We start from the raw sequence: 144,179 nt of genomic DNA, 5'->3' as shown, positions 1-144,179 counted from the left end.
TACCCAAAGTTTTATCTGGTTTTAATTTAAAAGACAAGACTACATGTATTCAGCTTCTAGAGATGACCAAAGCTAGTTATAGTTAGGGCCTCCTTGATGTATAAGCTGCTTCAGCAATGATCTTCACGTTTGCACTACAGGTTTTTTTTTTTTTTAAAAAAGCAGTTTCTACCTCTCCATGTGCCTGAGTGAAGATACAATCTCTGTTTAGTTAGTAGCTGAACAAATCCGCAGGGTGGGTAAAGATCCTGAACTATACCTTGACACCAGTTACTCAAACTTGAATGTAAATATATACAGTATGTATATATTTTAAGAGGTTTGCTTGTAGTGAACTCATATATGACATTTAATGTCATAGCATGTAAAGGGTTTGAACTTTTTTTTTGTAATAAAAAACAGAATGTGCTACCTTTTGCTTTTCCTTACACTCTTATGTTTTGATTATCTTTCTTTAAAGCTGATTCAGTTTCTTCTGTTTGGAATTTCTTGATTCAGCTATGGGAATTTGTTAGGCTGATAACTTTAAAAAACAACACTTCTTAAAGGCTGTGTATGTGAACTAGTTAGGGACGATTATCTGAGCCGTTTAAGGGAGAAAAAACTCTACTCTGCCCAATATCCAAGTAATTATGGAAGTATTTCCTTACCTTAAGTGCCCTAGTTTTATGGTGAATATGTAGACTGCACATTAAGTTTAGATGTCCACTGTGGGAATGTTGTATAGCCAAGGGGACACTGCAGAGAGATCTCCTTGTCTTTTTCTCTCCTGCTCTCACAAAAGGAAGAGGAGAGACAACTTGAAGACTTTGTTAGTTGGTTAGTGTTCTGAGAAAGGTAGCTGCACATCAAAATATCTCAGTGGCTGAATTCCCATTTCCAAAGTCAAGAATTACAAAGGAGGATGGGAGAGGCCAGTAGTCGCAGCTTTCCACTTCCTGTAACCCGGACTGTCTAGCCTTGTAAGAGCACAGGGGTGCCTTTCTGTTTTTTAAAAAATGATATATTTTCAAATGAATTCTTTGGAAGAAGTACAGGCAGAAAATTGGAAAGTTGGCAAGAAAGTACGTGATAAAAAACTTCTAACCTTATTTTCATCCAGCCCCCCAGTTCCCATCCCTGAAGGCAACTGTGGTTTTTCAAATATGATTTGAAAAACTGTGGTGTTAATACACAAAATCATCTGGATACTTGGGACAATTGTTGGGGGAGAGGGCAGGTCATTTCCCTCACTTTATAGATAGCTATAGCTCTATCTTTAAATTCTCTGTATAGTTCAACTGAAAGGCTTAAAGGCCCAAAATAATCCAGCTAAGAGCTTCAGCTCTCCTGTTAGCTGAATTTCTAGATTCTAGTGTAGTACTTCAACCCAATAATTCAGAAGTTTAATAACTGTGGAGGAATACTTTCCCTATAAAACAGTCGTGATTGTCTTAGAAGATTGAAGTTACACTTAAACTCTTGTCCATTGCACCCACAGTTGAATGGATTTGAAGAAATAAAATGATCAGCTCTAACAAACTCAGCTGATTAGGGGGGAAAGATATCATTTAAAAAGCAGGTCTGTCAATATTATTCTTGTGTTTCACCATCTGCCCTTCACTAACTTGATGCTAATCGGATCTTGTTTGAGACAACAGCTCCCCCTCTGAGCTCTGTAGCCATTTGAAAGGACTCGTGAAAGACTTGTGATCTGCTTGCTCACAGCTCTCTCTGGGCTTACCCTGCAGTGGTCTTTGACAAGACAATGTTTCTTTTTTGATAAGCATTCAAAAGTGCACCTAAACAAAAAAATACCAACACGCTTGGTCATTTCCTTAATCTACCACCCTCTTCTCTGAGAAAATAAAGCTTTTCCTTTTGAAGCTACTACTAGCACTTAGCCCTGATGGATGTCTTCCCTGATGAAGGTGGCTATTTTGTCATACGTATAATGCTGTTCTATGAATCAGGCCAATATTAGCTATTTTTTGACCAACCCCAGGGATCTTTAAAAGCTTTCTTAATGCATATCGCTCTACAGCTATATTCAGTATTAGGGGGAGTCCTGGCTGGAGATTGGGACGAACTAGGTGACCTCTGGAGGTTCCTTCCAGCAATGAACATGTTACAGGAACAACTCAATGACTTCTGCCAATTTTGTTTTAGGCCTATCATTGGAAGAAAGAGTTCAGTTCTGAGAATGCAGCCCCTAGGATTACAGTGATACTGTATTTATACAGGAAAAGTGCATATTTGACATTATTAAATACATCTCACCATTGGAGATAACCTGGCCCGTGTGGATGTTTGTAGAACATTCCCCTTCCCATTATTCAGAGCCTTGTGTTATTTTGAGTCAGATCCTCGATGAAGTATGATGGTTACTACACAAATTGTGAAATTGCCAGAACAATCCATCCCATTTCTATTTTATAAGATTTCGAACTAAATATGCTAATTTACCCTCTAGCAACTCGCTACAAGAATGAATACACAGTGGACAGCTCTATCTGTTATATAATGAACTATTCAATGTTCTTTTGTCTTCACAGAATGACCATGTGTCTATTTTTCTGGATTCAGGATAGCTGGGAGTGAGGATGAAGAAATAAAGCATTTAATAACATAAAAACTTTTCATTACTGTTCCTGACTACTGGCAAACAAAGGACTTGCTGATGTAAAAACCAAAAGCAATGTCACCTAGATCCTCAAAAGATTAATTGTATGTGATTTATTCTGCCTCAATCTTACATAAGGTGAGGCCCAAGACCAGAAGAGGTTATGTCTGATTATCATGTCATCAGAAAAGAGGAACAGGCTCAGGAGAGTTGCATTAACTCCGAAGTTCCAAACAAATGCTCTGTATTTGCTGAATATTGAATTTGAAGACATCAGGACCTAATCAGCTTCTAAGAGATGTTTAGCTTGACCACAGACCTCTCAACGAGAAAAATACTCATTGTTAAAACTTTATTTGTGGTTTTAAAGTGAAACCATACTGGACGTATCTCACAACTAATGATAAATCTCTATCTAAATAGAAATCAAGATTTTCATGGCTTTGAATTCTACAGCATATTTCTGGGGCCTGAACATGCAACAAATATACAAAATAGTTCTATTTAACATCTCACTTGTAACTGCTTCTGAAGTTATACTTGTTACGCAGAGATATAATTTCAATAGAAACTGTTTAATTCAAGCCAAATGGAAAGAAATCCTAAATATTGGTATGAAAGTAAGGTCTATTATTTAGATTGTAAAGTGTTAAACACTATGTTGTCTATTTCTAATAGTCTTATGGGTATATTTAATAACTATAAAGAACAGCCAAAGAGTGGTCATTTGGACTTGTAATAGCTAATAAAGCAGGTCACTGACATCTTCGAGGCAGTTCTAGAGGGCTCTAGACTGTTTAGCACATCCCATTCTTAGGGGTTTTGTGCAGCCTAAACTACAATTTGAGGGAAACTCTTTAAGAAAAAAAAAAACCCCTCAAAATCATAAATACAAAATTGCTAGGGCACCTCCCTAGACCTGGTAGGGCCCAAGTTAGTGAAGTTTAAGTTTCTCTGGCTTCATCTCTGTCCCTTCCTGAAATGGTTGCTCTATTCCCACTACCCAGCCATTGCCTGTAAGATGATATCAATAATTGCTTTTCTCCGACATCTTGGAGCCAGAATTACTGTTTGCTCCTCTTCAAGTGTATCAAATAGTAGGTAATGTGAACAATGGCAGACTGGGGCTCTGTTCTGCTCTCTGAGCATCTCAACCCCACTCTGTTCTTCTGGACTGCCGGCTGGATGAATTACTTCACTGCCTTGGAGTGGGAGCTCTGTCTCATCCTGGAGGTCCTTTTCTGGTGTGTTTCCTTCTCAATGATACAAAGAGAAGAGAATTGTAGAGCTAAAGATGACACAGCCGCACTGCTGACTTCTAAGCATTTCCTGGAAGGGTAGAATCACTGAGGCTGAGGAAAAGGGCTGGGAAAATAAGAACACTGTTCTTAAGGAAGGGGACCTGGATTTTAGCAGTAGTTGTAGTTTCGGATTAAATGGGAAAATAACTTCCCTGGTCTCGGTTTCTCCTATAAAACGAAGGGGGTTGGTCTGGATGATCGTTACATTTCCTTATCATCTTAGTATCCTTCCATAATCCTTTGCTGGTTATTACTGAAAAGTTTATTTAACTACAATGTAGCTCTGTAAGATTAGCATCAACGAGAGGCACTGATTGAAGTAATATCTGAGTCTTTGGTAAGTTAACCTACGGAGCTTTAGAATGTATGTGTGGTGTATGCGAACTGGGTAATGTTTCTCATGGGTCTTGATGCACAAAAAAGTTAACAATGAACAATGGTGATAGCCCCCTCCCCTGAAGTTACCGCTTTGCTCTGAACAGATAAATTAGGGTCTACTAAGAAACTTCAAATGGGTGTCAGCGCTTTACATTCAGATTCTCAATCTCCTTGTTCTTAAGTCCATATTTCAAGCTTTCAGAATAAAGAAGTAATTTTGAATTTGTCTTCTTTGAAGATATGTGGGACTCCAAAGTAAATGCTTTGTTCTGTTGAAGACAAGAGATATGGATAACCAACTCACTCCTGCTTTCCATTAGTCACCAAGTTCTGCCCATTTTTCCTTCACGGGCTCCATCATCATTCATCTGTGCAATGGATGCCTTCCTTGTCTCCTTGCCTTCAGTCTCCTCGGCCACTTCTTCACCATGTTGTTCCACTGTTGGTTTTTTTTTTAAATATTTATTTATTTATTTAGGCTGCACTGGGTCTCAGTTGCGGCATGCGGACTCTTAGTTGTGGCATCCATGCGGGATCTACTTCCCTGACCAGGGATCGAACTCGGGCCCCCTGCATTGGAAGCATGGAGTCTTACCCACTGGACCATCCTGTTGTTCCACTTTTAAATTCTTGGTAGCTCCTGGTTGGTTGTCAGTGGGAGAAACTCAAATGTCTTTAGCCTGAGACTCAAGTCCCCCAACATCTGTATTCATCCATGTTAATCTCATACCATTGCCTGACATAAAAACTTAACCCCAGGTAGTGTGAACTGTTCATTCTTTCCCCAAGGCAATTTATGCTTTTCTGCCTCTGAACCACTTCTCATTACATTCCTCTCTTGTAATTTTCTCCCACCTTCTCTTTGCCTATCCTACGTCATCCTTTATGGCACAGCTCAAATCCTATCACCTCTGTAAAATCTTTTTGCATCATCCAACTTTCAAGTGAGCTCCTCTGAGCTTCTGTAGCATTTATTGTTTGTATTACTTGTTCAGCATTACAACCTCCTGCCATTTTATGAGACCTCTTTCTCGTTCACTTTCTCTTTCCTTCTCCCTCTTCCTCCCTGCCACTGTCTCCCTCTTCCCCCTCCCTCATTAGTTCTCTCTCTATACTATTTGCTGAAAGTTGAATGCAGTTTTAGTAGATGAAGCGTACAGTGCTACTTGTTAAGTGCCTCTTCTAGCAGGTGAAGAACACTATAACCACTTATTTGCTAAGTACTCTTTATATTTTATTATTTACTGTAGAAGACAAGCTATTCTTTTTTTTTTTTTTTTTTTTTTGACAAGCTATTCTTGACCACAGGATAAAATACCAATAGCAGGCCAGCAGGTGAAGGAAGGAGAACTATAGACATCTTTCATTGTGCCTCGAGGCACATTCTTTTGATTGAATACATTGTAAACATTGTAACAAAGAGTGTGAATGTTGTCTAAAACGATCCATTTTATCCTTTCAGACTATAATTTATAATGCACTTTGGTTGTTGTTTGAGGCTTTCTAATATATTGTGTTAATTACTACAGTTACAGTTACTTGAGGACCTTATGGGAGCAGAACCTTTAGAGGAGGATTGTTGAAACCAAACAAGGTCTAGTGTGGAGTTTATTAAGAAAGGTCTGGAAACAATTAAATGTAGTGGTTACAAGAGTGGAGGCAGATAGGCTTGGGAGCAAATGCTGGGACAGATGACTCAGTAACACTTAGCTTCTACATTCCTCCCTTAAGAATGGCAATAATAACGGGACTTCCCTGGCAGTCCAGTGGTTAAAATTCCGGGCTTCCACTGTAGGGGGCATACGTTCGATCCCTGGTGGGGGAACTAAGATCGCGAATGCCGCGCAGCGCGGCCTAAAAACCCCCCAAAGTAACCATAAAAATAAAATAAGAATAAATAAAATAAAATAAAAAGCTTCTGCACAGCAAAAGGAACAATGAACAAAATGAAAAAGAAGAAAAGAATGGGAATGATAACGTCCTTACTTCATTGACTTTTGGAGATGAACAGAGATAATACATGCAGACTGCTTAGCACAATGTCTGATGCTTAATAAACAACCACTAATTACTGACACAGAATGAATTATGAGAGTTCTAATAGGCAGCCAGAACGAAAAGATGCAGGCTAAAGGAGAGAAATAATTTAGATATACCACAAATATTTATTGAGTTCCTGGGTGCCAGGCACAGAATATTAACAATCAGAATTGAAGAGATATTGAGAAGAAAACAAGAATTGCAGAGAATCAGTTTGGAGAGAATAAGTAAAGTCCTAGGGTTATTGATAAAGTTAGCAAAATTTGGGGGCACATGATAACAGACTAAGGTAAAACGGCACTTAGTGGATACCTGATGAGAGCAGTGGCTGAGAACTCTCTGAATTAAGTAAGAGCCCAGGACCTTAGAAGAAGCCTGGGGGAAATAAAAACCAAAAGGGGCATTAGGGCTTCCCTGGTGGCGCAGTGGTTGAGAGTCTGCCTGCCGATGCAGGGGACGCGGGTTCATGCCCCGGTCCGGGAAGATCCCACATGCCGCGGAGTGGCTGGGCCCGTGAGCCATGGCCGCTGAGCCTGCGTGTCCGGAGCCTGTGCTCCGCAACGGGAGAGGCCACAACAGTGAGGAGCCGGCGTACCGCAAAATAAATAAATAAATAAAAATAAAGGGGGCATTAGGCCATTAAACACTGCTTTCAATTTACTGGATCATTCCAGGCGACGCAGAAAACTTAAATCCATCACACTTCTGCTCAATTTTTCTCTATCCAAAGGACATGTGAATTGACATGCATGGTATTTTAAGGGTCAGGTGTCATAAATTAGAACCAAGTGCTGATTTACATGACTTTCCTACATTGGGACACCTCCCTGTGTTGAATGGATCATCCTTAAAAATAGACTCTGGTTGCTGTGTTCTGTTGACTTCAAAGTTAAAATATGATCAACCACATTTTTTCCTTTGTTACTGCAGAAAGGAGGAATTCCTCTCTTTACCTACTCTGCCAGTGGGGAATTGTGAATTTCTCAACTGTGCATAACCCTATAACTATTTCCATTGTGGGTTTAAGAAAGCCTGCTCTTAACCTAAAACAACAACAACAAAACAAAACAAAACAACTTGCTGCGAAAAGGACACTTTGAGGTCTTATATAAAGTCCTATATAAATAGAAAGTATTTTATTTTTCCTAAATGCCTAGGACCTAATTGTCAAAATAGTGTTAGTATTCAATTGCTTGCATGAGTTATTATTCTACCATATATAAATGTTTATATCTTCTCTTCCATTTGAAACCTGAGCTACATTTCAAATTCATGAATTGTGTTGGCTTCACTATAGGGGGCAAGAAAGAAATTATCAGCTTATGAAAGAATTGTAGAAAAGATAGATTCAATGTAAATAAATAAACTGAGCTCCAAAGGACAAATTAAACTATAATATTTCTCATTCAGATGAAGATAGCATACTATTTGTCCCTAACATCTTCAATTGACTTTAAAAGCAATTTGCATTTTCTTCAGTTTACCTGACAAAAAGCCCAATTTATTCTTCTGTTTTGACTGCAGATAAAATCCCACATGCAATCAGAATAATCTATTTTTCTAGCAGCATATGGTTCGTTTGCAAAATTCAAAAGCAGCTGTGTTTGTACCTCTGAAGACGCTTTTGAATTTGTCACATGTTTACACTATCCAAGAACTAAGTCCACTGTTATCGAAGGTTTGTGATTTTTGCCTTGGCCCTCGATTTTGAAAATGTATATATTTTATAAGAAAATGTTACAGGTTCCTTAACTCATCCCACATAAACACAGGCTATTGTAAGTTACATATTTTGTTATACCACTGCACTGAATAATCTTCATTCTGAATGATCAAAGATAATATAAGTATTGCTTTATACCTGTCCCTAACTCAGTATGCATCACAAGGACAAAGGCAAGCTAGCCCCGGGTTATTCATAAGTAACAGTTTCATATTTTCCAATTCTGTCCTCTTTCAATTTTAGTTATAAAACATAATTATCATTTGAACTCAGGACAAATAGAATTAACTTAAAGCTTTCTTAATTAAGGTTATGTGGTATTAGGGACACTTTAATAAAATTCAAAAACACATTTGGGTCACTAAAAAATCCAAACTTTTAAATATTTTCTTCCCTTAATGTCAGAAGGCTCTATTAGAAGCTGCTCTCTTAGTGAAGAAGAAACAGTTATCTGTTAGTTTTACCTGTTTCTCTCTTTTGTTAAATTTAATATTTTTATTTAAAAAATAATATGCATGGTATGTAGCCAGTTTTATAAAATTATTTCTGTGTACCAAACTATCTCTCTATGTGTTCATCTATCATTCCTCACATCTATGTATATATAGAGATGTTAATATTAATGATGATTATTTCTACATAGTAGAATTTTGTTGATTTGTTTTCTCTGTAGTACATTTCTATATTGCTTAAAATTTTCAAATAATGAATCATTAAATGTAGAGATAATAAAGTCGTTACTTTAAAATATATGAAAAAGGGAAAAATGCGTTTGGTAGCCACATTCTTTGCATTTATTTTTGCCGGTGGAAGACCCCAGAGGAATTAGATAATGCATCTCATGTGCCAATTCCTGAATAATTAAATAAAAATGTCTGTAATATACATGGGTGTACACACGAGTCAAATAAATGATAGATAAGGTCTATCGTTCATTTCTTCAATAGGGAATTCAGTACTTGGGTGTCACATATGTTCAATTTTCATCCTACCAGTTGGAAACCAGCTCTGAATTGTGCTGATAAAGCAGAATTCATGACTAGCATAAGAATACCTTTAGCCTAAGGAAAATGGAGAACCAAGAAATATGGAAAACTACACTTCAGAGTATCATTTTTTCCGTACTTATAAGGCAAAACTAAAGAAATATTGGCTTTTATTTTATTATCATTATTTTTTTTGCGGTACGCGGGCCTCTCACTGTTGCGGCCTCTCCCGTTGCGGAGCACAGGCTCCGGGGCCATGGCTCATGGGCCCAGCCACTCCGCGGCATGTGGGATCTTCCCGGACTGGGGCACGAACCCGTGTCCCCTGAATCGGCAGGCGGACTCTCAACCAGTGTGCCACCAGGGAAGCCCCTGCCTTTTATTTTAAAAGCAAGTTTATAAAGATACAAACAAACTTTTTATAAGAATGCGTATTCTTTTTTTTTTTTGGCTTCGTTGGGTCTTCCTTGCTGCGTGCGGACTTTCTTTAGTTGCAGAGAGCGGGGGCTACTCTTCTTTGCGGTGCGCAGGCTTCTCATTGCGGTAGCTTCTCTTGTTGCGGAGCACGGGCTCTAGGTGCGCAGGCTTCAGTAGTTGCAGCACACAGGCTTAGTAGTTGTGGCTTGTGGGCTCTAGAGCACGGGCTTAGTTGCTCCACACGGGCTTGGTTGCTCTGCGGCATGTGGTATCTTCCCGGACCAGGGCTCAAACCCGTGTCCCCTGCACTGGCAGGTGGATTCTTAACCACTGCGCCACCAGGGAAGTCCCTATGAATGCACAGTTTTAATGAGCTTTGCATTTTCCTGGAGAACAACACCAAAATATTCTTTAATTTCTTTCTTTCATTTCTGTTGCAGAAAGACAAAATTTCATAGTGGTCTGTGAGATAAACACACAAAAGAACAAGTCTAGTTAAGCCTCTAAGAGGGTAGTTAGGAATTAGATAACCATGATGAGAAAATGCTAGTTCTTTCACTGTTTTATTTCGAAGTTGGCTTATTTCATTAGCAACTTGATACCTCTACGTATGTGTGAGAAAACTTAAAATAGATGCCTATGTTTTTCAAACTGTGTTGGATATCTCCATTTGCCTGAAATTGTGAACATTCTGTGGAGCCTCTGCTCTACAACGGCTGCCGTCGTTTGGTTGTTCTAGGCTGCCCAGTATCCATTTTTCCTTCCCGTAACAGCCCTTCACTTTTCCTTAAGGGAAAGGAACGGTTGATTCTAGTGGCCGTGGTGGTGATGCCAGCTCTGGGGCCTGAGCCTGACTTACTTTCAGGGTGTTCTCAGCCGCCTGTGGAGCCACCTGCAAGCCTAGTTCCATGGCCCTCCTGGAGATATAACTAAAATTAATCTTTTTTGTTTTCTGTTTAAACTGGCTTGAATGGGTGCAATATTTGTCTCTCAGAACCCTGTGTGATGCACTGCCCTCAAGGAACTTATAAACTCAGGAGTAAGGGAGATCAGACGAGTCCAAAAATAACGTTAAGTGCTTTAGGGGAGCTTCACATGCTGCGGACGGTGTCTACACAGCACAAAATGAAGTGGCAGTTGGGCATGCATCCAGTTGCTTTAATAATTTTGGCAGCCCATTGAATACATAAGGCTGCAGGGTGGATCATGAGGTCTTTGGAGAAGGGGATCCTACAACCCCTGGGAGCTTGCTGGGAGTTGCTTCACAGACTCTGGCAATGGAGAAGAGTGGGGTTTTTTCCTTCGTCTCTTTTGGTTCCGAAGAACTTTCTGAGCTCAAAGTGGGAATTTTGGACTAAATGATAACAAAGCTCTCACTACCAATTGCTTCTTGCTTGGTTTCATAGTTTGATTAATTTTAATTCCTTCTGTTTCCACACCCTTCTGTGCTCCACTCTGTACTTCATACACATCTTTATTGTATTCGGATTGCTGGTTATTGCAATGATCTGCGTCCACGTCTCTCTCCTCCAGGGCAGGAACTGTAATATGCTCATCTTCCTAACTCTGGATTCTCCACCACACCCATTTTTGCTATGTTTGGTGTTATGCTGATTTTATGTACCATAATTACTGGAGAGATTTTTTCTTTCAGAAAGTTGTCCATGTGTTCCACTCTGATCCTTTTAGAAGGTGCTTCTTTCCATGCTTGGGTTAGAATGAAAAAGTAAGACAAGTTTGTCTCTGTATCTTCTTTTTCTGAGGCTCCTTCTGTCATAACTCCCCTGTGGGTCTACCCACACCTTCCAGTCAGTCGTGGATTAAGTCAGCTCTAAAGCACTCACTGGCAATGTTCTGTCTTAACCTGGTTACATGAGTGATCTCTTTTATTGTTTTTTAAACTGTACCCAAAATTTCAATGCGCCCTTCTCCAATCAAAATAAGTAAAATAATGCACATTAAGCACACGTATCTTGGGACTTCCCTGATGGTGCAGTGGTTAAGAATCCGCCTGCCAATGCAGGGGACATGGGTTCGATCCCTGGTCCGGGAAGATCCCACATGCCAAGGAGCAACTAAGGCCATGTGCTGCAACTACCAAGCCTGCGCTCTAGAGCCCGCAAGCCACAAATACGGAGCCCATGTGCCACAACTACTGAAGCCCACGTACCTAGAGCCCATGCTCTGCAACAAGAGAAGCCATCGCCATGAGAAGCCCGTGCACCGTAAGGAAGAGAAGCTTCCACTCGCCGCAACTAGAGAAAGCCCGTGCGCAGCAACGAAGACCCAACGCAGCCAAAAGTAAATAAGTAAATAAATAAATAAACAATTAAAAAGAAAAAAGATGGGATGCCCAGTTAAATTTGAATTAAAAAAAAAAAAGGACATGTATCTACCACTACATATACTGGGTTTCGCTCTGTGTGAGAGAGAAGACTGTTTTACTACCTTTTAAGCTTCTTCTAGAGGCAAGAACGAGACACTGAGAGTATTAAGCTCTGAGATGACATGGAAAGCAGTGTTGTAAGATGGATTAGATGGGAAGAGATGGAAGTCATCCAGGCCATTTCAGGGTTCATTTCCATAGCATTGGTGAGAGATGTTGAAGTCTTGAGGCAAAGAAGACAAAAACATAAAACAGGCACTTTGGAGGAAAAATGGGAAGGCGTTAGTGACTGATGCAAAAGAGGAGTGATAAGACCAGATATAGACCTTAGAGCTCTAGAAACAGAAATGACTAAAACAATTTTTTTTTATCATGGTAATGTACATAAATTAAAAGTTACCATTTTACCCATTTTTAAATGTACAATTCAGTGGTGTGAAGTACATTCATACTGTTGTGCAATCATTACCCCATCCATCACCAGAACTTTTTCATCTTCCCAAACTGAAACTCTGTACCCATTAAAAACTAACTAACTCGCCATTACTCTTCCCCTCAGCTCCTGGTAACCTCTACCCTACTTTCTGTCTCTGTGAATTTGCCTATTCTAGGCACCTCACATAAGTGAAACATAATACCTGTCCATTTGTGTCTGGCTTGTTTAAATTAGCATAGAGTTTTCAAAACAGATGAGTTTGCTGTGCCTCACCTCCATTACAAGTCACTTAAAGATAAAGTTGTATTTTTCAAAATGACATCCATTATGTATATGCTTAAATTTAAAAAGCCTATTTCTGGGTTTTCTGATTGCAAACTTCTGGATAATTGAAGCCAAACTTTTCTCTCTCTGTGTGTCTGGGGTGTGAGTGGGGTGTGTGTGTGTGTGTGTGTGTGTGTAGGGGGTACTCTCTGCTCACCTACTAAGCCCTCCTCCACTGCTCAGGAGGCCTTCCAACACCTGGAGATGCTACATTTTCAGATCTTCCTTGGACTCACCCCAGATTCAAATGTATCTGGCCAGTCTCCTATTCCCTTTGGGCTCTGTTCTCTGCTAATAGGTCAAGGAGGGTAACAACAGGTTGGTGTGCATTTCCCAGGTTAAATATTTACACTTTAACCAGGAGTATTTTTAATGGACCTTAATGAATCCTGGAGAAAATGTGGAAATGGAAATGTCAGAAGAGCGGCAAGCTGGTGGAGAAGAAGGTGAGACTCATGTGGCCAGGGCAGGCGTGGGGCTCTCCCAAACCTCCCGTGCAGATGAGCACCCAGGATGGCTGCAGGGCCCTGGCACACACCTAAAGGTGGAGGTGCTTTAAGTGCCATGAGGTAGGGTGGAGGAGGAGCCCCTCATGGCACAGAATCCTAACTGTTTGGGCTGGAAAAAGCATTAGTGATTGCCTAGTCCAGTTCCAGAATATGGGCTTGGAAATTAGAGGGCCTGAGTTTGAATTTTGGCTTCATGGCTTCGTGCCTAATTTTGGGCATGTCATTTGACCTCTTCTGTGCTTTCCCCACAAGTTGCCTTGTGGGGAAATGAACAAATGGTATCTACCTCATAAGATTGTTGTAAGGATTAAATAAAGACAATCTATTAAAGAGTATTTAAGAATGTTTTTTGATATATAGTAAGCATTAAATCTATGTTAGCCATCCTTCACTTTACTCTTGAAAAAGACTGAGGCCCAGAGGTATTGCCTGACGGCTCAGTGTAGAGCCAGGGTTGGAGCTACAGGAATAGGAAACTTTATGTGCCCATTAGCTCTCTGGGTTTCTTTTTTTTTTCCTATTGAAATATAGTTGATTTACAGTGTTATATTAGTTTCAGGTGTACAGCATAGTGATTTAGTGTTTTTACATCTCTGGGTTTCTTAAAGCCAGGAGGAGGAAGAATAGCAGGTCATAATCAAGAATGTTTTTATCCAAGTCTGAGGGAGAAGGTGACCTACTGCCCAAAGCACTGCATTTTATTTTCCCACGATAGAAAGAAGGCACGGGGCGGGGGGAGCCTGGTGACGCAGAGGCTGACTGCCAGTGAGACTCTTACGCGCGTGCACGCACACGCACGCGCGCACACACACACACACACACACACACACACACCCCTACCTGTTATTTCGGCATTTTTTTTAAGTGAGAGATTCTGGTTAAAGTATAAATGTCCCTCAAGAGGGGTTATACATTAACCTCCTGCATTAGTTATCCATTGTGGTGTAACAAGTCACTCCCAGACTTAGTGGCTTAAAACAACAATAATCATTCATTAGACCCCCAGTTTCTGGGGGTCAGGAATTCTGGAGCGGCGTGGCCGGACGGCTCTGGTTCAGGGTCTCTCACCAGGTTATGGCCAGACGTCAGCTGGGCTGCATCAGCCTGAGGGCCTGACTGAGTCTGAGGATTCAGTCCCAACCCGGCTCGCTCACGTGGCTGGCAACTCGATCTTCTCACGTGGGCCTCTCTGTGGGGCTGCTCGAGTGGCCTCCTGACATGGCTACTGCCTCCCTCCAAAACAAGCAGTCCAAGAAGCCAAGGTCTTTCTGAACAAGCCTCTGAACTGACACACTATCACTTCAGAATGTTCTGTCAGTCACACAGTCAACTCCACTCGGGGTGGGAGGGGACAGCAAGGTATGAAGACCAGGAGGTGAGGATCTCAGAGGCTGGCTACCACGCCCATCTTCAGCTCCCATCCCAGTCGTGAATTAACCCAGGAATTGGAGAAACATGGAGGTGGTGTGGCGTCTGGAGGGAGGCCTTAAATTGGCCCTGAGGGGGAAGGCAGGAAGACAGGAAGGCAAGCTTCATCCACCTTTCTCCGCCCTAATAGAGGGCCCGAAAGGCAGCTTGAATCACGAAGCCGTAGCCCCTGAAGGAGGCGACAGACCTCAGAAGCACACTCATCACTGATAAGTACTGATAAAATGTTTCCTCTTTGAAGCAAAGCAGTTAGAACTTTGAAGCTTTTGACAAATGTCCTGGTACTCACTGTCACCTGGCTGGACAGCAGTTTGAGATAGCTGCTGTCACTTCTGCCAGTCTAATGTGTGTGACATCAAGTCAGTCTCTTCATGTCTTACTGTCTCCATCCCTAGAATGGGTTTGACAATATTAATTCACTGGTGGTTGTTTTGAAGAACAGGTTTATTATTACCAATACACATTATACTTATTTTCATGTTATCATTTTGCTTTAAAAAATTCATTAGTATGTTTAAAAGATAGTACAAAGATTCTCATAGATGCATTAATCAACACATTTACTTGCTCATTTTTCTTTTAATTTTAGTTTTCAAAAATGCCCAAAGGCTACATCCATTACAGGGTAATGGACTGCAAAATGTTATTTAATTTCAACGAACATATTTACTGGAGATACGGAAAAGAAAAAATATATAATTCTATGAACTTCTATCAATTTAAAGGAATCAAAACAACCCCTGGAAAGGGGTAAGAGAACGCTTCCTCATGTTCTCACTCTCCCTCTCGCTTCCTTCTCTGCTCATTCACCTTAGCTCCACTGACCTTGAGAAAGCAGGAGACCTTGGGCCAGAGTATCTTCTACACTCAGAAGGCCCGAGACCCGTGGCTCAGAACTCTTGGGAGATGGATGTATCTAACACCCTCCTGGTTTGATTCTGATACAGGGCTTTAGAAAATTGCTCCCCACCAGCAATTTTCCAGAGCCTTCCTCCTCTGCAGCCTGAGAATGTTCAGCAGATAGATCTTCCAGGGACTGGCGGGGGGCAGGGGCTGGTGGGGGGGTGGGGTGAGGGTGGGTGCAGCAGCCACAAGCAATCCCACTCGTTGTGAGTTATTCCGGCGCTTTCCTCACTCACCTCACAGATAGTCTGAGCATATTTTGGAGGTGACTAACCATGGCCTTACACCAACAATCTTATTTATGATTCTTCAATTATAAAATACTTTAAGGGAAGATTTTCCCCATAAATTTAAAACTGATAATTAAAAATATCAATAGATAAAACACATAAGTTCAGGTATACTTAATATACCCACATTTTTCCAGCAGATCCTGGTACCATTACATATACGATTATATTTAATTCCATCGAAGATGATTACTTTGAACTGGATTCGCCTGCTGTCTATTTCTTGTTCCTCAGGGATCCTGTGAAAAATCCAAGGAAATTCCTTGCTGATTGGGGAGATATTAGATGCAACATATGGCCCACACATGTGATTAGTATTCCTCCAAGGAGAAACGCCAAGGGTTATATTTAGAATATGGGGTATGTGTTCAGTGGTTCTGGATGACCCAGGGGATTATTAGATTCTTCGTGTGGAATTTTCTGTAGTTAAAAGAGGAATCTGGAATTCTGACTGTGCGTTGGAGCTCATCTGTAGGCTTTGTCAGGTGTGAGGACTGCCACATTTTCACTATTGTGTAGTTTCTTGAAAGCTATTCCTATGGCTCTTCAGAGATTTTCTGAGTTTCAGGGTCTCTACCATGTATTTTAGAGGAGGCTAAATTTTTACTTTAGAAAGTACACAGGTACTTTCTAAAGTAAAAATTAATAATTCACGAACAATGTTATTGGCCCCCAAATCAAATGGATTGAGCCTATAATAGCATTGCCAGTTTTGCGCCTACCTTAAATGAAATAATTCTACATTTTATTTTATTGTTTGTCCTGATGTTTCACCACAATGGTGTTTTACCATGCATTTGATCACGGCACTAGAGAATGGGATAGGATTTCTGATAAAATTCTGATGTTCATGTCTCCGTCCTGGGAGGCCACATGCTGATAAGTCGGGACTTCTGCTGCCTTGGTCCAAGGCCTTGGCTCATCTGACCACCTCAGATGCTCCACATTCCCTTCTCCATCGCCTGGTAGGATGTCATCTACTGTACTATGAACTCCTAGTTTTCTGTGTACCCTACTTAAGCCACTGAAGTCCTGAAGAATGTAAGGGCTGCCTATACTTGACTTTTCCACCTGAATATCCTACTCTCAACTCAGAATCAATACCCCTGACCAATTTACTCCTCAGAACTGGAGGTTCCCTTTCCCAGTTACCTGACTGCTGTCCCTGTGGCGACACCTACTTCTCTTCACTTCCAGTCAGCCAGATGAGAACTCTTGGGAAGTATACTTTTCTTCATTGTCTTACACTAATGTCTAAGTCCCTTTACTCACTTTTCTCTTCAAGTGTTTGGATTCACTTTCCATGTTCTCCTCATTTGACATTGCATGGGAAGCTTTGATTCTAGCTATTTGCCGTGACTCCTGTGTCCTCTCTCTCTCTCTCTCATTTGTGCTGCTCCCCTGGCCTCTAGGCAAACTGCACCAAGCTTAACTAGTTTATGTCACTCTCAAGGGCCTCCTCTAGTAAGAATTTGCTTAACTCATCCAGCCTGGTTTTCCACTACTGCCAAAAAAACCTTCACTTCTCTCAGGTTAATTTCCTTTTGTCTTTTATTCATATTAAGATTTTACTTGCTTCTGTTTATTTTTTCAGGCATTTTTTTTCTTCCTGAAATATTCCTTTTCCCATCTTTCAGTTCTCCATATTCAGACCTCTGATAACCCCGCCTCACAGTACTTTCTTCTTATCCTGTACTTAAAATTAACGAAACAGATCAAAACCATAAAAATGTGTTCATACTCTTTGATCCAGTAATACCATTTCTAGAACTGTATCCTAAGAAATGAAAAATTAACCAATGAGAGAAAGCTCTTGGGCACAAAGTTTCCTCTCCCGCACAACATTATTGATGATAATATTGAAGAACTGGAAACAAACTATATATCCAATAATAGAATTAAATAATTATCATACATCCCTCTGTGGAAATTTTGCATGCACAAAACAAATATTATAAAGACTGGAATTACATGAAATTTTATTTAAAATATAAAGTTAACTAAAGAATAGAAACAGAATGCATAATATTGTATGTATATAAACATTTAAAGTCAGTCCTTAATGTGCAAATTTTAAACAAGCTTGGGTATTCCCCTTTTTTAGATAATTTAACACTAAAGACGTTACTGACAAAAGAAAAACACATCCATTTACAAGTTTCTATGTAAATAAATTTGAATTTTTGTTAAAAAGAATCTAACATCTCTTATGTGCGTATGACATTCTAGTTACTTTATAATCATTTAATCCTTAAAATGTACCCAGTGAGGCAGGTATTATTAGCTCCATTTTGAAAAAAACAAGCCAGGAGAGGGTAAATAATTCTCCCAGGATCACACAGCTAGGAAATGGTAGATTCAGAATTTTCCCAGACTCTGATGCATGATAATCTGAAACAAAACATTTCAGAGGACTTCAATATTAAATAATGTGACTATTATCATCCTTAAAAAGTAGGGGACAAGAGAAAGAGAAAGAGAGTTTTGGAATTACTTACATGGACTTCTTCCTAAAGAGTAGTGGAAAACATCACAGAGGTTACTGACAAAGGCCATGGTGGTGGACAGGGTGTCTTCTGGGAGTCCTTGTTCACCATTCTTAGCTTAAGGTTTATGATTCAGAGGTGACAGTGATAAAATTCTTCAAGCACTTGAATGGTTTGATTAGGATGCAACCCACCCTCAAAATCAGATAGAAGATTGGATGCTACTGTCTTTCTATAGGTGGCAATTCAGCTTGGTCCTTCATGAGACTTTGGTTGCAAGTAATCTGTCAGCTTTCCAAAGGTAGTTGGAGCTCCAGACTCAGGGCTGTTTCTGGAGCACAGAGGATCCTGGAGTTATCTCCCATGTATAGGTCATAAGAAGCTGTGAGGTTTGGGCAATCTTTGGCTGCAAGGGATACCTTGATCTGCAGAGAATTTTGCAAATATAATGTTGGCAAAAAGCTAATTTTACTGAATTCATGGAACTGGTAGCCACCTGGAAACGGGTATTTCAGAGATTCATACATTTTCCTCTGGGACTTAACAGTGTGGATTCCTGATTGAAGAGGACAGGTAAGATGTAGTTTTTGAGCTTCTTCCATGCTCTTCGAGCTATATGGGGGTGGCCTAGGCACCATGGATGCAGTGCTAGCGAGAATTTTAATCTCACAGTGATTTGGTTATTAGGTCAACCTTTGATTCTACCCAAACTGTGCTGTACTTGTCAGAGCCTATGGATAAATAATGCCATTAGTTAAAAAGATGAGACTGTTCATACCTAAAAAACTCAAAATTTGTTTCGCATGGCTATGGGCAGAAAAAAGGTCAGTGGCTAGTTTAGTTACTCATAAGCACCATCAGATAATTTTCAGAACAGTCCATGGGGTTAGCATGAATTGGGGAAATAATGCTTAGAGACAGCCCTTTGTTACTAGAGTGACCAAGACAGACAAGGATGGAGTGTACATTTGTTGTGTGGGAGGAGGGTCGAGGTAGGATGGCTGAAGATCATGTACGGCCAACTCTTATCAAGGTAAAAGGGAATGGAACTGCCTTTCCCCCTTTCCCCACACACATTTCAGGCTTCATATTGCATTTATATATAGTATGATTCATATTATTCATATATATTCATATTGCATTGTTTTGACATTTTGTTTGCTTTCAAGTCTGCCCATACTGTGTATTTTAACTTGAAATCCACTGTGCAAAAATTCTGGGGTGCGGGAGGTAGTGGGGAAATTTTAACTTCCCCAAGCATGGTGCTAGCTTTTGTATCTCCCTCAGGGTGGCATTACTTTGGTTAAAATTTGCAGTTTTGTGAAATCTGTTCCCTGTTGAAGAGTGAGGAGTCTGAAGTTTAGAAGTGCCTCATGTCCACCAGTAGCCTTAGCATTGTTACCAACACGTTGTTAAATAACTCGGTTGTGTGGTATTTGCTCATGTGGGTATTAAAATTCCAAACAATTAAAAAAAATTAAAGCTTTTAGCGTGAGCAGCTTCAGGGGACAGAATATGCTGAAATTAGCAGAGGGGCATGGAATGACTAAGAAGATCCACCAACCCTTCTACCTGAAAATCTTAATGCCAGAGTAGAGAGGCCTCTTGGATCTTTGTTTTTCTTTCTTTCTTTTTAAAATTTTATTTATTTATTTATTTATGGCTGCGTTGGGTCTTCGTTGCTGCACGCGGCCTTTCTCTAGTTGCAGCGAGCAGGGGTTACTCTTTGTTGCGGTGCGTGGGCTTCTCATTGCGGTGTCTTCTCTTGTTGTGGAGCACAAGGTCTAGGCGTGCGGGCTTCAGTAGCTGTGGCACGTGGGCTCAGTAGCTGCGGCTCACAGGCTCTAGAGCTCAGGCTCAGTAGTTGTGGCTCATGGGCTATAGGCACGCGGGCTCAGTAGTTGTGGTGCACAGGCTTAGCTGCTCTGCGGCGTGTGGGATCTTCCCGGACCAGGGCTGGAACCCATGTCCCCTGCATTGGCAGGCAGATTCTTAACCACTGTGCTACCAGGGAAGCCCTGTTTTTATTTCTTTTTAAAAGTACTTTTAAGCTTACCTAAAGTCTCTTTTTATTATGGAAATATAAAAACAAATATGCAGTCTAAACTTATCTTGAGAATTCTATTCACTTGGATGATTTTCAAGCTAGATAACTGTGATGCAACTTGGATATTTTCTTAGCTTATGTTTTCTGAAAAAAAGATTCAATATTTTGCTTTTGATGTACATCAGATGAGCAAAGAATAGAATATCATATCTCGATATGCTACTTAGGGATTCTATTATGAAGAAATTTTGGAGTTTTCATAGTGGTTGTTATATGAATGGTATTATTTTTAATAAAAGCATGACTTTTGGCCATCATTTTATTCCCCTTTCACTGAGCTATAAGCAGCATCAGATAACTTTCTTAAGCTTGTGAAGAAAAAACCCTATTATTCTATCGGCGACCTTTGCCAGGCACCTGCTCTCTTGAACTGCTCATGTCTCTGGAGTGTCTGACTAAGGTTTCTTCTGGTCAAGCCATCGACAATCCAAATGTCAAACAACAATGTGGCCATTTTTCATCTTGAGATAAGCGTTTCTCCAGTAAGATGATCAATTAGTCTCATTCACATTTTAACACTCCTCTCCATGTATTTGTATGCCATACAAGGATCTCTATAGTCCTATTACCTTCCTATTAGAAAACCTCTTCATTTAAATTTCAGGCTATTAGAACACATAATCAATCCAAACACACCTCATGTATGACCTATACGTGTATTGACAATTTCATTATACCAAAACATCCTGCAAAGGTGGTATTATGAAAAAAAAACTCTCTTCTTAAGGATATGAACTAAAGTCTTTCATAGAAAATGTCCCACTTTATTTCAAGTTCTGGAAATGTTTTTTTTCCTGAAGCAAAACTTATGTTTAATTAATTTTTCTTTACTTGGAAATTTTTTTTTACTTGGAAATAAAGCATTTCATGGAATGCTATGTAAGAAAAATTCCAAAATGTATTTGCTTTTTGCTGTAAAGACACTTAAGATGCTATATTTTATTCTAAAGAAAAGTATAATGTGGGAAACATTAGGTGTACATTTTGAGAATAATTCTCAGAGAATCATTACATATTACTTTTGGAAAGTTTGAGTGCTGTCTGGGTTTGCATAGATATAGCTATAACCACTGCTTCAAATGCAGCCAGATTTTAAATATGAACTGTTTTTTTTCTTAATTCCTTGTTAATGGTTCATCATCCACATCTACCCAAGTTTTTGAAACTGTTTTACATCACAGCTGGACGATTTATAAATCCTGCCCAAGAGATACCTATGTTTTAGAGAGACTTATGAATGCTCTCGTTTTTAGAGAGCTAATTTTTAATTAATGAAATTTAGAAAGACCCTTTCAGAGAATGTTACTTGGGAGCTCAGAGTGCTTACACCTCTGAATATAAACTGTTTCAAGTCATTTTAGGAAGCACAATAAAAATATAGTACTAAATATATATGCATATGTGTGTCTGTGTATAGTGAGAGAGGAAAAATAGTTCCATGTCCAGAATCAGTCTTTAGTAACACACTTCAGAAATTTGGAATAGTTAACATAATCAAAACAGCTGGCTTAAAATAAGAAGATACTTTGCGACATTTGAAAGTGAAACAGCAGTTCCAATAGGCATTATTAATAGAATGATCTTCGTTGGTTTATTAATTCATTCTTTCCTAAGACAAGCCAGTGACAAGCACCTAATCTGGGCCAGGTAATGTACAAGGCACTAGAGATACAAAGATAAATGACAATCTGTGCCCTCCTAGAGATTTTTTTCCTCTTGGAGTTTTAATGTTTAATTTCTTTTGTGCTTTTATTAGGAAGGGAAGGCAGAAGAGGAGGAAAATGATTGTCTAAAATAGGAATGGAAGCTTGAGTCAGAAGCCTGAACTCATTCCATTATTAGAATGGTCTCAGTTCTCCAACTGAAATGAAACATACACACTCCTTTTCTCTCATGCAAAGGGAGGATGAATAGTAACAAGAAAAGGGCATGGGTTCTGGAGTCAGGAAGGTATGGGCTGGAATACTAACCCTGCTACCAGTTGGATTGTGCCTTTCTGTAATTTACTTAACTAGCCTCCTCGTAGATTGCTTTCTTCATTGCAGAATGGGAATAGAAATATAGGTTGGTCCTTGCTAAAAGCCAGTTCTTTCCCCTCCTAGTGCCTTCCTTTCCCTTCAAGCACTGAATATCACTGATCTGAAAACAAGGCTCCAAACAAAAAAAATTAAAATAATTTGAAACCTGGGAATTATAACTTTCAAACAATGTAGCTTAACTGCTAACCTGGATGTTTTATAAGTTACTGGAGTAAAAATGATGTTGGGGACCCCTAATTTCTTGGTCTGGCTGTGCATGCTTGGCACTGGTCCCAGACTAAATATAGCACATCTTGCTCCTTGGGTCAATATAATTTCTAATCCCTAGGTTGAATGAGCAAACCTTCCCAGACAAAATTTAATTCTCAAGTGCATTTAGGTAGACAGTGGATATATCTAACAGTGCATCACCGAGTGAAAACAGGTCATCAACATTAGCTCAGCTAACTGAAAAGAAACTTGCATTAGGAAGCCAGCAATCTCACCAACAATCCTGCTGGGGATTGACTAAACATAACTGTTAATTGAAAAAAAAAATTAAACATAGAATATTAGGGATATATTCCCCCACATAATTCCCCGAAGTGTAAATGGAAGCTCAGCAAGTGCATCCTCAGAAGAGAATCTACCTCTTAATCTACCTCCATGTTCGTCGCTCAAGCTCCATTCACAGACTCTTGAAGGGGGGTGAAAAAGGAAAGAAAATCCCATGGAATTTTCAGGTAAGAGTCCATCTCTTTGCACTTACCAGTTCATCACAACATAGCCTTAGCTTTAAAATGGCTGAACCGTTTAGAGTCACGTGTTCTCATCTCTGGAGGATGGACTTGGCCCTTTACCTTTCTAGAATAGATTAATGGGTTTCATCTCACTTACCCACATGAAGGACAAGGTTTAAAAAGCCAGGCCCCTCTGATTTAGATGGACTGTAAAGCACTTTTTTTTTTTTTTTTTTTTGGCCTTGGTCAAAATGTCTCTGAATTCTTAGACTTAAAGCTGAAAACAGGCTTTATGCTCTCAGAGTGTCAGGAGAAGTTAAACGTCTTTATTTTTCCATTCATTTCCCTTGAAATAAACAAACCTATATTTTCCAGTTTCTTCACTAACTGGAATCAATTTCTGCGGTGGATGAAAGTTACTATCACAACTGAGTGTGAAAAATCAATGAGAAATTTAAGACTGCTGTTTCTGCCGCCACTTGTAATGATTACGACAGCAGGCTTAGACTGCCTACACAGTAGTCCTATAAGCCAGGTCCCAAAGAATCCTTGTATCTTTGTGCAATCCTTCCTAGTAAAACAACCATTTTAATCTAAATGAGACTGAAAAAGGTATCCTTTAGCAATTTGTTGTTTGGCTTGTGGCTGGTATTAGTTTTCTGTAACTGCCTTAGCAGAGTAGCACAAACTTAGTGGTTTAAAACAATCCAAACTGATTATCTTACAATTCTGGAGGTCAGAAATCTGATGTGGGTCTCACTGGCCTAAAGTCAAGGTGTTGGCAATGCTATATTCCTTTCTAGGGGCCTTAGGGGAGAACCTGTTTCCTGGCACATCCAGGTTCCAGAGGCTCTGTATTCCTTGGTTCAGAATCCTCAAAGCAAGCAATAGTAGGGTGAGTCTTTGTCATATCACATCACTCGACACTGATTCTTCTTCTGCTTCCTGCTTCCACTTTTAAAGACCCTTGTGAATACTGGATAACCGAGGATAATCTTTTTATTTTAAGCTCAGCTGACTAACAACCTGAACTCCATCTGTAACCTGAATTCTTCTTTGCTCTGGAACATATATCCACAGTTTCCGGGGATTAGGACACAGACATCTTTGTCTGCCACGGGCTGAATAAAACCTCCTCTCAAAACAAATAAAAACAAGCAACAACAAAAAAGGCAATACATTTCCCTTTTTCAGAAGAGTAGAATAAAAACCTTTTTCAGATGAAGACATTGGTCATTTGGTTGGAGCCTTGGGAGCAACTATGTTTGAATCACAAACCCCGAGTGAGCCTTGTCGAGCTGGAGGAGTTCCCAAACTAGTGACAGTCGGAGCTAAAATAAAGTTCTGAGTCCTCTGGGGGTTCACCTCCTGTTTCAAACAGTAAACTGGAGTAAACAATTACTTTCTTACAGGTGTCTGGAGGAAACAGTTTAAATATGTATCATTTTAATCTGAACTGGGCTGAGAGAGCTAGCTGTCTCCCCTCTCCTAAAAGCTTACATTACAAGTTCCTGTACTAGGTGTGAAGACCCTGACTACCGTACTGGCAATCCAGGGTGGGCAATTTTGTAGAGAATGGCTTTGATTGGCAGCTGGCGCATAATTAGATACTTACTATCATTCCATAATTGATACATCTTTCTCTGTCTTTTTCTGATAATTTGGGGATAGGGAGTCATCTTTATTTCCTCTTCTTCCTCCCACCCCTCATTTCTGCCTGATTGTGTCTTTACCCAGCGCCTCGCAAATGGAAGGGTATAAGTTATCATTCTGTGAAATGTGTGAAGTTTTTACAGCAGAATCCTATGTAACTGAGGCAAATCACCAGATTGGGCTTGGTTTTTCTCTATTGCCTTCTCATTCTTCCTCTGACCGTTTAAAAAATGTGATATAAAGGATCTTTCTCAAGTCAAAAGATTCAAAGTATTTCCATATTGCTATAAAAAATCTTTGTACTTACAACTTTTTATTTATTTACTTATTTTTGGGTGTGTTGGCTCTTCGTTTCTGTGCGAGGGCTTTCTCTAGTTGCGGCGAGTGGGGCCACTCTTCATCGCGGTGCTCGGGCCTCTCACTATCGCGGCCTCTCTTGCTGCGGAGCACAGGCTCCAGACGCGCAGGCTCAGTAGTTGTGGCGCACGGGCTTCGTTGCTCCGCGGCATGTGGGATCTTCCCAGACCAGGGCTCGAACCCACGTACCCCTGCATTGGCAGGCAGATTCTCAACCACTGCGCCACCAGGGAAGCCTTGTACTTACAACTTTTATTGGCTGCATAATATTCTCGTAAGTGGAAGTACAATAACTTACCTGATTTCCTCGTTCTCTTTGGGCATGTTGGTTACTTTCTATTTTGTTATTTCAATTTGCAGTTGAAAATAACAGCAATTATTGTCTTGTGTATCTGGTGCTGTCTTCTTTTTTTCTTTCACCACTTTGGTTTTTCCTTGGTACAGTTCTCCATTCGTTGTAGTAAGTCCTCAGATAATCCTCAGTGGTCAGTGGATGGCAAAATTTCTGAGTCACTTCATGTCCAAAGTTATCTTTGTTTTTCTCTTCATTAAAGATTAATTTAGATGGCCGTTGATTTTGGGTTGAAAATTGCCACACGCAAATATATGGCAATATCAAACAAGAGAAATTCCATCTCCTCAATAAGAAGATAATTTAAAAGTTTTCTGCTAAAATTGAATATACAATTTTATACATGCAAACAAAATAGGTAATGTATATTTATAATATTTAACTTTATCTTTAATTTCATAACACAAGCATTTAAAACAACATGTTAAAAAATCACTTGTTTTTGTTTGAAATACTGCTTTCTTTTTTCTTGTTGAATTCTTTAATATTTTTGTTGTGGTAGAATATACATAACATAAAATTTACCATTTTAACAATTTTTAAGTGTACAGTTCAGTGGCATTAGTACATTTACATTGTTGTGCAACCATCACTACTATCTATCTCCGATTGGTGTTATCTTCCTTCTGGATTAGGAATTTATTATAGGTGTGATTACGTGGTTAGAGGGTTTGAATCACCTGCCTGCTTTGAAATTCAATAATATTGTAGTGTCAAGCGCATGGATTATAGCGTTAGACAAACCTAGATTTGAGTCTTGAATCTGAGTAATATTTTACAACATTGGGGAAGTTATCTAACCTCACTAAATCTTACTTTCTTCTTCTCCAAAGTGGTGGTAATAATGGGACCTAATAATACCTAATAATAATCTGTCTGAAATGATATATATAAAGTACATAGTATGGTGCCTGGCACATAGGAAACACCCATTATTTATTTAATAATATGTAAACATATGTAGTATGTAAACCTATTATTTATCATTATTATCATCATATTCACAATCATATAGAATCAATTATTCTTTGAATACTGTGGCTTCTGGCATTTTACCTCCATATTGTAAGGATATTTTAAACAATATTTGCATTTTGAACAAGTTGTGATAGTATCAGGATTATGTAAGGTGCCATTGGGGTGATTCTTGTTAGACTTGAAGGATCACCTTTTTACAGAACATGGAATTAAACCACAGAAGTATTCACAGCACACCACAAGGCAGATTTCAATATCAGATGAAGTGCAGTGGGAAAGAATATAAAACAATGAAAGAGAGAGACAGAGAGAGAGGGAAATAGATTGATTTTGAAAACGTCAATAACTAGGGAAGCTTCTAGTTATTAATCCATTAAGGAAAGTAATTGTAGAAAAAAAGGGGATCAACGTATAATCAAGTCCTGCAAATATCCTCACAATACACTCATGAGACAGTGAAGAGTGTCTAAGCCTAAATACAGGAAAGCTTACTATTCCCAGCCTCACACAGCCATTCATTGGCTGATTAGAATTTAGGTTCCCAGTCCCATGATTCCATTTGCCTGTGGCTCACTGATTAAGGACTGATTTTAGAAGGAGGTCCTTTTTACTTGGAACAAGTGGGTCTTTACATAGACGCAGACTCATGGAGAATAGACAGAGCACAGCTGAGTGGCAGAGCTGACATTTGTCCTATGAGATCCCTGCCTACCCTTCTCCACCTTGCTCCCTGCATCAGAATTGGCAGGCAGAAGTTGCACTAAAGGGCTCTCTCTCTTTTTTTTAAATATATTTATTGGAGTATAATTACTTTACAATGGTGTGTTAGTTTCTGCTGTATAACAAAGTGAATCAGCTATATGCATACATATATTCCCATATCCCCTCCTTCTTGCGTCTCCCTCTCACTCTCCCTGTCCCACCCCTCTAGGTGGACACAAAGCACCGAGCTGATCTTCCTGTGCTATGCGGCTGCTTCCCACTAGCTATCTATTTTACATTTGGTAGTGTATATAAGTCCATGCCACTCTCTCACTTCATCGCAGCTTACCCTTACCCCTCCCCGTGTCCTCAAGTCCATTCTCTATGTCTGTGTCTTTATTCCTGTCCTGCCCCTAGGTTCTAAAGGGCTCTCTTGCCCTCCAACTTTCTGCTGGTTTTGGCCAAGGAGACTGGAGGGAGGAGAGTTTTATCCTTCTTGTCTCCTCCCTGCGGGCTTGGGTCAGGCTGGCTGTGTCCTGGCTTCTGTCTGGCAGCCCTCTGGGCACAACCCCTCAGTCTTCAGGTTCCGGTAACTTCTCTACACTCTTGTTAGTGCAGGGTAAAAATAACCCCAGTGCACTATCGTATTGTTCCTTGTTCATTCCTTATACCTTGATCATAACCTTGTAAATAGTCCTTTTACCAAAATCTCCTCAAACAGTCCCCATATTATCAGCTTTCTGCTGAGACTCCAACTGATACACAAGCTTTATTGCTGCTAACCAGAACTTTTGGGGAAGAAAGAGGAGGTGACCTAGCCTAAGAGGGATCTAGATGCTTACCACTCCAGACTGGGTTTGGCCCATGCTGATGGGAAAAGAATGTGAGTGGAGTTATTCCAATAGCTATGGGTCCTCCAGAAAACTGGATCCTTCCTCTTCCAGTCAAAGGGGATATGACATTTGCATTGATGGGGTCTCACCAGGACAAGAAGAGAGACCTGGACTGGGTGGTGTCCTGTTGCCCTGGGCTGTCCTGGAGAGTTGGCCATGAGGCCCCTCCCCTGGGTATAGCCTTTTGTCTAGAGTGGCCAGGCAATCTGGAGCTGGGCAGCCCAGGCATTTACTGATTCTTAAAAGTCATAGAGCTAAAAGGCAGCCGAATCCTATTCAGACCTATAATTGGCACCTAAATTACAGTGATTTTTTTGGCCACACTGTGTAGCATGCAGGATCTTATTCTCCTCACCAGGGATTGAACCCATGCCCCCTGCAGTGGAAGCGTGGAGTCCTAACCACTGGACTGTCAGGGAATCCCTAGTATATATAATCAATATAATATCCCAGTATTATAATCAAGCTTCATATCTAAGGCTTTCAGGCTTTGGATACTTTAAGGAACAGTTTAGTGACCAAATAAAGTCATTTGTTTGGAGGTCTCTAGACTCCTGAGAAGAGATTATCCTGGGAAGCCCTACCACAAGACCAATGCTGTCCCATATGGGGACAGCAGCTTTGACGTTGGAGTTGCTGCTTTATGCCCTCTCTTGGGAATGCTTTACACATTTGATAGGCTGCCAGGCTCTAGCCAACAGGGAGAGCTTCTTCTATTCTGTACGAAATGGGAAAGCCCAATTCTAACCTTACCTCCAAACCCCTTGACTATCATTTAGCTATCTTCGCTTCTCTAACTGCTTCAGGCTTTAATTTTCTACCCCTCACTTTGGTAGCTGACTGTGTAGAGGCTGCCTTTTGTTGTTACTTCAAAAGTGTATGTTCATTTATTTATTCAATTATTTATTGAGTGGGCAGGGACTGGGCTATAATGGGCAACTGTGAATATGATGAATATAATCTCTGCTGTCCTAGAATTTATAGTCTAGTGGAAGATACAGATACATGGAAAGATAATTACACATGGTTGTTCCTTGTTTTGCCAACTTTATTGTAAGCAAGGGGCAGAATTCATACCTACTGTTTTGTATCCATCAAGTACTAAGTACATAGTAACATTCAGTAAATACTTTGTTTTATACATTTCCTGTTAATAGTTCAAAGTTTGTTACTCTGTGTATTCTTTGGTGTCAAAGGCATCAGATCTGGCCTCTAGGCAAGGAAGGAAATCAGATTGCAGACTGATGCTTGCTCAGCCCTCTCTCTACACTCCGGGACAGCGGTCAAAGCAGACTAGCTCGCTTCGGGTGTCTGCTAGACCTGGCCAGCTCCCCTATTCTAAGCCTTCTTCCTGGAGGTACCCATGCTCCCTCGCTGATGAGCCTGCCCACCGCACTGGGAAGAACTATTTTACAGTAAGGAAAAGAAAGAGGAAAGAACAGAAAGCTCTGTAGCTAAACCAGTTTCATCTCTCAGGGATAAAAAACTGTTCTCCAAATGACTTCATTGTAGGGAATGGGAAAGGAGTCTATCTGAGGCTCACTGGAGTTCAGCCACTATCTCTTACTTTGGTTTTCTTGCTACATTCTGGATATGTATTTCCACTGCTTGATGTATTTTACCATTGCTCTTTTAGGAACTAAAGCCCAGTTATTCCAACTAATATATTCTAATATTGTTTGGGAATGGTTAGTTTCAATTATTAATTTAATTTCCAACATTCTTGACATTTTAAGACTTTTAATTAAGATGAATTTGTTAAATGCATCAGGATTTGCATGATGGAAATGGTTCTTTGCGAGGTTCTTTTTAAACTGAGTGGTTTTAAATGGACAGTAGCCCTTATATTGGCCACTATCATTTAGTATTAATACTAGCCTTTCCATCTAGATCAAATTAAAGACTTAAATCAAATGCAAATTCAAGAGTTAAATCAATTATAGTTATAATTACATTCATAAATTTCTTCAAAATTTTATTTTTATGAAGTTACCCACTTATGTAACTTAATTTTCATTCATCTTAACCAGTTATGATTTTTATTTAAGATTGTTACCTTAACCTGCCAGCATGTCCATCTTATATTTGTAGTAATTTGTTCATGATCTTAGGCTTTATTATGTATGTATTTATTTACAGTTTTATTGAGAAATGATTGACATATAACACTGTATAAGTTTAAGGCGTATAGCATAAAGGTTTGATTTACATATATTGTGAATAGGTTCAGCTAACATCCATCTTCTCATATAGACACAATAAAAAGAAAAGAGAGAAGAAAAGAATAACGGAAAAAAATTTTCTCCTTATGATGAGAACTCTTAGCATTTACTGTCTTAACTTTCCTGCCTATCACACAGCAGTGTTTGCTATAGTCATCATGTACATTACGTCCCTAGTACTTATTTATCTTATAACTGGAAGTTTGTACCTTTTGAAAACTTTCCTTCAATTTCCCCTCACAAGTCTGATCTCTTTTCTATGAGCTTGTTTTTTTCTTTTTTTCAGATTTCCCATGTAAATGAGATCACATAGTATTTGTCTTTCTCTGTCTGACTTATTTCACTTAGCAAAATGCCTTCAAGGCCCATCTGTGCTGTTGCAAATGGCAAAATTTCATTCTTTTTTGCAACTGAATAGTATTCCATTATATACACACACACACACACATATGCTGTATCTTCTTTATCCATTTATCTGCTGATGGATATTTAGGTTTCTTACATATCTTGGCTATTGTAAATAATGCTGTTATGAACATTGGGGTGCATGTATCTTTTTGAATTAGTGTTTTTGTTTTCTTTGGATATATACCCAGGAGTGGAATTGCTGGATCAAATAACAGTTCTATTTTTAGTTTTTTGAGGAGACTTCATACTGTTTTTCACAGTTGCTACACTAATTTACATTCCCATCAACAGTGTACGAGGGTTCCCTTTTCTCCACATTCTGGTCAACATTTGTTATTTGTGGTCTTTTAGATGATAGCTATTCTGACAGGTGTGAGGTGATGTCTCGTAGTTTTGATTTGCATTTCTCTGATGAATAGTGATATTGAGCATTTTTTCATGTGCCTACTGGCCATCTGTATGTCTTCTTTGGAAGAATGCCCATTCTGGTCTTCCGGGTTAGACTTATTTATAATTTTGAGGCCACTGGAACTTCTTCTAACACTGTCTGCAGGGAATGAGGTAAAAGGTTCCTCTGCTGTTTACTCTGCTGCTAGACTAAATCCTAAACTACTCTTCTAGACCCAATCTGGTGCTCGCCGATCCCACTGAGACTTTCTCAACAGGTGACTATAACTCATTTATCCATATAGTTCATTTATCCATCTAGTTCTTACCTTGTCCTTCTGACTGGAAGTGCTCCAGTTGTCTTCTGGCTTACAACTTCAGCATCTCCTAACTTCCCCATTCCAGCAACAACTTCAATGGCTACCACAGGAAATGTTCTCCCAACCTCCACATTGGAAGGGAAATGATGCTTCCATCAGACTTGTCCCAGGCTTGAGATGGAACCCAGATGCCCTGTTCCTTAAAAAAAAAATTTTTTTTTTTGCTAATTAAATGTTGAATTGTGGAAACGATTGGATCAGAAACCAACCTAGAGGTGGGCTTAGGGCTGAATGCTTTAGATAGAATTAGAATATAGCACGCTTTAGCAGAATTAGAATATGGCAGAAAGCCAATAACTGGTATTTTCAGCTATTACTTTAATGTTTGCAGCTATTCTGCTGTTTAAATCCTTTTTATAACTAGGATGAATTAACCAGAGCTGTGAAAAGCATAATTTTTCTCAAGGAATCTCTAGGAGAAGGAGTAATGATTTTCAAGGTAGAGAAAAAAGTATAAGTATTAAGAATGAATTCACCTAAGATGGAATAAACCAGGAATCTATAAGAAAATACATCAATTAGGTTTAGACCTTGTAGCAAGTAACAGGAACCCAAAATAATAGTGGCTTTACCTAAGTGGAGCTTTATTTCTCTCCATGTAAAAATATTTCTCGATTTCTCAATTTCTACTTCTGTAGACAGTCCTTGAAGTCATCAGGGATTCAGGCTCCCCCGTCGTTTGGCTTTACTGTCTCTAGTGTTCCATTTCCTGGCCCAAAGTGGCTGCTAAAGCTCCGGCTGTCACGTTTGCATTCCAGCCAACAGGAAAGAAGGCTATTACATATATATATATTACTTTATCACATTAGATATAACTTAGTCATATGGCCATACCTAGCTGCTAGGGAAGCTGGGAAATGTCTTTTACCAAGTGGCCACATGCCCAGCTAAAAATCAGTACTATTGCAAGGAAGAAGGAAAGATGTTGGGGAATAGATAAATATGATGTAACTGGGGACTGTTGGGGGTAAAAGGATCCATGAACATTCTATGAAAACAACTGCCAAAGAATTTCTGCCTTCTAACATTACGCAAATAATTTAAAATAGATGTGAAATCATTTTCTGGAACATTTTTATAATAGAACTACAGCACAACTCTCAAGAGCCCGGTAGTAAAAGCACATGACAAGTTATAACTCTTAATGTAGGTGCTGAGAATGAAGAAGAGTGAGTGACTGTTGAAAACAAAGACCTCAGAGACTTTCGGATGAAGGGACACCAGAAGTGTAACAGCAGCCTGTCACAACGTGAGGAATGGTTTTGATCATTGTCAGAGGAGTACCTCTGAATCGCAGATTTGGGACTTGCAGAGTTTTATTTGGGTCAGGTTCTCATGGGAAGCATTTCTGTACTTAGATTTTCAAATCAGAGAAACTGAAATCTCAACTCCAGAGGATACCAATTATTTTCAAAGTAGCATTTTCCTTCCAAATGAGTCAATTTCAGTCCCTTCTTGCCATTTCCTGAAGCAATAATATATTTATCCAGTGTACTCCAAGTTAACTTAATGTGCTTAATTTGTCATGAGGGAATGATTCATGTACCCTGAAAAATAGAATTCACTAGTTTGAGTGTGGGGAAAAAATCCAAAAGAATGTTCCCTATGAACCACCAGATCACTTACCATCACATTTGGCCTCATTTGTTCCCTCTGGAGGACTTTCAGATCAAAATCTCTTGAGGCTAGGGAATCTTTCTATTTCACTTGGTATCCCAAGTGCCTAGCACAGTGGCTTTCACAGAGCTAGCTCTCCATAAACATTTGTTGAAATAGTCTGAAGATGGTTCATCAGAGACATTGACAGAAAAGCACAGAATCAAAATTAACAACACAGCTCTTAGTTAGTCTTGGGTTGTTTTTAGTACTTCTAAGAGAAAAGAAAATTCACAGCAAGACGGCCCTGGGAAGTCTTGAGCTTTTGTAAAGAAGTGATGAAGGAAAAATATTTATTTGACAACTGCTCTTCAGTGTGAAAAATCCACAGCTGTAAACCACAACGAAGCAAAGAAAACCTAATCTATAAGAGCTTAAGCATTTTTCCATACTACATGTCAGGATACACGATTATTCCTTTTGCTACTTCTGTTTGCCAGTTCTGCCCATTTGCCAAAATAAAGACGTTCTTTCTCCAGCCAAACCTCAGCTGTGAGAGTGAACTAATGACTTAAGAATGGAAAACATGCTTCCTGCAGGAGGATTCCTGGGAAAGACAAAAATCATGTAACTAGGACCAGTTATAGAGTTTGTGAGGCTCAGGGCAAAATGAAGATGTTGGGGCCCTTTGTTCAAAAGTCAGGAAAAAAGTGCCATTAAAGTTACTAAAATATAAAGCTTTTTCCTTTCTTCCACCGCCTCTCTCTTGACTTGTCACATTGCTTTTTTATTATTACTTAGTTTTGCTTTAAGTAAAGAAGAATTAGACAGTTTAAATTACTGGTATGATTTTTACCATTCATCTTTTTATCGTGGAATTCCAGTTTTTTTTTTTTTTTTTTTTTCCGGTACTAGGGCCTCTCACTGTTGTGGCCTCTCCCGTTGCGGAGCACAGGCTCCGGACGCAGAGGCTTAGCGGCCATGGCTCACGGGCCTAGCCGCTCCGCGGCATGTGGAATCTTCCCGGACCGGGGCACGAACACGCGTCCCCTGCATCAGCAGGCAGACTCTCAACCATTGCGCCATCGGGGAAGCCCTCAACTGTTTTTTATTTCACTTCTCGATACATGCACATTCTACCAACACTCCACAGAAGCCAATGTCTTCCATAAAATGCTTACCTTGTACTTGCTTTGAGTCCTGCTGAACTCCCATGCTGAGTCCACTAGAATTCTGTGCTCATGCAGCACCAGGACCGCTACATGCAAATGGGCTGGCAAGGAACTATGGACACACATATATTGTGCATATCTGCTTATGCTGCACTATGCTGTGCCTTTGGACTTCACTTACAAAACACAAGTTCAAAGATAAAATTATTATGAATTTCAACACAGTGACAGTAGCACATTAAACCAAGTATGGGGCCCTTCTGAATGTGGGGCTATGTGACTGCCCAGGTCACACATCCATGAAGCCAGCCCTGCAAGTAACCAAAGTAAGAGTTACTCTTTCTTTTTCAATAAGTTGAAAAATGTGTAATCATAGGAGGAGCACAAACAAAATGAGCACATGGCAATAGGGGCAATATAAAAAAATAGTACTGTGATGGGTAACTCAAGCATGAGGTGAATCTTGAAATATTTAAAAGAGTTAATAGGAAAAAAAGAATCTGAAGGCAAATTTCAATTGAGAGACATCTGAAGTGCAATAATAGTTGTGTGGAAAATTGTGGATTAAAAATTTTTAAAGAATTAAACATTTTTGTTTATTGCTGCAAACCTTACAACTTTTAAGAACTAAAGTTTAAAAATTACAGAGCGGTCGTATTAAAAAACTACTCACAATTTTAATATATTTTGAAAAATTTGTTGCATATATCTCTAACATAACCATGTTTACTCCTAAATCAGGGAGATGACTTAAGAATAAACAGTCTTGTTCTTTTCATGCACTCAAATTTTGTATAACTTTGTCGATGAGAGTCAGCGCCATAACAGCCCCAAAGGAAAATCCATCTAAACATTTTCAACTTGAAGAATTTAAAGAAACAATGATAAAGAAGCCATTGATTTGTTTTCATTTTAATGTATCTTGTTTTATGTTAGGGTGAAAAATTCAGCTATATATTCAAATGATCAATAAAAATAGAAATAGCTATATTAGAATGATACAGAAAATCATTTGTGACAAGAGGGCCATGATTAAGTTGTATGAATATACAGCTCTGTGAGTATTAAAGTGTTGCTGCCAAATAAAGATGTATTATACACTCACTAATAATATTTTATAATAAAATTAAGCAAAAGCCAGATTGTTCTTGTGCTTAATCAAATATTCCTTAAAAATAACTCTTCCAAACACATACGCATGCGTGCACGTACACACACCCACACCCACCCACACACACTTGAGTATGCATTGAATATTTCTAAAAGAACGTTCAAGAATGTGTAGTTAGGTGGTTCCACACCTCCGGGAGTGAGATTGGGTGTTGAGAGAAAGACTTTTACTTTTCACCTTTTCCCTATCTTCTATGCTATTTGGATTTTTTGTCAGGAACTTGATTTTGTTTTAATAATTTAAAAACTGGTTAATTAACAAAGGTAGTCATTCAGTGTGTATACACTAAAACACAGTCTACAGGCACACAAGGAAGATACAGGTTTCTACCTTGCCTTCATTTCTTTCTTAAGTTGGTTGCAGCCAGCCTCTAGCCAGGGGGGCATCTCTGCATTAATAAGGTCATTGGGGGTCCCCAGAGAAACAAGCGTCTGCAAAGGAGAGGCACTTCTTGCAATAGAAAGGCTTAATTGTCAATCATGAGGAAGAGCAGTATCCATGAACCTTTTCCTGTCATATGTTGTATGTAAATGATATTCTCTCATACTTTTAAAACGTTTTTTAAATGGAAAAATTCAGATATATACAAAGGTAGAGAGAAACGAGGCCCCACGTATCCATCACCCAACTTCAGCCATGGTCAACTTATGCACAATCTTGTTTTGTTTATACTCCCACCCATCCCCTCCTCCCAACTGAATTATTTTGGAGCAAATCCAAATATCCTATCTTTTCATCCATAAATATTTCAGTATGTATTCCTACGAGGACTATAAAAAAAGTAACCACAATACATTATCACATCTAAGAAAATTCTCAGGAATTCCTTACTATTGTTAAGTATACAGTTACTCTTAAAATTTCCCTGATTGTCTCATAAATGTTTTTTATGGTTGACTTGTGTCTCTGTTTTTTTCCTTACCCTTTATTTGTTGAAGAAACCAGGTGCTTTGTCCCACAGAGTTTTCCGTAGCTTCAGTTTTGCTGATTGCATCCCCGTTATCAACATGTTTTCTGTCCCCTGTATTTCTTGTAAATTAGTAGTTAGATCTGGATGTTTGGTCAGAGCATCTCCTATTATTGGGGAAGACTACTTCATAAGTGGTACTGTGTACTCCCTGCTACATTACCTCGGAAGCTGCATAATGCCTGGATGTCTCTCTCTGTGTGAGGTTAGCATTGACCGCAGTTTAGGGGCTGTCAGTAGAGCGCACTGTAGTATCCTTTTCACTGGTCTCCCCACTTTGCCCTTGCTCCCACTCCATAAGGGGTATTTTCTGGGGAGACTGAGCTGTAGGTTGGCTCGGTGATTCTACTGATCTCTGTGGGTCGGCTGGGCTTGGCTGGGTGATTTTTCTGGGCTCATCTAGGGCTCACACACTAGTTGGTCAACTAGCAATCTGATCTAAGGTGGCCTCCAGTGGGATGGGATGAGCCCAAGCATGTTCTCATGGGTAATTACAAAGGCCCAAGAGCTTTCCATATTTGATATAATCTGAGTCATTAAAAAGAGCAATCTTTCTTAGAAAATTCTTCATTGGACTTCCAGTTAGTTTTCAATATGAGCATTCAATACAGATATACTATCTGATAGAGCTGACCTTTCTGAAGTTTCGGCAGTTCATTTTGTTTCTTATGTAACAGGATAAGGTTTATCATTAACGTTTTCTTGTTCTTGTACTTACATAGTTTTATAGACTTTCTGACGTGATGAAAGGTCTTTATCATTTTATTCTTGAGCTTGTCAGTTCAGTCCACACCAGAATTCTTTATTTCCTTTAATTTGTCTCATTGACTCTTTTACTTCTTGAACAATTCTTTTTCTTTTGGAAGCCCAAGCAGATTTACAGACATTCCTGTTTTAGCTGTGCCGGCCTGTTTATTCAATTTATCCTTAGGAGATTCACGTGAAACCTGTTGCAGTTAGCTTATAAGCTTCTGTGATATTTACTTTACAAATGTGGCCTTTAGGAGATCAAGGTAGGCATTGACTGAGTTGACAAATAAGAAAAATAGTGGGATGGCAAACTCAGGCACAGGTAGAGGGGAGAGTCACTCTGGTATGATGCTTATATGAGATGAGGAATATTTTCCCCCCCCAATGTTGGAAGCAGCTCTGCCAAATCATTCATTTCTTCAATAATTTACAACTTCTTGGGCCTCTTAGAGTATAAAAATTATATCTATATCTATTTTTGCCCCCTTGGCTTGACCAAATATATCTTATTTGTTGCTTCATACTCTTCAAACAATTTTAAAAGTAATAATTCACTTCATAGTGACAAAACCTTGTGTCATACTTCAGGAAGTATTAATTCAGAGGCAAAAAAAAAAAAGACCCTAAAGCTCAGGAAGATGGCTTTCCTCTAGCTCATGGCAGAGGTGAGAGCACACAAGCCTAACTCTGTGCTTACAGGCACCCCCTTACTCACCCCATATGCAAAAGCAGGTAACTTACAGCCTGAACTTGAAGGATGTTGCATAAGAAAGTATTTTGCTGGAAATTAAGAATTGAAAGTCTTGGATGGATTTTGCTAAACAACACAGTGATCTGTGAATGCTAAAGAAGTGGAAAAGAGAAGCAACTCTTTTTTCAGAGCTTAGCCAGCCTTATGTGGACCCTAAGGGACAAGCTCAACAATAATTAAAAATGAGAAAGAGCTTGAGTGTCTTACGTTATAAACAACCTTACAATCTGGGAACTTCAAAAAGCTTTCTGGAATACCATTATGACGAATCAGTTAAAAATATTATCAGTTTAACACTGATCAATAAAACACTCTCAGTTTAAAAATATTTCTTGAATGTCTTAACACTGTGTTTGGTACTTCCAGGGAAGGCAGATGAAAAGAAATTGGCCCTCATAACTTTTTAAAGAGACAGTAACCTCTTTTGAGTCACAGACTACTTAAGGATCATTTGAAAGCTATGAATTGTCTCCTCAGGAAAATGCACATCTGAACATACACTCCAAATTTTACATTTGGTTTTGGGGAGTTTAGTGGGCTTTCCAGAAGCCCTTTCATGGATCCTCTTGGGGTGAGTTATGGACTTCAGTTGCCCCTAGTGCACTGGGAAGAAACTAAGTAGGAGTCAGATATTCCCCTAACTTGCCATTTGATCTTGGTGAAGTCATTCATCATCTTCAGGACTCAGTTTCTCCATCTGTGGAAAAAAGAATAATGGACTCAATAACCTTCTTTACATAACGTCCTCTGTCTTTTGGACAGTAATCTGGCTGGAAAGTTAAAATGAACGCTCACAAAAATTCAAGGCAAAATTTTCCCAACATTTATTATGAAAACTGTTAGACAAACAGTGAGAGAGAGCGCCGAATCCTAACCACTAGACCACCAGGGAAGACTAGACAAACAGTGAAAAGGGGAGAATTTTATAGTGACCACCCATATCTCCTTCACTTGAATTCTACCATTAAGTTTTATCACATATTTATGCACTTAGTAATTCCTCCATTCATCTATCAATTCATCTCTTTAAAAATGCATTTCAGGGCTTCCCTGGTGGCACAGTGGTTAAGAATCCACCTGCCAATGCATGGGACAAGAGTTCGAGCCCTGGTCTGGGAAGATCCCACATGCCACGGAGAAACTAAGCCCGTGAGCCACAACTACTGAGCCCTCAAGCCGCAACTACTGAAGCCCATGCACCTAGAGCCCGTGCTCTGTAACAAGAGAAGCCACCGCAATGAGAAGTCCGCACACCGCAACAAAGAGTAGCCCCCGCTCGCCGCAACTAGAGAAAGCCTGCGCACAGCAACAAAGACCCAATACAGCCAAAAATAAATAAAATTAAATAAATTTTAAAAAGTGCATTTCAAAGTAAATTAGACATCCCTACTTTCTAAGTTCTTCAGTACACATATCATTAAGTTGAGTTCAACATTTGTTTGCAGTTTTCTTCTTTTGGTGTGAAATTTACATATAAGGGAATGCACAAATCTTAAGTTTACGTTTGTTGAGTTTTGACAAACTAGTCACTCTATAATTGATCACTTGCTACACCCCAACTCTTCTGTCCCTTCTCTGTTTATTGTACTCAGCTGGAGAAACCAAAACTCTGCTTAAATCCAGCTCTCCAACCAATAAAAACTTATCTGCGATGCTGAATGAGATGAGACAGAAACAACTATGTTGACTGTGTGTTTTAAATTCATGATTACTAGCATCAAGTGGGGGCTTCATGCTTCCTAGCAGTTATACTGTTTGCTTAGTCAGTTTCTCCCACATTTTAAACAAGTGTTTTTCAAACTATCTGTGGTGAAGGGCCAGTTTCTTATAATTTAAAATTCATTTTAGAATAATACTTTTTTTTTTTTTTTTTTTTCGGTACGCGGGCCTCTCACTGCTGTGGCCTCTCCTGTTGCGGAGCACAGGCTCCAGATGCACAGGCTCAGCGGCCATGGCTCACGGGCCCAGCCGCTCCGCGGCATGTGGGATCCTCCTGACCGGGGCACGAACCCGTGTCCCTTGCATCGGCAGGCGGACTCTCAACCACTGCGCCACCAGGGAAGCCCTAGAATAATACTTTTATAAAATACAACTGAAATGGGTTACAAGAAAAATGAAATAAAGACATGCAAAATGCAAATTCTAAATTTGTCTAAAAATTACTCTGTCAAATTGCTATAAAAGATTCTAAATGCTTACTCTTAATTTCTGTATTTATCCTTTCATGGACAGGTAACAGAGAATTTGCAAGAAAGCACTGGTCTGCGTGCTACCCTTTGAGTAGCACTACTGTAAGTGTCTAGACTATTTTGTACCTTCTCTCCTCAAACCGCCACCACCTCCTTGCCTTTTTTTACTCTCAGTTGATGACTTCCCTTCACCAAGACACTTGAATGAATCAGAAGAGAATTTTCACAGCTCTCACCATCTACCTGTATCTGCAACCATATGCACTGTCCTTTCTCATGTTACTGTGGATGAAGTGCCACATTCCTTGAAAAGGCCAATCCTTTCATCCATTTACGGCGTCACACTCTGAACTCAAGGGTGTTGCAACGGCAATTCTCTCCCTCTCTTCTGCATCGTTGTTCCCCCTCCCTGTCTCTATATATCATTCCCATCAGCATACAATCATGTTGTTATTGCTCCCATCTTAGAAAACCTCCCTTGGCCCTCCCTTCCTGTCCAGCTACACACTTACCTCTCTGTCCCTTTCCTGCAAAACTCTCTAAATTAGTTGTTTATACCAGCCCTCTCCAATTTCTCTCCTAATTCTCTCTTCGGCCCACTTTAGACAGATTTTCACCCCCAGCACTGCATTGAAACTGCTTTTTTTAATGTCACCAAAGGCATTCGCATTTCCAAACCAGTAGTCATTTCTTAGTGCTCATCTTCCTTGACCAATTGGCAACATTTGACAGTTGATCCTGTTTCTTAGAACACTTTCTACCGTCTTCCAGGACATCACTCTAGTTTGCCTTTCCTCCGACTTTTCTGGCCTTTCCTTTGGAAATGTTTGAGTACCCAATCCTTGGATTTCTCCTTTTTCCTGTCTCCATTTATTCTCTATATGATCTTAGTCAAATTCATGACTTTAAATATCATCTATAGGCTGATGAATCTGAGGTTCTTGGAACCTCTCCCCTGAACCCCAGATCACCTGCTTATATCTCTCATTGGGTGTCTAGTGAGCAACTGAGCATTTCAAACTTAACATGTTCAAGCATGGCTCCAGATACTTCCTTCTGCCCCCAAATGCTTTCTCAGTCCTCTGTATTTTAGTTAATAGCAACTCCATCCTTCCAAAGCCCTAAAACTTTGGCATCATCATTGGCATTTCTCTTTCTCACACACCACATCTAATCCCTCAGCGATTCTTGTTAGGTATCTCAGTTTATCCAAATGATGAAGAGTTTTTGCATAAAGATTGAAGAGTAATACTTTTTAAAACAGAAATACTAGGAGAATGCCAATATAGCCTCTGTGCCCATTGCATATGGGGATGGAAAATGAGCAGCCTCCATTCCAGAGGGCTGCAGAGGGTTGCTGGGGCACAGAATGTTCTCAGATTCTCCACAGACAAGAGAGGAGTCAGATTTTGTAAACAGACTGAGGATGAGAGGAATTTGCTAACGTTAGAATTACTGTTCAGAGGGCACAAAGGAGAAGACTCAGGAGATAACACTGGGAGGTTATGTCATCGCCATCATCATCACCATCATTGTCGTCATCTCCATGTAGTCTAACAGCCTATTAGAAGAGTAGTAGGGATACGTATACATATAGATGCATTGGGTTGGACCCTAACATCTTAAATGTGATATACATGTGGCAATGTTAACTTAATAATTTAATGCCAAGGCCAAGTAATCAATAATGAAGTCCCAAATTGTAGCTAATTTATAAGAATTGAAGAAAAAGGACAAATATTGCATGATTCCACTTACCTAAGATACCTAGAGTAGTCAGATTCATAGAGACAGAAAGAATGGTGGCTGCCAAGGGCCACGGGAGGAAGGAGGGGAGTTAGTGTTTAATGGGTAGAGAGTCTCAGCTTGAGAAGATGAGAAAGTTCCGGAGATAGATGGTGGTGGTGGTGATGGTTGCACAACGATGTGCATGTACTTCATGCCACTGAACTGCACACTTAAAAATGGTTAAAATGGTACAGTTTATGTCATTTATTTTTTACCACAATAAAAAAATTGAAGCAGTGTGCATTTTAACCCAAGTGAGTTCACAGAATGTCAATTGCACACACTAATAGGGGTCTAATGCTGTGGAAAGCGTTCTACTCAGTTCCTTTTGTTTAATCCTCACTCAGCCTCATCAGGGAAGTATAACTATCTTCATCATAGAAGAGGGAAAACAGAGAACCAGAGAGTGTTCCTTTTTTTTGTTTGTTTTCTGTTTTAGTTGATTTATAATGTGTTAGTTTCAGCAAAGTGATCAGTCATATGTATATATATATATATATACACACACACACACATATAAAATATATATATAAAAGAATCTGAAAAAGTATGTATATATAATATAGATTATTACAAGATATTGAATATAGTTCCCTGTGCTATACAGTAGGTCCTTGTTGCTAGCCAGAGAGTATTCTTATCCAGTCATATAGCTGGTAAGCAATGGAGCTGGGAATTATATCAAAGCAAACGTGTCTCCAAAGTGTATGTGCTTTCTACATGCTAATCCCATCACACTGCAATAGGGGAGATGTCAGTTCTGTTTTTAAAATGTTCTGAGGTCCACATTTAAGCATGTGGCACAGTAGCGGACCGCTGGCAAACACTAGCAACAGACAGTTAAGGCAGCTTCTTGTAGACAAAAGCCAGACTGTGCTCAAGTTGAGAAGCCAGTGCTGTGAACCAGAGCAAGTTCCAGGAGAAGTGACCGAGGCCTTTAATGAAAGAACACTGCTCAGTGGGAACACTGCCGAAGGACTCACCAACATACATCGGATTCCTCAGCCATCTCTGCACACACAGGCAGTAATTGCTGTCATGGGGCATCACCTCTGGATAACGCACAGCCAAAACACGATGTGCTCAGAGGGAAAATTAAAAGTTTATATCTGTACTTTATAAATATAAGCATTTCATAAATACAAGGCATGAAAATGATTTAGATTTCACAAAGCAGTGTGGGAACAGGAACGGTTTTATCAGATGCGTGTCATAAAGTTCATGAACTGCCAAAACCACGGTGCCCGAAAGGAATTAGGTACAGACCACTCAGGGAAGCTTTGTATAATGCCACCTTGATTTTTTTTTTCTTTTTCCCGCCAAAGCATGTTTTGGAAAATCTATGCATGTATCCTATTGTATAGAAAACTTCAAAAGACTAAAGTGGACCACTGCAGAAACCTCAGAATACTGTCTTGAGAATACTTCAAATATTTTCAAAACACATCAGTATAAAACATCTGCACTGTAAGTTAAAGATGCCAATTGGGTTGCCAGTAAGGGCAAAGTTTAATATTCCCAGATGTTATTATACAGTATCTGTGATATGCTGGCTGAGTAGGGTATTTGAATACCCTGTACCACATGTACACTGTGGTATTTTTTCAAAATGTAAATCTAGTCCCTGGAGATATAACAATAGCAAGACTGAATAAATTGTCTGAAAAGTGAAATTCATATTTCTTTTTTATTGTTAGTTTGAAAGATGGGGGAGGGAAAGAGCAAGAGAGCTAATTCCGCTATTAAACAATATATTTTTCTTATCAAAATTATAAGTAAATTCTTAATAAGCATAGATGTGAAATGAATAGTTTTTAATTTTGGCACTGAATATTCCTATTACAGATCTTCAGGAGGAAGTAATGGAAAGTAAATATGCTAATTTACTTAATAAACTCTCTTGTTGTGGTATTGACCGTGTTATAGTATACTCCATTTTTAAAGCTTCCTATATTTTAAGACAATTGATTGAATTCTATCTAAGATGTTCAAAACAAAACAAAGCATGGTGATTTCACAACATCAAAAAGCCACACCTATATTACAGAAGTATTTTGGAGAATCCATAACATCCTTCCCCTTGTGGGAGTTGGTAGCGACGATAGAATAGTAAAAGCAGTTTCATTCTCGAAACTTTCTCCTACTTAACTCCATTCAGAGTTGAGATTCAGTGATAATAACCACAAAGAACATTTTTAAGTGCAAAGTTATTTTGGTTAACCCAAAGAAAAATTTTTATCCAGTCACTGTCTCATTCAATTATTCGATAGATTTTGAACTCAAAATATCATTATAGAAAGCAGAAAGGGAAAGTTATCAAGTTGTCCTTCATAAAAGTAATATAGCTAATGTACCAGTCTCCAAATATTCTGGCATTATGCAAAAACCTTCAAGGTATAGATCAGTAAACAAGATTTCTAAACTCTAACAGTGGGCAGTTGTGCAACATTGGAAAAGTAATTTTAGCTCTTTGGAACTATGTTTCTTTATCTTCAAAATAAGAAAGTTAGGTTAGACTGATGAAGTTAGCTTTATCATCAGAGTACCTCATTTCAGCAGTTGTCAGAGGTGTCCTAGTTTGGAACTTCTAATTAGCTTATGTAGTCAATCTGACGACAAATGCACAATGTCTGTTTGATGTTAGGCTAGGATGAGGGGGTTTTCAAAGTTTCCTTCCATCTCTAACCATCTATGATCCTATGACTTATTTGGTGGCTATCTTTCAATCATCTTCAACAACAATGTGTTATGGGTGTTATTGGGCTAGGCAAGGAGGATACTAAAAAGTTTAAAAGATTCCTCTTCAGTCTAATTGGGAAGATAGGTTAGATAGATAAAATTAAGGGAACAGAATAGTGTGTACTGGTTGGGAATGACGCTCTAGGACCAGAGTGTTGAGGAAGGCCTTCACAGATTGGACTGGAAAGAGTTAACAAGGTAGAAGAGGGTGGACCTGTGCGAAGGAGTGATAAAGCCTTTCTAGGTGGGATAAACAGAGTCACTGGGAACATAGGAGCAGGAATATTTAATGTCTGTCTTGGAATAATGCGTAGGCCAGTTCAGCTGGAAAGAATTGTGTTATTATTTAATGAGTCTTTAATCCCAAATTGTGTACAGCAGCTTAGCTGTTATTTTAGCAAATGTGGTAGTTATTATTGCTATGTTTAGCCAGCCTGTGGTGCATCAGACTATCCAACTGTTTACAATTACTTTTATTAACCCTAGGGAAATTATTGATGTGTCTCAAAATCTAACATTGACACAATGGAACAATCGACAAATATTTATTGAATCCATATAGCGTGCAAGTCTTTATGGGGCCTAAAGCTGGATTGGAAAGTTTCTGGCCCTAAGGGAGAACACTAGCTGCTGTTATAAAATGCCCTCGAGGAAAAGCAAAATAAAATACAAGACAATATAGCCAGTTTAGCACCTTAAAAAATAAACCTTCAAGCCACCTATACTTACAAAAATGATCTTACTCATACCCACGATGCGAATGATTATCTTGGTATGCTGATCGGTCTAAACCTCTAGCTCTGGTCCAAGTCACTTTTTTTTTTTTTTTTTTTTTTTGGCTGTGCTACATGGCTTGCGGAATCTTAGTTCCATGACCAGGGGTTGAACCCAGGACCTCGGCAGTGAAAGTGAGGAGTCCTAACCACTGGACTGCCAGGGAATTCCCCCAAGTCACTTCTTACCCTCATAAGCTCTGAAACAGCATTTCCTTTATTTTTTTCTGCGGATCTCTACCTGGTATCTCACAAGCATGCCAAACTTTAAGCTCCAATAGATTTTGACATAATCTTCTCTCCCCAACACAACATCTCTCTCCCAAACAAAATATAACAAAAGCAGAAACCACTACCATCATAAAAAAGCAGCCACTAAAAAACTCCAAACCAAACAAATCCAAACCCATCCTTTCTCTGGCAATTCCCACCTTGGTGAATGGCACTACTTCCCATAACCCAGTCACTAGGTCAGAAATTTTGGACCCTGTAAGAAGGGCATGATGAGATGAGGGAGTATGGCATACACGAAGGGGGTAGGGATAAGGAACCATTATGAGGCCAAGGGATGTGCCTGTCTTAATCACTGTACTTCTACAGAATCTGTCACTTAGTAATTGTCCAATAAATGTTTGTTAAATTAAGTAGAAAGTTGCCCAAGAGCAGAAATTATTGCTTTATCAAAAGGGAGGAGTAAATTGTTATTCATCTTTTTGCTTTTTTTGGACAGCATAAAATTTTGACCCACAGATTCTTAAACTGGTCCTGAGCTCTTGGGTTCAGTTTCCTTAAAGGCTAAGTAGACTTCTGTGAGCTAGCTTCAAAATCTACACAGATAAAAATGAACTTATTTACAAAACAGAAATAGACTTACAGACTTTAGAGAACGAATTTATGGTTACCAGCGGGGAAGGGTAGTGGGGAGGGATAGTTAGGGAGTTTGGGATTGACGTGCACACACTGCTCTGTCTAAAATGGATAAACAACAAGGACCTACTGTATAGCACAGGGAACTCTGCTCAATATTATGTAACAACCTAAATGGGAAAAGAATTTGAAAACGAATAGATACATGTATATGTGTAAATGAATCACTTTACTGTACACCTGAAACTAACACAACATTGCTCATCAACTATACGCCAATATAAAATAAAAAGTTAAAAAAAATCCAACCAGCATTTATAATCTGACTTCTGAGGGAGATCGTATTCAGCATTTCAAGCAGCCAATTTATAAAGATATCATTGGAATACAACTTGTTTGTAAATTGGGGATTCTTTGTACTCTATGTGACAATGATGAGTGAATATTTGAGATGCTAGAACCTAATGGTGTACTCAGAGGGGCAAGATTCCTTCTAGGGTGTAGGTAAGAGAGCTTTTCAAGATGAAAGATTTGAATAGAAACTTTAAAAAATGGGCAGGGATTGAAAAGGAATAGAGAAGGAAGACGGGCATTCTAGATGAGAGTAAAATTATGAACAAAATCAAGAATTAACAAGGAGTACAGGCGGATAGTGAGTAAATGTCTAAGTTGTATAGGGAAGTATGAGACAAATGTAGAAAGCATGTCACTCAAAGAGCAGCTTTTTAGGAAGATTAATCTGGTGGTTACCTGTGGCATGATTTGGAATTGAGAGAGACTGGAAATGGTAAAATTGGTTGAGTCTATTTTATAAATTCTGGCATGAGGTACTGGCCTGAACCAGGGTGATAGTAGATGTACAAGGAATATGAAAAAAGATAATAGGAAATGAATGATATTTTATTATTTCACAGAGCAGAAATTATATCCTAAGCCTTCTGATTTATAACTAATATATAAACTATAGTGAGACATTCTCTGAAATACATCACTGTAAGATCTTGTATTATTTTTCTTGAAGGTACTTTTAAAAAAAAATTATTTATTTGTTTGTTTTTTTTGGCTGTGTTGGGTCTTCGTTGCAGTGCCCAGGCTTCCCATTCTCGTGGCTTCTCTTGTTGCAGAGCACGGGCTCTAGGTGTGCGGGCTTCAGTAGTTGTGGCACAAGGGCTCAGTAGTTGTGGCTCACAGGCTTAGTTGCTCCGCAGCATGTGGGGTCTTCCCAGACCAGGGCATGAACCCGTGTCCCCTGCATCGGCAGGCAGACTCTCAACCACTGCGCCACCAGGGAAGCCCCTCCTGGGCCTTTTGACTCCATTGGTTTGGTGTTCTCCCTAACCCTCAACAGCGTCACCCTCGTCTTCAGAGCACCCTCCTGCTCCCCCCAAGCTCACAGGTGCCGGCTTTAGAGTAATTCTCAGCATGCTGTTCAGCTGGGGCTGCGGTGTGTCAACACTAGGAGTACTCTGGCAATCTTCCAGGGTAGGAAAGTTCTGTTTCCTGTAAAATAAAAATAAAATTCCTAGATTCTGTGTTTGACTTTGAAGGCAGAGAGGAGGCTGAAGAAAATTGGTTTACAGTGTGCTCTAAAATTTCCAAAGTGTATTCCAAGATACATCTTGTCCTGAGGATCCCTTTGGAAAAAAAGATTGGTTAGGGCATCATTAGGTGGGACTTCCCTGGTGGTCCAGTGGGTAAGACTCCGTTCTCCCAGTGCAGGCGCCCGGGTTCCATCCCTAGTCGGGGAACTAGATCCCACATGCATGCCTCAACTAAGAAGTCTGCAGGCCACAACTAAGAACTAAATATACTGCATGCCACAACTAAACATGCTGCAGTGAAGATCCCACTTGCTGCAACTAAGACCCGGCGCAGTCAAAAAAAAAAAGGCATCATTAGGTTAATTTACTACAAAACATATGCAAAATATTTCTTTTTGCACATAGTATGACCTCTATTAAAATGAATGCTACAACTCAATGAACAGATTTTTGAGAAATCCATCCAACTCTTTGTTATCTGGCTTCCACTGTTACTATAATTTCTTTAACTTTTAGTTGGTTAAAAAAAAAGTGTAGAGATCTGCATACTGTTCTCTCTTATGGGAATTCATAATCCATGGAAGTATGTTAATAGCTCTGAGAAATCCTGTTTAATTTTGATTAATCCAATGTTTTTCAAAACTTTTTGCTCTCCATTAACATTTTTCGAATAATACCTGTTATCAGCCTGAAGGAACTAGAATGCTGGGAACTGAGCTTTGGGAAACACCAGAATTACCTGCATTCAATGGCGTTTGCTCAGGCCTCACTGACTTTGCAGCTTCTGCATAGAGGCTCACTTTTACTCTCTGGATCTTTCTTCTTTCTTGGCCTCTGTGACTTCCCTTAGTCTGATGTTCCTCGTACCACTGTGTGTCCTAGGCCTGGGTGTTCTTCAAAGTTCAGGCCTCAGCTTCCAGTTTTCATCTTCTTTTTAAAAACTCTCTTCCTTTGGTATTACATTCCCTCTCCTGGTTTCAATTATCATCCATACCTAGATTAAAAGAAAAAAATTCAGTCCCTAATACTTCTCCTAGCTTGAGTCCTGCATCTCAAAATGCCTCCAAAACATTTTCACTGCCACCTCAAATTCGACATGTCTACACTTCTCTTCCCACAATATGTGCCCCTTTCTGTGTATATACACAAACAATAACCAGTTACAGTTTATAAATTTGGAGAAAATCCCATTTTAATAACAATAAAGAAGATTAAATACTCAGGAATAAACATAATAAGAAATGTGAAAAACCTAGATGTGAAAAATTTAAAACACTCCTGAAAGCCAAAAATGTAGACTTGAACAAATGTAAAGACATTCTCTATTCCTGGATAGGATGAGTCAACATTATAAAGATGTCAGTTCTCCTTAAATCAGTGTATAGATTTAATGCGATTCCAATAAAAATACCAACAAGCTTTTTTTTATGGAGCAATATAAGTTGATACTGAAGTTCATGTGTAAAAATAAACATGCAAGAATATACAGGATAACATTCAAAATTTATGAGAAGAGAAAGACACTGAAGAAGATAAGTTACTTCATGTAAAAAGGAAGGAGGTTTTAAGAAAAGAAACATTTATCTGCTAACTTCTACAAAAGAAATGCAGGAACAATAAACCAGAAATAATGAGATTGGTTACTTATAGGGAGTGGATGAGAATGGGTAGAAAGAATGTGTACTATGAATGAGGGAGACTCTCATATACTACCACTTGCCACTCCTTGCAGACTCCAGCAGGAAGAAGCTTGCTTTACACCTCTGCAGAAGGTGGAAAGATTTTTCTCCTTCCCTAGCCAATGAGAAACCACTACACTCAGCCAACCAGAAGCTACCACCACCCTGAACTCCTGCTCCCCTCCAATAAACTTTTGTGGCAGACAGCCCCTCCTAACCTCCTCCTTTTCTCTGTAAAAGAAGATGGCTTCTCCTCTGTTCTCTAGATTTGTCTATGTATGGTTCACCATGGTTTGCATGTCCCGAACTGCAATTCCTCTGCTATTCCTGAATAAACTTAATTTTGCTAGCTAAACCACTTACCATTTTGTTTATATATGTTGATATATATATATATACATACATACAGATATATGTGTTGATATATTCACACACACGGATGAATAGTTTTAGAAATAAATATAGGTGTGTGTGTGCATGCGTTACCATACACACATTTATTTCCTACCTTTGTTCACTGAGTGGGTCTGAAAGCAATAAAAACCCAGTGGCATTGGGCATACCTAGCAACCAGATCTTGATTTCTAACTACCACTCCACTAAAAGAAATCAGGCTTCCTTAGAAAATGATTGATTCCATGGCTGGAGCAGGGAAAATACAAAATGAGCCTGGAACATCTTCTAGTGCTAGAAAATAAGGAAATGCTCAAAAAATGATAGAGCCATTTTGAAAAGACACAGGAATCAACTTGAAAGATCTACCAATAGCCAAATCTGGGGAAATTTGAGCAACAAAATAAACTATGATAGCTTTGGTTTATAACCAATAGAATAAAATTAATATTCATGAATCCATACTGATATAAATGAAAAATCAAATGAATAAATAAATAAATTTAAAAAAGAGGAGAAAGCACAGCCCTTTCTCGAAGTAGGATTCTATTTATAAATGCGAGAGGAAAGACAAAAGTAGAAAATCACCATTAGGCAAACATCAAAGTAGTAATTGTTGCAGGCAAGAACCATCAATGGGTATCAAAATTAGTGGACAGAAGTATGATCAGAGACAGGATTTTGTATAGTCTCAAAGTATCTTCCACAATGTACTTATCAATTACAAAATAAAATGTAACTGTGCAGTGGAGAAAACTCAGTATCTTAACCAATGATCAGATTGAACATGACCAGTAATAAGATGTATTGATGTCTACCCCTCATATGATGTATTGAAAAAGACACAACATCACTTCTGGGGGACTCTTGCCAAAAACTCATAACCTCAATTTATCATGGAAATATCAGAGGAATTCAAATTGAGAGACATTGTACAAGATAACTGAGCAGTATTTTTCAAAAGTGTCAATGTCATGGAAAACAAAGAAAAAGAAAACCGGAGAAACTGTCACATATTGGAGGAGACTAGAGACATGACAACTAAATGCATGTGAGAGCCTGGACCAGAAAAAGTAAGTTAGTAGGAAAACTGGAGAAATTAGTATAGGTCTGTAGATTCGCTAATGGTATTATATCACTGTTAATTTCCTGGTTTCAGTAATTTTATCATGTTTTATTTTACATTTACAAATGCACATACATTTTACAAATACATTACATTTACAAATACAATTTTGTATTTACATAAAATATAAAATTATATTTTTCTCTAAGATATTAACATTAGATAGAGCTGAATAAAGTTTATATGGGAACTCTGTACAATTTTTGTCACTTTTCTGTAAGTCTAAAATTATTCAAGACAATAGTTAAAAACAATTAGATAAAAGGACTTAACTACAGCTACTAGGAAGATATACTTCAATACTCAGGAATGGAAATTTTAAAAATACTGGGAAGGCTATGATACTAATTTTAATTTTAGGCTTGTTATTGTGTGTTTTAATCCAACTTACACTTTCCTTAATATGCTTTCTTACCACAAAATGATCAGGCAGTGCTGGTAAGCTTAAAGTGTTTTCCAGTGTGCCATTCTTTTTCTAAAAGCCTTATATCTTGCTGTTAACATACACTTCAACATGATGGACATTAAAGAAAAGTTGAAAGATATATTTTTAGCTTATCATAGGAATATATTGGCTACTTATATGACCTTTAAGTTGTTAGATACCAAAGTAAATTTATTATTATTAAAAAAAGTTCTCTTAGGTATCATCTTTTTTCATTCTGTCTTCATCGCATCTTAAGATACTGAGATTCGTTGTTTTTCACACTTGTGTTTATGTATGTGTGAAACTACATCTTTCTAGATACATTATATATGCAGGTTCTCTTTCTCAGATATGGGGGAGTTTAGCTACAAATCCTCTGGAGAAAACTGGATGAGGGAGTCCTGTGCAAAGAAGCAAAATTCTCTTATCCCTCCTTAGCTAGTGAAAGGCCTTCCTATTTGAGTTTTTAATACTTCAGCTTTAGATTACAGTTGAGATGCAACTAATGTGCTTTGAGTGCTCCTCATACAGTACTTTTTCTCATGATTTTGGAGTAGTAGCCTAACACTGCTGGTGTTATAAATACGACTTTAAACAAAGCAAAGGCAGTTATTCTTTGTGATTTTATAGTTGGAATTAGGTTCTTTACTGACAGTAATATACAGACAAAACTAAATAGAAGATCTCAGTAAAGTTCATGTGGGCTCATGCGAATGACCGGGTTCAACAGCAAAGAGAGGAATATTCAGTCACTTATTAAAAACTTTCCAGGAAGAAAATGGGAAACATTGCTGTGATTGGTGAGAAGTGCTGCTTTCCAATATTAGTTGCTTCTATTCCTTTTGAGTTCCTGTGTTTTATTTCTGGGATACTGTTTTAAAAAAAGGGAAGCTGGTAAGATACCAAATGTTTCATGCTGAAATTTGAGCTGACCAACAGCTTAAAATCGTTGCTTTTAATTTTGAGGAGTATATGGTGAGATGTTTTCATTTTATCTAGAAAGGAAAAAAATAATGAATTGCCATGAACAGAAGCACGTTGTGCCCCTGAGAGACTGTGAGGTTCACACATGTGCCAAAATAAGGTTGCTCGTTACCCCTGTGAAGGCTAAGATATTTGATGAGTTTTCAGGTTACTGAAGGTGCACTACGTACCAGCCTAAGGAGTTAATTTTCAGACATCTAATTTCAGAAAGACATTTGGTGTCCTGGCAAGGGCATTTCACTTACCCTGAAGAGTTGTGGTAGCTATGGCAACACAGCAACTTAAAATATTTCTTACGTCACATTGCCTGTGACTTTGAATGGGTTTGGACACTCATAACGCTTGTTACACTGTTGAAATGGCTTGTTTGCTTGTGCATCTTCTCAACTGGGTCCATCTCAATTAGATGGTAATTCAGAGCAGACACTGAATTTTGTTCACCATAGTATCTCCATGATCATGTTAAGGGCCTAGCATTACAAAAGGGGGGCCAATAATTACCTGATGAATGAATGAATGAGTGAATAAATCTCATGCTCTAATACAGATTCTGATTTGAAAAAAGGGCAAAGGAAAACAGTGGTGGCCATATTGATGGACATAATCTTATAGATGCCAACTTTATATCAGAGGTGACCTATTTTTCCATAATGAGAACCTTTTCCTCCAAGTGTCTCCAAGTGTTCAGGCGTCCTTTCAAATTTCTGCTGTCTTAGGCCCATTCTTTACCAGTTGTTGGTGACACACATGTTGTAGACACTCTTGCTTCAGGTTCCTTAACCACTTTCCTCTTCAGCTTTGTTTAAGGGTTATAAGGTAAAACATGAAAACTCAGACAAAGTTTAAAGTCAATGCCAAACCATCATCAAAAGCAAGAGTCTCTATAACTAGTCTACAAAGTTTGCTAGGTTCTCCCTATTCAATGCACCAATCAGTATTTGACGATAGGAGTCACGCTTTGAGATATATCTTGTCCAGGTGTGTGCAGCATTGACTAAGGACATGCAATCAAGCAGTAATGTATTTTGGATGTTGTTCTGTCTGCACGTGTTCTTCTCTCGCTACCGTAGCAGTGAATCTCTGCTATGGAACATGCAACTTGTTAAGGCAGGTTCTCAAGAGTATAATTAAGGCCGTGGAGACCTGTACTGTGAGGCCTGCATGTAGACAGGCCAGCGTGCTTGTCCTCCTAGTCACCTTCTAAAAAGTTCTACTCAGTGTGATAAAAACACTTTTTTCCTAAGTTGTAAAAGTGGTAGAAAATACGGCAGAAAGTTTAGAAGACAGCCAAAAGAAAAAAGATCAAAATCCCATCCCTATGTTGCGACAGTTTTACCACATATGAGAAATCCCACCCAGTTATTTTTGTGCATATTTTTACATCGTGGTATTCACAATAAAATACATTTCACTTTCTGCTCTTATTACTTAACATTGCATCATTCATATTTTCCATGTTTCCATGTTGTTATATTCACACATATTATTTATAGCTTCAGAAAGCGTATATCCTTGTTAGCCCGCTCTGGAAGGATAATATATACACCAAGGGATGAGACAATTGTGTGTGGGTTTTTCGTTTTGTTTTGCAAACCTGTAAGTTTACTGCTCTAGTGATTTAGGACTGAGTTAGCTTATTACATTTATGTAAAAGTAATTACTTTTCCGTAAGTATAATAATGTCATAATAAATATATATAAATAATAAATATAACTTGTTGAAGGTATCCTCAGCTCTTCCTTTTAGTTAACACAATCATCAGAATTTCTCTCTCTTTCCCCCACCTCAGAGACTGTAGTTAAGACGTCATTGCATTTTATTATCCCCTTTGTAGAAATAAAAAATACCAAAGAGGTTAAATGGCTTTTCTAGTTTTAAAACAAGTGGCAGCCACAGTGTAGCACTCTTGAGTCTTACTGTAGACTGTGGTACTATGGTTTTGGCTCCTAGCATCTTTTCTTCCATTTTTACTTCTTATAACACGTCCCATTTCTCCCTGGCCTGGTTGATCACTGAACCCATTCACTTGGACAAAATATTAATCCAGAGGTGAGAACATCCAAGCAATTATCATTCTTCCCTGGGATTGATTTAAGGAAGTTGGGGTTGCCCGACTAGGAAGGTGTTAAGTCGGTGCTGCTGGCAGCTATCTTTCCTGCCATCTGGGAGAAGGTGTGTCTTCAATTTAAAAAAAAAAAAAATGCTGAACAGAGATGAGAGGTGGTGAGACAGAGAGCTGAAGCACTAAGGTCCTGGTTCCTAGAGCTCTTCATTCAGTTCTGGGAATTACTCTCGTGTCTTTTCTGCCACTATGAGGCAAAAAACTTAAACTTTCTTATGTTAGGTTTAATTGTGTTTTTATAACTTGCAACCAGAGAAGTCCTAACTCATTCAGTTCCTGTAACTGTAGATAAGACATTTATCCACCACCAGTGAAGAGCACCCTCAGTAGATACGGTTAAGAGACTCAGCTCCCAATAATAATGTAAAGCTGTGAAAATGAGGTAACATACATATCCTGCAGAATATTTTGGAAATTAAGCATTTTCACTTCTTTTGATAACCAGTTAATGTTTGAAGAACCTAGGCCCAATAGAATCGATAATGTAGATAGTTCCCAAAGTGTAGGCCAATAGACTTGCAGTTCATATGAGGGTGTGCTAACCTAAAATGCAGGAGGGTGGGATCAGAAAGTGAGAAAGGGGTAAGAACCTAATAGTCCTGGATTGACCATGATTTCTTAGGAATTAAACAAAATGCGGGAAAGAGGGGTTGAGAGAGATAAGAACCAACGGCTGTCACATTTCTGTACCCTTTAAAAAAAAAATCTCTGTAATATATTAGATTGCTTATAGTTGCCTACAGTTCCATTGTTTTTAAAGAAGTAAAAACTGTTAACAGATGAACAGAAAAGCTCTGGTGCATAACATGGTTACCTTAGTGTTTTAAACTATATTAACACTCTATTTGGATTGATTGAATTCATCATAGTTAATTCTGTTGATGGGAGTTGGGGGGGGAACTAATTTGACAAAAAAGACCTGAATTTATTATATCATTGTTAAGTAAATAGTATAATTTTGAAGAAATCTCAGCCTCAAATTTTCTCTTGCAGGCATTTTTGAAAAAAGAAAATATTTACATTTAAAATATTAACATTCTGCTACAGAAAAACGAAATGAAGATAAAATGCCTTAGTACTTTAAGCTTAATAAAGCATATATTCATCATGATCACTATATATTTTTAATTTAACATGGTAATATAAAATCCAGATTAAGACTTGAAAATGACATTGACAGAACAGTTTTGCAAGAAAAGTGATTTTGTTAGGGCAAACAGTAAGGCTGTTAGCGTCATGCATTAATATTTTATTTTAAATAATTGTGTGATTATCCTTTTAGTAACATATGAATTCCCTAGCACTTTTGTTTTATGACCTCATTCTTAGAAATTCCAGTGGCTTGTTTTCTTGTATGTTCCCTAATTGTGGTGATCTTAAACAGATCTTCAGTTTTAAATCTGCCAGTTGTTCTAATACAGATGCATAAATATATTTTCTCCAGTTGGCTATTTATTACAAAGACAGCTTGTTTGTGGGCACCGTCAGGACATCTGCATTTTATTGGATTTAATTTTTAGTAATAAAGACCTCCCACATTTATAGATTCTTTCCAGCACAAATTAGCCTGTGTGGGAAGCAAAGAACTATCAGTCAGGGAGAAAATGTGAATCCATATGGTGCCAATGATTCTGTTTCCCTGGCTACAATGAAGAAAGAGTTGAGCGTAGACGGTTTCCCCTAGCAGATCTTTGTTTTTTTCTCAAAAGCTTGCTAGAACAGGATTGGTGTCAGTCCCAACGCAGTACCTTTCAGCCAGCCCAGCTCATCCATGTACCACGCATCAAGTCATAGACGCTCAACTGAAATATCGAGGGTGAATTCTCCTTTTCTTCTAATCTTGTTCTGTTTCTCTTACATGTGTGCCCAGTCCCTGGCTCTTGCCATTCTCTTCCATTTTGGGGCTCACCTCTGCCCTTTGTACTTGTTTTGGTTTTGCCAGTCCAAATCCTCAGCACTTTCTCAGGGCTTTGGTTCAGGTTCCCACACAGGGTCTATGATATGGAGAAATCTTTTAAAAAAAACGTGCTTGTGTCAAAAAGCAGTCAAAACATTCTATCTTCAGCTTTTTAAAGGTGACAAACTATACTTGGTAATAGAACTTGAACAGATGATGGCTATTCTTCACTTTTAAAAGTTATATATAATTCCCTGTTGTGAGAGAACAGACAGGAACTGAAAGTTTTTCTTTCGGTTGACACCAAAGTACCCGGAACAGTTCATTTCCCTTGGTCAATGTCATCCATGGGATGAGGAGGAAACTGGGCATAGCATGCATACACTTTACTATCAGTGTTAAGTCCTTCAGCACAAGAAGAAACCTATTATCTCTGCCTCTTGGCAACTCTTAATCTCAGCCAGAGAGAAGATGCTGCTTTTTTTTTTTTTTCCCGTGCGCGGGCCTCTCACTGTTGTGGCCTCTCCCATTGCGGAGCACAGGCTCCGGACGCGCAGGCTCAGCGGCCATGGCTCACGGGCCCAGCCGCTCCGCGGCATGTGGGATCTTCCCGGACCGGGGCACGAACCCGTTTCCCCTGCCTCGGTAGGCGGACTCTCAACCACTGCGCCACCAGGGAAGCCCGATGCTGCTTCTTAAACACTACTATGTTTATGTCTCCGTGAGATTTTGGTAAATTTAAATTTAGTTTAACAAGTTTCCTAGCTGTAGAAGGTGATACAAATATTGATGACTTATCCTTAAAAATTTATTATCTAGTACAGTGGGTAGAACTGTGTTCCCTACCCCCCACCCCCAATAAGATATGTACACATTTCTAAACGCTGGTACCTGTGAATGTGACCTTAGTTGGAAATAGGGTCATTGCAGATGAAACCAGTTTAAGATGAGGTCATACTGAATTAGGGTGGGCCCTAAGCCAATGACTGGTGCCTTATAAGAAGAGGGAAATGTGCCCACATAGACACAGAGGGAGAACACCGTGTGATGACGGAGGCAGAGATTTGAGTGATGTGTCTATAAGCCAAAGAAGGCCAAGGACCGATTGCTGGCAACCCCCGAAAGCTACAAAGAGGAATTCCCTAAGAATTCTTCCCTGCAGCTTGGAGAGAAAGCATGGCTCTGTTGACACCTTGATTTCAAACTTGTAGCTTCCACATTTTTGAGAGAATAAATTTCTACTGTTTTTAGCCACTCAGTTTGTGGTTATCTGTTATGAAACTACTGCACTAGTTAAGGAGGCAGAAATGTGAACAATAAACTGTCACACAGTTTTAGAGACCTATGGAAGCGTAAAGAAAGGAGACATTGCTTTCTAAATGTCATGGGCAATAATTTTTGGAACATCAGGTTTCTTTGCAGAAACTTAGTAAGCTATCTGACTTTTAAATGTACTGTGTGATTCTTTTTTTATTGAGGTATGATTGACATACAACATTGTATGAGTTTCAGATGTACAGCTAAATGATTCCATGTTTGTATGTACAGTTGCAAAATGATCACCACAATAAGTCTAGTTAACAGTCTGTCACTATACATAGTTACAGAAGTTTTTTCTTGTGATGAGAACTTTTAAGATTTAGCAATTTTTAAATATGCAATACATTATTGTTAACTATGGTCACCACGATGTACATTATATCCCCTTGACGTATTTTATAACTGGAAGTTTGTACCTTTTGACTCCCTTCAGCCATTTCACCCAATACTTACACCCCGCCTCTGGCAACCACCAATCTGTTCTCTGTATCTATAAGCTTTTTTTCTTTTCTTTTCTTTCTTTCTTTTTTTGAGATTTCACTTATAAATGAGATCATATGTTGTCTTTCTCTGACTTATTTCAGTTAGCATAATGCCCTCAAGGTCCATCCATGTTGTTGCAAATGGCAAGATTTCATTATTTTGTATGGCTGAATAATACCCCATTGCATGTATAAACGAGTACCACATCTTCTTTATCCATTCATCTGTTGATGGACACAGGTTGCTTCCAAATCTTGGCTATTGTAAATAATGCTGTGAACATGGGGGTGCATATATCTTTTCGAGTTAGCATTTTCCTTTCTTCAAATGAACACCCAGGATTGGAATTGCTGGTTTGTATGGTAGTTCGATTTTTAATTATTTTGAGGAAACTTTATACTGTTTTCCATAGTGGCTACACCAACTTACATTCTCATCTACAGTGCACAAGTTTCCCTTTTCTCCATATCCTCACCAACAATGTTATTTCTTGACTTTTTGATGATAGCTGTTCCAACAGGTGTGAGGTGTATCTCATTGTGATTTCGAATTGCATTGCCCTGATGATTTGTGATGTTGAACTTCTTTTCATGTTGGCCATCTGTATGTCTTCTTTGGAAAAAAGCCTGTTCAAGTTGTCTGACCATTTCTATTTTACTTTATTTTATTTTATTTTGGCTGCACTGCACAGCTTGTGGGATCTTAGTTCCCTGACCAGGGATTGAGCCTGGGCCCTGAGCAGTGAAAGCACAGAGTCCTAAACACTGGAATGCCAGGGAATTCCCTCTGCCCATTTTAAAATCATATTTTAAAAAATATTGAGTTGTATGAGTTCTTTATGTATTATAGATATTACCCCCTTAACAGCTATATGATTTGCAAATGTTTTATCCCATTCAGTAGGTTGCCTTTTCATTTTGTTGATTGTTTCCTTTGCTGTGCAGAGCTTCTTAGTTTGATGTAGTCTCACTTGTTTATTTTCACTTTTTTTTTTTTTTTTTTTGCGGTATGGAGGCCTCTCCCTGTTGTGGCCTCTCCCGTTGCGGAGCACAGGCTCCGGACGCGCAGGCTCAGCAGCCATGGCTCACGGGCCCAGCCGCTTTGCGGCATGTGGGATCTTCCCCAACCGGGGCACGAACCCGCGTCCTCTGCATCAGCAGGCGGACTCTCAACCACTGCACCACCAGGGAAGCCCTATTTTCACTTTTGTTGCCTTTGCTTTTGGTATCAAATCCAAAAAAATCATCACCAAGATCGATGTCAAGTTGCTTACTGCCCATGTTTTCTTCTAGGAGATTTATGGTTTTAGGTCTTATATTCAAGTCTTTAATCCATTTTGAGTTAATTTGGTGTATGGTGTAAGGTAGCGGTCCAGTTTTATCCTTTGCATGCAGCTGTCCAATTTTCCCAGTATCATTTATTGAAGAGATTGTCCTTTCTCCACTGTATATCCTTGGCTCCTTTGTCATAAATTAACTGACATATACATTGGTTTATTTCTGAGCTTTCTATTCTGTTTTATTAATCCATGTGCCTGTTTTTATGCTAATACCATTCTCTTTGGATTACTACTGCTTTGTAATATAAATAGTTTGAAACCAGGAAGCATGATGCCTCCAGCTTTGTTTTTCTTTCTCAAGATTACTTTCGCTATTTGGAGTTTTTTGTGGTTCCATACAAATTTTAGAATTGTTTGTTCTATTTCTGTGAAAAATGCCATTGGAATTTTTATAGGGATTGCATTGAATCTGTATATTGCTTTGGGCATTATGGACATTTAAAAAATATTAATTCTTCCAATCCATAGCACAGAATATTTTCCATTTATTTGTGTCTTCTTCAATTTTTTAAAATCAATTATTATTATTTTTTATGTTTATTTATTTATTTATTTTTGGCTGCGTTGGGTCTTCGTTGCTGCGCACGGGCTTTCTCTAGCTGCGGCGAGTGGGGGCTACTCTTCGTTGTGGTGCGTGTGCTTCTCATTGCGGTGGCTTCTCTTGTTGCGGAGCATGGGCTCTAGATGAGTGGGCTTCAGTAGCTGTGGCATGCGGGCTTAGTTGCTCCGCAGCATGTGGGATCTTCCTGGTCCAGGGCTCTAACCTGTGTCTCTTGCATTGGCAGGCCGATTCTTAACCACTGTGCCACCAGGGAAGTCCCTATTTTATTATTTTTGATGGAATTGTAAATGGGATTGTTTTCTTAATTTTTCTTTATGACATTTTGTTGTTACTGTATGGAAACAACAGATTTCTATGTATTTATTTTGTATCCTGAAACTTCACTGAATTCATTTATTAGTTTAAAGTGTTTTTGGTGGTCTTTAGGGTTTTCTACATTTAATATCATAGCATCTGCAAATAGTGACAGTTTTTCTTCTTCATTTCCAAACTGAATTTCTATGATTTCCTTTTCTTGCCTAATTGCTATGGCTTGGATTTCCAATTACTGTGTGATTTAAAATGAGTCACCTCATCACTCTGAACCTGTTTATCATCAGTGAAAGAGGGGCTTTGGCCCTCCAGATGATCTCTGAAGTCTGTTTCACTTGTAATATTTCATTCCTCTAAATCTGTAATATAGTCTGAGTTTTCTTGAATTGTTTATGTATAATTTAAAAAGTTATTAGGTTAAGGGGTAAAAAGTCACCTATGGGATTTAGGTGTCTCCACTTCCTGCCCCTCTTACCCCTGAAAGGGATGAACTGAAGTGTGTGACTAGAGTATTTTATTCCCCAAGATGAGCTTCATTTCAGGTGTACAGAGATGAAGGGCAAACTTTTAGCTTAGGTGCTGCTCAAGCCGCCTTCTCTCTGGCAAGCATGTTTGAATAAAGAAATAAACACTAACGTCTGTCCATGGACTAATCAACCTAACAGTATAGTTGAACAGAGGAAATTAATGTGGGTTTGAATCTGGGCTTGAGTGGACTCCCTGCGCAGGCAGTTTAAAATCCCTAAGCCTGTTTCTTTATCTGTAAAACGGCAATAACATCATCTTATTGGTCATCTAGAGGATGACATGAAATAGAATACTGTACATATTTTTTAAGTGCCTAGTATCCAGTGGACACTTAAAACTGTTACTTGCCTTGATGATATCCCTTATTTGTGGAATCTAAAAAATACAACAAATATTGTATTTGTGAATATAACGAAAAGGAAACAGACTCACGGATATAGAGAACAAATTAATGGTTATCAGTGGCAGGGGGTAGAGGCAATACAGGGGTGGCGGAGTGGGAGGTACAAACTACGGGGTGTAAGATTAGCTACAGGGATGTACTGTATCAATACAACACGGGGAATATAGCCAATATTTCGTAATAACTGTAAATAGAGTTTAACCTTTAAAACTTATATAAAAAATAGAATTAAAAAAATCACCAACCTATACAATTAAGAGCAAACAAATGCTTGTTGTTTGAAACGACTTTAAAAAAAAGTTACTTGCTTACAAAATCCTCGCTTAGAAAGGAAACTGAAAACCTCTGGGGTACCCCCGCCTTCCGGGTAGGCTGGAGTCGGGAATCAAACACCCTTCTCCCCTCTCCCTCCCCTCCCCCTGCCCACCGGCGGCCCCCAGCGGCCAGGAGCCCGGAACAGCACCGCCGGGAGGAGTCAGAGGCGGGGCCGGCGGAAGTGCTTGCTCGCCGCTGTCAGCTGCGCCGGAAGTTCCTGGCCTGGCCTGGAGGTAACCTTAGGGTCTTCGCCGCAGGAGCAGGCACGGCCGCCGCGGGGGTGGGCTTTGCTAGTCCGAGCCTCAGCCGGTGCCAGGTCTGTTAGGTGCCAGGAATCGCCGGGGTGCGCAGGAGTTCGCTGAGGTTCCCGGGGAGTAGGAACCGCGGGCGCAGGGCCGCCCAGCCGACATGTCTCTAGTGGCAGAAGCCTTCGTCTCGCAGATCGCAGGTAGCGTGCATGGCCGCGGACCCGGACGGAGGCGGGGACCGGCGTGGGGCAGTCGTGGGGAGCACTGTGGGCTTTAGGACTGCAGGTTTCCTCCAGCCTTGCAGCATTAGACGCTGAACCCAGGCCTGGGGATGGAGGTGGGCACTGACTACCAGCCGCATCTCATAGATGAGAAAACGGAGGGGGAGAAATTTGGCCAAGGTCACCCGGTAGGACTGGGAGTTCCATCTGTCTTTCCTGGGCACGGCTTTGTCCAGCTGCCCACTGGGTCTGGCCGTGTTGGGGTGCGTGGAGAACGCCGTGGGTTGGAATTAAGGTAGGGACGTGGCCACAGGGGCAGGGCTTCCGAAGGCTTCAGTGATTAAGTATGGGGGCAACCTCGGTGTGGGACCTGAAGTTTAAGGTGATTGTCAGTAGTGAGTCGCCATTGTCATTTGAGTGGCCACCGAAGTTTCCTCTCCGAGCAGCACAGTATTATCATTTGTTACGTCTCTAGGATTCATTGACACATTTTTAAGTCTACATGAATTTTTTGAAACACCTTTGACTTGACGGACTGAACATGACTGATGTAAATAGATTTATAATGTATTTCTGTTATCGAGGTTCTTATTTACTGTAGTGAAAGAAATTACATATTGTTGAGAAAGTGAGGAGACTATTGTAGGTGTAGGTTGATGGGTCATAGTTAATCTTTAAATGGAGTTAATCTTAAACAGCCTAGCAGTATTCTCACGGTGAGTATGGTAAATATTCAGTCACGAGGATAAATAGGGACATTTACAATAAGGTAGTATTTTTGAAATGGAAAGTACTGAATGTGTTACAGAATTTGCCAAAATGTTTTTCATTGCATTTGTGTGAACATACACTTCTTTTTTTCCTTTTTTCACTTAAAGACTGTTTTCTAAAAGAGAGGGAAGCTCCCACTAGATTGCAAGCTTCATGAAAGCTGGGATAATACTTACTTTGTCTCTAGTATCCTTTTTTCTTTTTAAAATTTATTTATTTATTTTTGGCTGCCTTGGGTCTTCATTGCTGCGTGAGGGCTTCTCTCTAGTTGCGGTGAGTAGGGCCTACTCTTTGTAGCGGTGCGCAGGCTTCTCATTGCAGTGGCTTCTCTTGTTGCAGAGCACGGGCTCTAGGCATGTGAGCTTCAGTAGTTGTGGCTCGTGGGCTCTAGAGCGCAGGCTCAGTAGTTGTGGCACACGGGCTTCGTTGCTCCGCAGCGTGTGGCATCTTCCCGGACCAGGGCTAGAACCCCTGTCCCCTGCATTGGCAGGTGGATTCTTAACCACTGCACCAACAGGAAAGTCCCTGTCTCTAGTATCTTGAGGACCTGTCAGTTGGTGCTCAGTAAATATTCGTGACCTGAATCAATGAATAATCTTGAGATTTCAAACAACGATTATTTCTATTTATACCATTTATGTTTTAAAAAATTAGATCATTAATTTAATTTAGATTGCTGCTATGTTAAAATATTTCAGTGTATGCTGATATTAGTATACTGTATTCCCTAATGTGTGATTTCTTTTAAAGAAAAAATGATGAATATCTTTTAGTAAGCTTTTAATAAGTTTGGAACTTTGCTTCCATTAGTGAAATTTAAGAATTTCTAGGAATTTTATCAGTCTGTCATCTTAGCTTTTTGGAGTGATCACTCTAGGAGGAGGCGTTTATAGATGGATAATTCAATAAATGGTGTTGGGACAACTTGTAAGTCATAACATTGCTAGAATAAATTCCAGATGAATTAAAGATTTAAGTGTAAAATAAGAACAAAAACCAAATTGTAATAAAATAATTAGGAAAAAATATAGGAGATATAGCGTAGGAGGCCCAAGCAAGACACAGAATTCAGAGTTCATGGAAGAAAAAAATTATGGATTTTATTGCACATAAATTTAAAAAGCTTTGTACAATGAGAGACATAAGTTTCTACAAATTAAGAAAAAGACAGTCCAACAGAATCAAAGATAAAGGACAGGAACAGGCAGTTCACAAAAGGGGAAATGCAAATCAGCAGTGAAGGTATGAAAAGATGCTCTCCACTAATTTCCACTCAGTTGGACCCTCAAAGTATTGGTGAGTCTGTAAGAAATCACTGCCTTTTGGGAACTTAACATAGCAATATTTATTTAAATGCTGTTACTTGACCCAGAAATTCTTCTTAATGAGATTTATCTGATAGAAATAGAAGGACCAGTATTTAAAGAAATATACAACAGTAATAATTGTGGTATTATTTGTAATAGCAAAAACCCAGAAATGTCCTAAGTTATGGCATGCCCACATTATTACAGATACTAAAAATTAAGAGGTATATCTGTTAAATGTATTGGCTTGAAAACTCTGATTATCTTAAGTAAAAACAAGTTATAGAATAGTGTATGTGTGTATATGTATATAGTATGAACCCACTGTCGTTAAATAAACGAACCCTGTATAAACATGTATATGTAAGCAAAGAAAAATGTAGAAGAATATTCAACTAATTTTAACTAGTAATGTCAGGGTAATAAGGTTAGGATGTTGGTGGAGTGAGAATATTTTACTTTTGAATTTAAATGGTTCTAATTTTAAAAATTTGAAAGATTATATTTTGGCAACAGCGAAAAAAGGGTGGCTATACCAATAATTTATATGAAACCTTGTATTTGACTTGTAAGTGTGACTCAAATCTAACAACTAATCACAGCAGTCTGCTTCTGGCAGTAATAACGGTGTTCTTGGAAGAGATCAACCTCAAGAGATTAGAGATATATATCTACATAGTCCCGTTATAACTTAATAAGTAAATGTGAATCTGTTTTTGTAGTTGAGAGCTCTGTTTTTTAATGTGTTTAACACTTTGCTTATTATTCTTTCTTTCAGTGGGCCAACAAACTGGTATTTCTTTTGGAAACATTTAACGACATCTTACATCTATCTGTGCTATTCATGAAGTGCCTTCCTTGAGAACCTCATTCTTAAGGACATCTTTTTGAAAGCCTTCTCTGAACTCCCCCATTTAAATGAACCTTCTGTCGCTTTACCACTAGTGTATCCCTCACCAAGTCCTCTCAGTTCTTACTCCTTATTATGACTCAGTAGCTATTCTGTCCATCTCCACTGCTATATTATTACCTTAGTTTACAGCTTTGTTATTTCTTGCTTGGATTACTGTAGTAGTGTCTGAATAGGTTTTCCTGCTTTCAGTCTGTTCTCTTTCTAGTACAGCCTCTACACTGCAAAGCCCCTGTGGGTTTTTGTCTGTTTGTGTTGTTTTATTTTTATTTTCCTAAAATGCAGATTTAACTCCTCTTGTTTTAACACCTCATTGGTTCCCCACTGTCAGTAGACTGGAGTGAGGCATACAAGAGCCTCCGTGAGTTATTCCAAGTCTGTCTCTCCAGCCTCATCTCTCATCACCCCTTTCCTTGAACTCTTGCCTTTCTAAACTATTAGTAAATAAATAAACTATTAGTAGTGTCCATTTTTGGCAAATGTTGCCTTTTCCCTGAACTGTCCACTTTGCTTGGATAACTCCTGTTTGTCCTTTAAGACTCTGAGCACATTTTAGCCTGTAAGTCTACCTGACATTTTTTTCCTGTGTAATAAGAAAGGTTTATTGTTTTTTTTCTTTTTTTCTCATAATAAAAATGATACATTACTACTGTAGAAAATGAAAACAATCCAAAAGAATACAAAGTAAAAATCACCTAAAATCATAAATTTAAAATCTCATCCTCATCATTAAAACTTTGGTGAACAAAGCTACCTCATTTACTCTCCCTACAAATAAAAAAAATGAACATAAATAATATATAATATGATTACTTTTTTGTAATCTGTTTAGTCATGTAGCATATCGAGATCTCCTTCCATGTCTATGAATGGACTGACATATATATCATCATTGTTAAATGGTTGCATTAGTATTTCACGGTAATGAAGAAATCATAATTAGCTTATCTAGTCTTATTATGATGGGTATTTGGGTGTTGTATTAATTCGGCCTGAGAAGCAGAAGTGGTAGGAGCTCTAGCGCTACTTCTAGCTCTGTATACACTCACACACACACACACACACAAACACACACCCCTCATGCACGCACGCACGTGGAACTGGCTTATGCTGTTGTTGTGGGGTTGGCCAAGCAAATGCTAAGTCCAAAGGCAGACAGCCCTGAAGGGGGTCCAGGAAGAGGAGGGAGCACGTGCCACAGGTGCTGCTTGCAGGGCCCGAGCTCAGGGAGGACTTAGGTCCTCTGTTGGTAAGTTGGGCCCACCCAGGATAATCTCCCTTTTGATTAACACAAGGTCAGCTGATCCTGGACTTTAATTATATCAGCAAAATCCCTTCACAGCAACGCCTAGATTAGTATTTGAATAACTGGGAGATGTTTGCTACAAAATGGCTGTTGCCTCCCTTCTGTCTTCCCAACACCTGCTGGAGGATACCCCTTGTAGCTCACCCTAATAAACAGTAGAAAGGGTATTCTGGCAGATGTAGTTCAGTCTAGCCAGTTTCACGTACCTCAAAACCATCACAGGTGTATATGACTTTGTAAACAGTGCTTACAAATACATATTTGTGTATCTGAGTAGTTTCTTTGGATAAATTTCTTAAAGTGGGAGAGAATTTTGAATTTTTCTTTTAACTCAGTGACATGGAAATAAATGGTAACTTATGATTTTGAATTAATAGCTTGGATCTCTAGATAATGATATGCTAGATTAAGAACTTTAAAAAGAGGATGAAAATAGTCCTGGATATTGAGTGGTTTTCAAAATCTTTTGTAATAGCGTATGTATTTTAAATTTTAACTTGTTTTTTTAACTGGCAAAATTTTCCAATACATTAGTCGAGTTTCAGGTTAAAAAAAATTATTTTTTTCAGATAGTTGGGTAGGCACATATCCTGGGGAAGGATTGAGTATTCCCATTTGGGTTGTATGACCATATTTGGAGTAGTTACTGTAGCCGAAAGGACAGAGTACTGTGAAGGACAGGCCTGACTCACTTGCCCATCTCTTTACCAGGAGCGACTCCAGTTTTTAGGGCTCCACAGTGCCACCAGATACACGCAAAAAGCTTAGAGAGGTGCTGAGCGCTAAACTGCAGGAATCTCTTACAGTGTTGATCACTTCCTTCACCTTGCTTTCTTCCTGTGGACTTGGAAGTGAGAGTCAGACCTGGGTTCTTATTCAGCTACTTGCTAAATGTGTGACCTTGGGCAAATTACTTGCCTTTTTAAGCCTCAGGTTTCTTATTTGCAAAGTGGTAAAGATAATTATAGATTATTTAAGGAATAGATGACAAAGGATAGAAAATGCTTGGCATTGTGTCTGGGACATAGTAAGCACTCAATAAGTGTTCATTAATATTATTTTTAGCTCATTTACCTATCAGTTTTTCTCTTTTACTGGACTTTGCTTCTGTCTTCCTGTGTGAAGATATAAGTTTGGTAAAGCTTTTAAAATTACCTATAAATAGGGCTTCCCTGGTGGCGCAGTGGTTGAGAGTCCGCCTGCTAATGCAGGCGACACGGGTTCGTGCCCCGGTCCGGGAGGATCCCACATGCCGCGGAGCGGCTGGGCCCGTGAGCCATGGCCGCTGGGCCTGCGCGTCCGGGGCCTGCGCGTCCGGAGCCTGCGCTCCGCAGCGGGAGAGGCCACAACAGTGAAGGGCCTGCGTACCGGAAAAAAAAAAATTACCTATAAATAGAATACATAATTTATTTCAATAATATAAAACATCTATAAACAGTTACTTTTATTAAAATTACTCCTGTAATAAATTATTATAAGATATTTGTTTCAAGATTATACCTTTGATAAGTTCCAACCATATTTATCTTCATTATATAATTGGATCTTCAGTATAGGTCATAGGTATAAATACTCTGAGACTTTTTCAGTGGTGATTTGTTTGTTAGCATTGCCAAAAGGTTTTAGCCTTAAAAACTTAGCTGCTAAGTATCTGGTTGATGATAAGAGCAAGCGTCCTTTTTTTTTTTTCCTTTTCTGCGGTACGCAGGCCTCTCACTGCTGTGGCCTGTCCAGTTGCGGAGCACAGGCTCCGGACGCGCTGGCCCAGAGGCCATGGCTCACGGGCCCAGCCGCTCTGCGGCATGTGGGATCCTCCTAGACCGGGGCACGAACCCGTGTCCCCTGCATTGGCAGGCGGACTCTCAACCACTGCGCCGCCACCAGGGAAGCCCCTAAGCGTCCATTTTTGACCGACTGTGCTAGATGATATATTGATACATAGTTGCTAGTATTAACAATTTGATCATGTTAGGCATTTTTCTTGTTTTATGGATGAGGAAATTGAAACTCTGTTAGGTAATAGAGTATAAAGGTTAGGAACAAGGCCATTGGAGTGAGACAACTGAATTCTAAGCTCAGTTCTGCTCTCTGTTTTATGATCTTGGGCAGAGCTTTCTAGGCCACAGTTTCCTTATTTGTGAAAAGGGGATAGTATATTTTATAATGTATTCTAATCACCGAGGGTAGTACATGGTATGTTCAGTATGTGGTAGTTTGTTACTGCTTTTGTTCCCTAGGTGCCTCTGAGGATGTTACCTTTGTACTGTTATCCCTTTACCATTTTGGTCAGCAAAATATCCAAAGTGTCTTTATTTTTATTAATTTCTATACCATCGTTTCTGAATGATCTTATTACTTCACTAATGTGTTGATATAGTTTAAGCATATTAGTTAATTTCATCATACTATGATTATTAATCTTTTGAAATCAGGACAATATCTGTTCTGTTCTTTATTTAGAAGCTCTGTAAACTATGTAAAGGATGAAAAAGAAGACTTGGAATATTTCATTTATCTCATTGTGGGCATGCAGGTGCTTAATTATTTAAATTTATTATTAATTTCATTCTCGCAGTTGCATTAATTTATGGTATGATCTAGGAAAGTAGTTTTATAGGTTCCATGGCACCGATATATAAGCATTTTGAAAGTAAGTATAATCAATATAGGCATGTTTAAAAAATTTTGTTTTTATATCAGTAATAAAGTGCTTTTTATTCCATCTTTCTTCCACATGAATACTGGGAAATTTGGACTTTGAAAGCATCTCAGAAGCGTCTTAGAGGCCCAAAGTGGAAACTATGGGTTAAAGGTCCTTTGTAAGATAGAAGTGATGCTATTGCTCACAAGATATATTAAGAGTGAAGAAAATGATAGTCAAGGCTCTTACATCTGTATATCTAATATCTAATAATTGCAACAGATATTTGAAAAAATACAATGCGTTCAATTCTTTTGCTCTTGAAAATAAAGATATTTTGTTAGTTATTTGTAGTCCACATTCTGAGGATTCTCCAGTATTGAGGGAGGCACGGAGGAATTATTGAGAGGTTATTGAAGTGGCCATTACATTTCAGAGAATCTTTTTTCATTTGTATTAGTTGTATGAATAGACTCATACCGTAGTGCTTATCACCTTGGCACATATAAAGTTGATATTGAAGGGGCAGATGGAGAAGCAAAACAAAGACAAAATAGGTTATACTTTAGATTAGAGGCAAAATACAGTTTATTGACAGCAGTGTGACCTATTTTCTTTTATCATATGAAGAGGTTGAAAACCAAATTCTTAAAGACAATGTTTATTTCCTTTTAGAAAACTTTGGTATGCTGTTAAGATCACTTGGAACGCTTGTTTTTGATCTCGTATAATAGTCCATATTAAGCATAATGTGAGTTTTGATTTTCTTGTGTGCTTCATTAACATTCTGTACTCTGAAATTACATGATTTTTCATTTTTAACTTAAAAGATTTTGGTGATGTATGCCCCATAAAATTTGTCAGTCTTTCTTCTGTGAAGACTTTTTTTTTTTTTTGCGGTACGCAGGCCTTTCACTGTTGTGGCCTCTCCCGTTGCAGAGCACAGGCTCAGGACGCGCAGGTTCAGCGGCCATGGCTCACGGGCCCAGCTGCTACGCAGCATGTGGGATCTTCCCCGACCGGGGCACGAACCCGTGTCCCCTGCATCGGCAGGCGGACTCTCAACCACTGCGCCACCAGGGAAGCCCCTTCTGTGAAGACTTCTGAGTTATTAATGTTAGCTCAAGCCTTTCATATATGAGTGAAAATTGAAAGAAAACATCAAACTTCTTAACATTTTTCAAACATTTTTGATATTTCTTGATAAGTAGTTTTCAGATGGGCTGAAGATGTCACATGAAGATGAGATATTAAATTCAGGCTTCTCATTTTTTGTTCAAAGACAGAAGTTATAATATTCAGCAAATCCAGCCACAGACATTTATGTGTAGAAGTTTCTGCCTTGCCAGTAAGAGAAATGCACATTTTAATTTTTTATTGCTTTGTAAATGATCCTGTACTCTATTCTTGAACACTTCTTATTTTTGTACGCTCTATAAATGAATCATGGTTTTGAACTTTCCTACATCAGTAATAAAAATGAAATTTGATTGGTTAGTAATAAAGAAGGTTCTTTTCATAAGAACAATCATTTTGTCATGGCAATTCCCGTTAACTGTAACTGCATTAGCAAAATAGAAACCGTAAAAAGCATTTCATTATGCTTGTACACTTAGCTATGTTTTTGTACTGATTATATATATATATATATTTTTAAACATCTTTATTGGGGTATAATTGCTTTACCATGGTGTGTTAGTTTCTGCTTTATAACAAAGTGAATCAGTTATACATATACATTGATTATATATTTTTATCTCTAAGAACTTTTATAAACCAGAGAAGTTTCTTCATGGCTTAACCTGAGATGTTATCATTCCTAATTTGGTTAGATGGTTTTATTTCTAGACTTACAGCAATTTTTTGCTGTCAGATATCTTTTAGGCTTTAGATAGCAAAAGACCTGCTTGTATTTTCCACAGAATATGTCTTTAGGTTGCGTATCTAATTTGCATTAGGTGCTCTGCTAAGTGCTGGGGTACAAAAATGAGTAACAGTTGTTGCCTTTGGTGAACTTATATTCTTGTGTTGGTCAGATCCATTGAAACAAATACAAAGTGGTGTATCCTGTAATAGAAATGCTAATTTACTGAGCCTTTTACCTCACTTCTCTCAAACTGAATTAGGGGTGTTAGATATTTAGTGAACATCTCAACTCCTCTCCCTGCCCCTCACCTTCTGTCTAGCGCACTTGTGATTATTTTTTTTACCCGGTTCATATTTCGTCTCCTCTCGTGAATTCTTTCCTGTTTTCCTCAAGCTGATTGTTATTTCTTCAAGAGGATTCCTGTAGTGCTTTATACATCCCTCTGGTCTGATGCTTATATTAATAACTGCTACTGAGTACATTCTGTGAGCTTAGAGACTGTATATGGCATTTACGTAGTTTATCTAATTTTATTCTTCCAAGAACCTTACAAGGTAGATGATATTTCCCGTTTTTACAGATGAAGTAAATGAGGCAAGAAGAGGCTATGCAACTTGGCTAAGGTCACTTAGGCAATAAGTTGTAGAGTTGGGAGGGGAACCCGGGCATGTCTCACTTCAAGACTTATGTTTTTTCCCTACACCACCTGTATTCATTTATTGTATTGTAAATGGTTATGTGCATCTCAGTCACCTCTTCTCACTTCCTCTGCTCTGTGCCCCCCACCCGCTCAACAAAATTAGATCTTAGAGAGCAATGGCAGTTTTATATTCATCTTTGTCCATTTATCATAGTCCCTGGTACATTTTCCAAGTTTAATAACCTATGGTTGTTTAGTTAAGTGCTTTAATATATTTTTTTTAGCCTCTCTGAGGATTTTCTATCCCTGTGCTTCTGTTCATGAAGGGATTCTGTGATGGTTGGTCTATGTTATCTTATTTCTTGTTTGTTTTTTCCTTTTTTTTTTGTTGTTGTTCTTGGGGAATCTGGCAATTCTGCCAAGACTTCTGCAGGTATAACAACAGATCAAATCCTCTGTAGGGAGTCATCTGTTTCACGGCTAGCTGAGAGGAGTGAGGGAGGAGGAATAGAGAGTTCTTTGGTTACCTAGCTTGATATGAGAGAGTGAGTATATGTCACGTACTAGAAAAGGGCAGATACTTAAAATAATAGGTACTATTGTTACAGTGATTGTAATTGGTTTAGAGTAGTGGAGAGGATTGTTTCTTAGTTGGAGGGACATTTATTTTCCATTTTCTAGGATTAGATTTAGAGAACCATTAAATCTTGAAGGTTAACACTGTTAACAATGTTGAGGTCTGATACTTGTGTGGGACTGTTTGTCTTCTCTCTGTTTTTTGGCCAGATACTGCACTTTTAATCTTAACCAGCTGTTTTTGCATAGTTCTGCTATCGATCTCATATTCATCTCTATTTCTGAGAAAAGTTCAGACACAGTGTCAGTGTTTCCTCTTTTATGAATTACAGATTACCATTTTTAAAAAGAGAATTCAAATTTTGAGCCCTAGCTACAAGGTTCATATCTATTCATAGTCACCTGGGGTTGGCCTGCTGTTTATTGGAAATTAATGAAAAATGGTGGATCTTTTTTATAATGGGGTGAAGTCTAAATATAACCATTTGAGAGGATGACACATGAATCCTTACTGAGAATGGAAGGTTTTCAGTTTAACTTGTATTCATTTTAGCCTGAGTTATTGGCTTGCTGATGCTGTGAATTTGTTTTCTTCACCCTTGTTAACCTCCAGAAGTTTGTCAGTTTTATGAAATTGATCCTTGAATACTATTTTGAAATTGATCTCTAGTGTCACATAGATAGGTTCAGATGGCTCACGTTCAAGTCTCATAACTACTAACTTAATTTTACTTTCCTTATTGATTACATCTAATGGAAAAACTATCATTTAACCACTTTTTGGTTCCAAAGCAAGTGCAGCCTCAGTTCATTAGTCTTAAAAGCTTATTCTGGAACACTATTAAATTGCAGCATGTTACTAAAGCATGTTTTAAAACATGGCTTTAAGCCATATCCACAAATACTTAAGTAGAATAAGATGGGTAAGAATCTTCTTGAATAAAATTAATCTACATAGATCCTTACTGCCACATTCTATGAGGCAAATGAATAAAAGGGGTGAAAAGAACTTAATCTTATTTGAAGTGTACTCCATGTCCTGTGGACAGTACTTTTTTTTTTTTGTGATGGTGGTCGCAGACCATCTGCATCAGATTTACTGGAAGTGTGTGTGGCAAGTTTGGATTCTTGGCCCTCGTTTCTACAGTATCAGAATATCTGAGTTTAGGGTTTGGTGGAAATATGCAATTTTACAGAGTTCCTTAGCGGATTCATGTACATTAATGGTTGAGAACCATTGTTGTAGGATGATTGTAATTTCTTTAATTATAATTAATTAATTATTATAATTATTACCTAAGAACGTTTATTTGTGGGCTTTGTAAGAAGTTAGCTAATACAGTTCTGTGTTCATTGAATCCGGAGCCAGACTACCTGGGTTCAAACCCTGGCTCTTGTCACTTACTAGTCACTGTGACTTTGGCAAATTACTTATGGTTGTTCCTTAATTTTCTTATTGTAAAATAGGGATAATAATAGTAGTGTCTACCTCATAAAGTTGTTGTGAGGTAGTTACTATGTCAGGCACTTAAGTGCACAATAAATGCAATAAGTCTTTTAAAATCTATTTCAGTTTTACTGAGGTATAATTTATATACCCTTTTAAAGTGTACCATTAATTTTTAAAATATATTTGCAGAGTTGTGATTATTACCACAATCCAGTTGTAGAAGAAACATTTTCATCACCCCCAAAAGAAATTTCTTGCCTGTTTACAGTCATTCCCATTCCCATCCCAGCCTGAATCAACCACTAACCTACTTTCTGTTTCTGTAGATTTGCCTATTCTGAACATTTCATATAAATGGAATCATACAATGTGTTTTCTTTAGTGACTGGCTTTTTTCACTGGGAATAATGCTTTTGAAGTTAATCTGTGTCGTAACAGGTATTAATGCTTGGCTCTTTTTTTATTGCCAAATAGTATTCTATGGTATGGATATACCGCATTTAGTTTATCGACTCATCAGTTGATGGTCATTTAGGTTGTTTCCACCTTTTGTTTACTGTGAATAACACTGCTGTGAACATTCTTGTACAAATCTTTGTGTGGATATGTTTTTCCATTTCTCCTGGGTGAATACCTAGGAGTGGAATTGCTGAGTCATAATGGCAATTCTGTGTTTAACATTTTAAGAAACCTCCAAACATTTTATACTCCCACCAGCAGTGTGTGAGAGTTCCAAATGCTGTACATCCTCTAAACATTTGTTATTGTCTGTCTTGTTGATTAAAGCCATTCTAGTGGGTGTGAGGTGGTGGCATCTCATTGTGGTTTTGATTTGCATTTCTCTAACAACTCATGATACTGAGTATCTTTTCATGTGCTTGTTTGGCCATTCATGTATCTCCTTTGGAGAAATATCTATTCATATCCTATGCCCATTGAAAGGATTGAGTTATTTGTCATCTTTGTTATTGAGTTGTAAGTTTTTTATATATTCTAGATACTAGCTATAAGGGTCTTAATGGACTCTTAACTGCTGTCACCATCCCCCCCGCCCCCCACCATTATCATCTGCCTCAGTAGCAGTCTAGGTAGTTTTTGACCAGAAAGAGGTAGATTCTCATTATTCTCTAGTTTCATTTGGGCACCGGCTTTGGTTGTAAGAGAGAAGTTCTGCCCTTTACAAGTTTTCCTAAATTTTCAATCTGTTTTGCTTTCCTTCTTCTGCCTCCTGAATGGCAGGATATTAGAACCCATTTGCCTTGGATATTAATTCTAATGTATCATTCATTCATGTGCCCTCACTTTGAATCATTTTAGTCCTTTGTTTACCACGTTGTTACAAATGAATAGGTGGTTGGAGATATTGATGAGGGATTTGTGGGGTTGATGATTTGTCTGCCATGGGCTCAGTAAATTGGCATTCATTTGGCATTCTGGAGATTGTGTGCTGTTTTATGTAATTTTTTTTCTTAGCTCTGTGTAACATGTAGACAGAATTAAGCCTTGTTATGGGTGTATCAGATGATCTTTATTGTTATTTTCAGATAGGCTCCAGTATTCGTCAGAGTTTTAAACTTGAAACATTATAAAGATAACAGATAGGGAGATGGACCATATGGTACCACTAAATTCTAAGTGCCTTAAAGGCAGTGACTTGATTTTCTTTATAATTTTATCCCTAGTGCTTAGAATGGTACCTGGCACATTATATTCAGGGTGTGTGTGTGTGTGTGTGTGTGTGTGTGTGTGTGTGTGTTCTGTGAATATTTATTGAACGACTGATAAAATGGATTTGTAGAATGTGGCTTAATTTACTTTCTAAAATGAGAGCTATGTACAGTTTACTACACATACTTATATGCAGCAAGCAATATAGAATATGCAGTGGATTCTGATGTCAATCAACAAGTTTTTAAGGACTGATGATAACTTGTAGCCAAGGGAATGGTTCTAGTGTGAATCTTCTTCCAAAGTTTGGCAATCCCTTTGTATTTTTGTCTTACACTTCTCTAGTCTGTCTTAGAATGTCTGCTCCTTGCTTCAGGACCCTTATTTCAATCTAAGGTGTTTTTTTTTTTTTTTTTTTTTGGTGGTACGCGGGCCTCTCACTGTTGCGGCCTCTCCCATTGCGGAGCACAGGCTCTGGACGCGCAGGCTCATGGTTTTAAGTTTATGGAAATGACAGCATGGCACTACACCTCTCCATTCTCTAACATGAGCCACTTTCTTTAAAATTTTTAAAAATTGAAGTATAGTTGATGTACAATATTGTATAAGTTATGAGTGTACAATATAGTGATTCACAATTTTTAAAGGTTATATTCCATTTATAGTTATTATGAAATATTGGGTATATTCCCTGGGTTGTACGATACATGAGCCACTTTCTGACGCGAACATTGATCTCCAACTGTTGAGGTGATGGGAGAATGTTTTTGTTTTTTTTTTTAATAAATTTATTTATTTATTTTTGGCTGAGTTGGGCCTTCGTTGCTGTGCGCGATCTTTCTCTAGTTGCAGCCAGCGGGGGCTACTCTTTGATGCGTTGCTCGGGCTTCTCACTGCGTTGGCTTCTCTTTGTTGCAGAGCACGGACTTTAGGTGTGTGGGCTTCAGTAGTTGTGTCACGTGGGCTCAGTTGTGGAGTAGTTGCTCCGCGGCATGTGGGATCTTCCTGGACCGGGGCCCGAACCCATGTTCCCTGCATTGGCAGGTGGATTCTTAATCACTGCGCCACCAGGGAAGTCTGAGAATGATTTTAAACTCTTATTGTGCGAAGCGTCATGTCCTGCTTACACATCTTTGAATTGTACTATAGTTTGCAGGCTGAATTGTTGAATCTAATATATAGCTCTTAAAATTCTAGCTTTGATAAAGTCACATGTCATCATATTTTAACTCTGAACATCTTAAAAATCTACTTTAAATGAAGGCTTCATATCATAACTGCCTAAAACTTGACAGGTGTTGAACTTAGTGTCTATGTTGATATCACTGAGATCATCAGTATAGTATTTATGTCAAACAGTAAATTTATTTCCTTCCTTTCTCTGTGTGTCTTGCAGTAACTTGTCCATGTTTAAGAGCTGTCAAATGTTCTTTGAGCATTTTGTTATATTAGTCGTATTTGCATTTACACCTTTGGCAGAACGACATCCAAATTTGGAGATAGGTTGCATGCGTTTCTTATTCCTTTAGACTGTCTAAATAGTCTTTGGAAGCAGAAGAGATGACATCAATGAGCTTTTGGAATCTAGTTGCCTAAGGATAAACTGGGTTTGACTTCATTAGTGCACAAATGATAGTTTTGTGTACAGTTATTATAGCATTAATCTACTTGATGGATTGGAAATATGACAGTACTGAAGCAGCATGTAATATTAGTGCCTATTATCCTACAAATTATGTCTTCACCTACATTCATATGCCAGAGGAGTCATGTTGTACACTAAGAATGAAGAATTAAAAAAAAAAAACCCCGACAACAGAGGGCATCTCTTTTTATGGCCCTTCTCTTGTCCTTTTAGATTAGATCATCAAGAGATGGACTTTAGAATTAGACTTGTTTATTAGGTCATAGCACTTTCATACTGTGAAATACCCTGAATTGAATGGAATAGATAGATCATTTGCCACCAGAATGACTTATCACCCAACTTGATACTATAGAGAATACTGCAGGTAAAATGGAGTCTTTAAGAAACCTAGGTATATACATATGTGAATTTGTTGGCCAGTAGTCATTTCTCTAAAAATTGTAATGGATTTGTAGTAAAGAATATTGATGTTTTTGTTATATTGGTTGATAAAGCTTAAAAATAATAGGTACCTGGGGCTTCCCTGGTGGAGCAGTGGTTGAGAGTCCACCTGTCGATGCAGGGGACATGGGTTCGTGCCCCGGTCCAGGAAGATACCACATGCCACGGAGCGGCTGGGCCCGTGGGCCATGGCCGCTGAGCCTGTGCGTCCGGAGCCTGTGCTCCACAACAGGAGAGGCCGCAACAGTGAGAGGCCCGCGTACCACCAAAAAAAAAAAAAAAAAAAAAAAAAAAGTAATAGGTACCTTAAAGATAATTAAATGAGAATCAAGTATGTATTTCTGGGGGCTATGGGTTTTGCTTTATCATGTGTGTATTTCTAGCACGAATTCATTTATTTATGTATTGTTTATTTTATTTTATTTTATTTATTTATTTTTTTGCGGTACGCGGGCCTCTCACCGCTGTGGCCTCTCCCGCTGCGGAGCAGCAGGCTCAGCGGCCATGGCCCATGGGCCCAGCCGCTCCGCGGCATGTGGGACCCTCCCGGACCGGGGTACGAACCCGTGTCCCCTGCATCGGCAGGCGGACTCTCAACCACTGCGCCACCAGGGAAGCCCTGTATTGTTTGTTTTATATTAGGGCTTTCAAAAGTCCAAAAGTATGTGTTCTCTCTCTTTCTAAGCTTTTTCCTCCTCCAACATAAATACTTGTGGGAGGTAGAAAATATCTTTGAAAAATTTAAAAACATTCCTTTGCATAAAAAAAGCTATCACTAAAGGCTGAGACTTTAAGAGGAATCACCTTTGCTCCTGGTAAAAGAGACACTAGTGTAAAAATACTCAGGGCAGTTTTACCTGGGCAAAATTGGAAAGAAAGTAAAGGATAAAGGGGTTAAAAGACCTTTAATAATGTTATTTGGATAGAAAGTTATGCGGTGTTCTGATATTTGCTTTATTTCTAGATGTTTTTTATTTATACCTGTAAAATAGGAATATATTTCTTCTTTATAAAAATGATAAACACTTTCATGGACCTTTTGCTAGGGAATAAGAAGTCATTCTAATTTTCAAGAATGAATGTAGGTCACTAAGAGTATCTTGGAGTAAGTTATTGCTTTGGTATGAAAATGATATAGTAGTTTCTGATTGTGAAAGAATTAATTTCTGAAAGGTGGGTAGTTTTACTTTGGAACTCTTGTGGTAAAGATTAGTTTTAAATGATACTTAGACCAAAAAAATTTAAATATTGCGTAATTTGAATTTCATATTTTGGCATGTATTGTACATATTATTATAAATGCCATATTCAGGTTTGGAGCAATTGAGAAGCCTAGTCTTTAATAAATAATCTCAGGACCATAGGAATTTTCACATTCTAGGAACTTAACTGCCTAGAAACGGAGATAAGATATTGACATAATAATAGAATAGAGAAGAAAGCAATATATGATATAAGACAAGTACAAACTGCTATGAGCAGTATAGATAAAGGAGAAATTAGATTTGTTTAGTTACAAAAGCCTTCTTGATAGAGGTAGCATTTTAAGCTTGGTCTTGAAAAAGGTGTAGGATTTGGATATGTGGTAGGGAAGGAATATTCTGGACAGAGGGGAACAATTTGAGCAAAGTCACTAAGGTGAGGAAGTATGAAGTATATGGGGGAAATTTTAAGTACTCTGGTAGGATACAAGGGTACTATTATTAGGTAGATGGGTAGGCCGGTATTCCCTTCCCCCCACCGCCATTAATTTGTGTGTGTTTTTTCCAAGCTTTTTTCGTGGTCAAAAAAGGTGATTTCACTAGAATAGAGGAGGACTCTTCTTTGTTCAAGGGTACGTGAATGGCTGGGTTCCCTGTTGAAACTTCAAATAAGTAGTTATTTAATTAGAACAATGTTTTCCAAGGTGGGGTGAGGTATATATACACCCTGTTTTATGCAGGACAATCCTTTGAAGTACAGGAAGAAAATATTGGAACTTAGGTTTCAGTTTATTTTTAACTGTTTTTTTTTTAGTGTATGTTTTATAATGTGCATGATTTATTAGCTTAGGAATACCAGCCATATGATTTCCAAATCTATTTGGGTCTGCATACTCAAGTATTTCTTTTTTTTTTTTTTGGCTGCGTTGGGTCTTCTTTGCTGCGCGCGGGCCCTCTCTAGCGCAGCGAACCGGCGCTACCCATCGTGGTGGTGGGCGGGCTTCTCGTTGGGTGGCCTCTCCCGTTGTCAAGCACAGGCTCCAGCAGCCGCAGCACGCAGGCTCAGTAGTTGTGGCTTGCGGGCTCCAGAGTGCAGGCTCAGCAGCTGTGGCACACGGGCCCAGCTGCTCCGCAGCATGTGGGATCCGCCCCGACCAGGGCTTGAACCTGTGTCCCCTGCATCGGCAGGCAGATTCCCAAACACTGCGCCACCGGAGAAGCCCCCTCAAGTATTTTATTGATGGGGACATGAGATTTTAAAAAGTGATATGTTAGAGTTAAAGAATATGGAAAGGGGAATAGTGAGATGACTTGTCAGATGGTTGAGGGCCTTGTGTTGGTCTTAGGAGCATTTCAACAGTAATATCCAGTGAAAATTGTATATTTGGTATAAAACATAGAAACAGATTTCCAGTTTTAGGGTCAGTGCATAGGTAAGTTTACAGGATTAGATTCTGCCAACTATTTCAGGCAGCTGTTTAATATTTTCATAGTTGTGCGATTGGTTGTAGTATTGGAGTTCTCTGGGTAAAAGTTTCCCTTTTTTTGGCCAGGTTGTGTAGTTTTCTTATCTTCCCTGATTCATTCTTAGCCTAAACAGTACAGAATCATAATAATGATAGTAGTAATAGTAAACACAAACATTTATTCAACCAGCATTTACTGATTGCCTGTTTGGTGCTAGGTTCTAGGAATTAGGTGGTAAGCAAAAATCAGACATGAACACTGGATTCATGTGCTTATTTTCTAGTGGGGGAGGTAAACAAGTAGTCCTCAAATCCCTGTAAAAATGTTGACTGTGATAAGTGGTTCAAAGAAGTGTGCATCTTATTCAAGCTTGAAACAGAGAGGGTTTGAACTATTCCGGAGGTCACTGAAGTCTTCCCTGAGGACAGGACCAGCTACATAATTTGTAGGGCCCAGTGCAAAATGAAAATATGAGGCCCCTGTTTAAAAGAACAAGGGCCTCAAGACTGGCACAGCAGAACATAAAAGCACCCGTGGAGCCCTTCTAAGTACGGGCTCTGTGCAGCTGTTCAGGTTGTAAGTCTATGAAGCTGGCCCAACCTGAGGAAGTGATGTTTTTGCTAAGATGTAAGGACACTAAAGGAGGGGAAGATAGCTCCAGGGTAGAGGAAACAGCTTAAATGAATCTCTGGGGCAGGAAGGAACGTGATGCATTCAGAAACTGGTGAAGGCCATTGTGGCTGGTGTATAGAGTGGGTGGAGAGGAATGATGAGGCCAGAGAGGGAGAGAGGGTGATGTGTAAGGCCAAGCCGATCTTTATTCCAAGAGCCACACAAACTACTGATGTGTATGAAGCATAAAAATTACTTTTGATATGCAAATAATACCAGTAATTGGCACCTTGACAGTGTTAGACAACGTTGTCTCTCAGTCCTCATTTTCTATCAGTCTCCTTTTCAGAAACATTTATCCTCACCTTCTATATTTATTCTAAGCTTGGCCCTTCCCTGAGGCAGGTTTAAAAAGGCTCTTCACATCAGGGAGAGATTTTGGTGGTAGAAATTGAAAATAGGATAGGTGAGTCATGAAATTTTATTCACTATTGAATTAGTCTGTGGTCTAAAACATTTTAGGTTGGCTAAAGTAAAACTAGTAAGAGATGAAAATGTTTTATTATTTATTTTTAAAGATTTTTCTTTTTAAATGAGGCAGATTTTTAAGGTCTGTTGTCAGTACTATTATTTTGAATTCTTAATCTCCCTCTCTTTTACACATGATCAGGGACAAGGGTGGATATTAACTTCCCTAACCTTGGGAAAGAGGAGTGGGGAAGAAATTGTATTTTTGGACTTTGTGTTTCACATAACAGGCATTCTCAGTGAAAAGGCTTTAATTAATATTACCCAAACCAAGAAATAGGCTTTGTACTTTGTTATGTGTAGATAATGTTCATGATTCATGGACTTACTTATGAAAGCTCATTTCCTAGAAAGAAACCTACATGGTTGATTTGTAGATCCATTGCCATGCCACACAACTTAGTATTTTCACTATTGTCTCTCTGTTGAATAACACACCAGCCATTTCTTCTCCCATGTCATTCATTCCCTGATCATTCCCTGCATACTCTGCTATTTCTTGCCTCCTGGACTATGGATATACTGGAATTCCAAGCTGCTAAAATAGCATGGTTATATAGGTTTATATCCGCCTACTTGCCTTCTCTTTTTAAATGATAGGTTCTGTTTGTGAAGATAACATCAAATGTTTTGGCAGAGTTACTTTCTGAGAATTTACTTTCAATAATAATTCCTGAGTTGGAACATAGCCTGTATATTGGAGCAAGGAAAATATACTCCGTCATCCCCATTTCCAGCTTTAGGTTCTTAATAACAGAGCTTTTAGTATTTGTAGATAACTCCTTTGTTCTTACTTGCAGTCGGGTAATATGTTGCAAGATTTCTGTTACTTTTACATATGTCGGTTGTATTATATCAGGAGAAAGGGGGTGATGATAAATGAACTTTTAACTGGAATTACTGAACACAGAAGTTCCTATTCATATGAGAACTCTGATACTGCAGAGTAGTGATGTAGCTTCTGATTTATCAAAGAACACTTAAATTATATTCAGCATATATTTAATGCTAAGTGTATGTTTTGAAAATTTGTAATTCATGTCTAATATGTACACAAAATAGCTAACCGAAAGTTAAAATTACCGGAATATTTAATTAGAGCACCCTATTACTTTAACATAGTTGATAATTAAGTTCAGTAAAACTTTGATTAGCCAGAATGTTTAGGAGATTGACTGGTAGGTTTCTTTCCATGCACAATTAATGATCACCAACTGTACGCAAAACATGGCACAGTGTGGCATACACAGATGCATATGACGTATTTGTGTCCTCAAGGAACTTAATTTCAATGTCTTTGGAACTTCTGTAAATTTTATTCCTCTGCCTTATTGCTTTCTTTAATAAGATTAATATAATGCATATAATTGAGTCTTTGATGATGTAGACTCTTATAATGAATGAACCTCATTGTATTGTTTCTTATATAGATGTAAACAGTGTAGGTGTGCTGATCATACAGTTTATCCTAAAAGGTTATTTTTTAGTAAATTGCTGATGTCAGCTTGTTTTTGTTTCCCTGACTTTTATTTTTAAAACTGTTACATAGGTTAATTGGGTTCTTATTGAAATTTTACTTTGTTAAAAAGTTTACAGTAACATATAGTAATATTTAGTTGCACTGCCTTTTTGGTATGTGAGTTGAAATTCAGTAGCCTTTACATATATGTATACAGACAGTCCCTAACTTACAACGGTTTGACTTACGATTTTTCGACTTTATGATAGAGCAAAAGCAATACGCATTCAGTAGAAACTGTATTTCAAGTTGTGAATCTTGATCTTTGCTTGGGCTAGCGATATGTAACTAGATACTCTTGATGCTGGGCAGCAGCAGGGAGTCACAGCTCCCAGTCAGCCACGAAATCACAAAATCAAAAGGGTGAACAACTGATACTCTTACCACCATTCTGTACCCATAAAACCATCCTGTTTTTCACTTTCAGTACAGTATTCCATAAATTACATGAGGTATTCAACACTTTATTATAAAACAGGCTTTGTGTTAGATGATTTTGCCCAACTGTAAGCTAATGTAAGTGTTTTGAGCACGTTTAATGTGGGCTAGGCTAGGCTATGATGTTTGGTAGGTGAGGTATATTAAATGCATTTTCAACTTACAGTGGGTTTATCGGGATGTAAACCCATGGTAGGTCAAGGGAGGTCTGTAATACTGTGGATAACAGTGTGCAAAACTGTGTATGGTCCATTATTTGCTTGGTGACTTCATGTATTATCCCTAAGTATGAGTTTAATTTTGTGTAGCCCAGACCAAACCAAAATTTATAATTTACAATAATACAATGTTTTTCTTTTCATTCTAAAGTGGAAGTAAAAGGAAATTAAGGTGTCCACCCCTCCCTCCCACTCCTAAGACTGTTTTAGTGCATCTTAAATGATCAGTCTTAAGAAAAAAATGCTTCATGTGTATAAATTTATTTTTTAAAAAACCAGCTGGAAGTATATATTAAAAAAATAATTTGTTACTGTGTCACAGAGACTGTATTAATTTAAACACAGTAAGAAAAATACCAATTATTATCAAATTTCATATTTGACTTTCTTGCTGACAGCAAATATAGTTAGAATGTTAGAATTGGTGATTCTGATGTTTTATGGCTTTTACAAAGAAGAATTCAACAAATGATATGCTGTATATTCTGTCAGTGGAGGCATTGCTTCTTAAGTGCAGTTGATTAGACAAATTCAATCCTAGTGCTTTTTCCAAGCACTGGTAGGTTGCTAATATTCTCTTTGTAGTTGGAGTCTTCTCTGGATGAGAAATTGAGTCAAGGTCAAGCCTGGCTTCAGGCCTAAAATTAGCTTTAGTAGCTCTATTTCGCATTGTAGGTACTTAACTGCTTCATCATGTTACTTCCCTTTGTTTTTGTGAGATGGTATTGGTGAGGTCAAGGCAATGAAATGTAGACAACAACAGGATTCCTCTGTCTGTTTAAATACTACCAGCTTATGAGGAAAGATGCACAGCCTGATACAGATGTATTTGATTCTTTCATACAGTGTTGTCTTTTGAAAATTTACTTTGTTAAAAGTTTACAGTAAAATATTATAAATATTGCTTCACTACTTTTCTTTTTGATAGTAAACTGAAATTCAGTATCTTTTTATATGCATGAGTAACATTTTGGATATGTCTGTGTTTGAAGGAGGCTAAAGGAGTAGTAGCATTTAGGCTGTTTTATTTTTTTAATTTTCCCTTTTGATTGGGCAAGATGTCTTCCACCTCCTCCCCATAAAAAATGAAACTGCCACCAAACATTCACTTAAAAGAAATTATCTAACCTGCTTATATAGGTTCCCATAGAATCTAAAGTAGTGTGACTAGTTGCCATATTTAAGGTGTCCTTGGCAATTGACTTTAAATGCTCTAGGCAAATGTATGTGATTATTAATTTGGTTGGTCATTGATATGTTTTTACCCTATGTGCCTAATTATCACTGCTGTGTTTCCACAGCTGCAGAACCTTGGCCTGAAAATGCTACATTATATCAGCAGCTGAAAGGTAGGTACTTGTTCTCAGTTAAAAATGGCTTTGTATCAAAATATATTTATTACCAAAAACACCCTTCAATAATAGAATCCTTTGCAAAGAGAACATAAAATATAAAGAAGGGATTCCCTTGTATAATTTGTCTAGGAGATTTTACCTAAATTTATATCTGCCAGTGTAAACCAACTATTCATGGCCTATAAGGTCCTTAGTTTATTATTGACTCATTATATTGGCTGCTGTAGGCAGTGTAAAATGATGTGGTTGCAGGAGCAGTTGGCAGATTTACTGTGCCAATAGCTGACACAGCAGATTTTTGAAGTCCTGTGGTAAAGTGGGCTCTCAGTAAAAAGGAACTGTTAAAATGTATAGGCTAGGATGGTTCAGGCTCCCTTTAGCAGCTCTTCATATATCATCAGGTCACATTATGGACCCCATTTGGGGCTCAGCAGCCTGCTACAGTTGTCAGAAGACTGCAAAGTAATGAAGACTAATAGGCAGCAGCCCTAGTCTTCTAAGCATGGAATTTTTATTGCAGCGAACTTGTCATCTTTCTTTTGTGTGACAGACCTAGACACACTGTGTAATATTAACTGTAAGCTGGTTTTATATGATTTTGAATGCTTTTACTTTTAACTAGAGAGGTTTGAGTAGAGATACTATTTTACTTAATGAAAAGAAGAGGAGTTTCTTGAAAACTTGGAAAACGAATTTGTTTTTAAGTGAGCGATTTTCATTATATATTGTTGATAAAATACAGTAAGTGATCAATTAGTTTTAGAGGAAATTGTTGATAATATACAATAAGTGATCAAATAGTTTCAGAGTAAATAGTTTTGTTTCATTGTTATTTACATACTATGATAATTTAATCAAAATTATAATCACACATTGATATAGACATATAGACACAAGAGCATTGATATAGAACTTCATGATTACATTTTCTTTTTAGAAATAGGAATAGTTTTTAAAAATGAAAACACTTATAAATGTATTTTACTTGTTTAGCAGTTATGCTTTTGACTCAGACCTTTCATTGTATTTCCACAGGGGAGCAAATTTTGCTTTCTGACAATGCAGCTTCTCTTGCTGTGCAGGTAAGTATGTAAATAATGTAATTTTTTAAATTTTGAGTTGCAAATTTTTTTTCCTCTCCAGTCTGATACTGTATGTTTAGAATTTTTTATGATTTATCATTATCAATATAACATCTCTTTGTGAAGTATAATTTTATTATGTAATATTATTCAGGTAATTGTTGCCAGTATGTAAAGTGAACATAAAAATCTTCATTATTCATTCTTTTTATAAACATCACTTATGTTGTGGGTCCATTTTCTTTATTTGCTGTTTTGCTTTTGGCTAGATATGATGGTATTGATTAGTTGGGGTGATATGTTCATTTATAGGCACAAAACTATTTTCTAACTTAATTTGTAAAGTTTTATTCACTACATATTTTTAAGCATCATTCTCTCATTCTAGCCTTAATCCATTTGGTAATCATGAAGCAAACATATTCTTCTCCAGCCATTCCTTATATATTTATCGATTACATTAGTGTCTGTTATCCCCAGACCACTTACTGAATATAATAACTCTTCAAGATGTATATCACAGTTGTGTAATCCAAAAGATTAGTGGCCCTGTAAACTTTAAACTGCACTATAGGAAGAATAGGATACTTGGGAATTGTTTGCCTTAAAAAAAAAAAGAGAAATGTTTATGTAGATTATGGAATTATAATTATTGAAACATTTTACATATTTAGTTGCTGTTTGGTTAGCTTACATAGTTTGAATCACAGAGGATTTTATTGTGTAGCACTTAAAAGAGAAATCTAAGACGTGACATTTGTTGGAGATGAGACTGTGAGCTTCTTGAGGACAGAAAGAAAAGGAAGAAGAGGGACTGCTTTTGCTGCGTTCTAGGCATGATGCTAGGCACTTGGTCATCTTGTTTTTTTTAAATTCAACTTGATAATCATCTGGGCTTAATAACTATGTCTGATACATAGTTTGTCATTCAGTACATTTTAGTTTTGTTTAAGGCAGGGAAAGAAAGAAAAGACAGAAAGAAATGTGTTTGGACAATAATTTATTTGTATGAGTGTGAGCTTTTTTAAGTTTCTTTCTTTTAGAAGATTTATATATTTTTACCAAGAATATAAATTTTGTTTATTTTATTTACTTACCTTTATTTTATCTTTAGGCACTAGTATTATAACTAGTGTATTTTCTTTCTTACGGTAATCTTTGAGAGGCAGAACTTCTTAGTTGGTTATACTTAATAAATATGGACTTTTTACTGCCTTTTTGGCAGGGGGGATAAGGAAGTTGAAATTTAAGTTTAGTTTTCAAATACTAATGACACAGTGTCTAGCTTATAAAATGTACTCAATAAATATTTGTTGAATGAAGGGTTTATAAGTGTGGTAGAAGCAATCTTGCTTGATAACTGATAGCACAAGTAAATTATTTGCTGTGTGTGAAATAGTGTCTTCAATCTTTATACTTTTGAAAAGATAGCTTCAGGGCACAGTGAATTTTTTTTTTTTAACATCTTTATTGGAGTATAATTGCTTTACAGTGGTGTGTTAGTTTCTGCTTTATAACAAAGTGAATCAGCTATACATATACATATATCCCCATATCTCTTCCCTCTTGTGTCTCCCTCTCTCCCACCCTCCCTATCTCACCCATCTAGGTGGTCACAAAGCACCGAACTGATCTCCCTGTGCTATGCGGCTGCTTCCCACTAGCTATCTATTTTACGTTTGGTAGTGTATATATGTCCATGCCTCTCTCTCACTTTGTCACAGCTTACCCTTCCCCCTCCCCATATCCTCAAGTCCATTCTCTAGTAGGTCTGCATCTTTATTCCTGTCCTGCTTCTAGGTTCTTCATGACCATTTTTTTTTTTTTTAGATTCCATATATATGTGTTAGCATACTGTATTTGTTTTTCTCTTTCTGACTTACTTCACTCTGTATGACAGACTCTAGGTCCATCTACCTCATTACAAATAACTCAATTTCGTTTCTTTTTATGGCTGAGTAATATTCCATTGTATATATGTGCCACATCTTCTTTATCCATTCATCTGTTGATGGACACTTAGGTTGCTTCCATGTCCTGGCTGTTGTAAATAGAGCTGCAATGAACATTGTGGTACATGACTCTTTTTGAATTATGGTTTTCTCAGAGTATATGCCCAGTAGTGGGATTGCTGGGTCGTATGGTAATTCCATTTTTAGTTTTTTAAGGAACCTCCATCCTGTTCTCCACAGTGGCTGTATCAATTTACATTCCCACCAACAGTGCAGGAGGGTTCCCTTTTCTCCACACCCTCTCCAGCATTTATGGTTTGTAGATTTTTTGATGATGGCCATTCTGACTGGTGTCAGGTGATACCTCATTGTAGTATTGATTTGCATTTTTCTAATGATTAGTGATGTTGAGCATCCTTTCATGTGTTTGTTGGCAATCTGTATATCTTCTTTGGAGAAATGTCTGTTTAGGTCTTCTGCCCATTTTTGGATTGGGTTGTTTGTTTTTTTGATATTGAGCTGCATGAGCTGCTTGTAAATTTTGGAGATGAATCCTTTGTCAGTTGCTTCATTTGCAAATATTTTCTCCCATTCTGAGGGTTGTCTTTTCGTCTTGTTTATGGTTTCCTTTGCTGCACAAAAGCTTTTGAGTTTCATTAGGTCCCATTTGTTTATTTTTGTTTTTATTTCCATTTCTTTAGGAAGTGGGTCAAAAAGGATCTTGCTGTGATTTATGTCATAGAGAGTTCTGCCTATGTTTTCCTCTAAGTTTTATAGTGTCTGGCCTTACATTTAGGTCTTTAATCCATTTTTAGTTTATTTTTGTGTATGGTGTTAGGGAGTGTTCTAATTTCATTCTTTTACATGTAGGTGTCCAGTTTTCTCAGCACCACTTATTGAAGAGGCTGTCTTTTCTCCATTGCATACTCTTGCCTCCTTTATCAAAAATCAGGTGACCATATGAGGGCACAGTGAATATTTTAGCTCAAGCACTAATTCTTAACCCTTTTTTTAAAAAAATATTTATTTATTTATTTTTGGCTGTGTTGAGTCTTCGTTTCTGTGTGAGGGCTTTCTCTAGTTGTGGCAAGCGGGGGCCACTCTTCATCACGGTGCGTAGGCCTCTCACTATTGCGGCCTCTCTTGTTGCAGAGCACAGACTCCAGACGTGCAGGCTCAGTAGTTGTGGCTCACGGGCCAAGTTGCTCCGCGGCATGTGGGATCTTCCCAGACCAGGGCTCGAACCCGTGTCCCCTGCATTAGCAGGCAGATTCTCAACCACTGCGCCACCAGGGAAGCCCCCTCTTAACCCTTTTTTAGTTGCCATTTTTGGGATAACTCTTTCAGGATCTCATGAAAGCTACTATGGAATGTTTCTCTAGGAAACATTCCAGTGCGTATAGAAGTATAAACATACCCAGGCAATTCTGCATGTGGTTTCAGGAGGCTTACTGATATCCCTGCTGAAGGTATCTGGGGGTCCCTTGTTAAGAGCCTCTAAAACTAAAGAATAGTAGTTTAGGAAGTACTGAAGTAATTTTCACCAATAGGAAGGTTATTTTGGGTAGGAATAGACCAGTAGTTCTTAACTGAGGGAGGATTACTACCCCACAGAGGACATTTGACAGTGTTTAGACATTTATTTTTTTTTTAACATCTTTATTGGAGTATAATTGCTTTACAAACTTGTGTTAGTTTCTGCTGTATAACAAAGTGCATCAGCTATATGCATACATATATCCCCATATCCCCTCCCTCTTGCATCTCCCTCCCACCTTCCCTATCCCACCCCTCTAGGTGGTCACAAAGCACCAAGCTGATCTCCCTGTGCTATGCGGCTGCTTCCCACTAGCCATCTATTTTACATTTGGTACTGTATATGTCAATGTTACTCTCTCACTTCATCCCAGTTTACCCTTCCCCGTCCCCGTGTCCTCAAGTCCATTCTCTACATCTGCATCTTTATTCCTGTCCTGCCCCTAGTTTCATGAGAACCATGCTTTTTTTTTCTTTTTTTAGATTCCATATATATGTGTTAGCATACAGTATTTGTTTTTCTCTTTCTGACTTACTTCACCCTGTATGACAGATTCTAGGTCCATCCACCTCACTACAAATAACTCAATTTCGTTTCCTTTTATGACCAAGTAATATTCCATTGTATATACGTGCCACATCTTCTTTATCCATTCATCTGTCAGTGGACTCTTAGGTTACTTCCGTGTCCTGGCTATTGTAAATAGAGCTGCAATGAACATTGTGGTACATGACTCTTTTTTGATTATGATTTTCTCAGGGTATATGCCCAGTAGTGGGATCGCTGGGTCATATGGTAGTTCTGTATCAATTTACATTCCCACCAACAGTGCAAGAGGGTTCCCTTTTCTCCACACCCTCTCTAGCATTTATGGTTTGTAGATTTTTTGATGATGGCCATTCTGACTGGTGTGAGGTGATACTTCATTGTAGTTTTTTTTTTTTTTTTTCTCATTGTAGTTTTGATTTGCATTTCTCTAATGATTAGCGATGCTGAGCATCTTTTCATGTATTTGTTGGCAATCTGTATGCCTTCTCTGGAGAAATGTCTATTTAGATCTTCCGCCCATCGTTGGTTTGGGTTGTTTGTTTTTTTGATCTGGAGCTGCATGAGCTGTTTGCGTATTTTGGAGATTAATCCTTTGTCTGTTGCTTCATTTGCATATATTTTCTCCCATTCTGAGGGTTGTCTTTCCGTCTTGTTTATGGTTTCCTTTGCTGTGCAAAAGTTTTTAAGTTTCATTAGGTCCCATTTGTATTTTGGGTAGGAATAGACCAGTAGTTCTTAACTGAGGGAGGATTACTACCCCAAAGAGGACACTTGACAGTGTTTAGACATTTTGATTGTCACAACTGCTAGGGAGGCTGCTTTTGGCATCTATTGGGTAGACACCAGGGATGCTGTGAAACAGTGCATGAGATAGTCCCTCCACAGAAAGAATTATCCAGCCCCAAATGTAAATGGTGTCAATGTTGAGAAACCCTAGAATAGATGGTTTAAATAGTTTTCAGCCCAAACCAAGATATCGTTATATTACTGTTAAAAAAAATTAACATTTTAAATAATCTGGGGAAGGAAAGAATAAAGAAATCTTAGTGTGTACCTTATCTAGTAATTCTGTTTTTATGGTTCTTATTAATTTCCTTTCTCACCATGGCATCTCAAATCACAGTTGCAATTAAAACCAGAAAATAAGAACCTTTTAAAATGCAGAATTTTGCATAACTTTTAATTTTTTTTGTTATCCTACATATGTCACTTAGATGATAAATTAACCAGCATATATTAAAAATTCTTGGTTTTCTTCAATATTCTTTGACTTGACAGCTGATAGTAGCCATGACTATAAATGTGACTTTTCCAGATATCTGATGTAAACTTTATGGAGTAATTTTCTTCTATATAGTGGACCAGTATCCGTTTAGAAGAATCAGTTAAATGTATAAAATTGATCAAAACAATGTGATGGGTATCCATAAACTGGTTATTTTCTAGAAGATATCAGATATCAAGCATCGGATATTTTAGTAGTCTGCCAGTTAAGCCATCAGGAAATTTAAATTTTACTTACCACATAGAATTGGCATTTATTATATTCCTGGAACTGAGTGGTTAGATTTTTTTTTGTTGTTGTTAAAGGAACTTCTTTGATTTCAGTTTAAAAGAAAATAAATTTTTTTTCCCCCATGGCTGTTATTTCCTCTTAGATTTGCTTTCCTTCTTTCATCCACAAAGTATTGGTATTACCTGAAGTGTTTGCCTAGTCATAAAATAATCTTGTATGTTGAATATTTTGAAGTATTAGAGTAGCGTGTTCCTCTGGTTCTCATGAGCAGTGTGTGTGTGTATAAATATATATACACACACACATATATATGGCAAGGTGCACATACACAGTATTACATACACAAACGTGGGGGAGAGAAATCTTCTATTTCATAATATTACTTCCACTTTGAAGCTTGTAATGGTTGGTAAAAGAATTTTGATAACAATTCTCTGTTGCTATCCTCTCATCCCCTAAACCTAAATCAACTGTCCAGTAAATATATAATGTATATAATGTTGCCCATATATGTAATTTAAAATTTTGAAGTAGCCCCACTAAAAGAAGTAAAAAGAAACAGGTGAAATTAATTTTAATAATATATTTTATTTAATATTATCAAATATTATCATTTTAACATGTAATCAGTACATAATTTATTAACGTGATGTTTTTGGTTTTTTTATATTAAGTTCAAAATCTGTTGTGTATTTCACACTTACAGCACATCTCAATTTCTGCCAACCACATTTCAAGTACTCTGTATGTAGCTGGTGGCTCTTGTATTGGGCAGTACGTGTCCAGAAATACTGTATGAGCAAATGCATATGGACTTCAAAGTTTTCTGCAGAAAATGTTTCATTTGATTTTTCTTCAAGAAGTTTATGTCTTTACTGATTCAGTATATGTTGTTTTTTATAGCAGATTCCACAAATGAAAATGGGTGGTTGGTCTCTGTTGCAAATACCTTAAACATTACTCTTTGTTTCAAGTTTCCTCATCTGTAAAATGGAGATATAATAGAAGCTATCCTACTGGGTGTCATGAAGACTGAATGTGTTAAAAAATATGTAAAATATATATAAAAATTAAAGCATTTAGAAAAGCACCTGGCATATTGTAAACATGCAATGAATATTGGTTATTATTTCCTTCTTTCCTGATTCTTTGACAGAAATATACATAATCAGTGTCAGCATCAGGAATGGAAGCTTGCAGGCTTTGTAATGCCTAAAGTAATTAAAATAAATGTTAGGTGTAAGAATTATTTTTGGACATATTTAAAGCTGTATGAACATTAATAATTTTTATATTCATTGTTTCATTCCGTAACTAAAAGTTGTTAATATAGAGTGCTTGAATTCAAACAAACCATTATTTTAATAATACTAAATAAGGTTTGTTTTAAAGTTGAGTATTTATTGAATGCTTTTATTGTCTAAGGCACCTTATTGAGAGCTTTTATGTGCATTATCTCATTCAATCTTTACCGTAACCCTAGTGTAGGGCACTATTATTAAGCTCATTTTAAAGATGTGGAAACTGAAGCTCAGGAAAGCTCTGGCCAAGGTCATAGAGCCCACAAATTGAGGAGGTAAACAGACACCAACAGCATTGGTGGAGTGCCTACTATGTACTCATCACTGTGCTGAGCACTTAATTCTTATGAGCTCATTTAATCCTTATAATAACTCTATGAGGTCAGTGCTGTTATAATCCCCATTCTGCAGATAATATTAATAAGAACAACAGTAATAACTGAAGCTAAAATTTACACAGCACTTACTCCATGCGCCAGGTCTTGTTCCGTGTGCTTTAGGTATCATAGATAATGTTTACACACAGGCACCATATGAGGTAGGTAGCATTGTTATTTCCATTTTGCAGATTAGGAAGTTGAGGCAGAGAGGTTAAGCAATTGGCCCAAACTTATATAATTAGTAGTTGACAGAGTTGGAATGCAAATCCAGGGAGTCTGGGTCTAGAGTCCACCCTTGTAACACCTTGCTGCATACCAGTCCAGTCCAGTGATACAGACCTTTGGAGTTTTATCCAAAAATAAGTAGACACTTAATTCAAAAATCATTTCTGACATTTCCTAGCAAATTGTATCTTACAGTTTACGGATTACATTAAGATGTGAGAGAGAGATATGTTGCAGCTTTTGGATCTCTGAGATGTGATAAAGGTAGTATTACCTATGTTATGGGTTATTAGGAAGTTCAAGTTAGGTAATAAATGGGAAATTCTTTTGAAAAAAGTGAAAGCAATAGAACTACAAGATGATGTTGAATGCTGAGTTAGTGCCTATTTTTGCTTCAAAGATTTATATACATATTTTGTGAATGTCTTTATATAATAAAATGTTACTTCTAGTAAGTTTTAGAAAGGATTTTTGTTTATTATATATGAAGCCAATTTAAAAAGAAACCTGTTTTCCTTTTTTGTATGGCTTAATCTAAATATTGTAAAAGTTTAGTTATTGAATTTATTTTTTAGAGAGTGTCTCAAACTGATGATTATTAGAATGCTGAATGAAAAAGTAGTCTTACTTTTTACTTCTTCATTTTTTAGTTACTTCAAGTAAGAATAACATTTAAGCTCAGGTTAAGGGAAATAATATTCTTATTTTTTCCTATCCTTTGTGAATAAATACTTAATCTCTAAAAATGAAAGGGAACACACAGAAAAAAACTATATTCTTTCTGTTGAATATGTTGTTTTTTTTCCTTCAGGTTTTGTGGTTTTTATTAACACAGGCTGTTACAAAAAAAAATTTGTTTTGCTTTTTTAAAATTATATCTAGTCATATAGATAGACTAGAAAGAATTATTTACTATTGGTACAAAAGGAAATAAACTGGGAGACCGAAGTCCTATTTTAACAGTAGGAAAATATAGTTTAAGCTATTCCATTGAGAGCCTGCCTCTCTGTATGCTCCCCCAAGTTTAATCATTAAAAATGTCAGCATTTTTATAGGCCCCATTAATACTGGGCCATGAACACTAACATGTCAGATCTGCTGATAAGCAGTTAGCTGACCCTTGCTTTTTCCTTTTCACAATTGATGCTTTTTAGGTGGACATATTAATTTGAAGTTAAATGATAACATCCTAATGTAGTGATTGGGGAAGAACAGGAAAGAGGAGTATCTCTCTTTCCTTCAGGACTGCAGGTCAATTGTTGCATTGGAGAAAGAACTGTGATTATGAAATTACAGCTGTTGTAAACTTGTTGTGTCATTCAGATGGTCACAGTGGACAACTTACCTATAGAACTTTAGAGGAAATGATTTTGAATTTTCAGTTTGGTTTAATACATTTTCTACTTTAAACAGCTTGTTTATGGTTGTATGTAGTTTCTAAGTGTCAGTTTAAACCTGATATAAATACAATAGGTGGGAATGCAGTGATACATTCATTTTAATAGAGAATTAATAGAATACTATTTTATGTAAAACATTTTTAAATTGATATCTTTCTTAAAGTTTTATAAAGTATAAAATTTTAGTTTTTTAAAGTATGTTTATCCCTTCCACTTGATCATTTTCTGCAAGATGAGGCTTCTGTGTTCACTTTCAGGATTTGGAGAAGGAAAGCTAAGGGATAGAGAGAATTTAGTGGATCCTTTTCAGTGTTCTAAAATGAGCAAAATAAAGGCTGCAGATGTTTCCTTGATATCACTGAATTTAAATTCTTCAGATTGAATGTGTTACATTACATTACCTTTTTTATATCAGAAGTATTATAAAGCATTTTGGTGATATATGCATATAACACCTGGAATGATTTAAATGTATAAAATGTGACCTTTAGGAGGGATGATTGTGAACTTAAAGTGCAAATAGAATTTAGCAGATTAAAAAAATTCTCAGTGTTAATATTAATCCCTCAACACATAAATGGTATGGTGTATATAAAACATTTAAATTAATCTTACAGATTTGTGAAAATGAAGTATATTCAAAATAGAATTAGATGGCTATTAGAGTTGTCATTTTTAGTAATTAGTGAAATAATGTAAAATGGTTATACAGGATAATGGTTTGCTAATATAAATATCTATTTAACTTAGCAGAAATTTACATTTCTGTAGTTCTGAGAGTTTGCAAGTTAGAGTATCAACCGTATACTTTTCTGTTTAAAAAGTAAATAGCAAGCAGGATTTTAAAATTTGTTACTGTTAAACAGAACAATAAAGACATAGCAGTAAGATGAAAAAAATGACAGTCTATTTTTTAAACAGAAAAAGGCTAGAATTCTTCATGATTAGATATACAGTATCAACGTAATCGATCTAGCAGCATTATATTTGAGCTGAAAATGCACTTAAATTTGAGACCATACACTACCCCGTGTGAGCGAAACATCTTTCATATAGTTCTAAGATGAAATTACCCTTGAATGAATAGCATCTTCATTTATCTTCAAACCTCTTCTGTGCTTTTAGTGAATCTACTCTTTCAACATTCTACAACAAGAATTACATTATACCATTATACCAGAGTATTTCTGCAGTGTGAAATAGATTGGTTTGGAAAATGAACCTGGCTTTGATATAAATTACATTGCCAGGTACAAAGGAATTTGTTATTTTGTTTAAAATAGTCACAAATATAATTAAGGTCTTAATTTATGTTAAACTACAAATATGGCTATTACTTTAACTGGATTAGGAACTTAATCTGTCACTTCAAGAACGATACCTAACACTCTTCATTTGTAACCTTAGATACATTATTTCAATTACAGGGTCTGCAGCTGTTTGATATAAAAAGTGAATTATTTTGTAGATAGATTTGTTCATGGTTTTTAATTTTAAAACATGTCTCTTCAGTAAGGTGGAAAATAATCCTTCAGTTGTTGTCACAGATTTTCCTTTGTGTTTGGGTAAAACAAGATATGAATTAAAATTCAGAACCATTTTTATTTTGTGCCCTGAAAATGGTATTGCGTGCTTTAGAATAGTTCTTAGTGAGTTCTTACCTAAAATATTTCAAATTTAATTATGAAATGAATAGAAGCTTTGTCCTAAAGAAGAAAACCTGAGGCCTGCTGTCTAACGATAACTGGTAATGGTTGGACTGAAAATGGATTTTTTTCTATTTAGAATTTGGATAATTTTGTTAATGTTAAGTTTACATACATTTAGAAACTATGTTTATAATCCCTTAAATTCTACAGTGTTAATCAATTTAAAGCACTCAATCTTTTAAAAGGTTATTGAGGACAATTCTTTAAAATTTTGAGTTCTTTTAATATTTTTATTGGCAAGCAATGTTGATTTTATTGCTTAAGTGCAATTAAAGAGTATTGTTATGTATTTAACTTATAAGATAAATGTTCATTTTATTTTTGGAATAAAGAAAAGAAGTTAATTGGTGTTGTTCACTGGTAAATGATTCAGTATCGAGTTACCATTAGGTTATTAAAATGAAATGAATACATTTTATATTGCTGCCATCTACTATTTAACTTATACTGAGAATTTTAAATTTAGTGGGTTTTGTTGTTATTGTTATTGTTATTTTTCTCAGTTGGGAATATTTAATCTGTAAATCACAAAACTTTACAACATTCATTATAGGAACTCAGAAAAAAAGTAGTTTCCTGTCATTATTCCCAAATTGTTCATTGAGTGCCAGCTCTGTGACTGGTACTATATTAGGTTCTTGGGTTACAAGAATTATTCTTTCTGTGTCTTTGACTATTTTATAACTCTTTTACTTAATTTTGACCCTATGATTTACTTTTATTTATATTTAATTCTAACAGGGAAAGCTTATATCTTTTCCTATTCTGGTTATCTTTTTTGTTGCTTTCTTTCTGCACTTGATTTTTTTCTACAGCTGTCAGATATTGATATATTTAAACTTGAGTCATATATTCCAAGAGTGGTTTTCAGGTGAGAGTTGTGTTAATTAGGAAGGTCCTATTTTCTGATGTGGTGTTTCATATGTGCTCCCAATAGCATTTCATGTTTTTGGTAACAAACTTGCTGTATTTAGAGCTTTTTGTGCATATTGAATTGTGGTTTCTGATGATTTCTGCATAGCTAATTTTTTAAGAAGTTGAATTCCTGTTATTGTTTTTCTAAAACATACCTACTTAAATACCTCTGAATTTAACAGGAGTTACATTGATCTTTTTAATGCAGTGAGCTTTGGTAACATAAAATAACAAAATGCTAATCTTTATTGTAGCTTACTCGTTTTCTATGAACTTAGGTATGTTTGTATTTATTGTGAATATCTGTGTCTTATTCATTAAGCAATCGTTTATTGAGAACCTGTGGTGTGCTGAGGATAAAGTAGTGAACAAGATAGGCGTGGTCATCATGTACTAATGGAACTTATGTTCTGTAGGGGGAGGCCTTTTATCAGTTTCATCAGTGTGTATGACTTTGAAAAATTATTTGTAAAGTAAAAGTTTATGTCAATACCAAAATGTCTTCAGTTGTTTTTGCCTTGTTGAGAAGATTTTATATTGTATAAGCTTTTGGTTATGTTCCCTTATTTATTCTTTTAATATCTACTTAGAGATTTCTGTCTTAGTGCACAATTTTTCTATTTTGATTATAAATAAATATAACTAAGTTACAGTATATAATTATTATTTGCCCTTTTCTCTTAAGGAGGTGTTTAATAGGTAATAAAATAAGTGAAGTTTTCTTGTGAAATCACCAAGGTTAAATAGTCTTTCTTCTTTTGCAGATAGCTTTATGAGTATTTATTATTACTAATATTATTACTACTAATTTTAATAATAATACCTTATATTTATTGAAATACTATTTGCCAGACAGTATGTAAAGTGTTTTACATACAATACTTCAGTTAATTTGCAGAATAAGGTGTCTTCATTTTAGAAATGGGAAAGCTTACAAGGTAAAGAAACTTTCTCAGATTAACAGTCATCACCAAGATTCCACCCAGAGCTGTCTTACTGCTCTATTAACTTCTTTTTGTTCTATATTGACTTTTAAGACTGATGCAGGGGATTCCAGTTTTTCAAAAGACACCATAGTCTCCCACTTAAACAGTTTGCTTCTTAAATCTCTACTCTGTTAGGATCCATTAGGTTCTGCTAGGGCACTTAACCAGTGACAAATAAGGAGTGAGAGTGTGCTAATAGTAGCCCAGTCATAAGAGTGGTATGGCTTATGAGTCAGCAACAGAAAGTCAAATTACTCTAAATGATGGTAAGGACAGCATCTCAATGAGGCAGCATCTTCCATGTGCAAATGCAGTGACCAGGGTGGGCCTGTTGTTGGCTGGCTGTGTTTCCATTCAACCAGGGTTGAGCCCTTTACACCATTTCATGAACTGAATATTTTTAATTACCTTTTTGGTTGTTGTTAACATAATGCAATTAAAACAAAGGATATTTGATATTTTAAGGTTTTTAAGGTTGTAGATTCTATTTCCTTACTTTTGTCAGGGACCATCATAATTATTGTTTTCTGTAAAAGAAATTGATGACTTTTTGGCTTAAATTTAATTCCACTGATTTCCCTCTAGATTTTTTCTGGAACACTATTTGAGATGTTTCGTTTTGTTTGATTTGCTCATTAATGTTATTCTGCTTACCTGCTTATATTAATTGTGAGACTTGCATGCTTATTTTAAATTTTCTGACAACTGGGACATAGTTGCTGAGATTTTAAAGGACTCCGGCTGACAGTGGCTCCTTCATGTGTTACTTCTCAGTAAATTTTCAGAAGATAATACTGTTCTTATCAGATGGTTTCTTAGCTTCTTAAAGCTTCTTGTTTAACCAGGTGTTAAATTGACTTTTCAGTTTTTAAGCGTGGTGGGCTATAGATGCAGAAAAGATCAAAGATTAAAACTGTCCTTGATTGTGTTTTTATTCTGCATAATATCTGTAGCTCTACCCATTTCTTAACACCTTGATATTACCATACTTGCAGGAAAGTGTTGACAAAGATGATACTGATTTGTGGGTATTTCTGTCACCTTTGTTCATAAAAGAGATGGGGTGGCCTTTGAGATTGGGCTTCTTGATGTTTCATTAGAATCTGTTTATTTGGTTTCAAAGCATATAACTGTGCCATTTGCAACTCCAGACCTTTGAAAAGAGAGCAGAGTTTTCTGCTGTTCATTGCCTGTCAGAAGTCTAATGGAGAAGCGGTAATTAGAGAAGACCATCTAAAGACCCCTGAATCCTCCTCCTCGCACCAAAACCTGCTCATCCCACAGTTTTTCCTATTTTGGTAAATGGCAATTCTGTCTTTCTTATTGTTTATGTGAGAAACTTTGAGTCATCTTTGGAGTCCTCCAAAGGACATAGTCCTTTTTTTGCTATGTCCACATCCAGTTACCAGCAAATCTTTTTGGCCCTACCTTGAAAACATAGCCAGAATCTGACTTCTTACCACCTCCAGCTCTCCTATCCTGGCCTGGGCTGCCATCATTTCTTGCCTGGATTAGTGCAAAATTTTCTTAACTAGTTCTTGTGTTTCCACCCTTCTACTCTTTACAATCTAATCTCTGTATAGTGGTTTGTAATCCTTTAAAATGTCAGTCAGATTCCAGCAATCCTCAGCTCAAGCCCCTGTAATGATTGTTCGTCTCACTCGGATTAAAAGCCACAATCCTTACAATTATCTATATGTCCTACATGATCTCCTGGTTGTCTCTCTGAGCTTGTCTCTTACCACTCACTTCCTTAGTCTGCATTGTCACACAGGTCTCGTTGCTGTTCCTCAAACACTCCAGTTGAAGCACAGAACTGCTTTGAACTTGGACTGCTCTTCTCCTAGAAACCTACATGGCTTGCTCCCTAACTTTCTTCAGGTTTATGCTCAAATGTTATGTTACCGGTGAACCCTTATCTGACCATCCTACATATAGTGGCAATACCCTCACACTGCTTTGTATTTCTAAGTAGCAGGAATCACAGTGGATCTATTCTTGTTTATTTGCTTATCATCTGTCTCCATTAGAATGTAAACTCCATGAGGTCTGGGACCACTCTATTCCCAGTGTCAAGAACAGTTTCTGATATTACAGCACGTGCTCAATAATACTGAGTGAGTGAGTGAATAATTGCTTTCCATTCATTCTTCTAGATATTCAAAATTATATCCTCCTACCAAGTTAGTTCACAGGAAGCTATGCAATGGACCAAATAAATTAGCTTTTTGCAGGCCTTATTAAGCTATGGTTTAAGTGATTTGCTCCAGGCCTTTAGAAGAAAAATAATACAAAAAGGAATTCTGCATTTGGTGTATACTGTCTTATGTCATTCAGTAGCCCAGATGAGAAATGTCTTTGGAGTTTAGTGTGAGAAGTTCAGTTGAGGGGCAACCCCATTCTCTTTTGAAGGCTACAAATATTCCATTAATAGATTCACCACAGTTTATTGAACCAGTCTCTTATTGATGGATATTAGGCTATTGTTATAATTATTACTTTGCTACTATAAATAGGGCTTAGGTGTGAATATCCTTATATATATCTTATATAATCTTATGTAAATATGCCCATATGATATATTTCTAGCAATACAATTACTGGGTCAAAGGCTATGTGTATTTAGAATTTTGGTAGATGTTACCAATGTGCCCTTTAAAAAGATTACATTGATTTATACCCCGACCAGTGGTTGAGTATAAATTTTGTTTTGAATTTTGACAAAAGCAGCCTTTTTTTTCCCCCTGTGTTTTTATTATCAGAAGTTTCTATTGTTTCATTTAGAAAAGTTCATGTATGACTAGAACTAGGTGTACTGAGTTTTGGATTCTCTACTCTTTGTTTATTTTGTGGTTTACGTATTGTTCAGATTTTTGTGTGTTTGTTCATTTATTCATTGAGCTGATAATTATTATCTGTTATGTACCAGGCACATAACTGGGAATTACAGCAGTAAAAGCTAGTTTTAGAAGACAGAGTGTTCTGAAATGAGAAGGAAGAGGAATCAGAAGCCTTGCCACCGTGTTACTGAAGGATTGCTGTTACAGGATCCCTGTCTATATTTCTGACGTTCTTTTTTTAAAAATTTATTTTATTGACGTATAGTTGATTGACAATGTTGTGTTAATTTCTACTATACAGGAAAGTGATTCAGTTATACATATATGTACATTCTTTTTCATATTCTTTCCCATTCTGGTCTATCACAGGATACCGAATGTAGTTCCCTGTGCTCTACAGTAGGACCTTGTTGTTTATCCATCCTATATATAGTAGTTTGTTTCTGCTAACCCCACACTCCCAGTTCATTCATCCCTCCCACTGCTGCCACCCCCACCCCACCTGACCCCAGCAATCACAAGACATTCCTTTATCTGCAACATGTGTTAGGTTTTCCCCCAACATTTAAGATGCTAGTTTTATGATCTAATAAAAGGAGTGGCACTGTTATCTAAAATAACTTTAGAATATAGGATTTAAAGTATTTGTAAGGGTCACATTGATTGGTAACAGATTGTTCTTATTTCTTTAGACTCCTGGCCTTAGTTTCAATTATATGTAAATGAAATATATTGTTTCTCAAAACTAGTTTTTACAAAATATTTGAGCTGTAGTTCCCAGAAGATATGATTCAGAAGTAATTACTGAAGAAATAGAATTTAGAATCTTCATGGATTATCATAGGTGTTACCTTCTGGGATTGTTTCTAGAATTTCTCTGATTTAAAAGTTGTCCAAGTATGCTATTTCTAAAGAATTTAGAGTTAAGAAAAATGTGTAATCTTTTTATATTTTTTGCTTTTTTATAATAGCAATTGGTAACATTATATATCCTTTTTAGCTTGGAATCAGGAATTTTAGAGTTGCTGCTCATGTTAACGGACATTTGAGTTCCTTTATTTGATTATATGGACGAAGTTGCTAGGAGCATTCTTGTATGTTAGTGGCTATATGCCTCGTTTCTTTTTGGTGTATTTCTGGGAGGGGAATTGTTGGCTGACAGAGTAGGCATCTGCTTAATAGTCAATATTACCAAACAGTTCAAAGTGGTTGGCTCGTTTACCACTCCCACCATCAATATATGGGAGTCTTATCACACACAGAAAACAGTCGACTGTCCCACCCTTACCTCACCCCAAATCCTGATACCCAGAAACAACCACTTTCTGTTCTTTCAGCTGTATTTTTTTTCCCTTGGTATTTACCTCTATATTTCTAAGTAAGATGCTTGTGTTGCCATTTCATTTTTTAATTTAAATATATCTATTGAATTCCACTATGAAATTTACCATTTGCAGCTCTCTTCCGCTTCTCCTTCTCCATTTTCCCAATAGTTCTTTAACTTTTGTTAAATTAATATTCAGTGTTTATATTATAATTAGAATGTAAATATTGACCCCAGCTGAGTGGCTTAGTGTACAATGAACATATTCTTTCTATATGATTTTTTTTCCATTGAGTAAATAATTGCTTTATTTAATTCATTTGGGTAGTTTTCTCTCCTAAACTCTTTGAACTGTAAAACTCCCCCTCACAATGGTCAAACGCGTCAGGTCCTTTATTTATTTATTTATTTATTTCTTGGAACTATTACCTTAGAAAGCCCTGTTCCTTCTACTTTAATTGGGACAGTTTCTTACTTGGTTGGCGTCATAGCTCGTTGTTAAGACTGCTGTTCATCATCATTCAGGGAATTCTTCTTGCCTTCCTTTTGTGTTGGATTCCCTAATTTTCTGTATCCTATGTTCTTTTTTTCTTGGTTTATTATTTTTATTTTAGGCTTTTAAAAAAGACCTTGCTTGTGTTATGTTTTTTTAAAATTCTATCTTCACACCTGATTGATTCCTTGGCCACATGTAGAATTTTAGGTTGGCAAGATTTTTTGTTAGAATTTTGAAAGCCTTTTGTCATCCTTTAGCTTTTGGAGCTTCTTTTGAGACATTCAGTGTCATCTCAGTCCTTTGTATGCTTTGCTTCTTTTCATTTTCCTTTTTTCCCTTTTTCTTTCTTTCTTTTTTTCCTTTCTTTCCCTTTTTCTCTCCTTTCTTCCCTCCCTCCTTTCCTTTCTTCCTATATGCCTTGAATAGATTCCTTGACCTCCCTGTACTTCTGTTTTCTCATCTTAAAATAGGGATTTTTTTTTTGTACCTACCTCATAGAGTTAAGCTCTTATGCAAGTACCTGGCACATAGTAAGTGCTCAATGAATATTAGCCATTATAATTTTTCTTTGAAGTTGCTGTCTGCATTTTCTGTTTCCTCTCAACTACTTTTTTTTGTAGTTTGTTTTGGCTCTGTATGTTTGAGGCTTTCCTCAAATATCTGTTGATCTCTGCTAACAATTTATATTTAAGATTGAGGCACTAAAAAGCTGATGGGGCATTGAGGAACTTTTTGACATGCGGGCTTCACTATAGACTGATTGCACAGTGGCCATTTTTTGGCCACTGTCCCTACCCCTCACTAAAATCATCAGTATTGGTAGGTGTTTTCTATGGAGGGGTACTCTGGAGGACTTACTGTGGCTGCCAGTGTTTGGGAGCTGAGAGGGAGAGGGTGCTGTGGCTCTCTACAGTGTACATACTTTCCCTTAACCTTCCTTCCAGTGTGACCCTCTACCCAGGGCCCTCTGCTGTGCTTGGGTCCTGAGTCAGGAGCCTCTCTGGTTGGGTTTCTCCAGAGAATGAACCCCTGTCTCCTGCCAGATTGGGGGCGGGCTAGTTGTCTGATGCTTTTACAGACTTTCATCCAGTTCTCCTATTTTTACTCCTTTACCTCACCTCTGCCTTCTGTGGTACTTGGTGCCTCCAGTTTCGGAATCTTCCCAGTTTCTGTGTTGCAAATGTATTGATTTTCTCCTCTGCATGCCCTTAGGTTTCAGCTTCCTCTGCCCTGCTAAGTCTGCTTTTTATCTTTAAAAATGGGTTGACATCTCTGGTCTGCTTTGGTCTCCTCTTCCATTCTTCGTGTTTTTCTGGGTTTACACATTTTCTGCTTCTTCACTGTTACTTCATTGGATTTTTTGAAAGGTTGCAGAGATAAATGTGTAAGTTCAATCCTTCATGTTTAACTGGTTCTCGATGATCTAGTATTACTTTTTTCCTTTGAATTTTTTTGTGGAAATAAAAAAATATACAGACGTACCCTTCAATGAATTTTTTTGACACTATGAACTTAATTAATTCACTCAATATGTTGAAACTACATGAAGCTGATTAAATTTCAGGGTCTTAGACTTTAGGTACTGGGTATTATGTTCTGTGTGCATGTGTGTGTGTTTGAAAAGTCCTACCATGTCATATGTTTAGGTACTCAGTAAATTTATATTCAAAGAATATATTGATTGGCTGTGCTTTAATTTATTCATTCTAAAGTTCTTAGTTTTCACATTTTAATAAACTTACCTGACCCATTTTGTCAATTGGGGTTGCTCAGCAAATGAGTAAACCCTATATTAGTTCTTTCTGAAAATTGAAAATATTATGGTGTTTAATGTCTCACAGTCATCACTGTAATACTATGCAGGTTGTTTTTATAATATTTAGCCTAATCTCTTTCAGATGATGTCAGCCTGTTTTGCTAAGGTATCTTTTATGCACTGATTACCATTGCTATTGCTATTGCTATTACCATTGCTATTGCAATAGACCCACAGTGTCCAGTAGAACTTTCTGTGATGACGGAAATGTTCTGTTATTTGTACTGGCCAATAAATATGGTAGCCACTAGCCACATATGGCTGTTGAGCATGTGAAATGGCTATTGAGCATGTGAAATGGCTAGTGTGACTGGGGAACTGAATTAAAAATTTTATTCAAATTTAATCAATTTAAATTTAAGTTAAATAGCCACAGGTGACTAGTGGCTACCATACTAGACAGCACAGTTGTAAATCATTGTTCTCATAGGATCTGCTAGATTTTTTATTTAAATTATTTTATGTTGTCAATCACTTGAATTAGTTTGGAATAATGTATCCAACAGAGGAATAGGAGTTGGCTGAATTTTCCTAACTTTCCTTATTATGATTAGAACTACATTTTTCTTTGTATTTACATAAGAATAAAAGTATGCAGATTGCTATTCAGAATTGAAAATAAAATGTGTTTTAGGTTGGTGTATCACACCTGTTTTAATTAGAGTATTTGAGGTGCTGATAAGAGATTGAAAATGCAAGTGAAAGGTGAAAGTCCTATTCTGGAGCCTCAGAGATTTTTCTCCTGTGCTACAAGAGAAAGGAGAAATACTGTTGAATCAAAGTCTGTTTTGGATTTGGAATTTTTATATTCTTGAAGACAGTAATGGTAATGTTTTGGTTTGCATTTTTAATGTTTGGATGAAAATACTGTGTTTGTGACATCAGACTTCTTTGTGATTAATTCAGATTAATTCAGAAAATTTCTTTTGAATCAGGGATGAAGAATAATTGCAGTAAATGCCATAAAGTTAATCTTTGGCTAAGTAGAATTGTGCCATCAATTGAGGTCTGTGGTAAGTTGAATGTTGTTAAATTGGTTAAAATTAAGCCAGTTAGTTTTTAGTAAAGAAGTAAAAAATTCACAGGACTGGAAACATGGCTTCAATTGTAGAACGTTTCAATTTTGCTTAATCTCTTTTAGTGAAACACAGCTTTTTGGAACAATGATTAGTACAGTTACCAATATACATGGAGGTTAGCAAAATATACCATATTTACTATTTTATATAGTACTATGATTGATAACTAACAACTGAGTATTATTCTGACCTTTGAGAAGATGCATTAAGCAGTTCTTTCAAATTCTTTTTGTTCTTCTGAAGGCCTAAACCCCCTCTTGGTCCTACATTCTCGGCAGATGGTTTTTTCTCCCATTTCACAGAATATGAGCACTCCCTCATTTTCTTGTCCTTCTCACTTATCAGATTGCAGTCATCATCACTGATGCTGACCACCCCTTGCAAGTACAGTGGAAAAAGTGTCCTGTTTCCTGAAAAAAACAGATGCTTCCACCTGTGCTCTTATTTCATTCCTTTTTATCTTCTCATGGATCTTGTATGTCAGTTATTTTGGCTGGTTCTTGTCATTTCAGCCTATTTCCTATATAAGTTTTAACAAGCTCAACCTTTTTCCATCATTGGGTACAGATACATATATAATAGAAGGGAGCTGACCCTTCTTAATTCCCTTCTTCCTTCTCAGTCTTCTTGAAAGGTCTCTTTATACTTATTCTAATTCTTCCCTTCTTAGCAATCCGTGTTTTAACAAGCCTTCCACATGACTTTGATGGTACACTGAAGCTTGAGAACCACTACCTGGAGCCCATACTTGTGGGCCAACCAAGAAGCTCACTATTATTGTTATAAATTGGGAGCATAGGTTATAGTATTTAGAGGACTGTTAGCTATACTTACATAGACATAGAGGAGTCAACTTTTGTTTGGGTGAGGTGCTGTTTAAACCTAGAAACAGTAATTGTTGGTAAATTAGTCAGGATTAGGTTTGGCTGTGAGTTATGGAAAACCCAAAATAGCAGTGGCTTAAAAAGATAGAAGTTTCTTTCTTTTCTTTCTTTCTTTTTTTAATACAAGTAATCCAGGTTTGGGACTGAATGATTATCAAAAACTTAGGCTTCCTGCTTCTTCTTGTTGCTCTACCATCTTCAACACTCAGCTTTTACTGTGATTCAGTTTGGCTACGGTGGCTGTAAGTCATCTTTTTCACATTCTAGTCAGCAAGAAGGAAAAAGAGGAGAGGTCATATCTCTTCTTTTTAAAGAAACTTCCCGAGCAGTTGCCCGGAACTTTGAGTCCCGTTGGCCAGAATTTAGACATTGGTCACACCCAGTTGGAAGGAAGCTTTGGAAATAAAGTTCTTATTTCAGGCAGTCATGTGTGAAGATATAATTAATGATTTTAAAAAATTGTTGTATAAAATTATATGGTTTGCATTTACCATAAATAATTTAACAGTTCCCTATTGTTAGACAATTAAGTCACTTATAAAATTTTTGTTGTTATAAACAAAGTAAAAATAAACAATTCTATACCTTTAAAAAGTGAGTTAATAAGCATGAAAGCTACACATTAGGATGTTGAGTATTATTGGAGAGAACTTTGAAGTAGTAAAATTAACATTTTGAGAGTTTTCCCCTAAGACAGGAAAGATAAGGATTCTGTAAAGAAGTGGAAGTTAGTAATAGCTTATAAAGTTTGGACTTTAGTCATCTGTTAAAGAAAATTAAATAAATACACAGTATTGCTGACTTACATAAACTAATGCAGTAAAATAAGTGGATAATTTACATTTGTGTGTATAAATGCTTTAAGTTTTATACATTTACTGGTGTCTAAGTCATATTGATTTTTAGTATTGAAATGACATTTTATTTTTGTCTTAGAGTACAAATCTTTCACTTTAAGTTGATTCATTCTTTTTCTTTTCCTGAGCTATTAAGTTTGGAAAAGAAATAAATAAAAAGTTGTGTTCGAATATGCATATACTTTCACTAGACTTACTGTAGACTTCTCTTGGTTGACAGGCCTTTTTGCAGATGTGTAATCTGCCCGTCAAAGTGGTTTGCAGGGCAAATGCAGAATATATGTCTCCATCTGGTAAGTGTTTTTTAGTTTTGTTTTTCTTCTCTGTTAATATTCTGCATTGATAAAATTGCAGTGATAGTCCAGTTTGTACCTAGATTTTTTAAATGCCTATATTTTTTGTTTACCCTTTGAAGAATTTTCCCATTCTATAAAGTAACAGTTGCAAACTTGACAGTCTTGGGGTGACATGTCTACTCATTTCAACTCTGTGGTCAGAGATGATTACTGGAAAGTTAGGGGAATTGTTTCAAATAGTAAATGTTAAGAAAATACATAATCTCAGATTTCCCCCAGTCTTATTTACATAGGACTGTTCCTTCTTCAGAAAACAAATTTTAATATGTGAATCCATTTATTATTAAATACACTTCTCTAAATTGTATTCTCCCATTATGCCAATGGAAGAAGAGAGATTGTGGAATAATTAAATTAATGTGTCATAGATCTGTCTTTGAATGTCTTTGGTCTTTGGTTTCTGATTCTTTTTGTTTCATTTTAAGTTTTTAAGTTACTTTTTCTTACTAAGGTTTTAGCCTTTCTGTTATTTTTTATAATCAGTATTGCCTTTTCTGTGTATCATGTATTAGTAGATTAAGGTACAGTTTTAAATAAATGTGATTCAGGTAATTTTTAATATAAAAATATAGTGCCACCAAATCTGATAAATAAATAGAATTGGTATGGGTTATTATAATTATGGTTTTGCTGGAGCAATAATAACACATAGAACCACTGCTTTATGAATAAATTCGTTGAATATAACTGATTGGTACAAGTGTATTACGTTGCTTTTTAGGGAGACATTTATCGATCTCTTTATTGTGATGATAATTTAGGAATGACTTGGATCGTTAGGAATGACATTTTTTTCATCATAAACTCTTAAGGGTGGTAATAATTGTCAACAGTTGTGAAGACACCCTCTCTATACACACTGAAAATTCTATATGAATATCTCTACATTTATAGGTTTATGAATATACATTTTAAAAACGTTTCAATAAAATAATTTTTAGACTTATAAACATATACATCTTTTAGATTCTTGAAGGCTATTAATTGAATCATTTTGTTTTAAGTTTATACATAGGTTTTATAAACTTTATTGAATTCTGGTGAAATGAATTATATTGGGTTCTGTCCATCTTCTTCCTCTGTGTAGTCATACAAAGAGTGTAGATATACATATAAAAAGGTTAGTAATCTAATACTAAAGTTAATATCTTTGACAAATCAAGGAAAAGCCATATAGCTTATCCACCTATTTCCTAAAATGACTGTACTATATGTAGTATTACCTAGGTAGTTATCCATCTTTATAGATTCTAGGAAAGACAAACATAAATAGTATAGAGACTACAATACATGCATATATACATATATGCATAGGAGAAGTCTCCTATAGGTAGATGAAAATGACACTTTCTATTAAGGTATTTAAATTTCATCATCTCTAGTGTTTCTTTCATCATATGATTTGGGTGACCGTGGGAATGTGTTATATTTTATTTGCTTGTTTGATCTGGTTGTTGGTAGATTTTTAAAGCAGAGAACATCATGGAATAGACCACTTGGCTAAGAGTTAGGAAATTTTTAGTCTAACCCTTCTGTGACTTTGTCACATGTTAACAGTTTTCTTGGGAAATTTCACTTCTTTTCTTTGAGCCTCAGTGGCTTCATCTGTAATATGAGATGGTTGCATTAGATGACATCCAAGGTCCTTTCTATTTCTAATATTCTCTGAATAAATAAACTTGCTTGGCAACATCTTGCTTTCTTTAAATATAAAAGTTCCAAAAATGATTATTCTGCCTAAAATGAGAAGCAGGGCCTTTGGGGTTTTTTTTATGACCTTTGATTGGTGCCAGAGAATAACTGTCTCACTCTGCTTTTGCCTGATCACCTCCAATAATAAGGATATAACACTGGCTCCACCTTAAGTCAGGCTAGTGACAGAAAACATTATTTACTTCTAACTTGTTGCCTTGATTTTTAAAAAAAATTAATTAATTAATTAATTTTTTGGCTGCGTTGGGTCTTCGTTGCTGTGCATGGGCTTTCTCTAGTTGTGGCGAGCAGGGGCTACTCTTCATTGCGGTGCACGGGCTTCTCATTGTGGTGGCTTCTCTTGTTGCGGAGCATGGGCTTTAGGCGCCTGAGCTTCAGTAGTTGTGGCACGTGGGCTCAGTATTTGTGGTTCGCGGGCTCTAGAGCGCAAGCTCAGTAGTTGTGGAATGCGGGCTTAGTTGCTCCATGGCATGTGAGATCTTCCTGGACCAGGGCTCAAACCCGTGTCCCCTGTATTGGCAGGTGGATTCTTATCCACTGCACCACCAGGTAAGTTCCTTGTTGCCTTGATTTTTATTTATTTCTTTGTATTTAGAGATATATGAGTATTCAATTGGCTACCCACACTGCTTCCCTGCTTCAGAATCTACAATGCTCAAAGTATTTTTAAGAAAAGAAATAAAATACAGGCATACCTTGAGATACTGTGGGGTTTGGTTCCAGACCACCACAGTAAAGCGAATATCACAATAAAGTGAGTCACATGGATATTTTTGGTTTCCCAATGCATATAAAAGTTATGTTTACACTGTACTGTAGTCTGTTAAGTGTGAAATAACATTATGGCTAAAAGAACACTATACATATCTCCATTAGGAATATTTTATTGCTAAAAAATGCTAACCATCATCTGAGCCTTCAGTGAGTCAAAACCTTTTTGCGGGCGGAGGGTCTTACCTCCATATTGATGGCTGCTGGCTGATCAGGGTGGTGGTTGCTGAAGGTTGGGATGGCTCTGGCCATTTCTTATTGTTTCTTTCATTCATTAATTCATTCACTCATTGATTGATTGATTGCTGCATTGGGTCTTCGTTGCTGTGCGCGGGCCCCCTCCAGTTGCGGTCAGTGGGGGCCACTCTTCGTTGTGGTGTGTGGGCTTCTCATTGCAGTGTCTTCCCTTGTTGTGGAGCATGGGCTCTAGGTGCGTGGGCTTCAGTAGTTGTGGCACATGGCATCAGTAGTTGTGGCTTGCGGGCTGTAGAGTGTAGGCTCAGTAGCTGTGGCGAACGGGCTCAGTTGCTCCGCAGTATGTGGGATCTTCCCGGACCAGGTCTTGAACCTGTGTCCCGTGCATTGGCAGGCGGATTCTCAACCACTGTGCCACCAGGGAAGTCCCTGGCCATTTCTTAAAATAAGACAGCATTGAAGTTTGCCTTTTCGATTGACTCTTCCTTTCACAAACGATTTCTCTGTAGCATGGAATGCTGTTTGATAGCATTTTACCCACAGTAGAACGTCTTTCAGAATTGCAGTCAGTCCTCTCAAGCCCTGGTGCTGTTTTATAAACTAAGTTTATGTAATATTCTAAATCCTTTGTTGTCATTTCAACAGTCTTCACAGCATCTTCACTAAGAGTAGATTTTATTTCAAGAAACCACTTTCTTTGCTCATCCATAAGAAGCAACTCCTCATCCTTTAAAGTTTTATATTTATAACAAATATAATAATAATGAAAATGTTTGAAGTATTGTGAAAATTACCAAAATGTGATACAGAGACATAAAGTAAGCAAATGCTGTTGGAAAAATGGCACCAATACACTTACTCAATCGGGGTTGCCACGTACCTTCAGTTTGTAAAAACACGCAATATCTGCAAAGCACAATAAAGCAAAGTACAATAAGACAAGGTATGCCAGTATAAACTCTGTCTTCCAAGAACTCCAAACTGGATAATGAAAATGAGAAATATACTTTGATCTCAAAATGTACCACCACAAAATACTCTTCGGTCTAGACATTCATTCACAAATCGTTTTCATTCTTTGGTCATATTATCTCAGAGGACCTGCACTATTTCTATCAGTATAGTAGTTACAAAGATATTATCCTAAGTTTAAAAAGAGTATGATCTAATTCTTAATGCAGATAAGAAATTTTTTTCTCTTTTGAAAGATTTATAAAGCGGTAGAAAAAAGGAATGCAGAATTCAGTGTTTTTATATTGGTAAATGGAAATGTCTTCTAAATACCTCTGTTGAGTTGTATTCCAAAAGGCCTGCCTTTCCTTTGTAATGTCCTGTGGACGCAGATGAAGCTTTTGTTGGTGCTGTGCACCTCATCCATTACCCTCAGGCTGTCTAAGCCAGAGAGGAGTGAATCTCTTGAAAAGGACCACGAAGAAGCCAGCTGTTAGTGTGAACTCTATTTGAACTAGGTCTGACAAAGTTTCATCCTCTAGCATTTGAGGTAGACTTTATTGCTATTTGGAGATCGTCATCTCTGATAATTTCATCTATTATTAGTATTTGAAAAAATGAAATATTACTTTTTTAATGTGGCATTTATTTAGGGAAACCAGTTTTTGTAAGCATACTAATTCTTTTTTCCCCACATGTGTTGGGAGCATACTTTGTATTATAATTTATAAGCTAGCATACCTTCAAAGATTGTTATTGTCTTAATTCCTGAAATTTTTGAGTCAGATAACATTTATTAATGCACCATTATGTGCTTAAACAATTGATCTGAATGGGTACCTGAGATTTGAAAGTAGTAGATGTAAAAAAAAAAAAAAATAAGCTTCATAAATGTAGCTTAAATATAGATTGATTCATTGTACTCTGAAGGGAAGGCCTAGTTTAATTTTTTCGGATCTATCAGTGGTCATGAACCAATGACTAGGCTTGGTTCATATAATTTGAATAATTAGTATTTACTGCTATATAGTGATTTATTAGTGTTAGCTCTGAAAAGGGAATATTTTGATCTGTTATTACATATAAGAACTCTAGAAATGAATCTCCTTTTTTTTTCTTTTGTTTTAAAATTAGTAATTAATGTTTAAAAATTTTTAGAATTTAACATATGCATTTAACTATAATTTTCAAAAGTCATAGTGTTAGGAAACTGTGTGTATTAATAAAACATATCCCAGTTTTGTGTTGATTTCCTTTTTAGCACAAACTTTAATTTATGAAGAGTGTTTTCACATTTTTTTTCCCCCTCAACAGGTAAAGTACCTTTTATTCACGTAGGAAATCAAGTAGTATCGGAACTTGGTCCAATAGTCCAATTCGTTAAAGCCAAGGTAATAAAAAAGATATTAAATGCATTTGATCACAGTTACTTTTAAATAAGTCATTCATCATTCTTTAGGGTGTTGTAACATTTACGTTGATTTTAACCTAGTTTTACAAAATGCTGATATAAACTACCAGAGAAATATTTCTAAAGAGTAAGTTTTTCCCCCCATAATGTAAGTCAGTGGCAGAAGAGGCCATTTGACTTTTACAAAGTGATAGATAATTTTCTAACTCATGCTTAAGAGAATTTTGGTCACAAATGAAAACTCTTCATTGTTGTAAAATATCAGGTTAACCTTTGAGAAGAGAGTTATAGAATATGTTTAAAAGTTGAATGTATCAATGCTAATTTACCCATTTGAATTATTATTCAGTTTAGATTTTAATAGTTATCAAAGAACAACCTCCATTAACATTTTGGGGAACATGCTTCCAGAATTTTTTTTTGCATATGTAGAAAAATACAGGTCATACTATTATGTATTATTTTGCAAACTGCCTTTTAAAATCATCAGTGTGTTTTGAAATTCTTCCATTTAATGACTATAGATATATGTTATCCTTTTAAATTGTTGTATAATATTCTATCATATGGATGTATTATGATTTATTTAAGTCTTTATTGATGGACACTGAAGTTGTTGCCAATTTTCTGCTGTTATTGAGTGCTAATACAAATATTCTTGTACGTACACCTTTGTACACTCGTTAAGTTATCTCCTTAGGATAAATTCCTAAGAGTGATAATACAGTGTTATAGGGTATGCATTTTAAAAATCTTACAACTAAAGCTTATACTATTTTATGCATCTACTCATTACTATACTGTATTAGAATTTAAAAATTAGTGTCTATTTCCCTATCCTTTACTAATAACATTTAAGAAAATCTTTGACCACTTTATAAGTAACACATGTCAATCTTTGGAATTTATTTTATTACTAAAAAGGTTAGTCTCTTAAAAAAAACAAGGTTTACTGACCATCGCTCTTTTCTTCTTTTGTGAAATAATAATGTAATTTTGTCTCTTGAAAGATACATTTTTATAATGACAAGTAAATACTTATTAATATTTTGTAGTGATAGCAAAGTATTATTTTTTCACATAAAATAATTATGTTTTAGGGGGCATTTTGGAAATGAATCCATTGGACATTTACAGTAAAACATTGATGTTGTATTACTTGGTAGTAAGATAACTGAAAGTTTTTGTATATTTAATATGATGCTCTTTTAAAGTTTTTTAAATTCCCTTTAGGGCCATTCTCTTAGTGATGGGCTGGATGAAGTCCAAAAAGCAGAAATGAAAGCCTACATGGAATTAGTCAACAATATGCTGTTGACTGCAGAGGTATAATAGAAGATAATAGGCCTTGAAAATAAGCTTTTTCTCTCATAAAAGATCATTTTTCTTATGGGTTATGTTAAAGTTACTGAAAAATAGGAAAACAGTCAAGCCACTTCTAGGGCTAGTGTCGTTAACCAAATTATTTGATCATTATCATTGAACAAGCTGCCTGATATTATCATTTCTAGTTTTTCTGTTTGTAAACAGGAGTGACTCTTGCCCACTCATTATTTTATTTTGGTCTTGTGAAATTCACTTAAATGGTATCTGTAAAATACTTTAATGGCATTTAGAGATGTATTCTATGAATAAGAAATATTTTTATAGGTACCACCATTAAGTTTAATAATTCTATGTAGCAACATTAGCCAAGAAAAAACAAAAACAACCCTCACATATGTGACTTTTATGACGTTAGCTTATAAAAAATTACCCTGGCAAGAAGTAACTTTCTTTATCCATTTTCTCTTTGATACTTTAAAGTTTTGGTGACTGTTTTTTTTTTTCCTAGTTGTATCTTCAGTGGTGTGATGAAGCTACTGTAGGGGAGGTGAGTGGTTCTGCAACATTTATCTTAATTAAAATTTAATGAAAAAACACTTTTGCTCAGAATCATCAGTCCCTGCTCATAAATGAAACATTGTGGTTTATACCATTAGTGATATAGTTTTTCACTTTAATTTTGCTTGCACATACGTTTTAGGGAAGCTGTGTGTCATTGTTTGATATAACTGGTTGCAGAGTATGTGAAAGTTTATATATTTTTAAAGAGAATGGTTTAAAATTTTAATTTTTAGATTGCAAGCTATGTTTTGTTTTATTTTTTCAGATTGCTCTGTTTGTGGTCTCTGGAAATATATTTCCCTTAGAATTTTATTTGTGAAAACAGGCTATGTCTTTAGAATCATGTTTTTAACATAATCTTTTTGCTTTAGATCACTCATGCTAGGTATGGATCTCCTTACCCTTGGCCTCTGAATCATATTTTGGCCTATCAGAAACAGTGGGAAGTCAAACGTAAGATGAAAGCTATTGGATGGGGTAACAAGACACTGGACCAGGTCAGTTCAGATTGAAGTTGGTAAAACCCTCAACTTTAATACATAAAGAAAAAAGATTTTTAATTGTTGGTCCTTTAAAAAAAAATCCCAGGGGACTTCCTGGCGGTCCAGTGGTTAAGACTCTGCACTTCCAATGCAGGGGGTGCCAGTTCCATCCCAGGTCGGGGAGCTAAGATCCCACACGCTGCGCGGCGCAGCCAAAAAAACACACTAACTCCCAACATAATAAAAAAAATTAACAAAACATTTGCTCTTATTTTCTCTGACATGAAGTACTTTTTTGTTTTATAAAAATCACACATGCTTATTGTAAAACAAATTATGTAATACCAAAAACTTCAAAAACGGAATAAAAGTTGGCTGGAATCCTACCATCTAGAAATTGCCACTGTTAACTATATGGAGAACATTCTTCTAGGTGTCTCTTAATAACATTTTCTTTAAATGGGGTCATAGTATAACTGCCACTCTATAACCTAATTTTTTTTATCCATTCAGCAATACATTGTGGACATTTTTTTATGCCAATAAATATAGATCTGCAGCATCAGGGCTTAAAAAGAAAAACCCAACCCTATTAGATGCAGTGCTTAATATACCTGCTTTTCTTTGGTCTTAAATTTACTGAAGTAGCAAAATTATAAAAATATATATCTTGTCAAGGTCATGAGTTTGAGCATCATTAAGCTAATTAATGTCTCATTTTCAAGGATACCCCTAGTCCTAGTCAGCCAACTCATTGATGTGTGCCGTTGGCCACAAGGGGGATTGGGTAAATGAAGAGGGATGGAGTAAATAAAATCTATTTCCACTAGTGGGAAAACAATTCAAATGATTTTTACTCATGGTAGGTCAGCAGTGTCATCTTTATGAAGCAGATTTTTTAATATATGTGAAGTCATTTGATTATATGGATTCAGGAAAACATTTTTGTAGAGAGTAGAATTTTGAGATAAAAACTTCCTTGATCATAATCCTTATAAGTAACTTAAATGTACTTGTATTTAAAGGAAATTTGCTTTCAAATTTTCTTCCGGTTTCTTGTATAGAAATTATTACGTATGTTCTCTATGTGGTCTATAGTCTGATTTAAATATACTAAAAATGGTTACCTAAATTTATATTTTTATTATAAACTATGATACATATTAAGTTTTAGACACATTTTATTGCTTTGCTAATTTAAATATTTTTCTCTGGGGTCTGTTGCTTGTGTTAGGTCTTAGAAGATGTAGACCAGTGCTGTCAAGCTCTTTCTCAAAGACTGGGAACACAACCGTATTTCTTCAATAAGCAGTAAGAATTTATTTTTTTTAGTTAGTTTCTTTTCTGTATTATTATTTTATCATACATGTCGTATCAAACATTTTATCATAGAGGAATTGTTTTATCAAGAAATATTTACGAAAAGATTTAGTTATATTAAAGTTCATTTTTGCATTCATTAACCATTTAATTTCTTGGGTGTCAGGCATAGCACTAGCTTCTGGGAGACCAAGATTTCTAAAATGCAGTGCTAGCTATTAAGAATTTTCTCCTGACGGTAGACAATGTAAACCAGTCATTATTGTATGATATGATAGAGGTTCTACTAGAGGTAGTTCAAGGTGCTTTGTATGGAACTATGACATGTTAACAAAATCTGAGCTTGCAAACTACTATTAAAACGTGAAGTGTAGCCATACTTGTCTGTAAAGGATGATACCCTGAGGACTAGAAAAGTGAATAAAACTAAACTGTAAACAATATTGTTGGATGGACAAGCATTATGATGAACTTTTCTTTTAAAATTTAATGAAAATATTTGTAAAGCATAGAAATAATTGTGAAGGATATAGATTAAATATATGTATGTGTATATATGTAAATTGAGTAATTCATGTTTTATTAAGACAGAATTTTTTTGTAATTTGGAAAATAATATCTAACATAGGCAAAGAATGAATTTTCCTTTTTTTTTTAAAGTTACAATTTTAGTATATCAGAATCAGCTATCCTGTGATCCAGTTTAAGATGGGTTTAAATTAGCATTTTAACCTCATTGGTTTGCTTAGAATTCTAATCTTTTCTTGGCTTTTTAATAAAAATCTCTTGACTTTTAGATGGATAATTTTTTTTAAATTTTTTTAATTTTTTATTTTTTGGGGTACACGGGCCTCTCACTGCTGTGGCCTCTCCCGTTGCGGAGCACAGGCTCTGGACGCGCAGACTCAGCGGCCATGGCTCACGGGCCCAGCCGCTCCGCGGCATGTGGGATCTTCCCGGACCCGGGCACGAACCCGTGTCCCCTGCATCGGCAGGTGGACTCTCAACCACTGCGCCACCAGGGAAGCCCTAGATTGATAATTTTTAAAAAGGTTTATTTGTTATTATTTACATCTTCATAGGCATTCATCTATAGCTATATCAAACATCTTTTGGTAGAGATGTTAATATTTGTAGCAAAAATGGCTATGGTGATAGCTTGGAAATATTAAAGTTATATTAATGTATGTGCTATACAACTGATATTAAAATAAAATTGGGCTCTGTTGATCTTTGAAGCAGAAAGGTCATAGAGTTCAAACCATGAAATCCTGGTAGGTAAAGTTTCTACAGCTATGTTCTTATTTCTAGTGATGTTTGCTATGCTGATTCTAGTTGTTTCGTCTCTAATACAAAAGAAAGGTATCAAAATGTTAGTATTATGTAGTCCCCTTTCTTTCTGATATAGGAATTCTTAGGAGCTGAAAAGCTCAGAAGGGGTGCATTTTATTGTTTGAAGTGCATCACTCTGTTTTAGGAGTTAGTTTTGTTATGCACCCTGTCTCCATGGGAAGCCAGGATAATAGATCTAACTTATTTTTCTCCTCATTGAAACTCAGTGTCAAAGAGTTAGTAACCAGGTATCATTTGGCATGTGATTCAGTGGAAATATCAAGAAATATTTTTCTTCATAAGGGTATAATTATTATTATTTTTAACAACCTTATTGGAGTATAATTGCTTTACAATGGTGTGTTAGTTTCTGCTTTATAACAAAGTGAATCAGCTATACATATATCCCCATATCTCCTCGCTATTGCATCTCCCTCGCATCTTCCCTATCCCACCCCTCTAGGTGGTCACAAAGCACCGAGCTATTTTACACTACCAAATGTAAAATAGATAGCTAGTAGGAAGCAGCTGCATAGCCCAGGGAGATCAGCTCGGGTATAATTATTTTTAAACTTGTAATGAAAAATTCAAAATTTAGAATAGGTACAAAAACAATTGAGAAACTGTTTAACTGGTATTAAGATGTAGGTTTTTGAAATAATTTTACCTTATATGAGACTTAGATAAACATTTTTATGATTGAAGTATAGAATAGTTTTAATTTTTAGTTTTAATTGTTTAATATTAAAACTTATTTCCCTGTGTATCCTCTCCTTACCCTCTAAAATTAGAATCAGCTTTTTTTCTAGCTTACCTACTAGACATGTTGAGAGGCCTCATGAAAGAAACTCAGTAGCTTTACTTGATGTGAGAAAGGGAAAGATAGTTGAGGGAGATCTTGCAGCAAGAATAGTAATTGGGAAAAGAGGACAAAGAAGCTAAATGGTGGAAAGGAAAAAGGAAAGCGAATTTGAAAAAAATTAGAAATAATACAAAGTAGATACTAACAATTGTCCTTTTTATCTTTCATAATATATAGTTGGTAGCTTTTAAATATTTAAATCATATTTCTAAAATGCAGCTCAAACAAAATCTGTGTTATCTGTTGAATCTGTGATCTTGCTGATGTGATATCTGTTAACACACCTACACAAAGACTGGGTAATTTATTCCCTTTCACCTGGTGAGTGCATTTGGAATAAAAAACCAGAACTGTTCTTGAAGTGATATTTTCATGTTACCTTTTTAATAAAGGGGAAGAAGAAGAAAAAAATAATTTTTCTAAATGTAATCAGAATAGAAAGAGTTAATACTACTCCAAAGCATTTATGAGCTCCTTGAGGGTTTTTGTTTTCCAAACAAAACCTATTAGAGGAAGCTCAGTAAATGTTGGTTAAGACTAGATTAAATTGAATGAGAAATTGGAAAAGGAGTTAGGTTTGAAAAAGAAAAAGTACTGCTATTAACCATTAAGTAAATGGTAAAATTTGAAAATATACCTTCATATACTGATAGGAAAGTATTTTGAAGAAATGATGCAAAAATTATACTTGGGAACCTTAAGAAAAATTTCAGGGGGTAATGGGATTTCATTGAAGTTTATTCAACTGAGAAATCACTAGTTAAGAAAATTAAGGGGAAATTGCTCAAAAATATCCAAAAGCAAAATATAGCAAAGTTGATGGCAAGGGGCTTGATTTACAAATTTGAATGATAGTCCTAAAGATCAGTGATTGATACATAAAGAAAGGATATGTAGATTATTTCTGTTAGTATGAAGAAATGACAAGTTAATAGTATAATGGGAAAGAAAAATTGGGGAACATTCAGACAAAATTAATGTTTTTGAAACTAGACTGTGAAACGTATCAGAAAGAGAGAAAGAAATATGGAACCATAATAATTGAAGAAAAAGATAAGTACAAAAAAATTTTTAGTGGGAAAGGTTAGGAAAACATTCGCATTTTATGGTACTGTTTTTATTTTGATATTCAAATGAAAGAATAGTAGATAATCGGTGGATGTTAGCTGAACCTGTTGTGGCAGCGATTTTACAATATATTTATGTAAATCAAACCATCATGTTGTACACCTTAAACTTATACAGTGATGTATGTTAATTATTTGCCAATAAAACTGGAAAAAAAAAGAATAGTAGGTAACCAACAGAAACGTGGAAAGAATGATAATGCAAGATGAGAAGGCAACAATGTGAAAGTTGTTGAAGGTCTTAGGAGGAGAGTTGCTATCTATATCCAAATTACAATCTACAAACTACTTAGTAAGCAGAAGGGTGGAAATGTTATGTTTTCTCTCCATATTGTATAGAAAAGGTAATTAAAACTGGAGGTACATGAAATCTTGGCTTGATTAAACAATTCAGTGGAAGTATTGGCTAAAGTGTAATTTTTTGTCCTTGTCTCTCATAGGAGTTGCAAATATTTTTCTGAGCTTATTGCTTTTTTTAAAAGTCAGGTTTATCGTGGCATAATTTACAAAAAGTAAAATTGACGCTTTTATGTGTATAGTTCTGTGAGTTTTAGCAGTGGTATACAGTTGTGTCCCCATTACCACAGTGTACTTTTTTTTTTTTTTAAGTATATTTTTGGCTGTGTTGGGTCTTTGTTGCTGCGCACAGGCTTTCTCTAGTTGGGGCGATCAGGGGGCTACTCTTTGTTGTGGTGTGTGGGCTTCTCATTGCAGTGGTTTCTCGTTGTGGAGCACGGGCTCTAGGCGCGTGGGCTTCAGTAGTTGTGGCACGCGGGCTCAGCAGTTGTGCCTCATGGGCTCTAGAGCGCAGGCTCAGTAGTTCTGGCTCATGGGCTTAGTTGCTCTGCGGCATGTGGGATCCTCCCGGACCAGGGCTCGAACCCGTGTCCCCTGCATTGGCAGGCAGATTCTTAACCACTGCGCCACCAGGGAAGCCCACAGTGTACTTTTTAAAAAGAAAGAATTGTGGGAATTGATAACATATATGTCAGAGTCAACTAATATAAGTAGTTGCTGAAATTTGTAAGGATTACAAAAAATATGCATTAAGTTATGTGTGTGTTTTGTTTGATTTAGTATAGTGTATTCTGCTTCCTGTTAGATGTTCTAAAAGTAATTTGTCACGAAGTTGCTATCTTTAGGTAACATCAGATCAGTTTTTGTATGCTCATTACCCTACATAATTCAGCACCTTTTGAGTTATGTGGATGTATATTTGAAGCAAATAATATTTTGACCACTTCAGGGGTACTTCTAGACTACTCTGGTTTGAACATACCTTCATTCCTGAGCTCATTCAGAGCCTTCCCTTATTGATAAAAGATGCCCATCTACCCTACTGGAAGTTGCATCAGAGAATATATTCACCTTTTCTTAGGCTCTTGTACAAGAAGCAGAGGGTAGTTAATCCTAAATAAGGATTAGGAAAATAAATCCTAAATTGGTAAGATACACGTTTTAAGAAATATGTTTAGGGATCTGGAAGAGTTGGTGTTTATATTACTTCTCACAAAGTGCCTCAGCTCAATATTTATCCACCTTCTACATCCTTGGTTTTTCTCAGGTATCCATTTGTTATTGATTCTTCATCTGTAATGCTAGGATCATGGTGCTGTTAAGTCCCAGGACACTTGTGAGTTTTTAAAACTATCCTATTGACTACCCTCTTAAACATGGCCATAAATTGCACATTTGACTTTGATTAATACTTCATGAATGTGTCAAAAGAGGGAAGGCTTTGGAAGAATGTGAATAACTACTATTGAAAAATTAAATATCCTATACAACTTAGGCAGGATGCTTTCTTTCTCTTTCGTGTATTCATTCAGCAAATAACCATTCAGTTCCTTAGATACTTTGCTAAGAACTGGGGTTATAAAGATATATGCAGTGTTATCTTTAGAGAACTTAGAGTATAATGGGGGAAACATTAAGTAAACAGTTATAGTATGGTATGAGAAGTACTTCACCTTTTTATCGATTCATTAAACAAATATTTATTGAGAACCTACTTTGGGCCAGGCATTGTTGCAGGTGTTGGGGACACAGCAGGAAACAAGTAGACTATGTCCTGGTAGAAAGAGATAGACAGTTAATTAAAAACAAATATTAGATAGTTTTAAGTGCCATATAGAGAATTAAAATAGAATCACATCACAATAAGCGGCTATATGTCCACTTTAGTTTGAGTGGTCAGGGGACGCTGACCACTCAAACTAAGATGTGATATTTAAGTTGTATTCTGAAAAACAAGGAGGAGCCAGCAGTATGAAGTCAAGGGCAGGGTGTTCCAGGCAGCAGGAATAGTTGGGTCAAGGCCCTAAGATTGGCTAGAGTTTATGTTCAAATGGAAGAAGCAAAACCATTTATGGTTGTGTGTAGAGAATGGTAGGAGATGAGGCTGAAGAGGTAAACAGGAGCCAGATCTTCTAAGATTTGTATGTTTTGGATAAGGAGTTTGGCATGTTAGTGTAAGTGGAGTGGAAATTCATTCCAATGTTTTATGCTTGGAGGAGATATAGATAAGTGGTGGCATTCAGGACATATTTTGGTGGTTGTGTCTCACCAGGCTTGCTAATGGATATGGGAGGGTAAGAGAAAGAGAGGACTGAAGAGTAACTCAGATTTTTGGCTTGAACAGGTGGTGGGTAGTGGTGACTTTTATTTTGGGAAGATGAGGGGACAAGCAGGTTTGAGATGCTTATTCAGCATTCAAGTGGAATTGTTACATAGGCCTTTGAATGTATGATTCTGGACTTCAGGGGAGAGATTCAGATTGGAGATAAATATTTTAGGAATTAGTGGCATGAAGAGATACAAAGCCATGCAACTATTAAAAGAAGTCATTCATCAGTGGCGATCAAGGCCACATAGCTAGTAAGTGACAGAATTAGGATTTGACGGACCCCCAAATCTGTTTTGCCAAACCAGATTACTGCAACATATTTTTACAGTTTAGGTCGACTAATATGTTTTCTCAGTAACTTTTTCACTGTAGGGCTGACAGCAATAATTAGTTCATAATAATGATGGTATTTTCTCCTTTTGTAATATTGTACTAGTACAGTACAATGAGGGGGCTCAGGGTGCTGACCCTTTGCTGCAGCTGAAAATCCATGTATAACTTTACAGTCAGACCTCTGCATCTGTGGTTCTACATCTGCAGATTCAGTCAACCCTGGATTGTGTAGTATTGTAGTACGTATTTATTGAAAAAAAACCTGCGTGTAAGTGGACCTTCACAGTTCAAACCAGTATTTTTTAAAAATTAATTAATTAATTAATTATTGGCTGCGTTGGGTCTTTGTCGCTACGCACGGGCTTTCTCTAGTTGCAGCGAGTGGGGGCTACTCTTTGTTGCAGTGCACGGGCTTCTCATTGCAGTGGCTTCTCTTGCTGCGGAGCACGGGCTCAGTAGTTGTGGCTCAGGGCTCTAGAGCACAGGCTCAGAGAGGTGTGGTACATGGGCTTAGTTGTGGCGCACGGGCTTAGTTGCTCCGCGGCATGTGAGATCCTCCCAGACAAGGGCTCGAACCCTTGTCCCCTGCATTGGCAGGTGGATTCTTAACCGCTGCGCCACCAGGGAAGCCCTCAAACCAGTGTTGTTCAAGGGTCTACTGTAATTATTTTAATGTAATATAGATTGGTGATGTCCCATTTATAGACCGTTAGTAGCAAGGTAGATAAATTTCATCTTTTTGTTAGTAATATATAATTAAAGGGAAAGAAAACATAGAAAAAATTTTGTTGAAGCCATTCTTACATCTCCTTCAGAAATCTAAGTTTACTTTTAAAATGGTAAAATTAAAATTAAATCATGTTGTAATATGATGATCAGGTAATCAGGTATCATTCTGTTTTCCTAGCACCACAGTGAAATTCTCTGCTTTGACAGCATTTTGGTTATGCATCTACAAAAGCACTTACTAAATTGTGTTGTGGTAATTTATGTTTTGTGTCCATGTCTTAGAATATCTTTCTTGCTTTTATATCTTTAGCATCTGGCATAGTTCCTGGCACACTGGAGACCTGTTGTATATATTTAGTGAATAAATTAATGAATAAAATGAATATGATCATTTACACCAATATTATTATTATTTTAAGGTTACACACTATATAATTCCATTTGTGTGACATTCTTTTTTCTTTTACACCAATATTATTTTAACACATTTAAATGATGCCATTTAAAAAAGCAAGTCACACAACTAGCAAATCGTAGTTTAAAAGATCTTTTTTTCTTTCATATCTTATAACAGAAACTCCAATAAAATAGAATAAATTCTATCAAGTTGGGGTAGGATTTATTGCTTACATGACTTTTTTTCTTTTAAATAGATGAATAAAGTGTTTAAAAAAATAGTATATAGTCTACCATACAAGTTAAACACTGTTCATGTTACTCTCATTTCTGCTTTTGTCTTAGGCCTACTGAACTAGATGCACTGGTATTTGGCCATCTGTACACCATTCTTACCACACAGTTGACCAATGATGAACTTTCTGAGAAGGTGAAAAACTATAGCAACCTCCTTGCTTTCTGTAGAAGAATCGAACAACACTATTTTGGTAAAGTCAGCTCATCCATCAGATTGTCTTAGAGTTATGTGTTAATTTAGTTATTATTTTTAAAAAGTTTGACTTTTGAAATATATGTTACTTGAATGATGTAATAGATAATAGTATCAGAATTTTACAACCAAAAATACTGCTTTTCACAACCTCAAAACAAATTACGTAATGTATCGTATACGTGTACCTTATACTGCTATTTGTGTATACATTAAAATAATTTTGAATGATTTCATTTGATATGTTGTACTCTATATCTTGAAATTTTTGGTTTCTTTGACACATGTATGCATATAAAAATAAAGCTCAAACAACTGTGTGGCCGGTGTATTTACTTTCTTTCCATCTTTCTGAAAGCTACTCTCTGAGCTTTATACATGGAATAAACAGTGTCTTTTCTAAGGCAATAATTTGTATTCCATACTCCCAAGATTACTTTGTAGATGTAATGCATGGTAAACCTGGTCACGGGAAGAATGTTCTTAACGGTGAGCACTTAGAAAATGCGCATGATTACAAAGTGATTAAATCCTGGAACAGATTACCATTTAAGAGCATTTTTCTTATCTAAACTTTATTGAACTTAAAAACATTTTATCAGAGCAGCTATTATTTACATTTGATAAAGGGATAAGTTTCAAGGACCTTATTTTTTTGAAACTTCTTTTTGGAGAAAATAATATTTTAATAATGCTGTTTTATTCCTTTTGTGGGGAAGGGAGGATAGATTTCACAGAAGTATCAATTTATACGTAAGCATAAAAGATTATATGCTGTATTTCTTTCAGTTTTTCTAATATTTTATGTAAAGCCAGAGATGCTATAAAAGAGTCAGATGTACAAATAATTTCTTGAAAATGTCTAGAATAGTAGTACTTCTATATTCCTTTTTATGTACCAGACATTTTAACTCATTTAATCCTTACAAAAACTATGAAGGTTATTATTCCCAGTTCACAGAAGAGGAAATGGAGACACAAAATGGGTAATACCTTGCCCAAGGTCATAGAGTTAGTAAGTGGTAGAGTTGGAATTCAAACCTAGGCGTCTGGCATCTGTTTGGCTTTTAAAGAAAACTACATTTTTTTTTTTAAGATTATGGATTTATACCTTATAAGGGATGTATTAGGTTCTCCTTAGCCCAAGTCCCACATAAACTTTGGGTGCTCCCTTTTGACTATGGTGCTATTTATTATTTTCCTGAACTAATTTTGTAATTTGTTTTATTATTAAAATAAAAATTTCCAAGTTATCTGTGCTTTTGTACAATTTTTATGACAGTTTTTTTTGGTATGTATTTTTGTATGCTTGTTTTATACTGAATGATGCTCTTTTAATAATGCCATAGGGCTTCCCTGGTGGCGCAGTGGTTGAGAGTCCACCTGCCGGTGCAGGGGACGCGGGTTCGTGTCCCGGTCCGGGAAGATCCCACATGCCGCGGAGTGGCTGGGCCCGTGAGCCATGGCCGCTGAGCCTGCGCGTCTGGAGCCTGTGCTCCGCAATGGGAGAGGTCACGACAGTGAGAGGCCCGCGTACCGCAAAAGAAAAAAAATAATAATAATGCCATAACGTTCATTTCATAGAACAAGTACCTTCTGTACTCAGTATATAAAATCTAGACTTTTTTCTTCGAGCTTTTTGGATATAAAGATATTACAACAACATGGGCTCTGATATTTTAATCTTAATCATTACAACTGGCTGGCTGTATTATCTTAATATGAGAAACTTTGGCAGACAATGGTTGTTTATTCCAAGTTGAGATATTTACTCTTATTTAAGACTTACTGACTATGGATCACTTTGATAGAGGTCTTGTTTTTCTCTAGTGTTGAGTGAATCACCCTCAAAACAGAATGTCTTAAAAAGTAGAAAACTTGACATTCAGTTATGGTTATTTAATACCTGCTTTTATCTTTTAAATTTGGGTCCATCAAACCAAGTCACAGTAGCTAAAAATTACCACTGAAAAGCTAGTTTGCTGACCAAAGAGTTAAAGGTTTTGCTGCCAAAACACTTAGGTGTATACTGAATTTTAAAGTAAGTAGCATGATTCTTTATTTAAATTAAAATTTAAGTCATAAGTAGTGAGAAACTTTAAATCAAGATGGGTATAGTCTACCCTGTCATTTGATGACTTCTGAATGATGTACATTGTTGGGTTTAAAATAACTACAGTCATCCAGGACCTCCCACAAATATCAAGATCTTTGGATGCTTAAGTCCCTCACATAAAATGGTACAGTATTTGCAATAACCTACACACATTCTCCCATATACTTTAAATCATCTCTAGATGACTTGTAAATGCCATGTAAATTGTTGTAAACACAATGTAAATAGTTGCTGGTGCAAGGCAAATTCAAGTTTTGCTTTTTTGGAACTTCCTGGTTTTTTTTTTTTTTAATATTTTAGGTACGCAGTTGGTTGAATCTGCTGATGTGGAAATTGCAGATATGGAGGGCCAACTGTATCTTCTATCAAACCCTTTAGAAGCCCAACTTGTTACTTTTTTAATTGATTTGAATGTTGGATGAGTAGATATTGTATTAATTCATTTGGAACCCTAAATCCAGGAAAAGGAGAAATTATAAAATATGTCAATCTAAGAGACTAATATATTTTGATACTTTTTTGATGAATAGATAACAAGTAGTTTTCTTACTGTTGTTTATGATTGTCGTTTAGTGAGAATGGGTAAAAAGCAGTTGTACATTGAGATATTTCAAGATACTACATTCTAAAGTAAAATTTAAGATACAAATTTTTGCACTTATTTTACTTTCTTGTTTTAAAGTATTACAACCAGTTGCTTCTTATGAGATAATTTGTAAATTTCATTGAGTCAAAAGGAAATATTGAAAAGTTTGATTATATCTAGATCGATAGAAATATTTTCCTAATCTATTTTTAAGTTCCTAAGAATTGGGATCGGATTTCTATTTTTCATTTTTTTTTACATTTTTATCAAATTATGGTAATTGAATTTGTCATAAGACTGTAGTAGAATCTCTGGGTATTTCTCCATTTTTTTGGCCATGCTGGCTTGGGAGATCTTAGTTCCCTGACCAGAGATTGAACCTGGGCCCTCAGCAGTGAAAGCACAGAGTCCTAACCACTGACCGCCAGGGAATTCCCAGTCTGAGTATTTCTACTTAGTCTTGTTTTCTGTGAATAGAAATAATTTTATTTAATACTTTATAATCGGTATACCTTTTGCTTGTTTTGCCATATTGCAGTAGGACTTCCAGTACAGTGTTGAACAGGAGTAGTGAGAATGGACGTCTTTGCCTTATTTATGATCTTAGGAGGAAAGTATTCAGTCTTTCACCATTAAGTATAATTGTAGGTTTTTGTAGTTAGCTGCCCTTTATCAGGTTGAGAAAATTTCTGTTTCTAGTTTGCTCAGAGTTTGTGTGTGTGTGTGTTTCAATCATGAATGAACGGTGTATTTTATCAGAAGCTTTTTCCATATCTGTTGAGGTGATTATATATATTTTTTCCTTTAGACTATAGAAATGGTGAGTTATGTAATTGATTTTCAAATGTTGAATCAACATTAGTTTCCTGGGATAAACCCCATATGGTCAAGATGTATTACTCTTTTTATATATTGTTGGATTTGATTTCCTAGTATTTTGTTAACGATTTTTGTTTCCATATTCATGTGGCATGTTGGTCTCTGGCTGTCTTGTAATGCTTTTTTCTGGGTTTGGTATCAGGTTATTGCTGGTCTCATTAAATGAGTTAGGAAGTATTCCTTCCTCTTCTATACTCTGGAGTTTAGATTCGGTACTACTTTTTCCTTGAATGTTTGGTAGAATTTACCAATGCAGCTAACTAGGCCTGAAGGTTTCTTTGTTGGAAGATTTTAAGCTTAACATTTTTATTTACTTAATAAATTTAGGACTATTCAGATCATCTGTTTCTTCTTGAGTGAGCTTTGGCATGTGCCTTTCAAAGAATTTATTTTCTCTAAGTTGTTGAATTTATGGGCATAGAGTTGTTCTTGGTATTCCATTTTTATCCTTTCTGTGGTACCTGTAGTGATGTCCTTTCTTTTATTCTTCATATTTGTAATTTTTATCTTCTCTTTTTCTTGGTCAGTCTGTGCTAGGTTTATCAATTTTTATTGATCAGCCCCCTCCCCAATCCAGCTTTCGGTTTCATTGATTTTTCTCTGTAGTTTTGTTATTCTCATTTTCTTGTCTACCCTTATTATTATCTCCTTCCTTCTTGCTTTGAGTTTAACTTGCTCTACATTTTATAGTTTTTAAATATAGAAGCATAGACTGATTCAAAGCTTTCCTTTCTAATGTAAGCATCAATGCTAAAAATTTCCCTCAAAGCACTGCTTGGAGGGAATTTTGAAATGCCATGGTTTTATTTTCATTTGGTTCAAAATATTTTCTAATTCCCTTGTGATTTCTTCTTTGACCCATGGGCTATTTGTAAGTGTATTCTTTAATTTGAAAATACTTGAGGATTTCCCAGGTATCTATTATTGATTTCTAGTTTAATTCTGTTGTATTTCTAGAACATATTTTGTATTTCAGTTCGTTTAAATTTGTTAATATTTGCATTATGGTCCAGTGTATGGTTTATCTTGGTGAATGTTCCATGTGTAATTGAAAAGAGTGTGCATTTTTCTGTTATAGTATGGAGAATTCTATATATGTTAAGCTCATCTAATTGGTAGTGTTGCTCAGGTCTTTTATATCCTTATTAATTTTCTGCCTACTTGTTCTACATTGCTGAGAGAGGAGTGTTGAATTATGGCTTTTTTCCCCCTCCTTTTATTTCTATCAGTTTGCTTCATGCATTTTGAAGATCTTTTGTTAGGTATATATATATTTGGGATTATTATTTCTTCTTGAAAAATTGATCCCTTCATTGATATATACTGTCCTTCTTTATTCCTGGTAATATTTCTTGCTCTGAAGTTATTTGTCTGATATTAATTTAGTTATTTCAGTTAATTTAGTTATTTGATATAGCTACTCAGTTTTTCTTTAAAGTTTGCAAGGTCTATATATATCTTATCATTTTTCTTTTAGCCTTCTTACATACTTAAAAAAAATTTTTTTTTATAAACAGCTTAGAATTGGATCTTGGATTACCTGACAATTTCTCTTTTAATTGTTTAAGGTGTTAACATTTAATGTAATTATTGATGAAAATGGGTTAAAATATATCGTCGTGCCAGATATTTTCTATTTGCTTTTATTCTATGTTTCTTTTAATGATTTCTTCTTTCTTTTGGATTGATTGAGGTGTTTTTTAAAATGAGGCCATTTTATCCCCACTATTGGCTTATTATTTATACCTTAATTTTTTTTTTTGTAGTGATTACCCATGGTTTACAATATATATCTTTAATCAGAGCCTGTGTTCAAATAGTATATACTGCTTTACTCCCAGTCTGTGGCTTGTCTTTTCGTTTTCTCAGTGGTGTCTTTGGGAGAACAGAAATTTTTAATTTTGATGAAGTCGGTTTATCAAGTCTTTCTGGATTATGCGTTTGTTGTTACATCTAAGAAATCTTTGCCTAATCCAAAGTCCTAAAGATTTTCTTCCATGTTTTCTTTTAGAAGTTATATTGTTTTAGCTCTTATATCATTTAAGTCTATGATCCATATTGAGTTAATTTTAATGAGGTGAGGTAAGAGTCTTAAGTGTTTTCTGGAGGTTTTTTGCATGTGGATATACAACTGATTTGTTGATATATTTGTTTCATGTGAGAAATAGGGAAGAAGGATCTAGGTGGGGGTTTTGTGCCTTTCCTGTAATTGCTGCTATTCTCCTCTCCAGGGAACCACATGGGACACTTTCTCAGATTCCCACCATGTCTCCCGTTTGGGGTTTTTTTTTTTTTTTTTTTGGTGAACTTCCTGTGAGTTCCTTCGAGAAGACCCTGTGAGTACATGTGAATTCCTCTTTTCGTTTGTGGCCTCCAGGGTTTTGCTAGGCTTTTGTTAGCTCACACTCAGCCTTTAACCATTAGTTTAAAATATTAGCTAAGTTCTTGCTGTTGTCCAGTAGTGTCTGTCTCAGGTAAGCAAGTGCTTATGTCCCTTTTCTCCTTAGATTTTGGGTTAGTTGGCCCTGCAACCTCAGCTCTCTGCTGCTGGGTACAAGAACCAGGGTGAATTTGCAGATTGTATGGTGTTCATCATTACTGTAAGGGGGGGAGCAATGCTCTTTTTAGCCTTCTACATTCTAAAATGGGAAATCTGAGTTGCTTTTTATTTTTTGAATTTTATTTTTTATATAGCAGATTCTTATTATCTATTTTATACATATTAGTGTATATATGTCAATCCCAATCTCCCAATTCATCCCACCACCCCTCCCCCCGCTTTCCCCCTTCCTGTCCATACGTTTGTTCTCTACGTCTGTGTCTCTATTTCTGCTTTGCAAATGGGTTCATCTGTACCATTTTTCTAGATTCCACATATATGCGTTAATATATGATATTTGTATTTCTCTTTCTGACTTCACTCTCTATGAGTCTCTAGGTCCATCCATGTCTCTACAAATGACCCAGTTTTCTTATTTATGGCTGAGTAATATTCCATTTTATATATGTGCCACATCTTCTTTATCCATTTGTCTGTTGATGGGTATTTAGGTTGCTTCCATGTCCTGGCTGTTGTAAATAGTGCTGCAATGAACATTGGGGTGCATGTGTCTTTTTGAATTATGGTTTTCTCTGGGTATATGCCCAGTAGTGGGATTGCTGGGTCATATGGTAATTTTATTTTTAGTTTTTTAAGGAACCTCCATCCTGTTCTCCATAGTGGCTGTATCAATTTACATTCCCACCAACAGTGCAAGAGGGTTCCCTTTTCTCCACACCCTCTCCATCATTTGTTGTTTGTAGATTTTTGGATGATGCCCATTCTAACCAGTGTGAGGTGATACCTCATTGTAGTTTTGATTTGCATTTCTCTAATAATTAGTGATATTGAGCAGCTTTTCATGTGCCTCTTGACCATCTGTATCTCTTCTTTGGATAGATGTCTATTTAGGTCTTCTGCTCATTTTTTGATTGGGTTGTTTGGTTTTTTTTTAATATTGAGCTGTGTCAGCCATTTATATATTTTGGAGATTAATCCTTTGTCCATTGATTTGTTTGTGAATATTTTCTCCCATTCTGAGGGTTGTCTTTTCGTCTTGGTTATAGTTTCCTTTGCTGTGCAAAAGCTTTTAAGTTTCATTAGGTCCCATTTGTTTATTTTTGTTTTTATTTCCATTACTCTAGGAGGTGGGTCAAAAAAGATCTTGCTGTGATTTATGTCGAAGAGTGTTCTTCCTGTGTTTTCCACTAAGAGTTTTATGGTGTCTGGTCTTACATTTAGGTCTTTATAATCCATTTTGAGTTTATTTTTGTGTTATGGTGTTAGGGAGTGTTCTAATTTTATTCTTTTTTATGTAGCTGTCCAGTTTTCCCAGTTATTGAAGGGGCTGTCTTCATTGTATATCCTTGCCTCCTTTGTCATACATTAGTTGACTGTACGTATGTGGGTTTATCTCTGGGCTTTCTATCCTGTTCCATTGGTCTTTATTTCTGTTTTTGTGCCAGTACCATATTATCTTGATTACTGTAGCTTTGTAGTACAGTCTGAAGTCCGGAAGCCTGATTCCTCCAGCTCTGTTTTTTTCCCCTCAAGATTGCTTTGGATATTCAGGGTCTTTTGTGTCGCCATACAAATTTTAAGATTTTTTGTTCTATATCTGTAAAAAATGCCATTGGTAATTTGATAGGGATTGCATTGAATCTGTAGATTGCTTTGGGTAGTATAGTCATTTTCAGAATATTGATTCTTCCAATCCATGAACATGGTATATCTCTCCATCTGTTCACGTCATCTTTGATTTCTTTCATCAGTGTCTTATAGTTTTCGGAGTATAGGTCTTTTACCTCCTTAGGTAGGTCTATTCCTAGGTATTTTATTCTTTTTGTTGCAATGGTGAATGGGATTGTTTCCTTAATTTCTCTTTTCGATCTTTCATTGTTAGTGTATAGGAATGCAAGAGATTTCTGTGCATTAATTTTGTATCCTGCAACTTTACCAAATTCATTGATTAGCTCTAGTAGTTTTCTGGTGGCATCTTTAGGATTATCTATGTATAGTATCATGTTATCTGCACAAGTGACAGTTTTACTTCTTCTTTTCCAGTTTGTATTCCTTTTATTTCTGTTTCTTCTCTGATTGCCGTGGCTAGGACTTCCAAAACTATGTTGAATAATAGTGGTGAGAGTGGACAACCTTATCTTGTTCCTGATCTTAGAGGAAATGATTTCAGTTTTAACCATTGAGAATGATGTTTTCTGTGGGTTTGTCATATATGGCCTTTATTATGTTGAGGTAGCTTCCCTCTCTGCCCACTTTCTGGAGAGTTTTTATCATAAATGGGTGTTGAATTTTGTCAAAAGCTTTTTCTGCATCTATTGAGATGATCATATGGTTTTTATTCTTCAATTAGTTAATATGGTGTATCACATTGATTGATTTGCATATATTGAAGAATCCTTGCATCCCTGGGATAAATCCCACTTGATCATGGTCAACGATCCTTTTAATGTGTTGTTGGATTCTGTTTGCTAGTATTCTGTTGAGGATTTTTGCATCTATATTCATCAGTGTTATTGGTCTGTAATTTTTTTTGTAGTATCTCTGTCTGGTTTTGGTATCAGGGTGATGGTGGGCTCATAGAATGAGTTTGGGAGTGTTCCTTCCTCTGCAATTTTTTGGAAGAGTTTGAGAAGGATGGGTGTTAGCTCTTCTCTAAATGTTTGATAGAATTCACCTGTGAAGCCATCTGGTCCTGGACTTTTGTTTGTCGGAAGATTTTAAATCACAGTTTCATTATGTGTGATTAGTCTGTTCATATTTTCTGTTTCTTCCTGGTTCAGTCTTGGAAGGTTAAACCTTTCTAAGAATTTGTCCATTTCTTCCAGGTTGTCCATTTTATTGGCATAGAGTTGCTTGTAGTAGTCTCTTAGGATGCTTTGTATTTCTGCGGTGTCCATTGTTACTCCTCCTTTTTCTTTTCTAATTTTATTCATTTGAGTCCTCTCCCTCTTTTTCTTGATGTGTCTGGCTAAAGGTTTATCAATTTTGTTTATCTTCTCAAAGAACCAGCTTTTAGTTTTATTGATCTTTGCTGTTGTTTTGTTTTTATTTCATTTATTTCTACTCTGATCTTTATGATTTCTTTCCTTCTACTAACTTTGGGTTTTGTTTGTTCTTCTTTCTCTAGTTCCTTTAGGTGTAAGGTTAGATTGTTTATTTGAGATTTTTCTTGTTTCTTGAGGTAGGATTGTATTGCTATAAACTTTCCTCATAGAAATGCTTTTGCTGCATCCCATAGGTTTTGGATTGTCATGTTTCATTGTCATTTGTCTCTAGGTATTTTTTTATTTCCTCTTTGATTTCTTCAGTGATCTCTTGGTTATTTAGTAACATATAGTTTAGCCTCCATGTGTTTGTGTTTTTTACGTTTTTTTTCCCTGTAATTGATTTCTAATCTCATAGCACTGTGGTAGGAAAAGATGCTTGATTCGTTCAATTTTTTTAAATTTACTGAGGCTTGATTTGTGATCCAAGATGTGATCTATCCTGGAGAATGTTCCATGTGCCCTTGAGAAGAAAGTGTAATCTGCTGTTTTCAGATGCAGTGTCCTGTAAATATCAATTAAATCTATTTGGTCTATTGTGACATTTAAAACGTGTGTTTCCTTATTAATTTTCTGTCTGGATGATCTGTCTGTTGGTGTAAGTGAGGTGTTAAAGTCCCCCACTATTATTGTGTTACTGGTGATTTCCTCTTTTAGAGCTGTTAGCATTTGCCTTATGGATTGAGGTACTCCTATGTTGGGTGCATATGTATATATAATTGTTATATCTTCTTCTTGGATTGATCCCTTGATCATTATGTAGTGTCCTTCCTTGTCTCTTGTAACATTATTTTAAAGTCTATTTTATCTCTTAAGAGTATTGCTACTCCAGCTTTCTTTTGATTTCCATTTGCATTGAATATCTTTCTCCATCCCCTACAGTTTCAGTCTGTATCTGTCTCTAGGTCTGAAGTGGGTCTCTTGTAAACAGCATATATATGGGTCTTGTTTTTGTTTCTTTTTTCTTTTTTGCAGTATGCAGGCCTCTCACTGTTGTGGCCTCTCCCGTTGCAGAGTACAGGCTCCGGATGTGCAGGCTCAGCAGCCGTGGCTCACAGGCCTAGCTGCTCCGCGGCATGTGGGATCTTCCTGGACTGGGGCACGAACACGTGTCCCCTGCATCAGCAGGCAGACTGTCAACCACTGCACCACCAGGGAAGCCCTGGGTCTTGTTTTTGTATCCATTCAGTGAGCCTGTGTCTTTTGGTTGGAGCATTTAATCCATTCACATATAAGGTACTTATCGATATGTATATTCCTGTTACCATTTTCTTAATTGTTTTGTGTTCATTTTTGTAGATCCTTTTCTTCTCTTGTGTTTCCCACTTAGAGAAGTTCCTTTAGCATTTGTTGTAGAGCTGGTTTGGTGGTGTTGAATTCTCTTAGCTTTTGCTTGTCTGTAAAGCTTTTGATTTCTCTGTCACATCTGAATGAGATCCTTGCTGGGTAGAGTAATCTTGGTTTTCGGTTCTTCCCTTTCATCACTTTAAATATATTGTGCCACTCCCTTCTGGCTTGTAGAGTTTCTGCTGAGAAATCAGCTGTTAACCTTATGGGAGTTTCCTTGTATGTTACTTGTCGTTTTCCCTTATTGTTTTTAATAATTTTTCTTTGTCTTTAATTTTTGTCAGTTTGATTACTGTGTGTCTCAGCATCTTTCTCCTTGGGTTTATCCTGCCTGGGACTCTGTAATTCCTGGACTTGGTGGCTATTTCCTTCCCCCAGTTAGGGAAGTTTTCGACTGTAATCTGTTCATATATTTTCTCAGGTCCTTTCTCTCTCTTCTCCTTCTGGGACCCTTATAGTGTAAATGTTGGTGCTTTTAACGTTATCCCGGAGGTCTCATAGGCTGTCTTCATTTATTTTCATTCTTTTTTCTTTATTCTGTTCTGTGGCAGTGAATTCCACCATTCTTTCAGGTCACTTATCCGTTCTTCTGCTATTGGTTCTTTCTAGTGTATTTTTCATTTCAGTTATTGTATTGTTCATCTCTGTTTGTTTGTTCTTTAATTATTCTAGGTGTTTGTTCTTTAATTCTTCTAGGGCTTTGTTAACATTTCTTGCATCTTCTCGATCTTTGCCTCCATTATTTTTACCAAGGTCTTGGATCATCTCACTATCATTATTCTGAATTGTTTTTCTGGAAGGTTGCCTATCTCCACTTCATTTAGTTGTTTTTCTGGGGTTTTATCTTGTTCCTACGTCTGGTACATAGTCCTTTGCCTTTTCATTTTGTCTTTCTGTGAATGTGGTTTTTGTTCCACAGGCTGCAGGATTGTAGTTCTTCTTACTTCTGCTGTCTGCCATCTGGGGGATGAGGCTATCTAAGATGCTCTGCAAGCTTCCTGTTGGGAGGGACTGGTGGTGGGTAGAGCTGGGTGTTGCTCTGGTGGGCAGAGCTCAGTAAGACTTTAATCAGCTTGTCTGATGAGAGGTGGAGCTGAGTTCCCTCCCTGTTGGTTGTTTGGCCTGAGGCTACCCAGCACTGGAACCTACAGGCCTTTTGGTGGGGCTAATGGCTGACTCTGGGAGCGCTTATACCAAGGAGTACTTCCCAGAATTTCTGCTGCCAGTATCCTTGTCCCCATGGTGAGCACAGCCATCCCCCGCCTCTGCAGGAGACCCTCCAACCCTAGCAGGTAGGTCTGGTTCAGTCTCCTATGGGGTCATTGCTCCTTCCCCCTGGGTCCTGTTGCACACACTTACCTTGTGTGTGCCCTCCAAGAGTGGAGTCTCTGTTTCCCCCAGACTTGTCAAAGTCCTGCAATCAAATCCTGCTAGCCTTCAAAATCTGATTCTCTTGGAATTCCTCCTCCTATCGCCAGACCCCCAGGTTGGGAAGCCTGACATGGGGCTCAGAACCTTTATTACAGTGGGTGGACTTCTGTGGTATAAGTGTTCTCCAGTTTGTGAGTCACCCACCCAGTGGTTATGGGATTTGATTTTATTGTGATTGCGCCTCTCCTACCGTCTTATTGCGGCTTCTCCTTTGTCTTTGGATGTGGGGTATTTTTTTGGTGAGTTTCAGTGTCTTCCTGTCGATGATTGTTCAGCAGTTAGTTGTGATTCCAGTGCTCTCACAAGAGGGAGTGAGCACACCTCCTTCTACTCCGCCATCTGTTTTTTACTCTTGAGGCAAGAAATGCTCATTAAGAATTTTAAGTGCTGACTATTTAAAGCATTTTTATTATGGAAAATTTCAAACATACAAAAAGAAGAGAAAATAAAAAGAACTCCCATGTACGTATGAACCACTACCTCACTTCAACAGTTACCAAGTCAGGGCGGTCTGTACTCCCATTCTTTTTTATATGCTTTATTTACTTTATAATATATGTTGCCCAAAAGTTCATGTAAGTCTGCTTTTGAAGATGTAATATATAAACATGTTCTTAAAAATATTTTGTTGTTATGTAGATTATATCCACACCTAGGTTAAAAAATAGAACATTACTGGTATCTTAAAACCTCTATTTGACACTATTTTCATCTAATCCCAACTCCTTGCTCTACCACTGGAGGTTCCCGCTATCCTGAATTTTGTGTTAATCATTCCCGTGATTTAATTTTTTACTTTTGATATTTCTATAAATGGAATCATACTATATGCATTCTGCTGTGTTTTTCTTCTTTCACACAATATTACATTTAAAATTTTCATTCATTTTGTTGCACCTAGCAGTGGTTAATTACATAGTATTCTTTTATATGCAAATACAACACTTTATTTCTCTGTTCTGTTGTCAGTGGGCATTTTGGCTGTGTACGGAATTTTGCTGTTAAAAAAATGCTGCTTATGAACAGTTCTGTACGTATGTTCTGATATAAATGTGTAAGAATTTTTCCAGGGTATATACTTAGGAGTGTAATTGCTGGGTTGTCAGGTATGTGTCTTTCACTAGGTAATTCCAAATTGCTTTCCTAAATGTTTGTGCCAGTTTACACACTTACACTTATCTACCACTTTGCAGATATTTGGAATTATTGGACATTTTTTTTTCCATTTGGGCTTTAGTTAGTATTTTCCAGATTACCAATGAACTGAGTACATATTTATATTTATTGGCCATTTTCTTCTTCCATTTTTTTTTTTTGAAATGACTCTTCCTAGTGGCTTTGCCTATTTTTCTGTTGGGTTGTTTGCCTATTCTTATGATTTATGGGAGTCCTATTTGTATTATAGATATTAATGCCTACTTGGTTATAAGGGTTACAAATATCTCCTAGCTTGTTGTTTGTCTTTTCACTCCCTTTATGGTGTATTCTAATGTACAGAAGTTCTCAATTTTTATATAGTCAGTGATGATCAATCTTTTCCTTCATGATTTGAGATTTTTGTGCCTAGTTTATACAGGACATCCTTCCCAATCCTTATGTATAAGTCAGGCTTCAGTCTTACAGTCCTCTCATTCATGGGACTCCAAAATAAGGCCTTACTTTTTTTTCCATGGGAAGTGACTCCTAAAGCCTTGTGGCTAGTTTACTTTCTGTATTTTAATCAGTCCAGTGCACACAGTCTTGTGAACCAGTATGGTTATGGTAGGTCTCAGTGTCATAGAGCGGGTAACTGGAAACTATACCCATTGTATGATGTTAAAATATTTCCATGTATTTATTTTAGTGTTCCCCTTGTAAGTTCTTGCCTACTTTACCAACTGAGTGGAGACCTTAAATGAGATGTTAAAGGTAATACCACAAAGAACACTTTATGAAATTCCTAAGCACATTCAGTTTACTTTTTGTTGAAATTTGTGGAGAAAGACAATGGGAAACTGACAGCAGATATGTTGAGAAAGGTATAATTTTCAACTGCATAGCACTCCTATATAAAACTTAAGGAAAAGAAAAAAAGTCAAGTTCTTCAAGAACTGGTTAGCTTGAAGAATTGTTCTACAAAAAACTAAACTCTGTCTACCTGGCTTCTGTGTTCTATACAGAGTTCTTTGGAGAAAATTTATGATGACTCTATTATATTGGTCTATTCCATGTATGGCTATCCTACTTTGCATCAAAATCAATTTCTCTTAATTACTATAGTTTATATAAAATTTTGATATGTGATAATGCAAATCCCCCATTTTATTCTTTATCTTCATAAATTGAAGTTGGACCTTTGCCCTTCAATGTCAGTTTTAGGATCAACTTTTAAAATTCCATCAAAAACAAGAAGAATTTTGATTGTGTTTACATTGAATCTCTGGATCATTTTGGGAAGAATCACTACGTTTACAAACTTGAGTCTTTATATTCATGAATGTGTCATGCTTCCACATATCTCTTTAATGTCCTTCAGTAAGATTTTTCTCCATAGAGGTTTTGAACATCTTTGGTTGATTTTGTTTCTATTTTTTCACTCTATTTTTAGCCATTATAAATAACAATTAAAAAATTTAAGTTGATATAAAAAATGTTCATGACTTTTGTATGAAATCTATCCAGTAATCTTTTGAATGTTTTTATTCTAATGATCTTTCTAAGGATCCTTTTGGGTTTCCTATAGATAAAATAATATAATGCCTAGATAATGGCAGTTTTGTTTCTTTTAAACTTTCGTTTCTTTTACTTGTCACATTGTGGTAACTAGCACCTCTACGTTAATGTTAAATAAAAATGGAAGATCCTTTTCTTGTAGATTAATTAGATGGGAATTGACAGTTTAAAAATATTGAGTTTCTGCTCTTAAAACATGGTAAATATCTCCATTCATTTAGATTTTCTTTTGAGTACTTCTTGAAAGTTTTATATTGTGCTGCATATAAACTGATTTTTTCCCCCCTTGTTACAAGTTATATTTTCCTGCTTCTTTGCATACCTGGTAACTTTTGATGTCAGATATTGTTAATTTTGTCTTTTGGGGGGCTGGATATTTTTGTATTCCTATGAATATATATATATATATTTTTTGGCGGTACGCGGGCCTCTCACTGTTGTGGCCTCTCCCGTTGCGGAGCACAGGCTCCGGACGCACAGGCTCAGCGGCCATGGCTCACGGGCCCAGCCGCTCCGCGGCATGTGGTATCTTCCTGGACCGGGGCAGGAACCCGTGTCCCCTGCATCGGCAGGCGGACTCTCAACCACTGCGCCACCAGGGAAGCCCCCTATGAATATTCTTGAGCTTTGTTCTGGGATGCAGTTTTCAGTTGAATTTGGGTGTCTTTCTCTCATGGAATTGGTTTTCTTTATATGTTTGCCAATTCTTCATTGTCTGCTCGTCTTTCTTTGTTTTTGAGAATTGCTACACATTTCTTTGTGGGTGCTAGTTATATTACCTTGTCTGATTCTTCTCATTTTCCATGATGTGCTTCCAAATAGAGTTTGGTGGCAGTTTGTGAGTGTGTTGTTGTTCTTCATTCTTGGGATTAGTTGTTACTTGTGTGCTTCACTGTCTCTCTAATCTCAGATCTATGTTCACTACATCATTCTGAGAGCAATATATTGCTGTTGAGCACCTCTTTCTTAGCCAAAGCTGGAGATGGAGGAGAGCCCCATTAGCCAAGGTGCTCTGAATTAATTTTCCTAATTAATCACTTGAATATCTAAAATCCCTTCCTGCAATTTGTATAATAAGGTGGTACCTACCAGCGGAGTTTCCTTGGACTGTTGCCATTTTTTGTGATAACCTTCTGCTTCTACTTGGAGCTTTGGTTTCCTCCAAACTTATTTCTGTGTAAATCTTATGCCATCTGCATTATTATTATTATTTTGCGGCACGCGGGCCTCACACTGTTGGGGCCCCTCCCGTTGCGGAGCACAGGCTCCGGACGCGCAGGCTCAGCGGCCATGGCTCACGGGCCCAGCCCGTATGGGATCTTCCCGGACCGGAGCACGAACCCATGTCCCCTGCATCGGCAGGCGGACTCTCAACCACTGTGCCACCAGGGAAGCCCCTGCATTATATTTTAAAGCACAATTTCTTCAGAATTTCTGCCCCTCTGGTAGCCCTTTTTGTTTGTTTTCCACTGTTGCTATAGATATATTCTTTTAAAATACTTATCTTTTCTGACAGTTTATGGGCTATAGGGTAGAATATTGTGGACACGTGTTCAGTGGTTACATGTTTCATTATATGAAGGTGTACCATAAGTAGTTTATCACCCTCATTAATAAGAGATTTAGGTGGTTTACAGTGTACATATGTTATATTGTAGTAAACATTCTTGAACATATATCTTAAAATATGTAAATATTTCTGAAGGGTAAATTTTTAATGGAAATTTTTTGTGAAAGCATATATGTTTCCTGCTTTTGATAAATTTTAAGAGTATACGTTGTCAAATTATCCTTCTAAAAATGTGTATTTACATTTGTTCAAACCCAAAGAATGTATAATACCAAGAATGAACTGCAAACAGTGGACTTTGAGTGACTATGATGTGTCATTGTAGGTTCATCAGTGGTAACAATTGTACCACTCTGGTGAGGGATGCTGATGGAGAAGCTCTGCATACTTGGGGGCAGGGAATATATGGGAAATCTCTGTACTTTCCCTTTAATTTTGCTGTGAACCTAAAATTGCTCTAAAAAACAAAGTCTTAATTTTTAAAAGTGTATTTATTTAGTAAAGACTTATAGTAGTTGCAGATGTGAGTCATTCTAAGCTCTTTACAGATATTAAATAATGTGTTGTTCTCAATAACCCTATGATGTAATATTATCCCCATTTTAGAGATGAGAAAACTAAGGGGGCACAGAGAGATTAAGAAATTTGTTCACAGTCATATAGCTAAATTATATCAGTTCACATCACACAAAACTGTGTTTCACCATGAAACATTTAAATATTTGCCAATCTAAGTGAAAAGTAGTATTTCATTACTCTTTCATTTTGTATTTCTGTATAAGTGAGATTAAACATATTTTCATATCTTTATTAGTTATTTGTAATGTCTGATTTTGCTCATTGTCAATTAGATTGTTTCTTTTCCTTATTGATTTACATGTGATCTTTGTATCATGCATAAATTAACCCATTGTTTTCATAGGTATTGTGGATCTTTGTCCTCAGCTTGCCATTTGCTTTTGACTTCATTTTTTCCAGAAGTAAGTTAATTTTTTAAAATGTATTGTCATATATTCTTTTTTATTATGGCTTGATTTGTATGCTTATTTTGGTCTAACTGGAAGTTATCCTGAGGCAAGAATTGAGAGAGTTAAGGATTTGGCTTTATTATTTGTATGTTCATTTATTTACCTATTCATACAAATGGCTAGCCAGTTGGTCCAACAGAATTTTATGAATTCACTGATTAGAAATGCCATACTTATCATACTAAATTCCAATTTGAAATTTTGTCCAGAAATGTTACACTAACTTTTGTTATTATGGTAAATTATAGTATTTCTTGTTACATGGATTTTCAGTTTTCAAATCATTAAAATGCAGTAGGATGTAATTAATAGTGAAATAGCATCAGGCATAACTTAATTACTCAGAATGAAGCAGAAGGTATTCTAGGATATTATAATGCTTCAGGTTATTTTTATGAAAATCAGTTATAATTAGAATGAAGAATTTTAGTACCAATTGATTATATCTATTGCTAGAATGCTAGATACATCATAATTATTAATATTTATAAAGTTCTAAAACATAGCTTATTTGATTTGCTCTCATTCTGTTTAAACACTAAAGGTATAAAGTATTCATTTTATCCTCACCTGCCTACTTGATGAGATCGTATTGGAGGAAAAAATATTGATTCTAATTTGAAAAACAATGTTTCTCCCTCCTGAGTCCTAACTTCCTCCATTAGTGAGAGAGAGTAAAAGGCTATACCTTAAAAAACAATCATACCCTTTGTATTTACTAAGTATTTTGAAAACTTTACCAAATTACAAATATTACCTAATATCTTAGGTGATGGATTGTTAATTTATACTGAGTATTAGATCAATGTCCTAAGTTTGGTGTGTTAGATATTATTCAGTATGTTTGTGCATTTCACACCCAAATATTTAATATGTGAACTTTCAGTGATTATTTAGTTGAAACTGGGGAGGGAATAGCATACTTAAATCTGTCTGTGCCCACATAACATGTGTATTTTGTTAATGTTGAACATGTAATTATTTCATTTTGGTTTAATCATACATTCAAAAGAAATACCATTTATAGGCACAAAGTTGTTTCTGGGGGATTAGCTCCTTATTGTTTTTCATTGCCTAGGTTTTAAAACTATACAAAAGTTATTTTAAAAATAATGTATAAAAGACTATAATATAGCTTAGACCAGAAAAATGACTAATTTTATGGGATTTTAATCAGAAATGTTGGCTTACCGAGTTTAATACAATGTACTTTCATCAGTGTAATGTTTCACTCCTATAAAACCAGAGAGCATTAAAAATAAAACAGTAAGGATATTGCTGTTTTTAGCTTTTTATTGTAAATATTTAGTTTGAATTCCCAGTTCTCTTTACTTTTTTCTGTTGGAATAAGCAAGGTATGTACTTAAGGATATCATTGAGAATTTGTATCACAAACAGGGAAACTGAAAGACAAGAAGAAAGTGCATGAGGAAAAACATACGAGAGTCTCATTATTGACCATACATGGAGTTTCAAAATGAAAAGACAAAGCTAATTAATTAAATTAAGTCAATTGAATTTTTAAAAATGTCTAGGCTTTTAAATAGGAAAGATCTTTCTCCAACTAGCTAGGTGTTTATTATGATAGTTGACTATTTACTTATTTATGTATTTATTTGGCTGCATTGGGTCTTCATTGCTGCGTGTGGGCTTTCTCTAGTTGTGGCGAGCAGGGGCTACTCTTCGTTGCGGTGAGCGGGCTTCTCATTGCGGTGGCTTCTCTTGTTGTGGAGCACGGGCTGTAGGTGTGCGGGCTTCAGTAGTTTCGGTGCGCAAGCTCTAGGGCACGCAGGCTTCAGTAGTTGTGGCTCAGGGGCTCTAGAGTACAGGCTCAGTAGCTGTGGTGCACGGGCTTACTTGCTCTGCGGCATGTGGGATCTTCCCAGATCGGGGATCGAATCCCTGTCCCCTGCATTGGCAGGCAGATTCTTAACCACTGTGCCACCAGGGAAGTCCCTGATTTTTTAAATAGACTGGAAAGTTAGTTAACAGTCTATGATATGTTCCTGCATATAAGGCTATAATTGTGTAAACAAGAATTTAACACATTATTCATACGGGGTAGATCTACTGTATCATTTATTGGCAGTCATTTGACTATGTGATGTTAAAAGTTTTTTCCAACTAAAAGCAGTATCAGATTAGACATCCATTATCTGTTCCCTTGGAGAATTTAGAAGTGCTGAATTTCTCATTAGCACAAGAAGCATTATTTTGGCAAGTTCTTGAATACCCATGTAGTCTTTGTCCCTTGGTATCAATCATATTCTTCATCACTAGATTAATACTCTTGAGAGTTAAGTTCTAATCACATTTCATTTGTACATTCCCCCAAAGTGCTTATATTCATTCATTCAGTAAACACCTTTAATTTGCCAGGGACTGTGCAAGGTTAAGTAGTCAGGATGAAGATCTGCTATTTTCCTGTCCCGTATCTCCAGAA

The 144,179-nt window shown here is 36.9% G+C and overlaps 2 protein-coding genes across 5 annotated transcripts in view; both read left to right on the top strand.

Moving 5' to 3' along the window:
- The window catches only part of HOXD1 (homeobox D1), a 2,034-nt gene extending 1,695 nt beyond the window's left edge, over positions 1–339 (top strand). Inside the window, exon 2 of the mRNA XM_027115033.1 lies at positions 1–339. This exon is cut by the window's left edge and continues 701 nt beyond it. The gene's annotated coding sequence lies outside the window, so the exon portion shown is untranslated.
- A 61,474-nt stretch (positions 340–61,813) lies between these two features.
- On the top strand, positions 61,814–125,716 carry MTX2 (metaxin 2). Of its 4 annotated transcripts, none has more exons than XM_027127518.1 (10): positions 61,814–62,049; positions 84,581–84,628; positions 85,670–85,716; positions 107,703–107,775; positions 112,783–112,859; positions 114,113–114,205; positions 114,714–114,752; positions 115,138–115,263; positions 116,483–116,559; positions 124,319–125,716. In XM_027127518.1, exons 1-10 carry the CDS (start codon positions 62,010–62,012, stop codon positions 124,491–124,493), a joined length of 795 nt encoding a protein of 264 aa, XP_026983319.1. In that variant the 5' UTR covers positions 61,814–62,009; the 3' UTR covers positions 124,494–125,716. The 4 variants fall into 4 exon arrangements, with proteins under 4 accessions (XP_026983319.1, XP_026983328.1, XP_026983332.1 ...); XM_027127527.1 differs by lacking the exon at positions 61,814–62,049 and adding an exon at positions 105,598–105,675 and having other exon boundaries at positions 84,578–84,628; XM_027127531.1 differs by lacking the exon at positions 61,814–62,049 and having other exon boundaries at positions 84,578–84,628; positions 107,685–107,775.
- The last annotated feature ends 18,463 nt before the right edge of the window (positions 125,717–144,179 follow it).

Source organism: Aethalodelphis obliquidens, unplaced genomic scaffold (genome assembly GCF_003676395.1).
Source record: "Aethalodelphis obliquidens isolate GAN/ISIS:26980383/991018 unplaced genomic scaffold, ASM367639v1 scaffold2, whole genome shotgun sequence".
NCBI lineage: Eukaryota > Metazoa > Chordata > Mammalia > Artiodactyla > Delphinidae > Aethalodelphis > Aethalodelphis obliquidens.
This window is presented reverse-complemented; position numbering and strand designations above follow the sequence as displayed.

Coding starts and splice junctions, on each gene's coding strand:
- MTX2 (XM_027127518.1), top strand. CDS start 62,010: ATGTCTCTAGTGGCAGAAGCCTTCGTCTCGCAGATCGCAG. Junction 62,050..84,580: donor CTTCGTCTCGCAGATCGCAG/GTAGCGTGCATG, acceptor GTGTTTCCACAG/CTGCAGAACCTTGGCCTGAA. Junction 112,860..114,112: donor TCCAATTCGTTAAAGCCAAG/GTAATAAAAAAG, acceptor AATTCCCTTTAG/GGCCATTCTCTTAGTGATGG.